This window comes from Paramormyrops kingsleyae, chromosome 1 (assembly GCF_048594095.1).
Source record: "Paramormyrops kingsleyae isolate MSU_618 chromosome 1, PKINGS_0.4, whole genome shotgun sequence".
Lineage (NCBI taxonomy): Eukaryota > Metazoa > Chordata > Actinopteri > Osteoglossiformes > Mormyridae > Paramormyrops > Paramormyrops kingsleyae.
In genome coordinates this window covers 70,440,682-70,549,289 of record NC_132797.1, presented here as the reverse complement: position 1 = coordinate 70,549,289, position 108,608 = coordinate 70,440,682, and the positions used below count along the sequence as shown (strand labels likewise).

General features: G+C 44.6%; 5 protein-coding genes across 19 annotated transcripts; 4 read left to right on the top strand and 1 right to left on the bottom strand.

The window, feature by feature from the left end:
- The first annotated feature begins 3,128 nt into the window (after window positions 1-3,128).
- mycbp2 (MYC binding protein 2) lies at window positions 3,129-83,575 on the top strand. 12 transcript variants are annotated; one of them, XM_023798226.2, is made up of 85 exons: window positions 3,129-3,841; window positions 13,496-13,571; window positions 18,223-18,438; window positions 21,305-21,458; window positions 22,097-22,293; window positions 23,598-23,840; window positions 24,241-24,312; window positions 24,882-24,978; window positions 25,176-25,249; window positions 27,872-28,010; window positions 28,652-28,728; window positions 30,779-30,983; window positions 31,578-31,742; window positions 32,547-32,705; window positions 33,924-34,131; window positions 35,405-35,550; window positions 36,067-36,180; window positions 36,851-36,958; window positions 37,919-38,038; window positions 38,270-38,351; window positions 38,444-38,561; window positions 38,879-39,083; window positions 39,192-39,345; window positions 40,024-40,196; window positions 40,298-40,423; window positions 40,688-40,815; window positions 41,366-41,457; window positions 41,830-41,964; window positions 42,713-42,796; window positions 42,885-42,981; window positions 44,049-44,241; window positions 46,706-46,980; window positions 47,750-47,971; window positions 48,516-48,707; window positions 49,443-49,649; window positions 50,252-50,389; window positions 50,473-50,651; window positions 50,815-50,957; window positions 51,053-51,153; window positions 51,411-51,629; window positions 52,043-52,265; window positions 52,920-53,038; window positions 53,360-53,447; window positions 53,817-53,866; window positions 53,975-54,147; window positions 54,239-54,383; window positions 54,518-54,724; window positions 55,057-55,112; window positions 55,202-55,317; window positions 55,439-55,536; window positions 56,236-56,352; window positions 57,128-57,268; window positions 60,224-60,448; window positions 61,667-61,799; window positions 62,515-62,640; window positions 65,133-65,291; window positions 66,965-67,063; window positions 68,077-69,675; window positions 69,781-69,950; window positions 70,625-70,869; window positions 71,595-71,762; window positions 71,990-72,147; window positions 72,375-72,574; window positions 72,729-72,878; window positions 72,990-73,150; window positions 73,446-73,602; window positions 74,546-74,770; window positions 74,915-74,980; window positions 75,392-75,631; window positions 75,753-75,842; window positions 76,420-76,500; window positions 77,040-77,306; window positions 77,548-77,831; window positions 78,208-78,304; window positions 78,756-78,875; window positions 79,037-79,138; window positions 79,535-79,663; window positions 79,794-79,926; window positions 80,338-80,441; window positions 80,739-80,927; window positions 81,114-81,221; window positions 81,386-81,595; window positions 81,929-82,036; window positions 82,171-82,336; window positions 82,460-83,575. In XM_023798226.2, exons 1-85 carry the CDS (start codon window positions 3,573-3,575, stop codon window positions 82,573-82,575), a joined length of 14,220 nt encoding a protein of 4,739 aa, XP_023653994.2. In that variant the 5' UTR covers window positions 3,129-3,572; the 3' UTR covers window positions 82,576-83,575. The 12 variants fall into 12 exon arrangements, with proteins under 12 accessions (XP_023653994.2, XP_023654306.2, XP_023654459.2 ...); XM_023798298.2 differs by having other exon boundaries at window positions 3,130-3,841; window positions 36,094-36,180; XM_023798538.2 differs by lacking the exon at window positions 56,236-56,352.
- A 428-nt stretch (window positions 83,576-84,003) lies between these two features.
- fbxl3a (F-box and leucine-rich repeat protein 3a) lies at window positions 84,004-90,333 on the top strand. Of its 2 annotated transcripts, none has more exons than XM_023793785.2 (5): window positions 84,004-84,281; window positions 84,894-85,254; window positions 85,813-85,935; window positions 86,037-86,208; window positions 87,069-90,333. In XM_023793785.2, the coding sequence occupies exons 2-5, from the start codon at window positions 84,895-84,897 to the stop codon at window positions 87,710-87,712; spliced, it is 1,299 nt and encodes a 432-aa protein (XP_023649553.1). In that variant the 5' UTR covers window positions 84,004-84,281; window position 84,894; the 3' UTR covers window positions 87,713-90,333. The 2 variants fall into 2 exon arrangements, with proteins under 2 accessions (XP_023649553.1, XP_023649472.1); XM_023793704.2 differs by having other exon boundaries at window positions 84,891-85,254.
- A 1,413-nt stretch (window positions 90,334-91,746) lies between these two features.
- LOC111856987 (glutamine amidotransferase-like class 1 domain-containing protein 3, mitochondrial) lies at window positions 91,747-94,387 on the top strand. The gene is made up of 4 exons (XM_023841488.2): window positions 91,747-92,192; window positions 92,363-92,534; window positions 93,622-93,820; window positions 94,044-94,387. Exons 1-4 carry the CDS (start codon window positions 92,085-92,087, stop codon window positions 94,237-94,239), a joined length of 675 nt encoding a protein of 224 aa, XP_023697256.1. The 5' UTR covers window positions 91,747-92,084; the 3' UTR covers window positions 94,240-94,387.
- A 62-nt stretch (window positions 94,388-94,449) lies between these two features.
- On the bottom strand, window positions 94,450-101,036 carry acod1 (aconitate decarboxylase 1). 3 transcript variants are annotated; one of them, XM_023812827.2, is made up of 6 exons: window positions 100,931-101,036; window positions 99,393-99,575; window positions 98,933-99,094; window positions 98,627-98,716; window positions 96,896-97,095; window positions 94,450-95,908 (listed from the first exon to the last, which is right to left on the bottom strand). In XM_023812827.2, the coding sequence occupies exons 2-6, from the start codon at window positions 99,402-99,404 to the stop codon at window positions 94,948-94,950; spliced, it is 1,425 nt and encodes a 474-aa protein (XP_023668595.2). In that variant the 5' UTR covers window positions 99,405-99,575; window positions 100,931-101,036; the 3' UTR covers window positions 94,450-94,947. The 3 variants fall into 3 exon arrangements, with proteins under 3 accessions (XP_023668595.2, XP_072553871.1, XP_023676665.2); XM_072697770.1 differs by lacking the exons at window positions 99,393-99,575; window positions 100,931-101,036 and adding an exon at window positions 97,920-98,056 and having other exon boundaries at window positions 98,933-98,982; XM_023820897.2 differs by lacking the exons at window positions 99,393-99,575; window positions 100,931-101,036 and having other exon boundaries at window positions 96,896-98,056; window positions 98,933-98,982.
- A 3,210-nt stretch (window positions 101,037-104,246) lies between these two features.
- LOC111848623 (BTB/POZ domain-containing protein KCTD12-like) lies at window positions 104,247-106,098 on the top strand. The gene has a single exon (XM_023820828.2). It carries the CDS (start codon window positions 104,306-104,308, stop codon window positions 105,152-105,154), a length of 849 nt encoding a protein of 282 aa, XP_023676596.1. The 5' UTR covers window positions 104,247-104,305; the 3' UTR covers window positions 105,155-106,098.
- Window positions 106,099-108,608: the final 2,510 nt, after the last annotated feature.

Genomic DNA, 108,608 nt, shown 5'->3' with positions numbered 1-108,608 from the left:
TCCATTTTCTGTACCTTCTTGTCCTATTCTGGGTCGCAGAGGGTCCAGAGCCAAGGGCAGGGAATAACCCAGGATGGAGCACCAACCAATCGCAGGGTACACTCAAACTCACACACACACTCATACTCACACACACACTCATACTCACACACACACTCAAACTCACACACACACTCAAACTCACACACACACTCATACTCACACACACACTCATACTCACACACACACACTCATACTCACACACACACTCATACTCACACACACCTATGGGAAATCCAATTAGCCTCAGCATGTTTTTGGACTGTGGGGGGGAAACTGGAAGACCTGGAGGAAGTCCCACGACGACATGGGAAGAGCATGCAAACTCCGCACACATGGAGCCAGGGTGGAGACTCAAACGCTGGTCCCAGAGGTGTGAGGGAACAGTGCAAACCACTGCACCACCCTACATAGGAATGATATTCACCAGTGACGCAGGTGCTGCTTGTAATATAGCATTGCATTTTCCAATTGCTTTACAATATTGCTTTCTTTTCTTGTGTTGTAGCATTAATTAATTAAACTATTGCTGCACGTATGGATTTCCTGGTTACTGCATTGTAGTCCACTGCACAATGCTGAGGTGTGTCCTTTGACTCACACTGGATGCCGAATTGTGCAGTGTATTTTACTATGATCACTTATTTTATTGCTTACTTTGTTCAGATTGTAACAGAGGCAAATTTCTTGTACACAAAATGTCCCTGGGGAATGTAGCTGATTCTGATTCTTACTTCATTTCCAGCTCCTAAAGACGCACAGTCAATAATGTGAGTGCATGTGGGAGCTGACCTGAGAACAGCTTCTGCAGAGCAGGCGTCTAGTTCTACTATTAAAACTGAAGAACATTTTTAGGTTACATAAGTATGACAGTAACATTGATGCCAGAATCCAAATCCCAGAACATTTGTATATACATGTACCTACTAAAATAAAGGGGACATTTCAGTAAATATTTGTTAAAAGAAGAAGCTTCCAGGCAGGCAAAATTCCTGAATTAATTACTAATATCCCATCATGCTTAAAGGTCATGTTAAAAATTCTGGGCATATACTCATTCTTTTGGCTACAAGAGGAGATCTGAGTGACTGTTAAAGCATATTTGACATGAGATTCAACACGAGGGCTGATCAAACTGGTGATTTTTGAGACATTGATTAGCATGGGAGTTTGAGGGAAGGACGTCATCATCTATGGGAAAATGTGGATGAAGGCGCATATTCATTCATCCAAAGGGACTTACGGTCGAAAGACGGGATACAACTCATGTATGTTCCTTGCGATTTGAAACTATAACCTTCATGTTGTCAATACAATGTTTTATAACAAGGTTCCCCGAGTCTGGTCCTGCAGGGCCTGTTTGCAATTTCCCTGCTGAGACACCCCTACTAAACCTGATAATTAGGTCATTAAGAGGCGCTTGATTGGGGAAATCGGCAAACTGTGTTGGGTTCTAGGTCCGGAACTGCGGAACCCTGCTCTACATGTTGACGTATATGAGCATCACATACACTACATACAACTTTGTACAGCTGTGATACCATAGTTCCACTTTTTAAGATGCGAGGCAAAACGCAAGATACAGTTAGCTGGATAGCTGGACTGCATTACATAAATCCCATATTACACATACAAACTGTTACACGTGGTACAAAGGACACAAGCAGTGGTTTACTGAGGTCTTAAACAAACTATGGTCAGGTGAGTCATCTTTCACCAAGTGTTCAACAAGCGGCCAAGTATATATCAAATGACAGATAACCTCATGTTCTCTTTTCCTTCAGTGAATAGTCCAGGTGGCCATCAGACGTGGTTTGGGTCTGATGTTCCCCACAAAGAGCAGAGTGAATTTCAGGGTAACGGGGTAGGAGTGCTTACTAAATGGTTCAAAGAGTATGAAAACAATGTAAATCACGTCACATTATCATTCCATCCATCCATTTTCTGTAACCGCTTGTTCCATCCAGGAACATATATACATATGTACTCATATATTTTTGCTTTTCATATGTTAATTTTATAGATGGTATATAAAATAACTATCATTTGCCATAAATTAAAAATACATGTTTGGGCGATTTTATGTTTCTATTAGTCATTCCACCCACCCACCCATTTCCTGTGACTATTCAGGGTTGGGGGGCAGGGGGGGAGGGGAGTCCATGGTAGGCACATGGTAGGGAACAACCCAGGATGGGGCACCAACCCATCACAGGGCTCTCCCATTTGGTAACTCCAATTTACATCAGCATACTTTTGGATTGGGGGGGGGGGGGCAGGGGATTGAGACAAACATGCAAACTCCACACACAGAACCCTCACAAAGACTTGAACCCAGGTCTGAAACAACAGTGATATCCACTGCACCACATTAGTCACCAAAGGTCAAACCAACCAGTTGGTGATTTTGGAATTTTCCATCAAAAAATCATGAACTTTTTTGTACATTCTCTCTCGCAGAATTCATGCCAAGGTGCCTCAGAATTGGTCTGGCAGCTCGTGGAGGACCAATGTCCCTTTAAGACATTTGAATAGCCATTTTCATTACTTTGTATATGTGTGTGCATGATTAAATGTGTATGTCAACAGCCCAAATACTACTTACTAAACCATTTAGTGTAATTGAACAAGGCATTATAAAACCACATTCATTTCTGCCTTCAAATAGTTTAGTTTCTGGTAGAAGATGATAAATAACTACAATATTTTTGTTTGTAATCCAGTTATTTCTATTTTCCTCAGAAATTAAGGTAATTTAATAAGTGCTCACTATTATATTATCTAACCTCAAAACATTGCTTTTTATACGTTAATTTAGTATATGGTACATTAAAAAATTAAAATACATGCCATAAATAAAAAAAAAACTGTTATGGCAATTTTACATTTCTTATCAATTTGTTTTTAGTAAATTGGAAATGTCGGCAAACGGATGTAGGGAAAAACCTCAGGATTTTTTAAATTTGCCATGTCCAAGCTAGCATATGCGGATAAAAAGCTAAAGCCCAAGCGGGTTACGCAAACCGAGAGGGGCGAAGCTGTCCGAATAGCGTTACGAGCAGAGCGGGCGCTGTGGGGACGCACGCGGCGTATCCCGGCATGCCTGACAGCGACAGCGGCTCGCGGACGAGGATGAAGCTAAGATGGCAGCGTTAGCGATACTGCGGCTCGTTCGGGCTCCAGCCAAACGCCAGCGACGGGCGCTGCCAGCCGACACCACGGCCCAGCTCTGAAGGAAAGCCGTACATGTCGTTCGCCCACATGCGACATTATGCCCGGGAATGTCATATTTAATCGGGCATTGATTGAAATTACCGCGCTGAAAAGGAGCGCCGCTTCGGATTCGCACCACGGAGTGTATTTTATGTCGTTTCAGTTCTAATCGGGTGCATGGAATTTTATTTTTTTCTGCATTCGAAGGACAGCTAGATTTAATGTATAAGGTCTTTTTTAATGACGAATGTTAGTGACTGCTAAAAGTGAGATTTTAACTAAATGTCTCTGATGTAACATACGAATCGTTCCACAAAATAATGATGTGCGCCGCTGCGGCGGCGGCGGCTGCAGGAGGGATCCTCTCGTCGCCTCCCACCGTGGGCTTGGGTGTCAAAGTCTTTTCAGCAGCCGGGACCGATTTTCCTTGTACGGGATTAGCTATGGCTTCGTGTCCCGGCCCGGGGGCTCAGTCAGACTGCCGGAGCCGGTATCAGCTTCTGCTCTCAGGGAGAGCTTTGGGGGACATATATCGGAGGATTTACACCACAGCCATAAGCGACAAAGAGCAAGGGATTTCACAGAGCAGGTAGGTCAAAACAAATCAGAAATGCACGCTGCACTGTTAACCTAGCACTGTACATGTTTACTTCTGTCTAAAAAAAATAATCAGTTGACTACCTAGAAGGCTGACGAGAACGAACCTTGGCTATCTAGCTACACCCCTTGGTTAGCTATCCGGCTAGCTGCTGTACTACAATGGCTAGGGAAGTCCGTGCTGGCTAGCCTGCGAGCTAGCTGTCATAGCTGGCGTTTGTTTGGCTTATCTAGCTACATTTAACTGGTTAGCTTGGTGCTTATATATTTGACGAATATACCTCTATATACCTGCGTCTATTTGTTTGTCTTATTTGGCTCTTACGTGTGCCCACTCGACTGATCGTCATTTATTAGCTAACCGGGGCAGATCTGCGGCATGCACCCTGGGTCTGTTAAGGGCAAAATGCAAAAGAAACGTTGCTCTTCATTGGAGACACATATAGCACATTCAGAATTATATATGCAGTGTGTTTGGTTATCAAAAGGGGTCTCGATTTGCTTGGGGTTCATAGGGAAGTAATCGGGTTAGATGTGGGTGTTTGAGGCAATGACAGCCCGCGCTGCGACGCGGGGCTCCGTTGACCAGCCCTTCCTTTCACCGGGACTCCGATTCAAGATCAGTATAGATATATCAGGATTTTTTTGTCCAGGAAATGACTGTGCATCCGTGTGCGTTGAAAGGCAAATAAATAGCGGGTGTTGATGCGCTTACTATGTCCTCAGCACCGAGTTTCAGAGTTCAGTCCATCCGTTAAACCACGTTTCGCTGACAAGCCAGCCGTGATTCATCCATGCCTGTTAAACGGGTTTATAGTTGCTTATAAACATCCCGGATCTCATCCTAGCGGTCATCTAATGTTCTAGTTACTTAGTCAGTACTACAAAGCCAAAGACAATCTGTGTTTATTTGTCCTGCGTCACTAGCTGAAATTGTATTATTGATACCAAATTAAGGCGGCTAATAGTGTAATGGCTTTTCAAGCGTATTAAACTGCTGTCCCTCATTGAAGCATGCAAGGTGGTACTTCTTTAGCAAAACCCAATTAATAAAAAGAAAAATGAAGTCAGTTAGACCAGTGTCTTGAAATAGGTGTCTCTCCCAAACGTTTTGTGTTTTGAGGTGTTATAACGGTTTTGATGTGTCGTTACGCAATTTAAGAAATAGATCTTGTCTTTGCTATCAACTGCTGACAGAACTAAAATTGAAAGTGAAACTATGGAAATGTCTTTTTTTTATCACAAATTGAGTAATTTTTTTGTAGACTGGACAATGGGGGTTGCAAAGCATTGTAAAATGGAATTTCTCGTGCGCTTTAGTCGTCTAGTTGTAGCTTCTTAAGTTGCACAGCACATTTTTGGATTTGTTGGAAAGGGTGTAGTGCTCCCGTTATCCTCCTGAAAACAGGTTCTGTTTAATACACTTCTCTAATTACTGAGGAGACGCCTTCAAAGACTGAGAATTTGCTACCTAAAATGTTCTGTCATCCGTACACTCAGCTCTGATGATGATGGCCAAGCAGAATCAGAATCATTTTATTCACCATGTACAAAAAGTACAATGAGTGTCTTTTGCTGGTGGCAAACATTTAAGTGTAAACTTAGGTAAGTGTACATGCAAATTTAATATTAATTGTTAATTTTAAAATATGAAATTAGGAAAATGGTTTATTTTTGCCAAATATTTAGCTGTGTCTCTCTATATTTGCACTCCAGGTTTATGTGCATCATTGCACACAGGTATATTGTGTCATCAGTGCAATAAAAAGCACATTCTTCTATACTGCCAAATCACATGCCTCTAAGCATTGGGGATTTTTTTTTTTTAAATATATTTTTTAATAATATTTAGACACGTATTGGAAGTTGAACAGCTACAGAAAGTATGTGCCAGGTGCAAACATTTGCCATTTAATAGCAGGTAACTTAGTGGTTAAAAAAAGTGTGTTTGTGATGATAATCTAGTTATGCTGCTTAGGCTCGTCTTCATTTCTGTTGTTAGTGTGCCGGTCAGTCAATATGTTCTGTTTTTCTGACATGCTGTCTGGCAAGCCATTTGTGACATTGCAAACGGTATGGTGTTTCTGTTTGCCTTCTGGTTAAAGGTACTCTCTGGACAATAATGCACATTGTTAGTGCTCCATACTACCTAACCATCCCAAGTTATTCCCCAGATAAGCCTTACTTTACATTATTCATTCCCTTTCTGTAACCGCTTGTCCTATTCAGGGTTGCAGGGGGTCTATAGCCTATCCCAGAGTCTCCGGGCACAAGGCAGGGAACAACCTAGGATGGGGCACCAACCCATCGCAGGGCACACTCACACGCCATTGAGTTGCATATGCACACCTATGGGCAGTTTGGTAACTCCAGTTAACCTCAGCATGTTTTTGGACCATGGGAGGAAACCGGAGTACCCAAAGGAAATGCCATGACGACGCAGAGAGAACATGCAAACTCCACGCACAGACCCCTGGCAGAGAGAGAACCCTGGTTCTAAAGCTGTGGGAGAACAGTGCTAACCACTGTGCCACCATGCCGCCCAATTACAGTACAAGCGATCTCCAGGTTACAAACAAGATCTGTTACCTAAGTCTGTCTTTAAGTTGAATTTATAGGTGTCGGAAAAATAATATGGTAATAATAATGAATAAAGAATTCTACAGTAATGATAAAAGTAACTACTTAATGTACTGCACCTTGAACCGATGAACGGCTAAAGCCGCAAACATTTTCATGGGTGTCACAAAGTGTGTCCATCCATTATTATACACCATTGCGTTTAGCTTACATTCTTTATCTAATGGGCTTAATGGTAGTGCGTTTGTAAGTATGAGTTGTCTGTAAGTCGGATGTTCTTAACCCAGGGACTGCCTGCATCCTTTATGATTATTTAATTTTTTTTTATTTTACAGAAGTATTAGTGTGTTGTCATTGTTATGAAACCTTGTTGTATTGACTCATTGATCATATGGAGACCATTTTGTGCTGCACTGGAAAACAATGCTGTTAATGTGTAACTGCAGAGTTTTTGTTGCATTACATTGCACTATTGTCTTTTGTTATTTAGACTTGGGTAGCTTACCGCTGGAATCTTAATATTTTTATAAAACTGAATTGTCTTGTGCTAAGAGTTTGGGTTGAAAAACAACAATAGAGTCAAGGTGACAGTGTAATGATACTTTTTTTTTGGGGGGGGGGGGGTTGGTTGTTTCAGTTATATAGGGCCTCGATAGATAGCTGACCTGAAATCTTCACTGATTGGTCTGTGAGTCATTCATCAAGCTGCCTGTCGAAAGTAGCATATACTGCAGACTCCTCATGTGGTCTTCTGGATTGCAGAAACAGAGCTGTGCTGTTTCCTTCTACTTTTTCCAGAGTGGAAATCATTGGGCATAACTGGACCATCTTGTGCCATCAGTTTGAAGTCTATAGTGTTGTTTTAAAAGTGAAGGTTACTAATGGACTGTGCCTTTATAAAGTCACCACTAAGTGTTTTCATATGAAGTCATGTTGTTGTGAGTGTGATCTTTATTTGCACTGAATAGAATCAATATGTCAGCTTAAGGCCAATTGTTAATGTACCCTTCCTGAATTTGATTTAGGTGGCGTGTTCCCTTGGGTGTTGGTGTACTTTTTTTAAATGAATTTCCTGTTGTTAAAGTTTTTTCTATGTGTTGCATGTCCCTTAAAAGCACTATAGTCTTGTTATTATGGAGATATGTTCCTCCTAGGGATTTCAGTTTTCCCTTTCATATCTTATCTTTATAAATGTGTGGTACAGTTGTTTGCCGAAGTTTGGTCTGTCAATTTATTGTAAATGTTGGCCCAGGCTGTTTTCAGAGGATTTTATGTCAAGGGTTTACTAATTTTTAAAAATCTGTGCCCCTCCTAATAACCACCCTTTGAAGTTGACATGTGGTACAGTGAAAGGGCTGTTACTGATAGCCTTTCTTTGTGTACAAGAGGAAAATAATCTTTGAAAGAATCTAAGTATATATTCCAACAACACATTAATTTGAGAGGAATACAGCTGTTTTGGTGTAAACTGGCACTTCATATGCTGTTATTGTAGATGATTTATAGTAATACCAGCAAAGCAGAATTGTGAATAATATTATATTCTCTTTATTCATTAACATTAGCCTGCTGGATAAATGGGTGTTTCACTTAGTAAAAATAATGGCACTGATTGGTAAGAGTTGCAGTGGATAAGGAGATTGGCATCGACTGTTTAATGTTTAATCGTTTTCCTTTAAGTTGGTTCTGGCACTCTTTGGATTAAGCTCTTAGCCTACCTGCACGTAACGGTTGTTTCCTTCAGTAATGGTTTAGCTTTATGGCTGGCCTGTTGTCATCCTAATCTAAATTTTTTTTGTCCCTTATTAGCAATGAAATTAGAGCTGAAAAAAACAACCATCAGTTGGATTAATGTATCTTAAACGGAATTTGCTGTGTAGGTAGGACTACCAGTTAACATCCTGGTTGTCATGGCAATACTGCAGATTCTGATCAGTCAACCAACTAGAGTGGCGTCACCATGGGTTTTACCAAATGAAAATTTGTTGAAATCGTTGGAATTATATTAGTGCAGTTGAGCATAATTGCAGTGGCAATATGCTGGTCTCGATGCAGTGGATGGCCACTGCTTCTCGTACGCTCCATTCTGCTTATTTTTTTTTGGTCACCAGTTTGGCTGTGTCATCCTTTGGATTTTTTTGTGCTAGTGCTTACTACCAGCTGACCAGGGGTAGAATGTATGTGAAAGCTTTTTGAAAAGTGCTGGCGATTGTATCGGGGAGAGAGAGAGAGAGAGTGTGTGAGTGTGTGTGTGTGTGTGAGTGTGTGTGTGTGTGTGTGTGAGAGAGAGAGAGAGAGAGAACTCTGCTTCCATAGGAGAATCCACCCAATCCCCACTAGTGTTCAGTGTCTTAAATGCAACATTCTTGATTGTGAATAATGTCTGAAGAATAGTGATGACTATGTGTGACTGTGGTATAGGTTGGGTGATATACGATCGGTGGATGGGCCCGAATTAATTAAGATTGGGAAAATATGTCACAAGCCTTAAAAAGCCATCCAAAGCAGTGGTTCTCAAACATTTTACACTGCGCATGTTACCTTGCTTTGTGTCTGCCCACTTCATCAATGAAGGCGATAATCGAAGGCTAGTCACTGTCGGATACCGACACCAGGTTCCTTGCATGATATTGTTTATTACCGATATCATCATCATCATATTGCACAAGCTTACTGTGCTACATTGTTTACTGTAGGTACACTTTATGGCCAGAAGTATCTGGACAGTGGCTTGCCCAACATCTCATTCCGAAACCAAGGGTATTATGCTGTGTTCCATTTACCTCGGAGGTCAGGAGTTGGTGCTGCGTATGATGTCACACCTGAGTTAACCACGTTCCGGTACAAATTGGAAAACCATTTAGCAATACCAGGCACCTCATAAAGCAGGAGTTCTTGCTTAGCCAGACAACTTATCAGATTTAAGGTACCCCAGTTTAAATGGCATTGATCTTTGTTCACCTACATTTAACCTAGACTCCATTAAATCCAAGAAATTATTTGGCTAAGCAAGATCCCGCTTTCTGAAACAGGCCCCAATTCTAGCCAGGTTCATCGTTAGCCATTGTTAGCAATACCAGTTGATGACAACACATTACACTGTATTTTGAGCATAAAAACATTATAGCAACATGATCACAGATAGCGGTTCAACAGTTTCATGTGTGCTGCCAATTTAATGAGCCATAAATAAGACGTAAGTGCTAATAAACGGTATAACACTACAGCTTTAACTTCTGTTGATGAAGGGCGCAGCCATCTTGGATTCTGAGGTTGGGGTTGTGTAGATTCCTGTGACTTTCCGAGTAATAATTCCAATTTAAGGGGGCATTCCAGTTGAAATTTCTGACTAGGAACTTGGGATTTCCGAGTTATGCGTTCAAATGGAATGCAGCATCAATGTGAAGTTGGTTGGGCCATTGTTGATGCGATGACATTTGCTCTTCTGGGAAGGCTTCCCATTAGATGTTGGAATGTTACTGGTGGGATTCGCTGCCATTCAAGTTGGGTATTGGTGTTGAATGATAAGGTCCCTTTCTGTGAGCTTCTGTGTCCAAACACTTCACAACTGACCTTGCCCGAGACATTTTGACCTTTACTTTCACTTCACTTGCAGTATGATACAGCAGGACTAGAAGCAAAACAACACAGACAAATGACACACCAAGATGACACATAATGACGCACAACAAGGAGGATTACAAAGTATAATATAAAGTTGAACTGACAGACAAATGTTTTGTTACATGTTCAGTCGCCATGGACAGTGCACATATCGACATTTTTGGCACTTATGGAACCCCATACATATGAACGGCATAGCAATCTGACGACTTGGAAAGTTGTGTAGTGTGAACTTAGCATTACTAATATGAACGGCAGCTAGCATTTCTTCTCATCCAAGCAAGGCCAAGGTAAAGGAGCGCAGATCAGTGAAGTCCCCCAAGCCAATAGGGCTTTAGAGAAAGGGTTAGAGCTGCCCACCTTGTTTACATAAAGGCGAATTAAAAAAAATAAAAAAAAATCAAAATAAAACTTTGGAATAATAATAAAAAAAAATCTATAAATCTTTTGGAATAGAAAATTAAGAACATAAGAACATAAGAACATAAGAAATTTACAAACGAGAGGAGGCCATTCGGCCCATCAAGCTCGTTTGGGGAGAACTTAGCTAATAGCTCAGAGTTGTTAAAATCTTATCTAGCTCTGATTTAAAGGAACCCATGGTTTTAGCTTCCACTACAATAGCAGGAAGACTATTCCATACTCTGACTACACGCTGTGTAAAGAAGTGCTTCCTCAAATTTGTTTTAAAATGTTCTCCCGCTAATTTCCACTTATGGCCACGAGTTCTAGTATTTAGACTAATATTGAAATAGTCATTTGGCTGAACGGCATCCAGACCCGTTAGAATCTTATAGACCTGAATCATATCCCCCCTTAGCCTCCTTTGCTCAAGGCTGAACAGATTCAGTTCCGCTAACCTCTCCTCGTAAGACATTCCTCTAAGACCAGGAATCATTCTCGTAGCTCTTCGTTGCACCTTTTCTAAGGCAGCAATGTCCTTCTTGAGGTATGGTGACCAAACCTGCACACAGTATTCTAGGTGGGGTCTTACCAAGGAATTATATAAGTGTAACATCACCTCCCTTGACTTAAACTCCACACATCTAGAGATATAACCCAACATTCTGTTCGCCTTTTTTATTGCTTCCCCACATTGGCGAGAGTGGGACATGGAAGCATCAACATACATACCGAGATCTTTCTCGTAATCAGCTACCTTTATTTCAGTGGAACCCATAAAATATCTGTACTGTATATTTCTGCTCCCTGCATGGATTACCTTACATTTATCTGTGTTAAATTTCATCTGCCAAGTATCAGCCCATTCGCTAATTAAATCCAGATCCCGTTGGAGCCTCTCTGCTGCTAGATTAGTATCTGCTACCCCGCCCACCTTAGTGTCGTCTGCAAATTTAACCAGTTTACTGTATGTATTCGTGTCAATATCATTAATGTAAATTAGGAACAATAGTGGTCCTAAAATTGAACCCTGCGGTACCCCACTATAAACGGAGGCCCACTGTGACATAGTGCCTCTAATAACTACTCGCTGCTTCCTATCAGTTAGCCAGTTTTTGATCCAAGCTGCCACAGTTCCTAAAATTCCTGCAGCTTTAAGCTTTAACAAGAGCCGTTTGTGGGGGACAACATCAAAGGCTTTCTGGAAATCTAAGTAAATCACATCATAGGCCTTTTTGTGATCAATTTCACTTGTAGCTTCCTCAAAGAACTCAAGCAGATTCGTTAAGCAGGATCTACCTCTCCTAAATCCATGTTGGCTATCCTTTATAATGTTATTTGCATCTAGGTAATCTACCATTTTCACTTGAATTATAGCTTCCATTATTTTTCCAGTAATGCTAGTTAAACTGATTGGCCTATAGTTTGCCGGATTACTTCTATCCCCTTTTTTGAATATGGGTGTTATATTAGCATGCTTCCAATCTGATGGTACCACACCCGCAGATAACGATTTCTGGAATATTAAAGTCAAAGGTTGGCTAATAATATCCCTCATCTCTTTCAAGACTAAAGGTAAGATGCCATCAGGCCCCTGTGATTTATTTATTTTGAGTTTAGCTAGGCTTAGTATCACATCAACCTCAGTTATACATATATTGGTCATAGACGATGCTGTATTCGTATTAATTGGTGGTAAGTTACTTGTGTTCTCTATTGTGAACACCCTTGAAAAATAATCATTAAACTCATTTACCATATCAATTTCGTTATCAATTATAAGGCCCTTACTATCCTGTAAATTAGTGATTTCAGCTTTTAGTGCTCTCTTGGAGTTAAAATATTGGAAGAAACCTTTACTGTCATGCTTAGCCTCCAATGCAATTTTTCTTTCTACATCCCTCTTTGATAGCCTAATGTCATTTTTTAACTCTGCCTGTAGACTTAGATACTCCTGCTTGATTTTGAAATCATTAGTTATTTTCCAGTTGTGGAACAGAGCCCTTTTCCTCCTGACTTTATTCTTAATTTCCTTAGTAAACCACCTTGGTTGTCGTTTCCTAGATTTAGTTTTGCTGGAAACAGGTATGAAGTCCTCTTGCACTTGCAACAATGTGCTTTTGAAAAATTCCCATGCCTCTTCTACTGTTTTGCTATTTAACTCTGTCCAGTTTACAGTTTCTAATTTCCGTCTCATACCATTAAAGTTAGCCTTCCTAACATTGTATACTTTAAATAAATGATTTGATTTATTAATGATTATGTCATGTTTCGTCCTCCATATTAGCTGGGCAGAAATGTGGCGAACTGACTTATTGGAAAGACGGTGTCCTATGATGCCAAGTAGAACGTCCATAACCTCTTCTGTACAGCCTCTCATTTTGATGCTAATGTTTGATGCAGGAGATTGTGTGACTTTGTGCTTAGTTATACATCTGTGTTGGAAATGGATGTGGGGTAATTAGAAAATGACTCTAATTAATAATGGTGTCCACATACCTTTGGCTATATTGTGTACCTTAATTTTATATTCATATTTTATTGATATGTATCGATATCTTTTATGTAACTCTTAATTCACAGTAATTAACCGTCACAATAAGGAAAATGATAGTTGCCTTGTTTGCTAAAAAGCATAATTCTTTATTATTATTATTATTATTATTATTATTTTTTATTTCTCTCCCCCCCCCCCAGAGAAAGAATCTTAAAATTTATGCACCCCCTCACCCAGTCTGCTTTATGAACGGTTTTGAAGAGTAAGCCAAAGCATGATGTCTTCTGAAAATCTTCTGACTAGCTGTTTAAATTTTGTAGGAAATAGTGGACCATTAACATCTGTAGTCTTTTTATTAGTTACACACAGAGTTGCTGTTCTTTGTTTAGTTAGTTTCAGTGCATATTGGGGTTATTGGTAACATAGGAATTTGTAGCTGCTGTTCTGCTTTTCAAAATTCAATGTTTCAAAATGTTCAGTCAGAATTTTAAGATGATAATCACTGGCTGTTTTTCCTATTTGACTTTGGTACTTCTTTTGCAGGGGAAAGAAGACTTTGAACAAAAAGAAGCTGAAAAGGCGACAGAAGGTCAAATCAAAAGTAAAAAATAGAACAAAGGTAACTGCCTTTCATTTTGGTGATCCTTGCCCTCCATTTATGCCTGTCTTCTTTTGGTGTTATCCATTTTGTCTAGTCTGTCTGTTTTTTTTTGTGTGTGTGTGATTTTGAAGACTTGTATGAGTTTTTGTGTGTGATTTTGACGTTTAAAAATATATTTGTCTAAGTTCTGATTAAGGAGGTAATAAATGAGGTCTGGGTTTTTTTTCCTTTAGTATTGCATAATTGTGGATGGTCAGAACTCTCAAAAAGGTATGCATGCTAATTAGATAGCTTTGACCATGGCTGCTCAAAATGCATCGATGTGGAGCGCTGTTTTTAAAATGTCAATATTGTTATAGTAACATCGTTACAACCTTAATGAAGAGGCTTCCCTCTGATCTCAAGATCTGTTGCTAGGAGTACAGTTTAAATGAGTTACAGCTGGGCAATAGCCAGTAAACAAGGTTTTCTGGAAAAGATGTGTAAGATACTGTGGCAGTTCACTCTGTTGCCAGGTGATGTAGTGTCACCTGTTGCCCTGGCAACCATGTCCTCCATCCGGTTGTCATGCAGTCAGCAATGCAGTATAACCGTGTTGCATGTCTGCTTATGGGTGTGTTGGGAAAAAAATAGCTTCATTTCCAAATACCGTATGATGTGGTATTAGACAATCCTTTTGGGATGTGTTCTTTTGTGTGGTTTTTGTTTTCCTTCATAAAGGTCAGCTCTTCATGGAAGGACCCAAGAGAATCTTAAAAATGAGCAAAAGAGTAGCATGTCCCCTCCTCCCAGCTCTGGACCTCATTAGAATAAAGTTAAGCCCATTTCATTCCGCAGCTTGTCCCGTTATATATGCATAGGTGTTGGGTTCAGAGGTTGGCACAGTCTGTAAGGGTCACACTTGAATGATGATCCAGATGCATTATTAAGTGGTAAGCATTTTGGTGATCTGAGGGGTGTATTTTGCTACATATGCAGTGAATTGTGTTTGAAATTTGCTCTTTGTGTTGTTTGAATTTCCCTCAGAGTGATTTTTGGTGCTGACTTGTGCTCTTGTGTCTGTCACCTGCACTCTGAAGATTTTTTTCTCCGCTAGCAGAATTTTGTTTTCTGTGTTGGATTCATGGCACGTCACATGCTGAGCATTTGCTAGCGGAGTTGCATATTGACCAGGTGTCTGTCATGTGATTCAGTTTCTGACATAAAATGGTGAAGAGCTGCAATAGAGCTTGGAAGCTCAGGCCTTACAAGGAGAATTTCGATTTATGGCATGAAGATCGATCTTCAGTGCTCCCAGATGTAATGTGAACTAATTAATGAGGGTGTCACATCTGTTGGAACGTTTTCCATGCATATATACATTTATATACAAGTTACTATATCTTATTACATTTGTCATCGCACATTGTAAAATTATGTATTGAAAACACCCAAAATATTTCCAGTATAGAAGCTAAACAGACCATACAACCAAAACAAATATGTTTGTCCTGTCTTTATCCAGTACCTTGTAAATGGTCTGAAAACATCAAACACAAGGTCACAATAAAAACTTGCCATTTTTATGTTTTGTAGGTGGTTAATGTGTGTGTAGTTAATATGTGTTTTTTTTGTTTGTGTGTGTTTGTTAGAGATGCACCGATTGCAATTTTCTGGGTCGATTTTATTTCTGATTTTTTATTTTTTAAATTGTGACCGGCTCGTACGGAATTTTGCTGATTCTAATTTCCTTTCTAAGAACTATAATTGACAGCATATACAAACACAAATCATCAAATGCAATTTCCCCCAAACTGCACCAAGTTACAGGATGTTCTCTCACTTAAACAAGTCTCAAAAAAAAGTGCTCAGTGACAAAACAAATGTCTGTTACTTGTATCATTTTCCATTATGTTTAAATTCACCGGATAAAAAAATAATAATTTTATTAATACCAGCATCGCAAGTTATGCACATACAATTCTTACATCACTAGTCAGATTAAGATCAGGTTTTTTCATTCCTTTGTACTGTACAGACATTATAGCGCAGGGGGTTAAAGTTTCACTAAACCGTTTTTACTGTCATAGGAATAAACCTTAGTTAGCATTGCAATTGTAATGATTATTCCTTTTCAGGATTATCTAACATATGTTTAATAATCAACTTAAAGTTTACCTCCTGTGTTTTACTACGTTTTCGTGGTGGTTCCCTCATAGTTTATTTTGGTTTTACATGTATTACAAATTGCAGTCTTTGTGTCGTCTTCACTCAGTGAAAAATTTCTACACTAATGACATGTTATCATGCGGTTGTGAAGCTATTGCCTGCATCGCTGTGCCAATGACTTATGGTGCGTAAAATGGATCGGTTCGGTATCAGAGATACATGAGACTGACCGGCCGGTCTCTGATCCAGGCCGAGCACGCTGAGAATCAGCTGATTCCAGTCCCTGACCAGTGCACTTCTAGTGTGTTGCTAAATGTGTGTTACTAAATATATAATATACACACACACACACACACACACACACACACACACACACACACACACACACACACACACACACACACACACACACACACACAAGGGCACACAAGGGCACACAAATTATAGACAATGATGTGGTTACAATGAGTTTGGAACCTGTACTTGATAAGTGGTGTGTGGAAAATGGATGGATATACCCAGTGGATTGTCATGCCAATAAATTAAACATGCATCATGTTTTGTGTAATTTGGCATGGGGGCAGTTTACTGATCATTCCAAGTTCATGCCTACTACACTTATGTATATTTTTACTGCATGTGTGTGCACATTTCATTATACATATACTGTTCCTCACATCTGCATTAGGAAAATGCATATGTACTTTGTTAGTTAAAAATGCTATGCAAATCATGGTTACCGTGCACTTTATACCATCACACTTCATTAACGTCGCGCTGTGGCTTTGAAAATGTACGCTGAGTGGAACTTGTCCCCATTATAGCTGGTGGTGCGTGAAAAGATTATTTAGACTCATTGCATGTGAGTAATACCCCTGTGTTATTGGTGATCACTTCTGAAGCCATTGGACTGGTGTCAAAGCAGAGCTGTGGGCTTCATCTTTCATATAAATGTATTTGTGCCATTATGCGTATTATTCCATCTGGATTAGTCAGTTCGCTTAGCGATACGGCAGAACCTGGATCATGCCTCTCTGGGCTTTTATTGGGAGTCAGCAGAGCTGCTAGAAGCCTGTATCACAGCAGACTAAGAAACCTATCAGATGCAGTCTGTGCTCCGAAGGTTTAGTGTTACTTAACATGACCAACGAGCATAAGTTTTAAATGTGGCATGGACAGGTTAGAGTCTCTAATGGACTCTGGGACATAACGGTCACATTCATGGAATTATGGTTTTGAATGGTGACATTTTTATGCACACTGGAAATTTATTTTTTGCTTTGTATTGTAGGATTACCCAGTTTCACTTGGTGTCTGGTTTTTGTCATGCATCCTTAGGTAGTGCACATTAATAGTAGTAACATTCAGTAATGGGCTTCCATTACTGAATACTGGTGACGCCGGGAAAGTTGCAGCCGCAAAGGTCCTCTGAATAAATTTGTTCCCTGATTAGATGCTGACATCCCTGTCCGACTTGCCCTGGTTCTTCTTTTGAGCAAGAGAAATGGGGCCTTGCCGCCTTGCAGGTCTAAATGTGATCCAAATTCCTGTAACTGCTACTGTGGCGGGAAGGCCAGTGCTGTTGGAGAAGCTGGATTGCTGTGTGCGATTGGACTGCAGGCCTGTGTGCGGACAGGCGCGCCGTGCGATTGGACTGCAGGCCTGTGTGCGGACAGGCGCGCCATGCGATTGGACTGCAGGCCTGTGTGCGGACAGGCGCGCCGTGCGATTGGACTGCAGGCCTGTGTGCGGACAGGCACGCCGTGCGATTGGACTGCAGGCCTGTGTGCGGACAGGCGCTCCGTGCGATTGGACTGCAGGCCTGTGGTTTCCCGTCCATCTCCCCGGCCTTGTGGGATGCGCTTCCCAGCAGCGGTGTGTGCGCGCATGCCTGCGTTTGTGTGTGCGGGGGCGGACTGCCCATCTCCTCCCTTTCGCTCCCGGCAGGGAAGCCCTGAAGCTCCGGGCCTCTTAGGTGCATTATGTAGCACGGCATCCAATAAGCCTCTGACTCCTCCCTCACTCATGTAGACTGCAGTGGCTTCCCCCTCCCCACATTGTGAAGAGACAGGCCTGTATTCCCACCCGCTGGGTTCAGAGCTATGTACTAGTCTATTCTGAGTAATATGTGTGTGTATGAATTGAGTGTCTATGTGTGTGTGTGTTTATGTATGTATTTACGTGTGTCTGTGTGTGTACTTAATATTTGCCAATAAACATCTTGTTTTAAGATTAAAAATAGTAAAATTGTAGTAGTCTGTACAGTATGAGCATATAGATTCTGCAACGGTGATTAAAATGTCTCACGTCAGTGAATTTTATCATAACTGTTTCTGATTTTCTTATTCATAAGGATATTGCAGTTACATTTATTACTGTGCTGCTTTGATAGCAGTTTTTGTACTGAGACCTGGCCCATCTCTCTCTCTCTCTCTCTCTCTCTCTCTCTTTTGTTTTATGCTCATTCTTTTGCGTCGTGTCATAAGCATTGATCTTTGTCGCCCTGCCGTCTCTCTCCCAGGCCGACGGCGCAGACGGGATCCTCCCCATCCCGGACGTTAAACTCCATGGCAACCCCTCGGCCTTTAACGTCTACTGCAGCGTGCGCCTCTGCGTGCTGGACTGGCAGCAGAGGGAGGCGTCTCTGGCCCTCGCCTCCCGCAGCTCCGTGCAGAGCGGCGACTCGGACAGCGAGGAAGAGGAGGAGTGCCGCGAGCCGGTGATCAAGCTGCCCAAGGTCAGCGGCGGTGTCCCAGAGGGGGTCGCGAGGCCTGCCGGGCCTGGGGGAATCGATGGGTCCATCTCCTCATGTTTCTCACGCAGGCCTTCCCTGAGTGTCCGGTCACTGAGGAAGGCCTCTTTCTTTAACTGTTCACCAGCCTTCAACAGAATCATTTATGCTGAATTTCAACTGCATGGTTTTACAGAAAATGCAAAATTAAAATATTTCACAGATACAGACTGTTTGACCCAGTAAATATTATAATTAATTCAGACAAAGGTTGACTGTGGAAAGAGTGGAAACTATACAGCATAAGGGTTTTTTTTGTGTTATACGCATGCATCAGTCTAGGCTCTAAGTATGCATTGGGTATACTGAACCAAGAAGATTGTTAGTATATATGGAATGAGTGAAAAGATTGGAACTGGCGTTTCTACACCTGGCCTGTATGGCAGATTTATCAGTTAAGCCCCCCGTAGCCTGTGCGGAAGCCCAGTGGTGTTGAACCCCCCCGCCCCCCCCTCTAGTGTTCAGAAGCAGGTCACGTCCCTTTTGCATGTGACTTGCTAGGGAGAGTGTGACACTGTGACTGTGTATGTACTTCGCTGTGCTGGCCTGTGGAACGAGTGCACACTCTCCATTGTTTGCTTCATTATGCTAATTAGACAGGAGGTGCCCCAGCGGGTGGCGTTGTGCTGTAGCCTCGCACCTCTAGGGTTCTGGGTTCCATTCCCGGACCAGCACCGCATGTGTGACTTTGCATGTTCTGCTCATGATTGCACTTCCCCCTCACAGTTTGAAGCCAGGTACTTTAGGTAAATTGTTCTCTATATTACTATAGTGTGTGTGTGTGTGTGTGTGTGTGTGTGTGGGGGGGGGGGGGTGTACGCAATCTCTGTGATCAATTTCTGCCCACAATCTCTATGATCAGTTTCTAGATCCTGCATATTTATGGAGACCGCCATAAAACTGAAAGGGCAATATGCACGGTTTCCTAAGATTTAGCAGGCAGCTATATCTGTAGTGGGGTACAAAATATGTGAAATATTGTTACACAATACAGAGGCAAAGTCACATGAAACTACTGTAACAACTTGAGATTAGGAAGCCTTTTTTTGGTGGGGACCCGCTATAAAAAGTGTCAGTCCCAGTCATTTAGTCTTTTTTTGGGCTAATTTTTGCATTGTTACTTGTATCACTAAAGCAGTGCTTAGATTCAGGGATATTTGATTGCCCTCCACAAATCAAAGTAGTAAATAACCATTGTGCTTCTATGTTCATGGAAGGCCTGGATTTGGGGATTTCTCTATGTCACAATACTGTGATTACTGAGCCTCTCCTTTGAATGACATTGGTGTTAGCATGCACCTTTCGGACTGTCATAGTAATTAAATCTGCAACAAAGTGGCCGTACCAAGTCCCTGCCAAAGCATCAAAGCTGGAATGCCGCTAATACTGACCAGTGTTGCAATCTGCAGTGAAGCATTATGGGAACATGGAGGAAGCATTGAATTGTGTTTCACTTATATATGTAGTTGTAGATATGTAAACCTTTAGCAGAGGTGGAGATTTCAGGCCCAGAGAGTACAAATCCAGACCAAGATTTTGTTTCAACCAACCAATTGAGTATAAAGAGTCACAGTCACAGAGTGCTCAACTGGTTGGTTGAAACAAAATCTTGGTCTGGATTTGTACTCTCTGGACCTGAAATCTCCACCTCTGACCTTTAGGCAGAGATGATTTTATTTCTGTTTTCTATCTATCTAAATATTGTTTTATCAGCATAGAGATGGAGAGGTTTCAAATTTAGTTTAATTGATTTTTTTATTGACAGGTGGAAAAAATAACCTTTTTCTGTTTTTGTGTCTAAGATACAGCCGGACGAGACTTGCCAGCTAACTATTTTTTTTTTCTCCATTAGACATTAATGCGGTGGTTTGAAACTAGGGAAAAAAAGCCCTAGTTCCAGTAAAGCTAGACAGTGGGCAGTTGTGACATCCTGGTGGACTTCCTTCTTAAATCAGGCCCTGTTCACTTAAATCACTTTCAGAAAGTGTAGTTCGAGCCAGTTAAATCAGTGCAATAATCACCATACCTGTGTTACTTCGGCTGGTTCATAATAGATGTTTCAGTGAGTTGTTGAATCCCAGGATTCACCGGGCTTTTAGAAAGGCACTTCTCAGTGTTGCACATCCCGCAAACATCTAACCAAGTCATGTTCAGAGTTGGATTTGCTTTCCATCTACTTGGTTCTTTCATTCCTTCCCTTCAAGGTGAAGAGTGTGTGTACTAAGCCTTGAGTAGATTCTAGCCGCCGATCATTGTTCTCCTCACTTGTCCTTTTTAAATGTGTTTCCAGTGTAAAAGGCAAGCTCTGCACATATTGTTATACAAAGTTATATAAAGACAAAAATGTTTGTATTGCTGATGGCTTGTAGTGATTCAAAGCAGACCATTGATTGATTTTCTGTGAATTTGCAAATGGATTATCGTTTGATACACACCTACACAGATGCCCAGGGACACTTGGTAGTGAACTGGGTTTATGTCAGTCTTAAGTGGCATTTTAATTTCGGGTAATACTGGATTTCCTATAAAGATGAAAACTCGGGTCTGGGAATCGAAACTGGTGATAGGATTTTGGATGTTTGCTCCAAAATGAACGGATCTGCTTTTTCTGATTATTGCTGACCAATGATATCGGTAGTGTAGCTTCCGTAAGCGCCGCTGGGCTCCGCCATAAATGGCAGGTCGGGCCGGCCTTCTCCTGCTTTTGGTGAACCCTGTTTGAAGTTCAGCTCAGAAAACCTCAGCTGGCTTCAAAGCAATGGGCCAGGCACGGTACTGAGGATTTTTTAAATTTTTTTTTGTCTCCTGTCAGATCATCGGCATCGGGCTGCGCGGCGTGTTCGAGCTCATCAAGGAAACGCGCTTCTCGCACCCATCGCTGTGCCTGCGCAGCCTGCAGGCCCTGCTGGACATGCTGCAGGGGCAGCAGCCTGAGGCCTTCCTCTCAGAGCCCCCCGATGTCCTGGGTAAGTACCGGCATTCTGCCAGAGTGCTGGTCCAGAAAGTACAAATCCAGACCAAGGTTTTGTTTCAACCTACCAGTTGAGCATAAAGAGTCACAGTCGCAGAGTACTCAACTAGGTGGTTGGAAAAAAAATGTGGACTGGATTTGTGCTTTTTGGACGTAAACTTTCCACCTCTGCATTCTGCCTGCCTGCACGGACATGAACATTTAATTAAAAACTCCGCTAACATGCCTTATCATATTTAAAGAATAAACACAGGAGCAAACCTGCCCTCACTTACTGTCTTTGATTTTTTATTTTTTTTCCTGGATCGTCATAGTAACTTGCTGTCAGTATAACCCAGTGTATCCCTCCCTGGGAGGGTGCAAAAATGTGGACTGTCTGGTAGGGAGCTGGGAGGGAGCAAAAATGTGGACTGTATGGCAGGGAGTGTGGAGGGAGCAAAAATGTGGACTGTATGGCAGGGAGCTGGGAGGGAGCAAAAATGTGGACTGTATGGCAGGGAGTGTGGAGGGAGCAAAAATGTGGACTGACTGTAGGTCCATGTGGACCAGATTGGGGAACACTGATATAACCGATCGCACTCGGGTTCTACCGGCACTGAACCGTGGGTGGCGCTGTCCATTTCTCGACCCCAGAGTCTCTGTTCTACCTGCTGCTGGAGACAACGGTGCGCAGCACAGCCATGAGCGACAAAACGGGCCAGGCGCTGGCAGCGCTGTCCTGCACCTGCCTCTTCAGCCTGGTGGTGTGTTGGGGCGACACAGGGAGGATCCTGCAGGCCGTGTCGGCCATCCTCACCAACAACGGCAGCCACGCCTGCCAGACCATTCAGGTGAGTTACCCCCTTAAAGGGCCCCATGTAGATACACCAGTATGTGGGTTTGAATGGAAAATGAGTCTGAAGTCTGAGACCACTGATGACTGAGAGAAGAATGTGGAGCACAGGAATGAGGAATGGTTTCCTTTTAAATGCTGTTCGCTTCGTACTGTGTGAGCTATTTTTGCAGTACGTTTTGAAATTTCTGGTTATGTGTGTTTCTGTGGGTTTAAAGCCTCCGGGTTACAAGGCAGCAGGGGCTTGGAGGTTCTCTCTCCTTAGTGCAGGAAGTCACATCCGGCTATATTTGGATATAAATGTCACAATGGGTCTAATGTTATAAGAAGTGCTTTTGACATCTATGTTTATTAAAGTGAAGTTTATGTGAGCATGTTTGGCGATCTCTGCGGTCTGTGAGTGGTGCAGCGGCGAGAGCTGACTTCTCGTTGGGGTTTGCAGTCTTCATTTTGGAGCTGTAAAGCTGCCCTACATCCTATCATTGTATTTTGCCAGTCAGGTTTGAAGAAGGCAAAGAAAGGGCAGAAACTCACCGTGCTGTCACTAAGCAGCCAGGGCGGGGGTGGGGTGGGTATAGGGTGAGTCACCAGTGTCCGTGGAGGTGGGGGTACGATGAGAGGAGGGAGGGAGGAGCAGCAGAAGCATCGTCGGCGCTGAGCCAAGCTAATCGGGCAGCGGCGTGTCTCCGGCTCCGGCTCTTGGCGGCTTGGACCCGCTCCAGGAGCTCGCGGATTTATTGAACTTCCGTTTTGTTCGAGAGCTGATGAGTCAACACAAAAGCAAGACTTCGCCCTTCGTCTTAACATCAGTCGCTCAAGACGTCGGTCCATATTACATTGAAGCATGATTGTTTCCATGAAAGGAGCAGGAAATAAAATTAGGGTGTATCTCACTACCAACGGCTAGAGCGGCCTTCCTAACTTGCCTCCCAAGAATGAACCTGTACCTTTGATATTTGGGGCAGGGCAAGAACAACATCCAGGGATTTTTACTGTCCTCTGTACTTCTGTTCTTAGTATTGGATCTGACCTTCGGCAATGATGGTGTAAAACGGGTACACGAGAACACGAGTATGGTCAACTATGCATATTGAGAAACACCCTTAGTTTCCTCGTTGTCTGTCATCTGCTGATCAGGATGTTATTGATCACCGCGCTGTGGAACCTTCAGGCGTAGAAATAGTCCGGGTGACTTATGAGTGTGAATTGTGAACGTACATAAATGTTTGTGGTGGTTTATGAAAGAACATATCTAGGCGGCATGCAGGCAGTCATGCTATGTCCTGCCCCGCGCCCATCCAGGTACCCACCATCCTGGGAGCGCTGCAGCGCAGTGTTCAGGCCGTCCTGGTGGGCAAGGTGCAGATCCAGGACTGGTTCGGCAGCGGCATCAAGAGAGCAGCGCTGATGAACAAGTGGATGTTGAGGGACGTGACGGTGGACGAGGACGAGCACTGCCTGCTCCAGACTGATGGCTCCTTCCTCTATCTGCTGTGCAAGGATGGGCTCTACAAAGTGGGCTCCGGTTACAGTGGCACTGTGAGGGTATGTCTGCGTGTTACCATTCACGTTGGCCTCCATAAGAACTATAAGTACCTTATGTAGTTGCTCAGCACACAGTTAGGTGCCTGATACAGTCTTTGACCAGCTTGTGTCAGTCATTTATGTGCTATCCCCTGGGTTTCAACTAAGCTCTCCTTTATCCGGTAATCCCACACCCACATCACATCACATGGTTTCATGGGCATGTGTTAATCGCTGTGCTCAGTTACCGAAAGTCGTGTTCACTTCTGCTAGTCACGGAGGTTTTAGGTCAGTAGTCTATTCATTTTGTTACGGTCAGTGTGTATGAACATTTGTCTGCTGTATGGGGGATTTTGAGTGTGTTGCGTAGATTTTGGGGAATGTTTGCAGGGAGTAATTGTGTTTTTCTGAAATGCCACAGGGTCACGTGTATAACTCGACGTCACGCATCAGGAACCGGGAGGGGAAGAGGTCCTGGCTTGGGTTCGCTCAGGTATATTTGTGGATTTCAGGAGTCTGTGTGATGTCACGCATATGTCATATATACTCATTTCTGTGGGGTGAAATGAACTAAGGCTACATCTCCATGTCTTCCTGTAAATACACTTCACGCCCAAAAGCATGTGGGCACCTTATTGATTAGCCACACCCCTTTTCTGTCAGAAAGCACAGAGTCACACAATCTCCCGCAACAAACATTAGCAGCAAAATGAGTCACTGTACAGAAGAGGTTAATGACTTCCGATTTGGCACCATCAGAGGACATCATCAATGTTCCCACATCTAATGGAAAGCTTTTCCAGATGGGCAGAGGCTATTATGGCAACAAAGGGTGGACCAACTTCATATTAATATTCTTGGTTTTAGAATGAGACTTCGGTTAAGCTTTGATAATTTTCTTAAATTGTTATTTACTGAATGTATGCTTGAATCTATTTGCACGGTTCTTACGGTAATTATGCTCCTGTTTTAATTGTGTTAATTACCACTGTATATGCATTAGAAATAGCGACTCTGGCACCATTGTGAGTGTAATAATCATTTTTTTTGGGATGTGCGTAGGGCTGTCTGCTGTACAGAGATATGAATAGCCAAACCATGACAGCTGTAAGGATCAACCCAGAGACGCTGGAGCAGGAGGGCACGATCACCCTGGCTGGTAGGATTCACCTTTTCTGCAGACGGCCGCCACAGCCGAGGAATGATGCCCCATTTTGTTGAATTTGACTAGTGTGCGGTGCAGCTAAATCTATTGATTGATAAAACCACTATTGGACATTTACTCAGCTGTTGCCGTCGTACTGAGAGAATGCAGCTGCAGCCCTAACAGCCTTATTTTTGTCTTTCTTTGTCAAGGTCTGCAAGGGGATGGACAAAACATTTTATTTACTGATGGGGAATACATCAATCAGATTGCAGCCTGCAAAGATGTGAGTAAAACTGTAAATATTATTTTTAGTTCTCAGCTGACAGATTGTATTGTTGATCCTAAAGATAGATAGATCCTCTATTTTCTGTTACCACTGCCCTCTTAGGTTTCTAGTAGTTTTAGTTTATTGGTGTGAATGTAAAGTGGTATGTGAAGTCCTATATTAGTTGGGTTCTAGTTTATTGATTCAGTCATTCGCTGGTGTTCGGGAAGATTTAGTAGATGATTAAGGACCTATTGTACAGTTGTGTTCAAAATAATAGCAGTCCAACATCACTAACCTGATCAATCACTGTTTTTGGTAAAAATGATATTTCTACATGGCAAATAATTTACTAGTAGGTGTAGTAGAGTAATGGAAAACCAACAGACTCAATAGTCATGACATGCATGCTGCTGATTTTGTGTAACAGAATCATTACTTAAAAGGTAATCAAAATAATAGCAGTGTGAAGTTCAATTAGTGAGGTCATTCATTCTGTGAAAAACCAGGTGCCAATTATGGGCCTTATTCAAGTAAGGAAGGCAGCAAATGTTGTACATGCTGGTTGTAGTGCATTTCTCTCTGAAATTCTGAGTAAAATGGGTTGTTCCAGACATTGTTCAGAAGAACAGCGTACCTTGATTAAAAAGTTGATTGTAGAGGGGAAAACATATAAAGAAGTGCAGAAAATGATAAGCCTCTCAGCTAAAATGATCGCAAATGCTTTAAAATGGCGACCAAAACCTAAAAGACGTGGAAGAAAACCAAAAACTGCCATTTGAATGGATCGAAGAATAGCCACAATGGTAAAGCCAATGATGAGCTCTAGGAAGATCAAAGAAGGACTAAAGTTACCTGTGAGTTCTGTTACAATCAGATGAGGCCTATGTGAAGCCAAGCTATCAGCAAGAAGCCCCCACAAAATCCCATTGCTGAAGAGGTTACAGTTTGCCAAAGAGTATATTGACTGGCCTAAAGAGAAATTGCCACATTTTGTGGACTGATGAAAGCAAGATTGTTCTTTTTGGGTCTCGTGGCCGCAGGCAGTCTGTCAGATGACCCCCAAACACTGAATTCAAGCCACAGTACACTGTGAAGACAGTGAAGCATGGTGGTGCAAGCATCATGTTATGGGGATGTTTGTCATACTATGGTGGCGGGCCTATTTATCACATATCAGGGATCATGGATCAGTTTGAATACCTCAAAATACTTGAAGAGGTCATGTCGCCTTATGCTGAGGAGGAAATGCCCTTGAAATGGGTGTGTGAACAAGGCAACAACCCCAAACATACCAGTAAACCAGCAACATCTTGGTTCCAGACCAACAAGATTGACGTTATGGAGTGGTCAGCCCAATCCACGGACCTTAATCCAATAGAAAACTTGTGGGGTGACATCAAAAATGCTGTTTCTGAGGCAAAACCAAGAAATGCCGAAGAACTGTAGAATGTAGTCCAATCATCCTGGGCTGGAATACCTGTTCACAGGTGCCAGAAGTTGGTCGACTCCCTACAACACAGATGTGCAGCAGTTCTGAGAAGCAGTGGTTATACAACTAAATATTAGTTCAGCGATTCAACAGAAGGCAAAATCTTAAAACATTTTTCAGTTCATACGGTGAATCTTTGAGTTTGTAAAGAAGATTGTGGACACTGCTATTTTTTTGAACAGCCTAATATTCCCACAAATGTGATGAATTTCTCTTCTTGTTTTGATTTGGAGTAGAGTTTATAGTGTTCCCAATGCATTTGCGTGTATGGAAATAAAAACTACTATTATAAGGATTTTCAGCTTTATTCACTTTTAGACACACTGCTATTATACTGAACACAACTGTATATAAAGTCGTGATAATCCATCCTGTACAATAAGGTGCGGACAGAATAATAGAGTCCTGTTGTGGTGAGGTTTAGATGAGTTACAGAGTAGGATCTGGCTTTAAAATGGATGTAAGTGCTGTTAGTCCTTCATATTACCATATGCGCTTGTCCCTTTAAAAATTGTGCCGCTGGACCAAAGCATAGAGAGACTGGGAATGACATCAACAGTCTGGGATAATTCTCCATGGACCAGTGTCTGTGGCAGTTAATATGCAAGCAGGAGGAGAGATGTGAAATTCATGCATCTGCAGAGGAGTTCAATTTGCATAATCATCCCCGTGTAAACGGGAGGAGGGGTGGATTGGGAAGAAGTCGGCGTGCGACTTCATCCGTCCTTACCGTGGGATGCAGGGAGTCAGCCGTGAACCAGAACCACCCATAGGGGGCGCTGATCAAAAAGGATGCCGAACGCTGCTCATTCGAGAGCACCTCAGAAGGGCGTCAGCAGCGCTGAATGAATACAGACATCTCATGTTGGCACAGCAGCAATCGAAGCATCACATTGTGTAAAACGGCAACTCCTTTCTCTGCTCCAGCCCACCATTAACACAGAGATCACAGGCTCACCCTTTATCGTCTAATGTCCCCGGTGTCCTTTTATGTCCATAAAGACACAAGACATCTTCCAAGGCTTTTACCCATTGTTTGGTGAAACACCTCCAGTGTTGCCGGGGGACATGCTGCTCGACGGCGTGTGTCGCTGAGTCGATGTCGGGGTGTAGGGGGATGAGTGAGATGGTTTGGCTTGGTGCTGCAGGATGGCTTCGTGGTGCGGATCTACGCCACCAGTGCGGAACCGGCCCTGCAGCAGGAGCTCCAGCTGAAGCTGGCCCGCAAGTGCCTGCACGCCTGTGGCATTTCTCTGTTCGACCTGGAGAAGGACCTCCACATCATCAGTAAGTCTGCTGCTCCACATTGCAGTGCATGGGATCAGTAGCATTGAAACAGGCTTTGACATTCGGCTTCACGTTTCAGTCTTGTGCAGCCGATTTTCGGCCAGTTAATCACAGATTTAAAGCTTAATGTGTGAATTGCTTAAGGATTGGAGTAATTAATAATGGGAGAAATTAATAATGTAATTACATTTCCTTATTACTCAATTGTAAAAATGAATTAATGACTTTCATATTTTATGTTTTAATAAAATGTGTTAATAGTACAGGTGGGTTAAAAAATCCCTTTATGGCTCAGAACTGATTTTACGCTAATTGATTTAATAAAATTAAATCTGTGTTGGTCGCTTTTGCATCTTTGAGATAAACATAGACAGTGGTCACTATTGAATTGAAGTAGCAGTTCAATTTTGACGTCTGTTAGTAAAATATTTGTGGGTTAGTGAGTCTCAGTGCCTGAGATAATGTCTGTATCACTGAGACCCCGCAGAGGTGTCACCTCTCAAATTTGGTGAGTAATTGGGTTTTGCTGTAGGGCTATATATAGATTTGGTAGCTGTGTTTCCCCTGCTATTGTAAAATGTGGGGTGACCTGTCTGGCCGTCTGTCTGTCTCTGTGTCCGGTCGACCCCCCGTTTCCCAAGGCACCGGGTTTGATGAAGAAGCTGCCCTGCTTGGAGCTGGCAGGGAGTTTGCACTGATGAAGACAGCATCAGGGAAGGTAGGTCTCGCTCGTCCTCCATCTTGCTGCAGTACGGACGGGCCCACGTGGTACGTGGATGACGGTGCTGCTATATGACCAAGTCTGTGCCAGAAAATGGCCGTATGGATTCGGTTGCGTGCCTGGCACTGATTGCCAATAAGAGTTTCTGGAGTGAATCCAGAGCACAGGCTTTTAAAATACATTCCACTTCTCACACTGAGGCTATTAGGGCTCCATTAAAATATTGCGCTGCATTTTGTGAGCGGCAAGATTTAAAAATAGCCTACGTTAATTTAACCTCCGTATTTTGAAAACGGACCCGAAGTAGAATCTCGCCTTCGTGATTGTCATCGGTAACTATGGCCCACGTTTCCATTTTGCCAACGCATTTTCCTATGAAATGCGATACCTCTTCAATTCAGACCGTAAAGAGGGAGATGACTAGGAGGCGTGATGGAATGCCCCTTCTCTGCGGGTCGCCCGTTTGCAGTAATTCTGGGTGTCGCCCCCCCCCCCCAGTCGTCACTGCATGCGGGGAATTGTAGACAGACAGCCATGAAGCCATCGCCAGTCTTGAGCTGGCTGTGGTCTGCATCACTGGCTGCTGTAGCTAATTACCCGCTTAAATGGTAATTCAGTTATATCCCCAGTGCGCGCTGTGTATCATGCCTCCACCGCACTCGTAATGGAAACGCAAAGCCAATCACAGGTGCCGCATCCCGCACCCCCTCCCCTCCCCCATTTTATTTGTAGCGACTTTGCTGAGTTATTATAAAGCTGCTTGGGAGATGCCCGTCAGAGACGGGTTTATATGATCAGGTGCGTTTACTGAGCATAGTGTGGCTGACAGACGGCACTTGGGCTGCTGTAAAAAAAAGAAAAAAACCAGTTAAATGGGTGCACTGGGACTTGGTGTTATTGACCAGGGATAATTATGCCACTTATCAAGGGATAATTTACTTGTCATTGCTGACCTGGTATAAATATTTATATATTCATATAATGTATTATAGGTGACCTGCAAGATACCTTACTTTGGATAAGTATGAATTAGAAAAAGACTGATAAAAATAGTTTACCAGGCTGTAGTAAATGCTGGTTTAAATTTTTTTTCATCCAGTACAGATGCTTCTCGCTTTACTATAGCTAGACTCACGACATTCTGACTTTGCAATGGTGCGGTAGGGATGCGCATACCATAGTAATCTTGAGTTTTGATGTGTTTCCGGGCACTATGCCATGCGATGGCACCGTCCACTCAGTCATGCTTCCAGTCTCTATAGTGATCGCAGGTGTAAACATTTCATACATGAACAGCATATCGTGGGCAGCATGGTGGCGCTGTGGTTAGTGCTGCTGCCTCTCGGTCCTGGGTTCGGTCCCTGGTCCTTTCTATGTGGGGTTCGCACTCCCTCCCCGTGTTCGCGTGGGTTTCCTCTGGGGGCTTCAGTTTCCTCCCACGGTCCAGAAGCATGCAGGGCAGGTTGACTGGCAAGTCTAAATTGGCCCTGTAATTGTGTGTGTAGCTGTGTGTGTGTGTAGTTGTGTGTGTGTGGGACCCTGCGGTGTGTTGGCACCTGCCCAGGGTTGGTTCCCGCCTGCGCCCCTTGTTCCCGGGATAGGCTCCGGTCCCCCCCCTGACCCCATTTGGGATTAAGTGGTTACCGTGATGGTTGGATGGATGAACAACATATCGTATATAGTTTGTCTTTTTCTTTTCTGTGTTCTGTGTATTCATTTATTTAGTTTTACATTTCTAATATTTAGTTAGATACTGTAATTGTTTATTGTTTACTGATTCAGTACTTATATATTTTATCATATTCATATTCGACTCAAGACATTTTCCATTTACGATGGGTTATTAGGAACATGACCCCATCGCGAGCTGAGGAGTATCTGTACTTCATGAACCTCCCTGGTCTGCAGTATTTTGTTTCAGATGAATGTTGCTCTGCGTCTCCATCACACTGCAGTAGCTGCAGGATGAGGAAGCGCTGCTTCTGCCGGCTCTGTCTACGTTACAGTGCCTCAGTGCGGTCTCTCCGGTCTCTCAATCCTCTGTCAGATCTACTACACTGGGAAGTATCAGAGCCTGGGCATCAAGCAGGGAGGCCCGTCGGCAGGCAAATGGGTAGAGCTGCCCATCACCAAGTCGCCCAAGATAGTGCAGTTCTCCGTGGGCCACGACGGGTCCCACGCCCTGCTGGTGGCCGAGGACGGCAGCGTCTTCTTCACCGGCTGCGCCAGCAAGGGTGAAGATGGGGAGTCAAGTATGGATGCTAATGCTACTATCTCAGTGCGCTTCTGTAGATTGGTCTCCTTAGTATTCTTTAGCGATATTGAAGATCATGTTTCAGGGTCAGAAAAGGAAGTAATCAGTTAAATGTATTTGATTAAAGGATAGGCTGTTTTGGAGGGGGGGGGGGGGCTTTAGTCCTCCTGTTTTTTATCTCAGCCCCCAGAAAAATAATTTTTCTAAATCCCATTTAGTGATTTGTCCCATATCTTCATATATATTTCGTAGTTAATCATAAGCTTAATTGTTGGGATCCCCCTCCTTTTAGCAAATTTAATCATTGGGGAGGGGGGTCCTGTATCTCTTCAGGGAGCTGAGCCCCCCTAAGGGTGAAATCCTAGAATAAGCCCTGGATTATAGCATTTAATGACTTTTTAAGTGAAAAATATTCTTAATATTAATAACACATGGTACACGTTATTGTTATTAATACGTAAACTTGCTCATATAATGAAATCATCATCTTAGAATTAGTGCTAAATGTTATGTAAGGCCAACCCCTCGATTTCGCTGCTCCGTTACCGACACACGTTTGCCGTTCCACGTGTTCGTCCCGCTTGTTTTGCAGCAAAAAGCCGGAGGCAGCCAAAGCCATACAAGCCCAAGAAGATGATCAAGCTGGAGTCCAAGGTGGCCGTGTGCACGGCCTGCAACAACGGCAGCAGCAGCATCACCACCAAAGACGGGGAGCTGTACATGTTCGGAAAGGACGCTGTGTACAGCGACAGCACCTGTGAGCCCCTCGCCGCTTCCCCCGCCTTGCGTTCATTCTGCAAGACTCTGCTGCCACCAGGACGTCCAAGTTTGCAACAGATTCTTTAGCACATTTAACAAGCAGGACAAAATGTTTCACCGCTGTACAGAAATGTTTTTTCATTTTATTCTTTTAGCACTTAAAAATTCACTTCTGTCAGTGTGCTCTAGCGTCCTTCCTTTGCTTAAGCGCTGCATAACCTAGCTGTATAAAGGCTTTGATAAATGGCGCTGTCTATATTTGAGTGCATGGATTTCATTTATTTATTTATTTCGGCTGAAACGGGTTTTAGCAGCTCTGTATTGAACTTCTCGTATCTGCTGTAATTCATTTACTCTGAAGAGACGCTCAGTGGTGAACATGCTGGGGATGCACTATATGTGTTGGGGGGAAAAGAACATCACATTAACTGTGGTTGCATCTCTAAAAATAGATGCTAGGGCTCGGAGAGAATAACTGTAACCTATTGCTTTCTGGATGTTCTGGGTATGGCGGATGGAACGCGTTTGCCACCCCAAATGATTGGGTGCCCCTGATAGCGTAGAAAGGACGTGTAACATGCCCTGCTAATACTTGATGGATACAGTTCTCTAAATCTGCTAAAAGTGCAGAATATGGGTATGAGGTTAAATTGTTTTAGCCTGCAGTTGCAGAATAGGACTGCAAAGTTTACATTGACTGTGTTCTGCCATAGAGTCTTCGTTGGCGATTCTCTTCGTTGTCAATGGGCGTGCTTCCAAATGCCTTGACGTGACATGTCTTCCCCCTTTCCATCTCCTTCAGGCCAAGTCACAGACCTGAAAGGGCACTTTGTAACTCAGGTAGCCATGGGAAAGGCCCATACCTGCGTGCTGACTAAGAACGGGGAGCTGTGGACCTTTGGGGTGAACAACAAGGGCCAGTGTGGTCGGGACACGGGGGCCATGAGTCAGGCTGGCAAAGGTAGGAGTTTGTTGTAGCATTAGCATTCTCAACACTGAAGCCAAAAGACCTGCTGGGATATGGGTCACCTGCATGGCTGCCCTGACTGTACTTCTGTATTATGCTTCATGATTAAACAATAGTTCATTCAAACCCAGTTATTATTTCTCTAAAAGGATGCATTGATATTCCCAGAAGATGTGGCGTTTACCTGAAATGCTATAGTGCAGGGTAAAGAAGAATCGGTACATGTGCACAAGTGTAATCGGGATTGGAAACAGTGGGGTATCAATTTAACCAATCAGAGGACTAATATCCCAAGCTTGGATGCCTCCCTTATATAAAAGGAACCTGTTCAGTTTCTTGGGACCCGTGCTGGATACTGTAATACACTGCCCAGTGACCTAATGACACATCAGGAAGCTGTATTTGCTCATTAGCCCGAGAGGGATGTTATAAAACCATGGCAAAGCATTTTATAATTCATCAGTTCATTGTACGACTAATGTATGTAAATGGAGAATATTTAAGAACATAGTGGCTGTACCTTGATGTGGACATCCTTCAGAGTGATACCACAGAACGTGAAAATGCATCCTCCTGTTCTGCAGCTAGTGCCTGTGTTTCTAGCTCAGCTCAGTTCATGGGAAGTTAGCATTGGACCAAAGAGTGGATTAAGAGAAGTACGATTTGTATGTTCTAATGGCTGAATCAGATAACTCAACCCAGTGACAACAACTGGAATAACCTGAAATTGCTTATTCAAGACAGTCTGTAGATCTGTAGTACTTAAAGTTTTGATTGGTATCTATAAAAAAAAATATTTGATGCAGTCATGGGGCAGTATCATGTGCCACATCTTGTTGAATTAAGGTTCACTTCCACATTCAGTTGTCAGATAAATGTTTTAATTCAGTATGCACTTTTTTGCATGCCTGGTATTTAGGTTATTCCCATGAAATACAGAAATATAATGATTTTTTATGGTGTCCTGTCAGGCATGAAGGATAGAGGGTTCACATACTTTCAAGCAACACTACAATGTCAGCTGTTTCTTATTGGCTAAGTTGTGGCTGTTGTGGACTAGCTTACCATAAGTGCTGTAATAATCATCTCTAAAAATAGATGGTGGTATTGTCTCTGTCTGCATCTCTGCGTCGGCCCAAACACCTCTACAGGCATGTCTCTGTATTGCCTTTGCGGCGTGCCCCTTATCTCCACGCCGTCACTGTCCTGCAGCGGCTTTCGGCGTGGAGAACATGGCCACCGCTATGGACGAGGACCTGGAGGAGGAGCTGGACGAGCGAGAGGGGAAATCGCTCATGTGTCAGCCGGGCGCTCACCGGTGGAAGCTGGACCAGTGCATGGTGTGCACGGTGTGCGGGGAGTGCACAGGCTACGGGGCCGGCTGCGTGAGCAGTGGGCGGCCCGACCGCGTACCCGGGGGGTGAGTCAACGGGGTGATCAGTTACTCACACACACACAGTGCTGTGTTAAGGCTCTTTGTACACTTACCACCAGGATAGAGGTGGATTATTCAGGTGCAGGAAGTAAAAATCTGGTCCAAGATTTTGTTTCAACCATCTGGTTGAGTATTCGGTGACTGTGACTCTTTATACTTAACTGGTTGGTTGAAATAAAATCTTGGTTTGGAGTTTTACTTTCTGGACCTGATCTATCCACCTCTTAGTGTATTTGCTCAGAAAAAAAGAAAACACTTTAATATTGGAATGGATGCAGATCAACAGCAACACAATAAAAACTAAAAAGCATTTCTTCTGTATCCCAAAAAATTACTGATGTTTTGTTTGATGGCTAGAAGAACACAGCTTTGGTTGCCAAACCTCTCCTCAGGGGCACCTCTGCCATTCCATATATTTATTAAACTTCACCACTAACGTCACTCAATTAATTAATTACCTTAATTAGTTAAATAACTCAATGAGGTATCGATTAGCCAAACATGGTATGCTAGTTTGGTGTATTGGACAGTTGCTGCAAATGCTAGAGATTGGAGCCCAGTATTGCATACATGCTTCAGTGTGCCACAGTCAGCTGCACACTGGACAGGTTTCCTGCTCTGTAAATAATCTTTATACACCCGACCGTGTCTCCCATACATCATCAGACAGCTCTCTGTTACTCAGCTCAGCGCAGTCCTGCTACAGCAGAATCGCAGTTACATGATTTGCATTTTAGCAGTGTAGAGAATATCGCAATGTCATCATTGGTGTTTTCCATCTGAGGTTGAATGAGCAGACGCACTTATTTAAAAGGCACTTCTAGTCTTTGTTTCCTACAGCAGTGATTTCTCAACCCGGTTCTCTGGGGCCCACAGACGGTTCACACTTTTGCTCCCTCCTAGCTCCTTGCCAGTCCATATTTTTGCTCCCTCCCAGTTCCTGGGAGCAAAAACGTGGGTTGTCTGGGGCCCCCCAAAGACCGGATTGAGAAACACTGTCCTAAAGCATGTAGTAAAGATGGGGGTGTACTTTACAGGTATATCTTTGGTATATAATTGGAATTTGTTACAAAACAAACAATATTCTGTAGACATGTGATCAAGAGTATACATTTAAAGTGTTGCAGTTGCTACCCCATGCAGAGAATGATGGATGCCAATTCTGCGTGTTTCCCAGTGATGAACATTTCGTTATGGGGTGGAGCCTGTGTCACATGTGCGCCCCCCTTAACACATGCACCTTCTTGCCCTTCTGCAGAATCTGTGGCTGCGGCTCGGGGGAGTCCGGCTGCGCCGCCTGCGGCTGCTGCAAGGCCTGCGCTCGCGAGCTGGACGGCCAGGAGGCCAGACAGCGCGGCATCTTCGACGCGGTGAAGGAAATGATCCCCCTGGACCTGCTGCTGGGTACGGAGTCAGCCCGGTCCGGCTCGGCCCGGCCGGCGATGAATCTTAATGCTGGCCGCCAGCCAATCATCCTAAATGACAGATTGCATGGTTACGCAATTTATTACGCCGTAATACATTTTTCAGATTAAGTACGTCAGGTAGACCAGATGTATCCGATACTACATCCTGGTACTTCCGAGTTCTGAATCGTAGTGTTTTGAGGCTGCGGTTTCATGTTACATGCTTTGTGCCAGAAATAATGTACATGAGTTAGTTGTGCATTATTAATCACTGATAATAATGTACACGTTAGCGGTGATGCTGCAGCTCTTTGCAGCGCGAGATCTTCCGGATCCTTGCGCAGCTCTCCCACAATTCCCTGTCACGTTTGTCTTTAAGCCAAACCATCATTCATCTCACTCACCTTCTGTTTGTTTGCTTCTCCCCTTTTGCCCCCCCCTTGTCCTCCTCCCCCCACCCCATTTATTCACCATTTAAAAAAAAAAAAAATCCTTCTGGGCCTTTTTGTTTTAGCTGTTCCTGTCCCTCCTCCCCCTGCAGGCGTGAACATCGAGGAGCACATCCAGGTCCGACAGGAGGAGAAGCGACAGAGGGTGAACCGCAGGCAGCGGTTGGAGGAAGGCCGAGGTAAAGCTGCCGTCACGGAGCTACGGGGGGGGAGGCAGAGTGCCAAGCCCGCGTGGGCAACACGGAACTGTATGGAGACTGCAGACACTCGCCGTGCCCCATCGCGGGACGTCAGTCTGTCAGGTCACATGATTTAAGATCAAATCAAACGATTAGTTGCCAGTAAAATAAATACTGCCAAAGGTTTTGCACTTTTTACTTATGCTATTAGACATAATACATTCTAAATAATTTACGACCTTTACCGCCTTCCTTCCGTTAAATTGGAAGTTTTTGTTTAGACACTGATGAGAATTATTTATGCTTTTATATAGACAGCCGATATAAATCTAACTACAACCGAAGTCCTGTCTCCAGCTTCCCTCCATAAAGCTGAGAAAGTCTTAATATTATAAACTGCTGCGTCTGCTCTTAAAGAGGCGAGCAATGGGGCTCGTTAATTTTATGTCTTCCTGTTTTATCCGCATGCTGAAAAGGTGTCTTTCCCTTTGTGACCAGTAGGCCGTCTCTAGCTTATTTTCAGTATTTATCATTTGTTTCCTGTGTTTCTGCCATCTATGATTTGACTTTTCTTGATTTGATGATGTTGTTGTCTCCTTGATCATTTACCCCCACCCCCGTCAGTGAGCTTTCCCCATTGCATGTGAAGGTCTCTCTCTCCCCCCCCCAGGCCCCCTTGTATTCCCTGGCCCCATGTTTTTGCACCAGCGAGAGCAGGCGCTAGCCAGGCTAAGACCCCTTCAGGCCCACCTAAAGCATAAGAGGGACAAACACACAGGTACTGCGGCCTTCACTAGGGGGCGCTGTGGCCCGCTCGGCACCCGCCTGTCCCAGCATCTCAGACGTTAAATAAAACAGACCCCCTCTCCCCCGCTGTTAAAGGGATGGCACTTAAAGAGTGTTGTCCCTTTGCAGAAAGAAGGTAATGCCCAAAGTGTTGTCTTTGTTGTGGTCTTTTCATGTTTTTAACAAGCTTATAGTATATTAGCGAATGTCCGTGTGGAAGGAGCTGCACGTTACCGACGAGTAACTTCACTTTGGCATTTGTCTGGTTCATCCTTGTACACACTGCCTCACATTCACATTGCATGGCATAACATGTCAAGTAGAGTATTCCTGGCCTATTTTATTAGCCCATTTTGAAGAATTTATCCACTCTATAAATTGAATTTGATATATGGATGGTTCTATTAGGGGAGTAAAATTGTATTTTTTTTTTATGTTTTATTTTCAGAATGTCTCCATGTGGAATTAGACACTTGACTATCCTTTAATCTAATGTGCGCCAACCCCCCCACCCCCCGTAATGTTCGTCATTAGAATCGTGTCTTGATCGTCTGCTCAGAAACGGTCTACGTCGGCTTTGTGCATAGAATGGATTGTGGAGGCCGTCTTTACAGCAGTAGCAATGCGCTTTACCTGTTAATTGTTCGCAGAGAGAATTTGCCCATAAACATTTTTGTAGCTCTAGGAAGAGGAATGCCACCTGTTCATTTTTCATGGGGGCTAATGATTTTTTTCCCCTCTACTTGGTCTGTTATTGCCTTCATTTTTTAGGGTGGAGTTCCTGCTTTTTCTCCCCCCCCCAGATGGCAGGCCTGCCTTTTGCTAGACCACAGTTCCCTTCCAGGGATCCGAAAAGCTCCCTTCACTGCTACTGAATTCTCTGTCTTTGTGTTGGCTTCTGGCCAGCACCGTTTGCACCTCAAACCGACCCCTGTGGGTCCTTTTTTAATAGATGGCAGCGGTGACCGTGTGGACAAAGATGCGAGCAAGATCACCACCTACCCCCCTGGCGTGGTGCGCTTCGACTGCGAGCTGCGGGCGGTGCAGGTCAGCTGCGGCTTCCACCACTCGGGTGAGTCTCCCTCTCTCTCTCTCTCTCTCTCTCTCTCTCTCTGCCTCCACTCGGCCGCTTCACCTCTCCCACCCGGCGCCCTCACATCTGCCTTTCCAGTTAGATTCTCTACACGCTGATTACTTAGATGGTTTTTTTTTTTAATGAGCAGTAGAGTGGAAAATAAACAGAGCACATGCAGTGTCACTTCCTGTGTGCTTTATCTGGATGTGGCCTGCCCTTGTGTTGCAGTGGTGTTAATGGAGAACGGGGACGTCTACACCTTTGGCTACGGACAGCACGGCCAGCTTGGTCATGGAGATGTCAACTCCAGGTGAAGTGCTGTTCCGAGGCCACGCCTGCAAAACCCATGTTGAGGGAGTGGTCTGGCTTGTGGCTAATAGATCTTCACGATGTTCCGTACAGGGGTACTCCTACACTGGTGCAGGGTCTACCTGGGCCTACCGTCCAGGTGACAGCAGGCAGCAACCACACTGCAGTCCTCCTCATGGACGGCCAGGTCTACACCTTCGGGAGCTTTTCGGTATGGAATCCTTGCCAGGAATTTCTCTGTGTCCTCATTGATTTTCTTGGCCTGTTTTGTATTCCTTGGTCCTCAAACCTGTTCTTTTGTTGTTGTGTATTGTGTCAAAATGGTCGTCTTGTTTGGAAGATGGTCTTGAGTAGGAGCAGTGTTTCTCAATCCTCGAGGACTCCCAGACTTGCTCATTTTTGCTCCTGCTACATTAGAAGCTGGGAGGGACCCTCTCACTCTGGGGGCCCCCTGAGGATTGGGCTGAGAAACACTGATCTAGAGCAGTTTTCAGGGAATCAGAAGCTAATTTGTGAAACCATTTCCAGAAAGGGCAGCTGGGCCGGCCGATTCTGGACATGCCATACTGGAATGCCAAGCCCTCCCCAATGCCCAACATTGGAGCCAAATATGGGCGTAAGGCCACGTGGATTGGAGCTAGCGGGGACCAGACCTTCCTCAGGATCGACGAGGCTCTGATCAACTCCCACGTCCTGGCTACCTCGGAGATCTTCGCCAGTCGCCACATCATCGGTGAGGTCTCCCGCTGCCATCTGCACTCTGTCTTGGCGTTCATACCCATGCGGGATGCAGGAGGGGTTTGCGGGCCGGAGTGACGCTCGTGTGTCTGCTTACTTTCAGGCCTGGTGCCCACGTCTGTGTTTGAGCCCCCGCCCTTTAAATGCCTGCTCATCAATAAGACGGATGGCAGCTGTAGGACTTTCAGTGACTCTGAACAGGAAGACCTGCAGGGCTTTGGGCTCTGCCTCGACCCGGTCTATGATGTCATCTGGAGGTGAGTCTTTGTGCACTGGGACCTGGACTGTCAGCTCGGAAAGAGATGGATATGGTTGTACATAGCAACTCTAATTTGGTTCTGAGGCTCCGTTTGGTCCGAGTTCTGTCTCCATAATGTGGGCTTCCATCAAAGTCTTTCGGTTTCCTTTTGAAGTCCAGAGAGGCAGTTTTTAGATTAGTTTGCCATTTTTGCTAGACTCGTTAATCTTTGACAGTGTACTGGTATGAGCAGGTGCAGCATTTGTACTCCCATACGGCCTGCTGTTTTAAAGCATTAAACTTCAAACTATCTAGCCATAATCTGTTAATACACATTCTGACCCATACTGTATATATAAAATTTTAAACTGTATATTTGAATGTATTTTTCAGTCTTTGTCCATATATCGGTATGTCGTGTTTAAACTGTCAGATTGTCAGTGTGTAAAATATCATATTTTATCCCATTCGTCACTATGACCCATGAGTTGCACAGCTGAAGTTGACAATATAGATACTTCACTTTGACTTGGAATAAAAATGTGGAAATAATAGAAAACGGTACATTATTCTCTGACGTGGGACTGTCAGGGTTGAGTCCGGCTGTCATTCTCTGTCGGGAGCGTCCGTGCTGCTGATGTCCGCCGTGACTGCCTCCTCTTCCGTTTCGGTCGTGACTCTCTGGATCCACCCACAGGTTCCTGCCGGCCACGCGGGAGATGTGGTGCTACCACGCGGTGATGGCGGACGCGCGGCTGTCCCCGACGCCGGGCCCGCAGGTGCGCTGCAGCATTCTGAGCCCCGAGCTGGCCCTGCCGTCCGGGCCCCATGCCACCACCACCCGCTCGCACGGAGCCCTGCACGTCCTGGGTAAGCGGCGCCTCGCCTGCGGCCGCAGCCGCCGACCCACATTAAAGGGGCAACGTCAATGTGCCGTGTGGACTGAGGGGAGACCTGCACATCTCCTATAGGATGCCTGGACACGCTTGCGGCTATGCAGGAGCTGAAGGTGGGCGTGGCCAACACCGAGGAGGAAACGCAGGCTGTCATGAAGGTCTATTCCAAAGAGGACTACAGTGTGGTCAACCGCTTCGAGAGTGAGCGCATTTCCCATAATCCTCGGCAGCACCGGTTGTGTCATGTTAATTCCCCACCATGCGTCCTTTCCCCGGCAGACTTGCACTAACAATAATAAAGTGGGTTTGAATGGCAGGGAGCGCACATGAAATATAACCCTTCCTTCTATTGTAATTCGTTCCGGATACAAGCGTCAGAGAAGCGTAGATGCACATAGACAAATAAATTTTGTGAGGATCTTGGCTTCTGTAACGCGGCACCTGGGCGTGGCGGTTCCCCCGTAGGTCACGGCGGTGGCTGGGGATATTCCGCCCATTCGGTGGAGGCCATCCGCTTCTGCGCCGACGCCGACATCCTGCTGGGGGGCCTGGGGCTCTTTGGGGGCCGGGGGGAGTACACGGCCAAGATCAAGGTGAGCTCCGCCCCCCCCTCCGCAAAACGTCCAAGCGTTTTCCAGAAGCCCTCTCGCCTAGAGGGAATATCAGAGCGACTTACAAATGGGTACAAATCGCAGTATGACCACAGCAAATTAGTACCATCACAGCGTGAATCAGCCACAGTGGGGGAAATTCAATGTGAAGAGCGAGTGACACATTAATAATGCTCTGAAGCCTCGTCTTACACAGTTGTTGTGGTATGAGAATAGAATTAGAATGGCTGTCTGGTCATCTGCTATTTATAAACACATCAGACGGCTGAGACCCCCTTCACGTAAATACTTCTCCGTTTCTGCATAATGCTTCTGTCTGGAACCTCTATTATTACCAACTTACTTGACACTTGGAAATCTTAGACATGCTTAATGATTACATGGTTTTTAACATTCTCTTTGATCAAAGGCGTCCAAAGGCGTCCTGTTCTGTGGCAGATTTAATTTAGGGTAGGAACTGTTCTTGAGAATGACAGGGTGTGTTTGGTTGCTATGATAAATGTTTTTGTGCTTGGTGACTGACACCTTGCAGTTGTTTGAGCTGGGACCAGACGGGGGTGACCACGAGACCGACGGGGACCTGCTGGCTGAAACAGACGTGCTGGCATACGACTGCGCTGCGAGGTAGACCGATGGAGGGGCTATTCCTCTTTTCTATCTCCACTAACTGCGGCAACTGCAAATAATGTCTCTCTGAAATGTCAATTTCACATGTCCATCATTGTGTATGGGTGCTTTGCTTAAGTGCTGTAATGTTGACTTAGTGCCAATGTGAGGAGTGTCTTCGTGAGGATGTACTTGAAGCATTTTTAGCTGAGTAACAGAATTGTGAAAATGACTCGCCTAGAGTTGTCTCTCTCCCTTCTCCTGTTTCACCCATCGTGAAAGCCTCCCAACCGTGCCCAATTAACTCATCCGAATCACCTTGCCCCTTTGCACTGGCGAATGTCTGGTTTGAAAGGCTGACTCCACCCCTCCGCTCCCTCGTCCTATCAGGGAGAAGTATGCCATGATGTTTGATGAGCCGGTGCTCCTGCAGATGGGCTGGTGGTATGTGGCATGGGCCAGGGTTTCGGGTCCGAGCAGCGACTGCGGCTCTCACGGTCAAGTCACCATCACGACTGATGACGGGTACCAATTTTCCTTCTCAATTAATTATTTTATACCTGTTTGCTCTAATTTATTTATTTTTTTCACAAAATTATTGCCATGGAATTTTTACAGTGGAAGGATTGTCCAAGGGTACAACAGCAGTTCTGTTTTGGGGATTAAGATGTTTCATTTATTGTCAACCGATTCCCTGCGTAAGGCTGTGATCCATCCTGGACAGAATACAAGTCCTTTGTAGGGTACATACATGCATACATACATTCCTGCATTCACTTATGCACTATGGGCAATTAAATGATGCCAGTTAGTCTGACTGCCTGTCTTTGAGCTGAGGGAGGGAACTGAAATACACTGGAGCAGTATGATTAGGATCAGAAGGTTGTAGGTTTGAATCCCTCGACCGGCACTCACTGCTGGGCCGTTGAGCAAGGCCCTTAACCCCAACAACTACTGCAGGCACACTGGATAAACAGCTGACCCTGTTCTTTAACCCCAGGCTTCACTCTCACCTGAATCTCTGTCTCGTTGGGAAGTCAGATGGCGTATGTGACAGCTAAAGACTTCATTTTGTCAGGTATAGGTACACAGGAAGTGTCATTGTCAGAGGAAGGTCAGGGGGCGAGCATGTGAATTCCCCATACAGTGGGGCGGAGCGTGGATTCAAGCCCCCAGCCCTGGGGTGTGAGGCAACAGCGCCCCCCCTCACAGCCACTGGGACTGCCCTTTTAGGTACATTTGTGAGTAAAATGCCATTTCCCCCTGTTTGCAGCGTGGTCTTCCAGTTTAAGAGCTCCAAGAAGTCCAACAATGGAACTGACGTGAATGCTGGCCAGATACCTCAGCTGCTGTACAGGCAAGTCTGATTCTTAGCTCTTAGGTCTGGCCGGTATTTAGCAGAAATGCACCGAATACTTGACCTTAATTTTTTTCCCACCCTCTAGGCTTCCATCAAATGATGGGAACTCGGCAAAGGGGAAACAGCAGACCAGCGAGCCTGTGCACATCCTCAAGCGCTCCTTTGCTCGGACTGTTTCAGTGGTTAGTCTCTGTGTGTGTGTATGTGTGTTTTTATTGATCCTTTATTAGGTAATAATTTTGGAATTCTATCATGTTGAGCGTTACTATTTCTATAACACTAGTGCCAGACTGTCACTTCAGAACCTCTGTAATTGCTTTTTAAGGTAAAAATATTTAGTAGAATGTTAAAGGGTTTTCACAGTGTTTAAGTGTTGATGTGGTGCCACAAAAATGTGTGTGTGTGTCTGTGTGGCTTCTATACACGTGTAGAATATTGCAGCATTTAGCATAACTTCAGTGTTCCTTCCCAGAATGCTTTTCTGTCGGTTGTCTGCTAGCTTGCTTAATACACAGTGACCGTCAGTACTTCATGTATTTTTTTTCCACCCACTGAGAGAGAAAATGATAGGGTTTCTCAAAGAAGCAGCTCTGCCTTCGCTGTCATCACTCGCGTGTAAGGCTGCATCCATGAGCATTGCCTTGATCCAGACAATTTCGGTTTGAGGTCCGCAGTCAGCCAGGCTGGTTCCCGTTGCAGACGGCCGGTCCTGGTATACCAGGCTAGAGCAGCAGCAGTCAGCTCTTGTCTTACTGAAAAGGCTGCTGCACACCTGACACATTGATTAAGCTCACTGATCTAAGGGTGATAAGTGTGTACGGTTGTGCACCAGCGGCTGTGCCTGATCGCTGAAGTCACCATTGGTAGGATGTGTCGGCTAGGGGAACTGCAGACCAGCGACAGCCGAACCCTCCAGAGTTTGGGTAGAGTGTCACGGCGGAGGAGCCAATTGCTCCGGTGACTGCATGTAGGGAGACGTAGCGTCGGGAGGGTTAATGAGGGGGAGGCGGCACTGGAAAGCCTGTCTGATTACCCTTTGGAGTGAGAGGGATTTGGGGCGGACATCGTCAGAACGTGAGGCTAATTCACTGCAGGGACCGGCCCTTCAGGCAGTCGATGGCTTTATAAAGATGTCACTTTGGATTCAAGCTCCAAAACAAGATGTGGCTGTTCACAGTGTCAGATGTGCCCAGTGGCTGTTTGCACAGTCTAATGCCCTGCCTGCCCCCCCCCCCCCCCGCCCACCCAGGAATGCTTCGAGTCCCTGTTGAGTGTGCTGCACTGGAGCTGGAGCACGCTGGTGCTGGGAGCCGAGGAGCTGCGGGCCCTCAAGGGCTTCCAGTACACGGCCACGCTGCTGGACCTGGAGCGGCTGCGCTTCGTGGGCGCCTGCTGCCTGCGTCTGCTGCGCGTCTACGTCTGCGAGATCTACCCCGTCTCAGGTGTGCCCACGCCCCCTCTGACACGCCCATTCATTTCACAGGGGACCGAAATGTTACAGATGCACGTGTGAGACATGGCTGTTTACAGCTGTAGAAATGGTAGGACCTCATTGCGGTGGACCTGCGGAATTTATCTAAGTGGGAGGAGCGGGGTCCCTTGGGCTGTTTGTGTTTGAGAAACACCTTTATTCAAAGTAGCTTACAGGAGGTTGCAGTTGAAGTCCCCTGGACTGTGAACCTACGACGTGCGTCGTTAGTGCAGTGCTCAACCTCAGCGGCTGCCAGTCTTAATGAGCAAGTCTGACTTCTGACTTCCTAGGAGATGTTGATTCCCTCTCCCCTAGTCTACTTGTTGAGTGGAGCAAGAAAAAAAAAAAACACATGTACTTTTCAGATTTTAATTAATTAAGTTTTATCAGTTTGCATTAAATTCTTTGTAGGTTATAATGATTGTTCATCACTACATTCTCTGTGATGCTCCTGAAGTCCGTGCTCATGGCCATTCCGATCCATACCATGACACGTTGGCATGGGGCATCAACTGCCAGTCGGAGCCCATAGCTGTAGTGTGGTGGCATGGTGACATTCAGCTTCACAGCACTGCGTTGCAAAATATGAAGGGACAACTTAAATAAAACCATATAGCTGCAGACAGTGACTCCAATAGCCAGGCTGATGCAGCCATATGGTTAAGATGACAACTATGCAATATTTCATTCATTACAAACTCCATAGGAGTTTAGTGAAATGTTTATAAGCCCAGCGGTTTAGCAGAGGGTGTATTTTGATTAATTCACGATGGAGCGGCAGCCTTTATTGCTGAACCTGTGAAAGCTCTCCTATTGGATAAGATCTAGTTTTATTTTTGTACTGATGAGCATAATGATTTTGGAGACATATGTACTGAAAATATACAAGGGCTGCAGCAGAACCCATACGATTAGTATTAGTTTCAGAAATGTTTAGTTTTCCTAGATGAAAAATACAAAGGCAAAACGCAGTAACTACACTGACAGGAAAACCGAAGAAAGGGCCGTCTCGCCTTGGTTTTAGTGTGGATTTTGTAGTTACTGTAATTTTCATACTTCCTTTTTCTTCAAAGCCGTATTTGAACTAAGATCTTTTGTCACCAGCTCAAACAGCCAAAGAAGACCCCCTTATTTGATAAGATAAGCCGCTACTGCGTGTTTCCTTTGTAGGCTGGTATGCGTGTCTAATGGATCAGAGGTGATTGGTTTTCTTCCCTGAAATGCTGAAAACATTGGAGCCGCCTGACTCCCTGAAACATCCGTCTTCCAAAACTGCTTATCCAGGACAGGCTGGACCGTGATATGTGGTTCAGGGCGGGAGCAGGTGCAGGGCGGGGGGACACCCTCCGTCACAGAGTGCGCGCTTGCATTAAAGTCTGTTTCTCAGCCTCCCCGGGGACCTACAGACGGTCCACATTTTTGCTCCCTCCCCGCTCCCTGCCGGAGCAAAAACATGAACAGTCTTGGGGTCCTAGTTATTCTAGTTAGCCTTTATAAAATATAAACCTATTCTTGTTACATCCTTGTTACTGTATTTTGAAATGGCCTTATGTAAAAGATCTTTTTAGTCCATCGATCAAGTGCATTTAACAGGAATTTATACATTTAATGAGTTTAGTTTGGTCTGAGTTGTCTGTGACTGTACAAGGGTGTGAAAAATACCTGGCATAGCGACCTAAGGGAGTGGGAGGGCGTGGCCGCCCTTCGTGTTGGGAGGAAAAGTTCCACAGCCCCATTTGGCCCTTGTTTGGAGCGGTTTGTTTATTTTGGTGTATTTTGTTTGTCTCAGTCCCCGTAACCAAGGAACCAGTTTACCAGACCCATGGTCCTTGATCTTATCTCGTGTAACTGTTTTGTCGTCTTATTCCATGCACATCGGTCTCACATCGGTATCTCATTGTTGGTGTATTTTTGGTCTTTTTTTTAATTCATGAAAGCAGCTGCTCCTCTTGGTATTTCTGCTTTTGTGTTTCCTGGCCCCAGAGCCGCTGCATTCCTGCTGAGCCCTGAATGAGCCTCGCTGCCAAGCCGAATCACGTGCCTCTGTTTACCATCGTGAACCGAGGCGTGTCCATACAGCCACGCTGTTTCGTCGCAGAAATTTCCTGTTTTCACCAGGACCAATTAAAAATAATGATTTCACTTGAGTTCCGCAGAGGTGTGGTGCAGGGCGGGGCTTCTCAGCCACTGGGCCCAGTTCACTAGTGGCCTCTGGTGGCCAAATGTGGATCTGGGTCTGCAATAGGTCGCTGCAAAAGCTTGAACCTGTCCATAGCCAGAAAAAATGCACTGGTTATTACCTAGAGGGACACCCCCCCCCCCCCCCAAACGGGCATAATAAGTAGCCAAGCTTTGTTGAGAATGTGATGCAGTGACATGCTTTTGAATAATGTTCTATGCCTGTTTTAACTGGTGTCCATGCTTTCCTCCATCAGCCAGCACCAAGGCTGTGGTGGAGGAGTCCAGCAGGCTGGCGGAGTGCGTGGGGAAGACGCGCGGCCTGCTGAAGAAGATCCTGTCGGAGGGCGTGGATGGTCGTCTGACGCAGCTGGACAACGATCCCCAGGGCTACCTGAGCCAGCCGCTGGCTCTGCTGGAAGCCGTGCTGCAGGAGTGTCACAACACCTTCACTGTCTGCTTCCATGCCTTCTACCCAACCCCCGCCCTGCAGTGGGCCTGTCTCTGCGACCTGCTCAACTGCCTCGACCAGGTGGGCACGCTCTGTCCTGACGCGGGTGCAGGCTTCGGTGATGCCGGAGGTGGCTGCAGATACGAGGCCCCGAGCTGCACTTAACTGGGAATGACCGGCGGGCAGCGTTGTGCTTGTGGGTGCAGTTTAGGCCATAGCTCTGTGAAGCTTGTGTGTTGCTCAGTGTGGTGATGTCACTTCCTCTCTGTCGTAGACTTCCCTGTTCAGCAGAACCATTACCACTACATCTCTGTGGTGATGTCATTTCCACTCACAGTTGTAGAATTCTCTCTTCAGCAGAACCAATACCACTACATTTCCTCTTTTCTGTGAGCAAATGTGTGCCTTATAATGAGGCAGGCCAGGCAGGCCTGTAGCCAGAAAAAAATTTTGGGCTGGCAATCCCCGTCTGTTGATTTTGAGAGCAAATTTCTTGGAGGGTTCAAATCAAACGTAGAGTTTTGCTAACTAACTACATACATGCCTGATTGATAGCAAACATTTTTTTTCGCCACCAATTTTACTTGTACTGCGTGCCTCAGGCCAACCAAGGTGTAGTTACCTCTGTGTCCTGTGATTTCTGCATTTTCTTCAGTTTAGCATGCTGCTGTTTGGATTAGGAATTAGTAAAAAAAAAATAATAACAGTGGGTGCAGACATGAATATAGCAAGTGATTAATTAGATTGAAATGAAAAGCTTGTCTCGGATAATGGGTTTTACAGACATGGAGGCGAACCCGTCAGTTTTCCAAACATGGCGGTGATCCTGTTTGTGTTCCGTCTCCTCTAGGACATCCAGGAAGCCAACTTCCGCACGTCCAGCAGCCGCCTCCTGGCCGCCGTCATGTCGGCGCTGTGCAACACCTCTGTGAAGCTGACCTCCATCCTGCCCATCGCGTACGAAGGCGAGGGGCTCCTGCGCACGCTCGCCAAGCAGGTCAGCACGGAGAACGACTCTGCTCTCGCTCACCGCTTCCCCCTGCTGGTGGCACACATGGAGAAGCTCAGCTATGTGAGTATCAGTCTGCACATGAGCGCAGCCTCTCTCCAAGTTCACAGCCCCCTAATTCATACATTCCCAGAAAGGCTTTTTTAAACCTAATTTCAGTCAGTATTTTTGTTTGGGTTCTATGGAGCTATCATATTTACTGGCTAATTTTTTTGTTTATTACTTAACTTTTAAAATTAAAATTACTTACCTGGGCCAAAATTGCTAAAATCTGAAGAATAGAATTGCTGAACCTTTGTATCATTACTGGTAGTTATTGGTATTAATCATATATTAGTTAATAGTTTTGGAATTCTATAATGTAACTGAAAAATTTTACGTAAATTTTGTCATAAAGCTCTTGCTGTAGTACACGTCACTGTTTGCCTTAATGGGGTGTTACCATTTCCATAATACTAGTGCCAGACCATCACTTCAAAACCCCTGTAATCATTTTTTAGGTAAAATTGTTTAGTAGAGTGTTAAAGGGCTTTCACAGTGTTTAGGTGTTGATGATGTGGTGCCTACTTAGAGAGCAGCCTACAGAAATGTGTGTGTGTGTGTGCAGAGCGAGGAGAACCTGATGGGTCTGACGAGTTTCCGGGAGGTCTTGGAGAAGATGCTGGTGATCGTGGTGCTGCCGGTGAGGAAGAGCTTACGGAAGGAGCTGGAGCTCTTCTCCCCACACCTGGTGTCGAACACGTGCAGCTTGCTGGCCAGCATTGTGAACGAGCTGACTGCCTCCGCACTGGGCACCGAGGTACGGCCTCCACCCCGAAAAGCAAAACTGTTAGTCACCCAGATGCAACTGAACTAAATGCAACACGCCCTGCTTTATGATCTGTATACTAGGAATTAGCTGAGTCACGGAAACGGGTCTTGTCGTGGTTATTGGCCTGGCTTATTGATTCTCCTGTAGAAAGCCTCCCACTCATTCCGCAACGCCATTGGCTACTGCCATGGCAACTGTTCTGCAGGCCTTTTTCATCATATAGCTGGGGAGCGGCCATTTTCTCCCCTGGTATTTCAGAGATGCTGAGCCATTTTTTTTCCCCCCAACCCTGTGGTTTTTATAAATTCAGCAGAGCTGAATAACACGTTCTCACCACATACTTCTGCGGTTTGTATATACTTGTAATATTTGATGTCCTTTAGAAACAAGATGCTTTGAATGTAAACCACATTATTTAAGATTTTGAAACTGTTATGTCATCTCTTTATTGCCCTCTATCTTTTTTTTTTTTTTATCTCCCGAGGTTATGGTTTGTTTAATAATTGTTAGCCTTCATGTATAACCTATTTCACCAATAATAATATAGTTCTAGGAGCTTACATGTGGTGAAAACTCCAGTAACTAGCCAAACAGATGTTTGTGACGTATTTATTATAGTTTAATTGCCGTTCAGTTCGTAAGTGTGATTTTATAGGACACGCAGTATAAGTGGCCCGTAAAAACGCGCTCTAAGGAGTCCCCCCCCCGCTGCGTGTGGTGCAGGTGGACCGCCTCAGCTCCCTGCACTCTGTGAAGTGCACCCCCAGCCGCTTCACCAAGACCAGTCAGGGCCGCAGCTGGAACACAGGCAACGGCTCGCCGGACGCCATCTGCTTCGTGGTGGACAAGCCGGGCGTGGTCCTGGTGGGCGTCTGCGTCTACGGCGGCGGCGGTATCCACGAGTACGAGCTGGAGGTGCTCGCTGATGATGTAAGCGCCCGTATCTGCCAGACTCGCGTGTCGCTCTTGCTGAAATGCAACTGTGCTGCGCAGCTGGATTCTGTAATTGTTTTGTACAGCTTTATGGTGAGATTTAGACGCCTTGAAGGTTATTTTACCACTAGTGCTTTCATAAAATTTTATGATGATGTGACTCTAGGGGAGGGTGGCATGCTGGCTCAGCGGGGAAGGCTGCTGCCTCACATCTCCAGGGTTAGGGGTTCGAATCCTGCCCTGTGTGTGTGGAGTTTTATGTTCTCCTGTCATCTTGGGTACTCCAGTTTCCTCATGCGGTCCAAAGAGTTGCAGTTATGGTGGCATGTGTGAGATTGTGTGTATGTGCCCTGCGATGGATTGGCAGCCTGCCCAGGGTGCTTTGCAGTCTTTTGCCCTGTGCTGCCTGGGATTGACTCTCTGTCCATTCATAACCGCTTATCCTAGTCAGGATCAAAAGGTGGAGGGGGGATGACCTTTAAAAGTTGCATTATTTGACCCATGTATTTATATTACCTGATGACTCAGTTTAATTTCCTACAGCCTGCAAGGCGGCAGCCTTAGACCAGCATTCTAATGTCTTCCCCGTTTCTCTTCAGGCCCAGACGGAGCACCCGGGGGATTCTGCTCATTCTCACAGGTGGACGTCTCTCGAGCTGGTGAAAGGCACTTATAGCACCGACGACTCGTCGAGCGACATCGCTGAAATCCGTCTGGACAAAGTAGTGCCGTTGAAGGTATCTGCACCTGCTTCCTCCCGGCTCTGCTCTCACGCATCCTCTCGCCTCTTAAATCTGACAAACCGTCACGTCTTCCGCAGGAGAATGTCAAGTATGCCGTCCGCCTACGTAACTACGGCAGTCGCACGGCCAATGGGGATGGGGGCATGACCACAGTCCAGTGCTCCGATGGGGTGACCTTCACGTTCAGCACCTGCAGTCTGAGCAGCAATGGAACCAACCAGACCCGAGGGCAGATTCCCCAGATTCTCTACTACAGGTGAGACATTTCAGCGTTCTACTACCTTGACAGATATTTCATGAGAAATCTTTAGAAATAAAATGAAATTTGTCTGAATATACATAATTTGTAGTTTAGCAATAATAATACTAAAATTAGGAATCCCTCTGTAATCCCGCATTTGATGGTTTTGGTACTACAGGAGTGAGTATGACGGAGATCTGCAGTCCCAATTACTCAGCAAGGCCAACGAAGAGGATAAGAACTGCAGCCGTGCTCTGTCTGTGGTCAGTGCCGTGGTGCGAGCGGCCAAGGACCTGCTGCACAGGGCCTTTGCTGTGGACGGTGAGCACCGCCCGGGCGGACCGAGGCGCTCGCAGGCTTCCGCTGTGATCAGGCAGCTATAGGCTCTCTCACTTTTTCATCCCTTTCTTCTGCAGCGGATGACATTCCAGAAGTATTGAGCTCCTCCAGTCTCTTCTCAATGCTGGTTCCCCTTGTCCTGGCCTACATTGGTCCAGTGGCAGCATCTGTTCCCAAGGTGAAGCGATCTGATTGTTTCTTTCTAAATGGAGAAAGATGGATGATTTTTCCTCCCGTGACTTTTTCATTGTGCACTATATAGTGGTGTAGAGAATATATGAGAGGCTGTGCAGATTAATGTCACAGCATATGTGGTGACATGCGTCTGAATGTCTTGTGACCTCTCGCTCATAAGACAGACTGGTCCCTCTCATGTGTTTTAGCGGTTATTGCCCATAATCAGCCTTTGACATCGGAGGTGTCCTTTCCCATCAGGCCGCAGTGGAGGTCTTTGGACTGGTGCAGGAGCTGCTTCCTGCTGTTTCTGCTCTGAATCAGAAATATGCCCCGCCCTCCTTCAACCCCAACCAATCCACCGACAGCGCCACCGGCAACCAGCCAGACCAGGGCCTGTCTGCCTGCACCACGTCCAATCACTATGCGGTTATTGAGAGTGACCACCCCTACAAGCCGTCAGCTGTCACCCAGTATAAGGTAAAGCATGGCTGTGTTTGTTGTTCATTCTCTCTCTCTCTCTCTCTCTCTCTCTCTCTCTCATAATAATGCATGCCACCTATATTACTCTATTTTAATATGAATTTTGTATTGATTGTGTTTTGTTTTTCTATGCTGCTGCTAGGTTCCATATTCGCATGCTTTGTTCCCCCACGCGCCTGTCCCCTCTCCTGCAACTGTCGCACGAGAATTTCACTGTTTTTCGGAACACGTCACAAAACTCGAAAACGTGAATTGCAGAGAGCTCCCAGACACGGGTGGAGAAACAAGTCCAAAGTCATAATTAATGCATTTTGAAACACATTTTTAGGATGTTTTGATGGGGTCTGTTTGGAATCCTGCACGGCTCGTTCTTTCTGTCCTTAAACGCCGTCCTCGGTGACTCTCCCCAGGTGGCGTTCCCGGACTGTGTGCGCTGGATGACCATCGAGTTTGACGCGCAGTGCGGCACGGCCCAGCCCGAGGACGTACTGCGCCTGTTCATCCCCAGCAGGTCCTTGCACTTCTCTGGGATGGGCTCCAAGCCGCTGGTTCACGAGACCATCAACGCCTGGACGGAGCTGAAGAAGTTCTTCGGCTCTGTGGGCTGGCCCACCACTGTGCTGGTGCTGCCAGGTACCTGCGCGACTGCCAGTCTGAGCCCAGCTGCATTGCTGCCGTCGCATGCTGTAGCGCGGCAGCAGTCCATGCCAACTTTTTAGCTTTTTCTTTATTGCGTCTGACATTTTCCCTTTTTTCGATACCTTAAGATTGCAGACAGTTGTTTTATATTTGCATTTGCTTTTATATAGCAGATGCTTTTGACCAAAGTACATACAGGTGAAGCAAATAGCACATTACAAACACAGGTGCTGTCAAGGAGTCGACTAGACATGAGTGCAGCTAGGCTGAGCTTCCAGTGAATGTCCAGGTACGAGTGTAAGCAGGACTGGAGCAGGAGATACACAACAGATTCTGACTAAGCAACAACCTAAACATACAAATATATAATAATAGTTATGTCCCTTTTTTATTATTTATGTAGGTCTGGTACACAAACAATAACCACTGCAGCCAACCATGAGTTTGTTTTACGTGCAAATACTGAACTATTTTTGCTGGTCGTTTTATAAAAAATTATAACCATCTATGAATGGACTGGCATTAAAGGTCAAGGTTATACAATCGAATGACTGGCCGAATTAGCACTGACTTCAAAGTTCATGTCTGTTTTGACCTATGAATGTAGTGGTTGACATTGACCTTTAGTGAAATCTGTTTTTTTCCCAGGCAATGAGGCCGTCTTCTCATTGGAGACTGCCTCCGACTATGTGAAAGATGAGAAGGCTTGTTTTTATGGGTTCAAATGTATCGCCGTTGGTTATGAATTCAACCCTGGACCAGATGAGGTAGGAGAAATATTTTAGAAACATTTGTTTTTTTTTTAATGAGATGAAACTCTAGTAGATGCATAGTTCACTACTAGCACCGTGAGATTCAAATCCTGCAGTAACTAATATTGCCATTTTCATTTGGCTCAGAGTACATGCTGTCCTACCAAACTAAATAAATTGTGCAGTCAGTACTTAATGACTTGTTAGACATCTGTTTTCAAAACACTATCGTATGTAGACGGAATGTGTTTTACTTTTTGGTTTTCTTGAGTGCAAACCTAGTTTTCTTAGAGCGCAATATCATAACTAAACAAACGGTCCTGGTCTGTGTTTCAGGGGATCGTCCAGTTAGAGAAGGAGCTGGCGTTCCTGGGTAGCCTGTGTGCCGCTGCCTTAATGAAGAAGGATTTGGCTCTTCCTATAGGCAAGAGATGTCTCATCTGTTGTCATACTGCTTCAGAAGAAACAGACGCTTTGTAGCATATTGCTATAATGGTTTAGTAATTTAAACAGAAGGCAGGGTTTCCCCTGAAAAGAAAGCTGCACGCTATAGCACAGGACTTGGGCTTAAATGTCGGGTAGTATGGCATATTCTTACCGTAACTATGAACAAATCCTTACTCCGTAATTAAAACCTGGGCATGTTTGTGTGTGTCCTGACTCTGCCACGTCCCTCACAGGGCTCAGGGAAATCCCGAGTTGCTGGTAGAAAAGCAAGTGTATTGTATCACATTTCTGCATTTATTTGTTTTTTTTCTTCTTCAAAGTTATTTTTGGTGCAATTTGATTGCAGGAAATGAGTTGGAAGAGGACCTCGAGATAATTGAGGAAGCATCTCTCCAGGTGAAATATCTTATCCTTTGAAAAGACTAGAATGAAGCACTTGCTGTGGAGCGCATGGTGATCTCTTCCAGCTTCTCTGCCTGATGCCCGTGTATCTGCCTGTGCCAGGTCTGCAAGGCCCATGCTGGCATTCTGGGGAAAGGCCTGGCTCTCTCCCACTCGCCCACCATCCTCGAGGCCCTGGAGGGAAACCTGCCCTTACAGCTGCAGAGCAACGAGCACTCCTTCCTGGAGGACTTCATCACCTGCGTGCCAAACTCCAGCGGAGGCCGCCTGGCCCGGTGGGTCTGGATGACTGTCGCTCTTGGTCTGTGGAGTCATTTCTCCCCGCTAGGACCGCATGGTCATTTTGGAATTCACCTCCTTTCCCAGATGGCTGCAGCCAGATTCCTACGCTGATCCCCAGAAGACCTCTCTCATCCTGAATAAAGATGACATTCGTTGTGGCTGGCCCACCACTTTGGTGGTACAAACGAAGGACCAGTATGGAGATGTGGTACATGTACCGAACATGAAGGTTAGGGTTGCCCTTTTAATTTTATTGGGTTGAAGTTTGCTGACTTGGAGATGATTAGTCTTTGTGTTTGGGTATATAACACATGTAGCTATGCCTGCTTGAGACCTTCCAAAGGCTATTCGTTGTACGTTTAGGTCGAGGTCAAGGCTGTGCCAGTCTCCCAGAAGAAACCCCCCCAGCAAGAAGGTGGTAAGAAGCTGCAGCGCTTCCCGGGGGGCTCAACACAACCCATTACCGGAGCTGACCTCACATTTGGGGGCCTGTCCGCGCCCAAACTGGATGCCACCTATGAACCCATGATCATCAAAGAGGCTCGTTACATTGCCATCACCATGATGAAGGTACGAGAGACCTGCTGCTTTCGGTTTTGAATTACACATTGAGGAAATTTGAAATTTGTTATTGATGTGCGGTGCAACCTCTTATATTAATGTTTACCAAATCCGGTCCTCGGGGACCCGCAGCAGTCCATATTTTTGCTCCCTCCCAGCTCTCAGTAGGGAGCAAAAATGTGGACTGTCTGACAGGGAGCTGGGAGGGAGCAAAAACATGGACTGTCTGTGGGTCCCCAAGGATCAGATTGGGAAACACTGTCTTAATGCTATACTTTTGTTATTTTGTTTTGCGCAGTAGGTAAGAATCAGCAGTTTTTTTTGCGTATTCTATTTTTTAGTCTTATGAAAACTACTCATTCGAAGAGCTTCGGTTTGCATCCCCAACTCCAAAGAGGTAATCTTTGTTTTTTTTTAATATGGGACCTCTTCTCTGTCAATGTTTGGTGTCATTTTGGAAAAATCTCCTGCGTGGTCGTCCCTCAGGCCCAGTGAGAACATGCTGATCCGGGCCAACACTGATGGTACCTACAGCGCCAACTGGACCCCTGGTGCTGTGGGCCTCTACACCATTCATGTGACCATTGACGGGATTGAGATCGGTAAACGAATCTTCAGCATGTCCTTTTCGCTGAGGATTGTAGGGCAGAATGGGCTTGTGGATTCAACCCCGAGTGGGTTTGTATGTATGATGATGACGGCGCTTTTACGCTTCCTCTTCAGATGCTGGCCTGGAGGTCGAGGTGAAGGATCCTCCCAAGGGTATGATTCCACCGGGGACTCAGATGATCAAACTGAAGGCTGAGCCTCAGCCAAGCAAGGTAGACTTTGTTCACATCTTCCAGTAACAGCTACTTGCATTTTCGATGGGGGGTCGCCCCTTTGTTAATGCGGCCCGAGGCATGAATTGGATTCAGAGGCATGTTTTTGATGACCAGTGTGCAAATAGCCGGGGCATGACTTCACCTCTTTGAAGGGTATCTGTAAGGTAACTACCTTAAACCTTAGAATACAATAGTGGTACTTCATTCATCCCCATGGGGAAGTTCGCTTTTGGCCGACCCCATCCCGCACTCCAATGTCGAGACACCAATGCACCTGAGCCGTTCTCTGGCATTTTACTGAAGTACGCTTGATGCATTCTGAAGGAGCCTCGTCGGTTTCTAACGCATTCACGGCATGGGAGCCTTTCATCACCACACGCATTTGTTTGTTCGAAGAACAGGCAATTTCAAACCAACTGTGGAAGTAAGCACAGGTTCTGTAATCGTTTCGCATCATTTTATCCCCTCCTCATTCATTACAATGTGAAATCTGTAGATTAGTACCACAGGGTTCTGCGGCTGGTTCTCGCATGTCTGACGTGTTCCTGCGACAGGAGGTTGCTGCATGACATTTGCATGCCTTCCATTCTGGCTTCCTTTTTGCCCTGACTCCTCTCCGCTCCTGCCCTCAGTCGCCTGCTCTCTCCTCTCCTGCCTTCTAGCCCCATCTCACGATCTCCACTCTGCTTCTCTCAGACCCGCAGATTTGTGGCCAAGGACAGCGCGGGGCTGCGTGTGCGCAGCCACCCGTCCCTGCAGAGCGAGCAGATAGGCATAGTGCAAGTCAATGGGACCATCACTTTCATTGATGAGGTAAACTGCTCTAGAGTCAGAGGGGCTTGCTTTCCTGTCCATGTTAACCAGAAAGTGCTCTAACATCACTGTAGATTCCAGTAACTGTGCGCCTAGTGTCTACACGCGAAGTAGAATCATCACTGTAGCTTTTTTTGTTTACTTTTTTTTTCTTTTTTTTTGCACGCTTTCGTTTGGTTGTTTTGTTTCGATTCTTATCTGTGAAAGAAACCGAGGCTGCAGTAGGAGAATGGGGCTGGGTGCTAGTGTACTGCATTGGTGGTCCCAGAAGCGGTCAAAAAAAACCAGTACAGGCTGAGATGTAGCTCTGCATGCTGATTATTACTGAAGGCCACATCCTCTCACTACTTCCTTTCTGCACAGCTTGGATGTCTTGTTTTGTTTCTGCTGCTATACAATGACCTTCTGCAAGCTCCTGCATCTCTACTGTAGACGCAGTATGTCTATACGACGTAGTGTGCAGAAACGGGACGTGGGCCCCCCCTACAGACTGGCATTTGGTATTGTCAGTTCCAGTAACATCACACCCCCCCCCCCATCTCCCACTTCCACTCTTCCCTCCACTGTCCAGTCATGTGGTCAGGTTATCGCATGGCCACCACTACTGAGCATGGCTTAGCGGGTACACCCTGCCATGGGCTCTCGCGCTCTCAGCATTTCTGGGTGGTCCGTACCTGGCCCCACCTCACCTGCAGCCTTGGGGTCTGTCAGACGGGCCAGCTAGTGGAGTAACGGCAGGGGGGTGGGTGCACTCTCGCTTGTTTTCCCCCTGTAGATCCGCAATGATGATGGGGTGTGGCTCAGGCTCAACGATGAGACTGTAAAGAAGTACGTTCCCAACATGAATGGGTACACTGAGGCATGGTGTCTCTCGTATAACCAGCACCTGGGCAGGAATCTCCTGGTCCCTGATGACGTAAGTAAAGGCCTCAGGAATGGAAGGGGCCCCCCAATGCTGCCAAAGGCCGCCCCCCCCCCACCACCACGAAGCCATATATCTGGGGAAGATCTTTACACCTCATTTCAATTTCCCCACACTGTATTTAATTTTTTTTTGTTTTTACTCAAATGCCCACACATGAAGTTATATAATACTGCATCTGTCCTGAGGAGACAAGCTGGGCCATTGTGCAAACTTCAGCCCCAGCGAAACTACTTCCAGGGGTCAAGAGAATCGTTTCTAACAGGATTTATGTTTGAATCTAGAAGTATCCCAAAGCTTTGGAGTCTAAATGTAATGTAAACTGCTCTGTTAGAGGAATCAACAGAAAGATACCAGTGTGCTGCCATGACTTGCCTTCTGGGCTTTTCTCTGTACTCAGTGTTTCCCCCCCCCCCCCCCCTCCATGGACCTCAGCATATCAGCAAAATGCTTCTTCTATAGCAGTGTTTCTGAAACCGGGCCTTGGGGACCCTCCAGACAGTCCAGGTTTTTGCTCCCTCCCAGTTCTCAGTAGGAAGCAAGAATGTGGACCGTCAGGGAGGGAGCTGGGAGAGAGCAAAAACATGGACCGTCTGGAGGTCCCTGAGGACCGGGTTGGGAAACACAGCTCTATAGGACCGGTATTTGGCACAAAATATTAGGGATTTTGCCAACAGATCAGAAATATTAGTTGGCAAAATCGCAAAGCATAGCATACATAAGACAGCACTGCCCTGAACCCTTAGGGCTGCCCGCCCTCAGTCTCCGCCATGACACAGCCGCTGTCCCTCAGCGATGCATCTCAGCCTCGCACACGCCAGGGTGCATTCAGAGGAAGTGGCCGTGTCGGGCATTTGTTCCAACAGCATGACGCACGACATCCTCTCTGGAATGTTGCTCTTCTTTTTACTGCTTTCAGTGACAACATCACATAATAAAATAAATCATAATATGATTAAAAATACATATATTTTTAATACTTCAGTGTAACCCGCTTTCAGTATCATTAATCTTAAATCATATTAACCTTTAATTAATGTTCTTTTTCCCTCCAGTAACTGTTCTTGGCTTTACTTGGTTTGTCTTTGTTTTAATGCCTGGCTGTGATTACAGATTTTTTATTTTTTTTTAACTTAATTATAACTCACTTGGCTACATGGCAGACAGAGGGCTTTATGGAAGCTGCATGCCATGTGACGTTTTTGGTCCCGATTCCCTGTAGTCCATACCCCACACGTCATAATGCTGCCACTCGACATAAAGGAAGGTTTTCCAGACTAATAAGCATTCGCTTCATGAATTCCTTTCTGATATTTTTCTCAATGCATCCTTAAGTGTAGTAAGTAAGTTAAGGATGTTGGCTCTTTCAGCATGAGAGATCTCAGCAAGAGGGACATTCATGTATTTATTTTTTTGCTACAATGCTTTCGTGGAAGGTTTTATCGCTTCTTTTTATGAGTTGCACCTGCGTTTAATTGCAGTGTTTTAAAAGTTCTGTTTTGCACAGATGCTGAAAATAGGTTGCATGTTTAGAATCCAGTTTACTGAAACGCTGTTGTAACCTTGATAAGCTTTGCTTAAATTATCAGTACAAAGCAATTTCCAACAAGCCTTAAAAGTACCGAAAAGCAGGAAACTTTATCTGTACCTTTGTTTAAAATGATCTGCTAAGCAATACATGATGTATTTATAGCTATAAAACGTAGAAAATATCTCTCTTCTATTTTGTGTGAATGAATGCTTTAGGGACAGAACCTCTGTTAAGTTAGTCCCTTGTGCTACGTTTTACCAAACCAGCTTGGATGAAGGCCTTCCCTTTTTCTGTTATGATGTCACCTGTACTTGCTTGCTCCTGTCACTTGTTTTTGCTGAATCATTTCTTTCTGTGAAACGCCACATAAATATGTAGGTGGAGCACTTGACAGTCGGATGTAAAAATCTTGGAAATGAACAAAAGTTTTTACAGAACTAACCAATAACATTGGTCACCTTAGTATGCATCATGTAACCCTTATTGTACTCACTGCTAATTACATGTTCTTTCTTGAATTAATATTTGTAGTCCTTTATTTTACCGAAGTTTGCAGTTTCCTCTTAAAATTGGTAATGAAGTAATAGCAGAGCCTTCTTGGACAGTATAATAGAGGACAGTTCAATTTATACAAGAACAGTTATGTGCAAAGCTTTGGCCACCCCTGGTCAAAACGTTATAAAGCACATGTAAGTGAACAAGCCATATATGTTAGTTAAATAAGACATTTTGCTTAATACTCTGTAACATGTCACTCAGTCAACTATGAAATGCTTACAGGAAAGAAATAATAAGGTTTAGGAATGACCATCAGCCTCCCTCTATCAGAAGATGGTTAAAAATGTGTTGGTCTCTTATAGTGAATCTTAACAGTAGTTTACAATAGCTTGATTTCCCTGGAAACCGTATGGAAAAATTCCAAAGGATAGAATGGAATGATGCCTAAATGCTAAGGGAAGCATTATATCTGCCAGCGAAGGTGTTACTGCCTCGAAAGGTGCATGTGTCTTTTTCCAAGTGTTTCATGCTTTTCAGCTAGTGGGAAATATGAAAGACAGTGAATGCTAATTATGTGTTAACACTTTCTCAAGGATGTTATGTTTAATCAGGTGGAGATTGGTCCTACACTTTCGTCAGGAGTGCCCAAAATTTGCTCGACGCTGTGCTGGCCATCATTGAATTTCATAAATGTTACAGGCCTCTTGAGTCCCAAATCGCAGCTAAAGTAAAAACGGTGGCCCATGTGCTACTGATGTTAGGCTTAGGGCAGGAGTAATGCTCTTCATACTCGGCCAGTCCCGGCTGATAATGTTTATACCCGACAAGGTTTGAATGCTAAGCCTGAGGTTTGTATCAGATCTGGGGACCTGGACTGGCCCGCATCGAGAGACTAACCCCGTGTCCTTTGGCTCTTACAGGAGGGCAGAACGCACTTGGATGAGTATGTTAAGGAAGTCAGTGGCTGCCCCGCCCATGAAGCCCCCATGCGTGGGCATGACAGGGTGGGCCGGGGCGGCGGACCGGGCATTTATAAGGTAGTGAAGACTGGTCCGTCAGGCCACAACATCAGGAGCTGTCCAAACCTTAGGGGTATCCCCATTGGAATGTTAGTTCTGGGAAACAAAGTCAAGGCACTAGGCGAGGTATGCACCCAACAGTATGTTCTTGTGGCTGTAATAATTAATCACTCAATGGCTGACAGACTTTCATGTTAAGATCCAGTAACACTGATTTCTTAACTTTTACAAATGTGCACTTTTCCTCTGGCGGGAGTGTCTTTAATTCCGGGGTATATCTCTTGGGTTTGACTGTTCTGTTTTTCGCTCTCTAACCACCTTCTATGGCTACAGCATTTCCTCCATTTTGTCCTAGTAACTTGTAATTTCGTATATAGAAACTGAAATTCTCCAAAATTCGAAAGTTGTTAATTAACCAATAGAGTTGTATTTGGCAAGATATTATCAGTGAAAGCTCGCCTCCAAAGCAGTCTGGACTGAAATAGTAAGAAGTACCATAAATTTCGATCTTCAAGCAATAATCAAGCTCAGTTAAATGGCCGCATTCATATAGTGCGTCCATGTGATCCAGATCCTGATCCTGAAATGCTAGAGCCATGCTTACACTCATTTTTCCAGCTTCTGAATTGCTTTTTTTCTGTAGAGCTTTTTAATGCGGCCAGTGGTTTTAACCCGGTAGCGTTAAAATCAGCTCTTGCAACTTGAGCTTTCTTGAGAGGATGCAGTGTGTCATGCTGTTCTGGAATGTCCATTGTCACAGTGACTGTATCTACAGCACCAGCACAGTGCAAACTGATACCCTTTCAGAGAAGCCGAGAGAAACTTTATCTTCAGTCAGTGCTGCTGTTCACAAACTTGATTTTCTTTGCGTTCGTTCATAGTTCTTAACCATCTGTTTGCAAATATCTTATAGAAATTAGGCTGCTTGACAGCTGTTGTTTATAATTGCCCGTACGATCTTAAACGTGACTTCCACCTAAAAAATGTAGACATTATTTTTTCTAATACTATTTTAAGGAAAACATATTGCATCACCTTTAGAAATGTCACCAGAAGTGATTCTTATTCTGTTTTTGAAACCTATACAGAATAAAATACCTGTGTTTTTGAACTCATGACTATTACCTTGTGTTTAAACCATTATTTCTTTATCTTTTTAATACATAGCACTTTTATGATATTTTTCCCTCTTTCATTTGTGATAAAGCAGGAAACATCACCCCAGCCTGCTAAATTTAGCCCTTGTTTTTGCTTTTGTGTAGCAGTACTGATGAAGGTTAGCATTCCTTAATCCCTTTGAGGAATTGCTTGGATAGTAAATAGGCTCCCTTGGTTGCTCTGCAGGTGACCAATGCCGACGGAACCTGGGTGCAGCTGGACAAGAGCAGCGTGGTGGAGTTCTGTGAGAGTGACGAGGGGGAGGCCTGGTCTCTGTCCCGGGACCGAGGCGGCAACCAGTATCTGCGGCATGACGAAGGTCGGCATCGTCATCTTCGAATACAACAGCAGCAGCAGCAATAACGATAAATAATCTTTATTTATATAGCACTTCTCATACATGGAATGCAGCTCAAACTGCTTCACATATGAGATTAAAATAAAACCGAAGAGATGCAGCTAATGTGCTGTAGAAGGATGTAATAAATCTAAATGAAACAAGCAAGAGTAAATAAAAGTGTAAGAAATAAACAAATAGAATATATTAGCTGTAAAGGAATGAAACGGTCAAAAGATATAAAAGTATAAGCTACCGAATTTTATGGGTCAAGCAACAAAATGATAAACATAAGGAGTAAAAGAACACAAGCGTATAAAACCGTACTGATGTGAGTGAATCGGGAAAGAAAGAATGGTACTACAAGCAGAGCCAGTACTAAAGGCCGCTCCTTATGCCGTCAGACAGTAGCAAATAAGTCCATCTGCTTAATGTCTTTCGGACTTTCCTATGATTTTGTATTTATTTTTTATTGAGCTTTTGCTTGTGTAAGATTCGCAACCATTTCTAGAAACTTGTTCAGACGGTTGCTTGAAGTAAACAGATAATGTAATCAGGTATTCTATTAGCAGCACTAAACAGGATAGACCGTTTTTTTAAAAAAGAATTAGCAGCAGTCGTGTGGGTAAGAATTCCACACACATCTGACCCGTTGTATGGGATTGGCTGGAATAAAGGGGCCTCTCTTCCCAAACAGAGCAAGCCGGCGTGGAACATGGTCCGCAGACCCCCCCGCCGAGCCCGTTCTCGGTGCAGGCCTTCAGTCGTGCTGCAGGGAGCGCTGGTGCGCAGGGCTTCGACTACGGGATCTCCAGCAGTAAAGGTCAGCAACGCCCGTGTGTGCATCTCCTCTGGCCAAATATTTGAAGATTTCTAAGTGAAGAGAATCGCGTTGTGAGTCCCCTGTTTTCTGTGGCTGAAGCGTCCCAGGCATATGGTGAATTTAACCCTAAGACACCTAAAGTTAATGTCGATTTTTTTTTTAGTACCTTGATGTTTCCTGGAGTCTTACCAGTGACTCAGGCCTTGTCTGGTTATGTGGTTTAATTAAATCCCAATGGCTGTTTCGGACTATTGAACGCAAAGGTGTTGCCAATTGCTTTTGAATAGTATTCATACATTAGACATGATTGGATGCAGAACAGATTTAGTTTAATATGTTTTTTTTATTGTTTATGTAACTTTCCATATTAATGTAACTTTCCATGTTAATGCTTGAAGGTCTGACTCTCATGGTCGCAGAATCTGCTTGTCTGCATGTTAAAGTGCTTTTGAGTGAATATGCCTATGAATCGGCCTGTCCAGTAACATGACTGTCTGTTATTCCCACTGTTGGGCGTAGCTTTAATCTCGTTTCTTTTGGTTGTCAAAGGTAGGCTTCACTGTCAGTCTGAATACATGGATTATTATGTTTAAGTAATGTGAGAAAAATAGTAACTCCATTAAGGAAGTAGATCTGTTGTTGACTATTGCATTTCCCTTTAAGTTATGCAAATAACCATAATGATACAATTGGTAAACAAAGAAGTGCATTACGAATGCCATTTTAAGCCACGCAATACATCATTCCTTTTGTTAACATGCTTGTTTGGGGTTGGGTTTTGCATGCTCTTTTTCTTTTCTTTCTTTTTCTTCTTGTTGCGCTTGTCTGCTGTGATATCTGTTGCATTGCTGAGTGTTTTGGTTGGAGCTTGCTTTGGCGTGGCGACTGCTCTGGGGCCATGGGAGAACCACACCACCGGCCTGATGGCCTTTCATCACCCTCTAATCCTCTGGCCCGGTTTGCTCACACGCGTTATCCTGAATCCATTACATTAAGATTCAGAATCACTCTGAAATCGAAATATCATCAGGAAGAAAAAAAAATCAAGATTCAAGAGTTTCTCATGCTCACAGTAAACAGTCAGTTCCTCAATACAGTGTAAATCTAACTCTGTGCTTCCGCTAAACACAAATAAACACAAAACACAGATCGGGATTTTAGGTTCAAATTTTGTACCGCGAATAAGCTTTGCACTAGAAGTCTGCACCCGTAAGATTCTGTCCCACTACCACAGAAGCCAGTCACATTTTGTCTTGCTCTTGTCCGCAAAGGAAAAATACATTTCGTTTGACTATGCTTCTTTTCGGTTGGAGAATAAACCAAAAGACTACGTTCAACTTTTATCAGTTAAAGCAGGCTATGTTTTTTATGTAATAGGCTGGGCAACTCATAGGCACATTTCACCTGCAGCAACATTTGCACAGACATTTGTACGTTTCAGTTTTTGGTGCAGTTGTTGGGTTTCATTTGCTTGCACTTGCAGTCAGTGTCAGTATGTAGTCTGGCCCTTTGAAACTGAACATGGCATTTTAGCCCTAAAGTACCAACCTTGTGCTCAGTGTATGATTGCCCATTATTATATTTCTCACAATGGCCAAAGGCAAGTGCATCCCTTTGTGGCCATACACAATGGGAAAGGACTGCCAAATATCTTATGTCCCCTGACTTAGTTTGATGTTGTTATATTCAGCTTTTTCTTGAGCAGGTACCTGCATCCTTAGGCGTTTTTGTGCTGGCTCAGCCATCGTTAGCTGGAAGTGAGTGACGAGGGACTTTCGAAGCGCTAACGTCCTTCTGAAATTTCCACGATAGACTGTCCTATTTTTTTGTTTTAATCTGTGAAACTTTTAGCATAACTTTCATAAGAGTTTCATAACAAAAATAACAAGGGACATATTTGAGCGATACTGATTTAATTCAAAAATGAGAATGTGTCCCCGCACCCTACTGTACTGCCGCGGGTCAGATGAGAGTCCCACGAGAGTCCCACTGGAATGCAGACCTCTAATTTACAAATATAACACATATAAAAAAACAATTTACCTGAATAAACTAGAGAAGAAATAATAACAGCCAGGAGGCCCCCATCTTTTGCTCCCCAAGGTCCCAAAACCACGAATCGGAAGTAGCATCAGTTCCCTAGAAAAAAGACGATGATGTTAACGGGTCTAGAAGTACGAGCTGAAATGATATCGTGTCGCATTTAAGACGACGGCTCTCAGGCCATAAAGTGCCACAAGCCACGCAGCCTTTTCCTCATTGATCTGCTGACCCGCGATCAAACCCACCAGCACTAACAGTGAGACTGCCAATCCCCCCCCCCCCCCCCCCCCGCCCCATCCATCATTAAATCATCGCCAGCCCACATCACACACCCTCCTGCATCACTAGTGAATAGGACTGATGGGGAGGTGAGTGTTCTGCCTTGTGCATGGTTGCCCATGGGATAATAAAACCTGCAGCTCTCCCCTTGTCTCCCTTCACATTTGCAGGTGACCGGTTGAGTGCTGTACTGAATTCCATTCAGTCTGGGCCTTTCCTCCTAACTCCCTCCGTATTTGAGCAAGCTGCCCAACCTCCCTGTTCCCTTGTCCACAGCCCATTTGTGTTTGGACAGTCCCTTTCCCAGCAGCCTCAACCACAGCTTCCGAGTAAGTCTGCCTGCCTTGTCTGTGCGTGCCGGCTCACATGCTTTGTGTGTGCAAGGGTGTGGATGCTGCCTTCTTTCTTTCTTTCTTTGTAACTTTTTTTCTTTTCTTTTTTTGCTGTTGATGTCCTATTGCTTCTCTGCTTTTCACCCGGCTCCATTCAATGCGGTCCGATGTGCTGCTTTTTCGACATCATCATTCCACGTCATTCCCATCTGAAAGCCTGCCTCCCTCCCTCTAATCTCATCTCTGCCCCTTTTTTGTTTTGCAGTTACCCCAAATCCCATTTATCTTCTAATTCTAGTTCTGTATTCCTAGAGATTAAGTAAACAAAACCCTCTCACTTTTTTTTTATACAGTGGTACCTCGAAACTGGAAACTTAATCCGTTCAGAACTCCAGATCGAATCCTAAAAAGTTTGAGTTCTGATCGAATTTTCCCCATAAGAAATAACGGAAAACCAATTCATTGGTTCCCGGCCCCAAAAAATTTCACCTAAATATGTTTTTTTTTAGCATTTAAACACAAAATGAACTGGATAAAACAAGAAGAGCATATACTGTACTAAAGACATCTAAGCACATTTATCAAAACAGTAATTTGTAAAATAAGAAAATAAATGTATCCAAACAATGTGTCCTGCCCCTATCTTCCGTTCCTTCCGTGAGCCACGCCCCCTCGTTAACCCCGTGTGGAATCCCCGTGTGATCAGCTGTTTCTGGTTGTTTTTATTAATCTTCTGTATTTCGTCCGCGTTTCAGTTTGTTTCCCCAGTCCGGTCATTGTATTGTCCGTCTGCGTTTTGCCTGCCTTACCAGTAATTAAACCCCATATTCCCCGATACCCTGACGTCTGCGCCTTTGTCTCCGTTCCGTCCCCGCTGGGCACGACAATATTATTATAATTAAATGTATTAATGGTTTATTATTAATATAAAAATAATGAATAAGAAATCTTTATTTTTAAATGTATTTTATTATATAATAATCATTACTGTTGCGGTCTATCATTGTCTAAATGTATTTTTGCTGTCTAAATACATGTATTCAGCTAGTGTAAACATTCCCGATGATATCACAGTGAATGCGAGGCTGAGACTGAAGCGTTACCCTTTGTTTCCGCTGAGAGACGTGCCGCGTGACTCATTTCCCCGCGCGTACAAGTTATCTTAGGTCAGCGTTCACGGTTTGACTTCTGAGATTCAGATCGAGCTCTAGGTAATTTTTTTTTCAAACAGGTTGGTTCGACTTTTAAGAAATTCGAGTTCTAATGAGTGCGAGAACTGAGGTACCACTGTATTTACTTTTTAAACTAATTAATTGCCCGGAATTTCATAAATCGATATAACAAATGACATGCGTAGAGAGAGAGAGAGAGAGAAGGAAACATCAAAGGACTTTCTATTCTAATGTCTGACCCATGCAATTGGCAGCCTCATGGGATGTCAGATTCCGAATAGAAAGTCAAAGCTCTTCAGCTATGATGTGAATTTGCATCAGAAATTCCGCCTATGCCTTCTGTAGACTTCATAAAGGCACAAAGGCAGAATGTCATTCCTGGAGCGGCTGACCGCCCTCTTCATTCCCCCCTCCCCCCTGCTCCGTGTCCCATTCCCTCTCTGATAGGCTCCCTCCTTTCAGCCTCTTTTGCTTATTTGCCACTGTCTCCTGCTTCAGATGCTTCATCACGCAGCCTTGCTTCACGTGAGCGTGTGCACAAAAGCAGCGCGGGGGGGCTCGGCACCGCGCTCTCATCTCTCGCTGTCAGGCACAAGGGTGGGTAAACGTGCTTCTGCGGGCGGGACGAGTTCCGGCCGGCAGCCCCCGTCTCCTGCCGCTCTGTAGAGCATCCGTGTCCCCTTACCCATCCCAAGGCGCCTTCTGGATGCCCCTGAGACTGTCTGTCTAGCCCAATGCATGTGGAATTATTTTATCACCTGTTGGATTAAAAATGATAACTCTTCTACGAAAATTGAGGGGAGATGAAGGCAGTTTTGATCCCTTTTTTTGTTCATTGGGGATTTTTCAAGTTGTTCATTTATTTTATAACCCATATAGACTTTATTATAGGGACTGATAATTCTAATACATTTTTTGATACTTTGAAATTTGCTTTGTTTGCCAGTTATGTATAACAGCAGTCTTTTTGGAGACTTCTGTCTTTGTTTTGAAATGAATGAAATGTTTGGTAACCCTTCACTTGACAGGGCACAAATAGTATACTATTATGCTGTTACTTATGTATTAATCACTCACAAACTAAGTCTTAGTTACATACTGATCTCATCTTAATTACTCATTAATGAATCATGATGCATGTTTTATCCCAAGCAGTTACTAAATCTAATTCTGTAAACCTTTGTGAACTACTGAAGGAAGTACTGAAGGAAGGAAGTAATGAATAACTAGTGAAATACTGATCTTTGTTCATCTTCATCTCAAGTAGCAACTGTTCATGATTTGTACTTCAGTAGTAACTGAGTCATTACTAACTGTTTGTGCCCCTTCAAGTTTCTATATAAAAAGTTTCATAAATGCTGAGGTAGAAAAGGCACCCGTATATTTATTTCCTGTGGTTATAATACTGGGTGTTTCTCCAAGATTCTCTAGGGTTTGAGGAAATATGCTTCTTTGTTTGAGATCTGGAACTGTTTTCCTTTATTATTTTGGTGTTCATTTAGTTTATTTTTCTACTGCCAGTATGAACTCTAAAGCAACATACCGGTATTGGTTCCGTATCTGCTTCTCAATGTGGCGTCAGGTTTCATCTTGGTTTGTTTCGCGTGCAGGCGAGAGGGGAACAGCTCGCTCCATGTCCCCAGCAAGCAAGCAACGGCAAGAGAACCGGCCCTCGAAGTCTGAGACCCGTGGAAGCCGAGCTTACGATCAGGGCAAGATCAAGAGCAATGAAAGCATATCTGCTAGCGAGGCCCTGATCCTGAAGTCTGAAACTGCCAAGTTGAGGTCCGACTCCCACAGCCGCTCTCATTCTCCCAACCACAACACTCTGCAAGCTCTCAAAGGTGATGGAAGGACGTCTGACCTAAGGGCGGAGTCTCCCACTCCAAGTTCTCGGTCATCGTCCCCCAAACAGAAAGGCGTCTCCGGTGGCAGGTCCAGCCCTTCTGGCACCTGCTCGCCCAGTCCTGCTTCCTTTCATGAGAAGAACCTACCTCAGAAACTCAGCCCATCTTCAAAGGGCCACCTTGACCCTCCTCGCGAGAGATCCAAGTCGGACTCCTATACCCTCGATCCCGACGCGCTGCGGAAGAAGAAGGTGGCCTTGGTAGATCCCACACGAGGCCGTTCTACTTCACCCAAACCAAAAATCCCGCCCAAAGACAATGTGGAGAACCGTGCACCTTCGCCCCATGTGGTGCAGGAGAACCTCCACAAAGAAGTCGTTGAAGTTTGTACCTCCAGCACCCGGCAGTCCAACATTGAAGAAGGTATTGGTGAGAACAGCGAGCTGCTCGGAAGCGACGAGGGCTCCTCCAAAGTGCACTTCAGCATCGGGAAGGCTCCTGTCAAGGAGGAGCTGGAGACCCGCTCATCACCCAAAGTCAGTCGCAAGTCCTCCGGCCGGCATGTCAGGCTCAAGAAAGAGAAGTCGGGACCTCTCTTCAAGGGGGAGACTGTGCGAGTGGCAGAGCCCACTAAGCAAGCCATGTCACCGTCCGTGGCGGAGTGCGCCCGCGCCGTCTTCGCCGCCTTCTTATGGCATGAGGGCATCGTTCACGATGCAATGGCCTGCTCCTCGTTCCTGAAGTTCAACCCTGAGCTGACCAAGGAGCACGCTCCCATCCGCAGCTCCCTCAGCTCTCAGCAGGCTACAGACGAGAAGGAGAGCAAAGTCAAGAACCGGCACTCTTTGGAGATCTCCTCTGCCCTCAACATGTTCAACATCTCTCCTCACGGCCCTGACATCTCAAAGATGGGCAGCATCAACAAGAACAAGGTGCTCTCCATGCTCAAGGAGCCACCCCTCCCAGAGAGGTGCGAGGATGGTAAGATGGAACCGGTAGCCTACGAGGTGACCAGCAACTCCAGCATGAAGAGCAAGTCCATCTTGCCACTCACACTCCAGCATCTGGTCGCCTTTTGGGAAGACATCTCCATGGCCACCATCAAGGCGGCAACCCAGAATATGATTTTCCCCAGCCCGGGATCCAGCGCCATTTTGAAGCGGAAAGAGAGCGAGAAGGACAACAAAAAAGCCAAAAAGGAGAAGAAGAAGAAGGAGCGAGCGGACATGCGGCCCAGGGGAAACCTTTTCGGGGAGATGGCCCAGTTTGCCATGGGAGGTCCGGAGAAGGACACCATCTGTGAGCTGTGTGGAGAATCACATCCATATCCAGTCACCTACCACATGAGGCAGGCCCACCCAGGTAAAATACATTGACTGTACTTCCTGTTCGTTGTGAAGACCGTAATGCTTCCTCATAGTGCTGAGATGGACTGCTGAATATCTGTCCCCGTGTTTCCTCCGTCAGGCTGCGGTCGCTATGCCGGCGGCCAGGGCTATAACAGCATCGGGCACTTCTGTGGGGGCTGGGCAGGTAACTGTGGAGACGGAGGAATCGGAGGGAGCACGTGGTACCTGGTCTGTGACAGATGCAGGGAAAAGTACCTGAGGGAGAAGCTGACAGCTGCCAGAGAAAAGGTCAGTCACCGCTGAGGACAGTCACTGTAGTCTGTTAGGCTTCAGTGTGTTTGTTGGTGGGAATTTGCATGGTGGGAGATCACCTTGAAGAAATGGGCAAATGTAAGGAGAAACCAATAAAGGTGTGTTTGTAATTGACGGTAGGCTATCTCCTCCAGTAGTGCGACAAGCAGAGCCTTGTGCTAACAACCCAAAGGTCAAGGGTTTGAATCCTAGGTCCCACCTAACGAAACACCTCGGAATCCCAGGGAACGCATAAATTGCAGATGTTACCCATTCCGTCCTTGGATAAAAGCATCTGAAAAATAAACGTTGATGGGAGAAAATCATACAGTTGGATAATTCTATATCTAATCCTATTTTCACAAAGGAGCTTGTGTGTTTTTGGGATAATGGCCCTATGTATGAGCTCACATAAACTGCTGTGTGGAGTCGCTATTTAGTCCGCAGTCATTATAGCAGCATCATAATGAATATAGAATGTATGCAACGGCAGTGGGTGATTGGGGAGTGTCATGCATAGTGATAGAAATGCTTTGTGCACCAGAGCGAGGACTCTCTTGCCATGTCATTACATTGAACAGAGCTGTAATTTAGCTATCTACCTGTCCGGTTCTATGCCCTGCACCCCTTACCACTTTGTAATGACTCTGACTCGCGGGCCCGTCCTCCAGGTGAAGCAGTCCAGGAAGAAGCCGCTGCAAGTGAGGATCCCTCGTGCGCTGCCCACTATGGAGGCGCACCAGGTGATCCGGGCCAACGCCCTGTTCCTGCTGTCCCTGAGCAGCGCCGCCGAGCCCAACTTACTGTGCCACCACCCCGCCAAGCCCTTCCACGCTCACCTGCCCAGCCTCAAGGAGGCCGTGTCTGACGACCTGCCTGGCAAGATGGGCTGCCTGTACCTGCAGATGCTGGCACGGTACGCAGGCTGCTGATTGTGTACCCTGGCTAACCCTAGTAGCATAGTGCCCGACATCCCGCTATCAACCATTATTACAAGAAATATGCGCTGTGCAGTTATGCTTAATTTTAGCAGGAAATGTTAATCTGTGTTATAAAATGAGCTGTGTTAGAAATCAGTGAAAGTATTTTCTAAGTACTTATTTTAGATGTTTACTTCTGCTGAACTTTACTATGTAGTTCTGTAGACATGTTTATTATTAGGTGACATAAGTCAAATTTTGATTGCTGACGGCCTTATAGGTGACACACTTCTCCAATAGTCTGTCTCAGTCTTTCAGCCTCCCAGTGAAGTATTATGATAATTGTGTCCATCTTGTTTCTGGTCATCTGCTTTATCTGCTCTTCCAAGCTTTGTTATTTTGTAGTGCGCTGCTTCATCTCATAAAATGCTCAAAATCAGATTTAGTCTAGTCATTGTGCCGCAGGCTTGGAAATTGGGCAGCCTTGTTCCTTTTCAGGATTATTTGAACCATATGTAGTTCATGATCTGTTCTACGATCCGATCCAGGCCACGTCCCTGCTGTGTAAATCTCTTCCAGCGATTGGCTGACGATGCCCGTGAGATCTGCATCTCATTGGCTTGTATCACTCTGTGTGCTGCCAGTCTGCGTGTTCATTCGTGAATTGATGGCTTCCTCCTTCCCAATGCCCGCTTTCAGTGTTCTTGTGCCTCCCAATCAGGCATCACACTGAGACCTTCGGAGCGTTCCAGGACGACAACCTCTTCCAGGACGAGATGCGATACCTGCGCTCAACGTCAGTCCCCGCGCCGTACATCTCCGTCACTCCCGATGCCTGTCCTAATGTGTTCGAGGAGCCGGAGAGTAACATGAAGTCCATGCCCCCCAGGTACACCGCATCCCACTGTTTATCAGATGCAGTCGGCTCATTATCTTTCTTGCTTGTCATGACCAGGTGTAGAAAACTGATCTCTACAAAATGGAATGGATTCATTGAGCTTTATGCAGTCCTTATGTGTTACAGTATCCAATGTGGCTGAGCTATATGTGGAATCATGATGTGTTGTGGACCTATGTAAGTGAGCAGTATATGCCCCCCCCCTCCCCCCCCCCCAGTCTGGAAACTAGCCCCATCACGGACAGCGACACAGCCAAGCGCACCGTATTCCAGAGGTCCTACTCTGTCGTGGCTTCCGAATATGACAAACAGCATTCGGCGTCACCAGCGCGGGTGAAGGCCGTGCCCAGGAGGCGAGTCCAAAGCGGAGATGCTGGTGAGCTCATGTCGATGGGCTGCGCCCCAAAAGTGGATTAAGCGAGATTCGTTGCCGAGCACGAATAACAGTGTCATGTTTGGCCTTTACGTTCAGTAGTTTACAGCAGAAAGACCTCCATAAAAGCAGCCATGTTGGATTTCTTAGTGCACTCGCCTTCCTGATGACTCTGTAAGCGGGCAGATAGTGAGCTCCGTGTAACACCTGTGCCTTCTCCCCCCCGCCAGAGCTGGGCTCCTCGCTGCTCCGACACCCCTCCCCCGAGCTGTCGCGACTCATCTCCGCCCACAGTTCGCTCAGCAAGGGCGAACGTAACTCCCAGTGGCCGGTGCTGGCCTTCGTCATCCAGCACCATGACCTGGAGGGCTTGGACCTGGCGATGCGACACGCGCTGCGCAAGTCCGCCTGCAGGGTGTTTGCCATGGAGGTACGTTTCTAACCACCATGCTCCTTCACACTGATGCGTCTAACCATTGTTGCCAAAAATAAGGCACGGGAACTAGCAGTGAAACACGGTCCGTGTCGTAATCGGTAACTCCTGCTGCCTTAGTCCATGCCTGAAGTATCACTTGTCTCCTTAGGCGTTTAATTGGCTGCTGTGCAACGTGATCCAAACGACTGCGCTGCATGACATCCTGTGGCACTTCGTGGCCTCACTGACTCCCTCTCCCAGCGAGCCGGAAGAAGAGGAGGACGAAGAGAACAAAGGAAATAGAGAACAAGTAGAACAGGTGACGTCAGACTGCGGAACGGTATTCACAGGACATGCCGTTTAGCCCCAAGACAGATACGGGGCTTTAGCTTATTTCAGTAACGATGCTCTGTCTCATCCACCTCTGCAGGAAAGGGACCTTGGGGTGTGTGAGCATCCGCTCTCAGACATTGTGATTGCCGGGGAGGCAGCCCACCCCCTCCCCCACACCTTCCACCGTCTCCTTCAGACCATCTCAGATCTCATGATGTCATTGCCCAGTGGAAGTTCCTTACAGCAGATGGCACTTAGGTACCGTCTTGCACTGTGTATATATAATATGCCTACCTTCAATCATATGTATTTATAGCTGTTTCATAGCTACAAAAGTGTTCTCCAGCTCGGAGGGTTATGCTCCATAACTATTACACTATCTACTCTGCAAGACCATAACCTAGGAATAACACACTAATGAATGTTGAGGGATGCAAAAATACAGCTGATTTAGCACAAGAGCGGGACCCTACCTGCAACATGCAAGCCTTGAGTTACCTGATTACTGCTCTGAATGTTGCTTGGTCTTCACTAGGGTTCTCTCTCATTTCAGGTGCTGGAGCCTCAAGTTTAAGCAGTCCGACCATCAGTTCCTGCACCAGAGCAACGTCTTTCACCATATCAACAACATCCTGTCCAAGTCTGACGATGGGGACAGCGAGGAGAGCTTCAATATCAGCGTGCAGTCTGGGTACGAGGCCATCAATCAGGTGAGTGTGTGATGTCACCAGTATTCCTGTCACTTGTTCTCCTCTTCTTTTGAATGGTAGTGCAATAGTACACTCAGCCAGGGCCATTCAGAATCATATTCAAAGGGCATTAACTGAAATTTGTTTTCTTAAGACGCTTTCAGGTGGAAACCCAGGAAAAAATACACTGGGGAAGTTCATAGTAACTGTGAAGTTTACAGTTAAACCATCATTATTCATATTTCTGGTATAAAGTTTACGGTTTGACCATGAACGTTTCATAGTAGGACTATGAACTTGTTTTACTTTGAAGTTCATGGTCACCTCTTCTGATATTTAATATAGTTTACAGCTCGACTGTCCATTTCACAGTAGAACCATGAAAAGTGTGCCAATTCGCCGTGAAAAAAATTTATGGTCGAACTGTGGAAGTGCATAGTAAAACTGTCAAACAACTTTACAGTTTTTCTATGAAATGTCACAGGTAATTTTTTTCCTGGGAGTGAATGTCGATATTAGATGCAGTGAATGATTGCTTTCAAATTTTACGACTGTCCTACTCTATAGCGAAAGATTGGACTTCTGAAATGATGTGAAATTTCTAAACGCTTCCACATATCTCTTGCTTGACATTTAAAAGCTAAGTGCTCATGTTACATTTCTGTGGGTTAGGTATGTTTATGATATGATAGCTAACAGTCTTTGGTTGCTGGAGCGTATTGCAGCTCATTCTAGTTGTATCAGCTAGATATTTTTATTGCCTGTATTTTTGTTTTCTGTTTGAGGTATAGGTTTTCCTAGTTTCACTGAGTCTCTCAGGATTCCTTATAAGCCTTCATCTGCACTGGGTAGTATTCTGGTTATTTGCAGTGTAGTGGCTGGTGTAACAGAAATGAACGAATTACATTAGGAAGGTGAGTGGAATCGCTTGGCTGAGGCACTGAAAAGCTCACCGTGCTTCCAGGAACTGTGTGTGGTGACCTGCCTGAAGGACCTGACCAGTGTGGTAGACATCAAGACCTCCAGCAGGCCAGCCATGATCGGCAGTCTGACTGACGGATCCACGGAGACCTTCTGGGAATCTGGTGATGAAGATAAGAACAAAACCAAGAGCATCACCATCAGCTGTGTGAAGGGTGTCAACGCCTTCTATGTCTCTGTCCATATAGACAACTCCCGCGACATTGGGGTGAGCTTCTCTATGTCCGTTTATCCCTGTTCCCCGGCTTTGTCAGTGAGTTGCGTCTTAATGCCATGTTTTAGTTAGATGATCACTTTGTCAATGTGGGTGCATCATCATTTTAACGTGTTACCATGACCTCTGCTTCTCCAGAACAAAGTCACATCCGTTACATTCCTGTGTGGCAAGGCAGTTGAAGATCTATGCAGAATTAAACAGGTACCGACCTTTTGGATCTCGATGAATAAAGGAGGCTCAATAATTGTCCTGTAACCATCCTAGTCCTTAATTCACTTTCCATGAATTTACCATGACAGTGTTGCCAAGTTAAGTGCGTCTTTGTGTGTATGTTTTGCAACCTGTTGAACCTCGTGATGCCTTTTATTTGGAGAACAATATACTTTTAGCTGCATGGTAAACATTCAAGGACAAACATTCAGAAAGAGCATTTGTAACTGATGTATACTGCCCTCCAAAGGCAAAACACAATATCTGTGCTATGAAATTGAGAAAAATAGCTTCTGATTTTTTTCTTTGACTGCGCACCCATTTGTGTAGCAGTTAGATAAATGATTATGAATAAATGATAAATGAGTACCGGCGATTGAAAGGTGTGACGTGTGACCGCAGATGGAGCTGGACTCGCGGCACATGGGCTGGGTGACCAGCGAGCTGCCCATCGGGGACACCCACATCATCAAGGTGGAGCTGAAGGGCCCCGAGAACACGCTGAGGGTGCGGCAGGTGCGCGTTCTGGGCTGCAAGGAGGGCGACAGCGTCACCATCGCCGGGCAGATCTCGGCCAGCGTGGCCCAGCAGAGGAACTGCGAGGCCGAGACACTACGCGTCTTCCGGCTCATCACCTCACAGGTGGGCGGGGCTCTGCTCCCTCAGGCTTCCTCCCATTGGCCTAGAACTGGCTGCCCTACATGGTCATGGATCGTCACCTTAACCGAGTCTGAGTGTGACCGACGTGCGTCTGGGCTCACAGGTGTTCGGGAAGCTGATCTGTGGAGATGCAGAGCCTACTCCTGAGCAAGAGGAGAAGCATCTGCTTTCGTCTCCGGAGGGAGAGGACAAGGTGGGCCTAAGCGGAGAGATGTGCAATGCACCGTGATCTGTGACGTGTACAGAACGTGCAGCTCAACCCTCAGCATACCCAAAAAAACATTCACATTAGTGAATAGGGGGTGTTAGGTTTGTAAGATTAAGAAGGACTTTTATTGTGGTGCATATAGTGATAAGACAAACATACATATAGTGACAAAGTGCAAAGACAGTACTCACAGTGCCAACAAGTAAACGTGGCGCAAGTAGATTTTAAAAAGTATGCAAATGGTAAATTCTGAAAACAGAATAATTGTAATATTACAGAAATAAAGATTTATAGTTAAATACATTTAAGTTGTTGCCTGTACTTTTGATTAAATGAGATTCTAATGGCCTTTAATCAGTGTTTAATCATTGGTTTTGCGAAAAGATAAGTCAAAGACCCCCTGAAGATTAGAACCATGAAATCTGAACCTTTAAAAGTATCTGGCAGTGGAGTCATTATGTCACTCTGCCATTAATAAGAGCCACAATGCGGATTATGGGAAAACAGTCACCACCACACACCTCAGAATGTCTGTTTTTTTTTTTGTTGTGGTTTTTGTCAGGCTCCATCAGATGCAGACTTGAAGGAGCATATGGTGGGAATCATATTCAGCAGGAGCAAGCTGACCAACCTGCAGAAACAGGTTTGTGTGTCTGTGTAGGATCCCAATCTCAGGTTTGTGTGTCTGTGTGGGTTCTCAGTCTCAGGTTTGTGTGGCTGTGTGGGTTCTCAGTCTCAGGTTTGTGTGGCTGTGTGGGTTCTCAGTCTCAGGTTTGTGTGGCTGTGTGGGTTCTCAGTCTCAGGTTTGTGTGGCTGTGTGGGTTCTCAGACTAAGGTTTGTGTGGGCTCTCTCACACTCCCAGAGGAGCATGTTCTTCACAGACATTTGTTTTTCTGAATTGTTTCGAGTAAATATTACACACCAAAAAGCATTTTGGGAAGAGAGGTCTGTCTTAGGGTTTGTAAGTTTGCTCATGATTTTACCTGGGTGGGGGTGAGTTCTGTTTTATAAGATCCTGAATATTTTAACCCTATTTTCTTATTTTGTTAGTCACCAGTTTCCCTGTACCTTAATTGAGGCTTGTTGAGCCATGAATCATCATCATTGATACCGCCAAAGTGGCAGCCAACAGGGAATGCCTGCGGAGGGGCTGACCCAGAGCCGTGTTTGCGTGTCCATAGGTGTGCACCCACATCGTCCAGGCCATCCGCACAGAAGCCACGCGTGTCCGTGAGGAGTGGGAGCACGCCATCTCCAGCAAAGAGAACGCCAACTCGCAGCCCAGCGACGAGGACGCGTCCTCGGACGCCTACTGCTTCGAGCTGCTCTCCATGGTTCTGGCGCTGAGCGGCTCCAACGTGGGCCGCCAGTACCTGGCACAGCAGCTCACCCTGCTGCAGGACCTCTTCTCCCTGCTGCACACGGCCTCACCGCGGGTCCAGAGACAGGTCAGTGTCTTCCTTAAATCCGCCATGGCATGTGTACGTTGGCCTGCTAACTATCATTGAACTATACATCCATTTCTTTTATAGGTGTTAAGGGTGTCCTTCTGATGAATTAACTGTACTTGTGTAGCCCTTCCTGCCACAACTCATTTAGAAAATTTCCCCTATTGTCAACCAGTACACTTGAGTTGAAATATAAATTTCCATGCCGTTTATTGACTGAGCTCTATGCTGCCCCCTGCAGGTGACATCCCTGCTCCGCCGCGTTCTCCCTGAGGTCATCCCCGCCCGCCTGGCCAGCATCATCGGTGTGAAGGCCCTACCCCCTGCCGACATCAGCGACATCATCCACTCGACGGAGAAAGGGGACTGGAGCAAACTGGGCATCGTGGACATGTTCCTGGGCTGCATCGCCAAGGCGCTCACCGTGCAGGTCAAGGCCAAGGGCGCCACCATCATCAGCGTGTCTGGCACTAGTGCCGGCAAGGGTGTCACCACCGTCACTCTGCCCATGATCTTCAACTCCAGGTCAGTGAGTTGGACACTTTTACAGCAGGAATCTTATACATAAAAACATCTCTATTTTGCCACCCAACCATGTTCTTGCTGCACTCATATCACATTTTTATGGATTCCGACGTAATGTTCCACGGTATAGTTCTTGTTCAGTGTGGCCATTGAATAATCTTATTAGGTTCTTGCTTTGCTACTCGTTCTTCAGCTCCTGCTCCAATACTGCTCATACTCATACCTGGGAATTCATTGGAAGGTCAACCTAGCTGCACTTACACCTAGTCAGCTCCTCAACAGCACATACATTTGTAATGTGCTATATTCTTTGTCCGTTTTGTGTTTTCTTATGGCTACATGCCGGCCTCGTCTCATCCCTTCGTTCTCTGTCCAGCTACATAAGGCGAGGAGAGAGTCACTGGTGGATGAAGGGTTCCACGCCACCGCAGATTGCAGAGATCATCATCAAGCTGGTCAAGGACATGGCAGCCGTAAGTCCTGAGCTTCTGGCGTAGATCTGCTTAACAAAGCACGAAAGGGTCCTTCTGTAATAGGCCTGCTGATGCAACCTGAAGGCACCAGTGTATGAATACAGCTGTAAATGTGGATGTGAACTTCATCGTTCCCGGGCGGAAAATTTGTTTGCAAATAACAGCAAGGAGCTTAAAGTGCAGAAAAACAAATATATAGTGCAAAAGTACAAGACAATACAAGGGGAAAGAAGTTTTAGCATATACTGGGAATTGTAAGCACTGAACAAAAAGCATGTTGATTTGAATATTAATTCCTCTGAGTTGGTAAATGGGGCCTAATTGGGTTGATGCTTAAACTCCAACTTAAAAAATGAGTACGAATAATGAGATGTGCTCTGCTGTGCCCTTTGTGACAAGACGCTGTTCCTCCTCTGGTATTTATTGCCACGTATCGCTGGTTTTGCCTCAGGGCCACCTGTCGGAGGCTTGGTCTCGAGTGACTAAGAATGCCATCGCTGAGACCATCATCGCTCTGACAAAGATGGAAGAGGAGCACCGGTCTCCGGTGCGCTGCATCGCCACCACCAGGGTGAGCCCCGAGGCCCTCAGACCATTTTCAGCTCTGATATCCACCTACACGACGTGGATTTTGAAATCGGACGTTTGGCCGTCGGGGCCGAGTGGTTGACTGTGCCTGCTGGCTCACCGCAGAGGCACACGTTCTGAGAGATCGATGTGTTCTCCCCGCAGCTTTGGCTGGCCCTGGCCTCACTTTGCGTGCTCGACCAAGACCACGTGGACAGGCTGTCTTCTGGCCGCTGGATGGGCAAGGATGGCCAGCAGAAACAGATGGTATGGCAGCCTGGGGTGTGGAGGAGAGGTGCTTGTGTGTGGGTTGTGCCTGATCGTCGTCTTTAAGGAGCTGCTGCTTCTTCTGCGCCTGTAGAAATAAGATTGACGTCATTTCAGGCGTGAGAATTAGCTAGAAATGAGTTTTTTGTGAATTGGAGATAAAAAATTAACCTGTAACTTCCAGGCCTTATGGCCTCAATCAGCAGTTGATAAACAACGTGGAGTAAAAAAATAAATAAAAATCACATCCCGAGTCCCCCTCAACACCGGAGATCCTGATCTTGTAGAGCAAGTCTGCAGAAATCAGTTTTATTTATTTTATTTTGTGGTTCAGTCTGGGTCCCCAAAGTATGGTGAGATAGGAGTGCTAACATGCTGCTCTGGCTTCCCCCGCAGCCCATGTGCGATAACCATGACGACGGGGAGACTGCCGCCATCATCCTGTGTAACGTTTGTGGCAATCTGTGCACGGACTGTGACCGCTTCCTGCACTTGCACCGCCGCACGCGCTCGCACCAGAGGCAGGTCTGTGTCCCTGTTGGCTCCGGAGTAACCACTTCTCTCACTCTACAGGGGTTCGTGTTGCCCCTAAATACCTTACTCACATCAGCAGTGCTGCAAATTCATTATCTACATTCCACTTGATTTCTTACAGGTGTTCAAAGAGGAAGAAGAAGCCATTAAAGTGGACCTTCATGAAGGCTGTGGGAGAACCAAACTCTTCTGGTTGATGGCGCTGGCTGATTCCAAGACCATGAAGGCGATGGTGGAGTTTCGGGAACACACCGGTAATGTTAGAGCAGAGCGACATTGAACATAGGGTCACAAAATTGTGGGAATTTTCTGTTAATTCCCATATATTCCTGGCAATTCCCATGGGAAGTTGGAATATTTCCAAAATTCTCCAGCTTAACTTCCCATGGTATGGAAAGTTTCTGGAAAATTTCCAGAAATTTACCACTCCTTTGCAACCCTATTCGAACATCCATCTAATTACAGCTGATCTTCATTTCATTTTTCCGATATAGTTGTCATATTTTATTTTGTAGTTCCAAAGTATGAAGCTTCAATTAGCTGGAGGATAAACTCAGCTTAAAACAGCCTTTTATTTGTCATTGGTCAGATGAATGGATTTAATGGTCCATGTAGGCCTCACCTTAGAAGCTGAGGGTGTTTCTCTTGTCGCCTCCCTCTCCCAGGCAAACCAGCGTCCAGCAGCTCGGAGGCCTGTCGCTTCTGTGGCACCAGGAGCGGCACAGAGCTCTCCGCAGTGGGCAGCGTCTGCTCCGATCCCGACTGCCAGGTGAGAGTGTTACATCTCACTCTGCCTCCTGCAGGCTGCTGGGGGACGTTGTTTATATTTAATACGTCTGCATCAACACTGTAATGTCATTCTGCATGTCTGTAATTTAATATTTGCCATTCTTCCTGATTATGTCTGATTATTTGTACTATATTAACTAGACTGCTAAGCAACTGAAATTACTATATTTATGTTTGAGATACTCTTGCAGGAGGATGTTTATTATACCCATTAGAATATGCAGCTTTGTCACAATCTTATTTTCCTAAGCACCTCCTCTCTCGCGCCCCCGTGCAGGAGTACGCCAAGCTGGCGTGCAGCAGGACGCACCCGTGCGGACATCCGTGCGGTGGGGTGAAGAACGAGGAGCACTGTCTGCCTTGCCTGCACGGATGTGACAAGAGCGCCACCTACCTGAAGCAGGACGCCGATGACATGTGCATGATCTGCTTCACTGAGGCGCTGTCAGCCGCCCCTGCCATCCAGGTCTCTGTCGCAGGCCACATTCTGTTCACGCTTTTCAGAAGGATAATTACGGTTTTATTTGGCCGCATGTAACTAGCTTACACTGGCTTTTTAAATGCTATATATATAAAAAAACACAGCAATTATAGGGGATCCAGTATAGAACAAATAGAAAGACAACTTGCTGTGCTTTGTCTCTGTCTCCAGCTGGACTGCACTCACGTGTTCCACCTCCAGTGCACTCGGCGGGTCCTGGAGAACCGCTGGCTGGGGCCAAGGATAACCTTTGGGTTCATGTCGTGCCCTATCTGCAAGGTATGTCACCTTGACATCTGTCGGGGCCCGTGTGTGAACAGATCCTCCACAGGTGGCGCTCTCACTACTCACTGGAGGGATTGTCTGTAGTATCGTTACATATCGTGTCCTGCATTTCCTTCCTTAATTATGTGCATCTGATTTATCTTTTGGATGTCTTTCAGAACAAGATTAACCATTCGGTCATAAAGGACTTGCTGGACCCCATAAAGGAGCTGTACGAGGACGTGAGGAGGAAAGCTCTGATGCGACTGGAGTACGAGGGGCTGCACAAGAGTGAGGCGATCACTACCCCCGGAGCGCGCTTCCACAACGACCCGGCCGGCTTCGCCATGAACCGATACGCTTACTATGTGTGCTACAAGTGCAAAAAGGTACGGAGGAGTGACCCAGGGAAGCAGAGGCCGGCCGGCTGTGTTTCATCTGCGCTGCCTCATGCAGTAGAAGCCTGCCGCCCTATAGCCTCACTGATGCTAGGCTGGTATTATATGAACTATTGTGACTTGGATGCTCACAGGATAATCGAGAGGGGCGCTAATGCTTCTCGAAATGGGTCCCTATTTTGGGGGAGCGGGAATTGAAATAATGGGTTATATTCTCAAGGACATGATTTATAGATTTTAGTCGCTAAGCGTGTGAGCACAACGGAGTAGAAAAGGATACGTGGTAGTGGCTTGGATATGGCTAACGGATACAGCAATTTTCAGGCTTACTTTGGAGGGGAGGCTCGGTGTGACGCGGAGGCGGGACAGGGGGACGACTATGACCCTCGGGAGCTGATCTGCGGAGGCTGCTCTGATGTCTCGCGGGCACAGGTCAGTGGGCCGTGCAGAATGGGTGCTGGAGTCCTATGCCTGCAATAATCCTATATCTTCACTCAGTCAAATATTTGTAGCGCAGGAAAACTCGCACGCAGTCTTAATGAAATATGTTGACTTGCATTGTGCAGATGTGCTCTAAACACGGCACGGACTTCCTGGAGTACAAATGCCGTTACTGCTGCTCTGTGGCCGTGTTCTTCTGCTTCGGGACCACACACTTCTGCAATGCATGCCATGACGACTTTCAGAGGATGACCAGCATCCCTAAGGAGGAGCTTCCTCACTGTCCTGCCGGTAAGCAGATCATCTCACCGCCTGCTCTGCTATTCAGCCGCAGAGGGTCTCTCATCTCTATAGTCAGCAAGTGCTGCTACACACGATCGGGTATTTTAAATCCGCCCCTCGCTCCATTTTCAGGTCCTAAAGGAAAGCAGCTGGAAGGGACAGAATGCCCCCTGCATGTGGTGCATCCCCCCACCGGCGAGGAATTCGCCCTGGGTTGCGGGGTCTGTCGGAACGCCCACACCTTCTGAACCCCGTTTGTCGCTGGTCCCACTGTCACTAAAAGGGTGGACAGGCCACCCTCGTGATCCGCAAGCCAGGCGCCGGCACGGAAGTTCCCGGGATGCCAAGACCGTTACAGACGATGTACACTTCCTGCTCGCCGAGTTAAAGCATCGCATCCATAAACTCGAAATAAAACCCAGCTCTCAGTAAATGTGGATCAATGTGGGAGAATAATGTGAACATGTATACTATGGGTACAAATATATATTATTGTATGTATACTGAATTTTCTGGCCTTCCTGTACAGTATTCTCAACTTTCAACTACATGATGCGTTAAAAGAAGAAAAAAGAAAAAAAACACGATGATGGATTGATGAAAGTAGGCTATTAGGAATATTATGTTTCTGAGATGTAGTGTATGATTTATCAAATGTATATAATGGTGGCGTCTATAACGGGCAAATGCTGAAGCGGATACTACATTCTGAGGATGCAGGGGTTGTGTTTTGAGCCTGATATTTTAATGAAGTGCAAAACTCAGTGTGCCTCCCACCTTGCAGCTGTTAACATATGAAACGTGTATGTTAGTAAAGCCACTGTACATTTTTATACAATGAAACCTGTCGAGTACAGTGTCGGATTGCATCTGTACGCTGGGAATGTTGAGAAGCCTGTCTGCATCGTCTTCATGTATGTATGATAATGTATTGTCAATCCTTCACTAGTAATGTGGTACAAGCTTTTTTTTTTTTTACTATAATTTGAATTGTATAAATATACAGACTTGGGGGGGGGGGGGGGCTGTTGTTTACACCAAAAATATGACATGGAATAGTGATGTATCATTTTGAGGTGTAATGTTGACTGCAAATATGATTAGGAAACCAATGTGAGATTAAATGGTCATTGGGGCTTGGCTTAAGGTGTGGATTAACTGCTGTTGATATTAACATTTGTAAATCTGCTCTGTAATAATATCTGGAGATGGAGCTGAATAATAATAAACCAATTTCTTTGGTTCACAGCCTATATTGCAGGGGACTACTTTAAAAGAAAAGTGGCAATTATTATTATTTTAGTTTTTAAATCATCTAACAGCCAGTGAATTTCTGCCTGCGTGGCTGCACACAATGTCCTCACTAATTACAAGCTAAACTGTGAATGGACAGCAGACAGTTTCAAGGTATTCCCACATGTACAGTGAGACAAAATTCACTGTCAGCTTTGCTTGATCACCTAGTAGGATTGTGTGAAGAGAATGGCTGTGTTCTTGATTATATAGAATGTCCTGGTCGTTAAAACAAAGACGACTTGTGATGGAACATGAATTTTATTTAAAATTCAGTATATGTCACATTCGGTCATTATCTAAAGACAAACATTTTCCGAGAGGTAATTGCTGGCTCTCAGCTGGATATCCAAACTAGCGTATCTGGAATACCCACAATACAGTGCGGCTTCCGCGCAACAACAACACGCCGCCATTTTCAGCAGTCAGGGCGAGCATAACGGCGCAGGAATTGGGTCACAGTGCGGAAATCGGACAAAAACAAGGCGTTTGACGTGCCGTCGAGACCTGACAGCCACCCAGCATCGCTGCGCATCGACAGAGAGCCTAATGAATGTAACCGACCGGTCTGCTCGAATGAGGTTTCATAGCGCAGGGCCGGGTTGATGTCGAAGGCGATCTTGTTTTCCCACTGCGCTTCAATATATACACGATAAAGCAGGTAAGAGGGGCGGCCAGCCAGTCCCGACGTCTAATTAACCAGCACACCGTATGGCCACGGGGCTGCCAAAGCTGACCGGGCTCGTTATACCGACTGCTTGCAGTAGCCACCGCTGCTAATGTTATGACGGCGGTTATTAGGGTTAATATGGAGCTGCGACATATGCGGCGGCTGGCTAGCGGCTAGGCGGCTAACTAGCCTCGTTAGCTGTCCGCAGTGTTTATTTACCGAACAGCAGGGTTGTCAAACTACTTCTTGTGCTTTCTGATAAAGGTGTAACGTAACCAGGTTTAGAAGAAGAGTTGGCATGCTAAGACTGAATCGGGAGTTTGTAAAAACTGTGTAGTTATTATTAGAAGCGAGGTTGGGATGTTTGGTTTGTATGCGTTAACCTGATCGCTGGCTGGGCAAGTGGCCTCCTCGTCGTTGAACTGTTTTGATTATTTGAATCAACTGTTATATTTCGAATAAATGGAAATGTATGATGTTTTACTAAAAATCAGTACCTTTTTGTATACGCTTTGTTTTCTAGTATCACTGAATATCGCCTACTCAATAAATGGATCATATTAGAACATTAACATTAAAACGATTTTAACGATGTCTCAGTAGAATGAAGAGAGGTCTAAATGGAGATGAGAAGGATTGCAGCTCCTCCGCTGAGGGACCTCTGGAGGCCTGTAAGAAGGGGCGGCTGCTGGACCAGGAGCCCGATGAAGTCGTTTCCAACTGGGGCCGCCTGCCCCAGGAGATCCTGCTGCACGTGTTTCAGTACCTGCCGCTGCTGGACCGGGCCTACGCCTCGCAGGTGTGCCGCAGCTGGAACCAGGCCTTCCATATGCCGGAGCTGTGGCGCTGCTTTGAGTTCGAACTGAACCAGCCCGCCAGCTCCTACCTGAAGGCCACCCACCCGGACCTCATCAAGCAGATCATCAAGAGGCACTCCAACCACCTGCAGTACGTCAGCTTCAAGGTGCCCAAGCCGCAGCCTCCAACATTCTGCGGGGTCCTCCCTGCCCAGACCTGCTGCCCAGTCATGCTGACCAAAGTCAGGCTTTCTGATGACTGCAACTGCACTTCAAAGAAATCCGTATTTCTTAGCAAAAATAGCCCTAGGTTAATTTAAATATATTTGTTTTCAGAGGCATCTGAAAATAAAGCGTTATCGATCCCACACTGGGGAAAATTATTTGTTAGAACAGCCTAAAGATAAAGAACAATAGACAACAAACCAAAAGAAACTACGACAATAGAAATAAATAAGAAAAATATATGAGACATTTGCACACACAGTTGCACAGATATGACAGCTATTTTTTCATATGTATACCTTTTACAATTATTGTTTATTGAATTAAATTTTTCTGAAACGTTAACTGAGTGATAACTGACACATTCTAGCCTTTGGATGTGCTTCCCGTATCCTGTGGAGTAATGAGGGCAGTCGCCGGTCTCCGCGTGCTAAAGCTGTGTGAGTTGGGTATACACGCCTTCTGCAGCAGCGTGTGTGTGTGTGTGTGTGTGTCTCCAGGTGGACAGTAGCACCGAGTCGGCAGAGGCTGCCTGTGACATCCTCTCACAGCTGGTTAACTGCTCCCTCAAGACTTTGGGCCTCATCTCCACAGCCAGGCCGAGCTTCATGGAAATGCCAAAGGTACCCTGCCCCCCCCCCCCCCCCGTCGGTGCTCCGGAATGTCTCTCTGGTGCCGGTCTCTCCTACACGCTAACTCACCTTTGGCTTCCTCTCTTCGCCAGTCACATTTTATTTCCGCCTTGACGGTGGTGTTCGTCAACTCCAAGTCGCTGTCGTCCCTGAAGATCGACGACACGCCGGTGGACGACCCGTCCCTTAAGGTCCTGGTGGCCAACAACAGCGATACGCTCAGGCTGCTGAAGATGAGCAGCTGTCCCCATGTCTCTCCTGCAGGTAGGCACCCGAGGCAGGGGGAGTCCGCTTTGCCACAGTATGAAGGTGCACTGGGGCAATTCCATGCAGAGGTCCATTTGATGTCACCTCCATAACACAGATAAAATGTCATGTATTTCTAACATGTAATATGTAAAGTTTGAGGATTCGTCTATATTCAGTCCAAAAGGTTACATGAAAAGATATGCAAATTGACTGACTATTCATTTATCTGATGTTTTAATCCAAATCCAAATTTACGTAGGGGAAAGGATTACAATGTATGTGGGATTTGAAACCACAGCCTTTGCTTTGCTATCCCATTGGCAGTGTTTGGCGTAGCTCACTGCACATGCAAGTTTATTTTGTAAACAATAAAAATGACTTCCTGTACCCAGCTTTGCTTGCGTGGAGTTAATATTTTCGGCTCCTGTAGTTTACAGACGGGCAGTTGAGTAGGTTAATGTCTCTAAATCGCCCCTGTTGTGTGATTGTGTATGTTAGACTGGCATTGGTGGGTGTCCCCTGCCTGGTTTCCTGTGATTACTGGAATGAGAGTCCCTGGATATGACAGTTAGGGAGAAGCAACACGTGGCATTCCTCTCCGCAGACATTTGCCCTGTCATGTGATAAGTGATAAAACAATATGAGCACATCATAATTATTTTTATAGCACTCTTTGGATATATGGCATTTAGCAACAGATAGTGGGCAGATTGTCCTGCTGGATGTATTGGTGGGGGGCAGTAGGTTGTTTTGCCCTATAAATGTCAAAGGTAGTCAGAATTTGTGATTGCAGTTGATGCTGCGTAAAGAGCATGCGTGACACGTGAGCGTTTGTCCAGCACGTGCAGCTCCTGTCGTCTGTGCTGCGTTTGCAGGGATCCTCTGTGTGGCAGACCAGTGTCACGGCTTGAGGGAACTGGCCCTGAACTACCACCTGCTGAGCGACGAGCTGCTGCTGGCGCTGTCCTCGGAGAAGCACGTGCACCTGGAGCACCTGCGCATCGACGTGGTGAGCGAGGACCCCGGCCAGACGCAGTTCCACACCATCAAGAAGAGCAGCTGGGACGCCATGATGCGCCACTCGCCCAAGTTCAACCTGGTCATGTACTTCTTCCTGTACGAGGACGAGTTCGGGCCCTTCTTCCGCGACGAGATCCCCGTCACACACCTCTACTTCGGTCGCTCGGTCAGCAAGGACGTGTTGGGCCGCGTGGGCCTGACATGCCCGCGTTTGGTGGAGCTGGTGGTGTGCGCCAACGGACTGAGGCCTCTGGACGAGGAGCTGATCCGCATCGCCCAGCGCTGCCAGCACCTGTCCGCCATCGGCCTGGGCGAGTGCGAGGTCTCCTGCAGCGCCTTCGTCGAGTTCGTCAAGATGTGCGGCCGCCGGCTCTCCCAGCTCTCCATCATGGAGGAGGTGCTCATCCCCGACCACAAGTACAGCCTGGATGAGATCCACTGGGAGGTGTCCAAGCACTTGGGCCGGGTCTGGTTCCCCGACATGATGCCTACCTGGTAGATCATTCCCAGAACCCTCCCCGAGCTCGGCGTTTTATCCCGGCACGTCAGTAACCGAGACCCGCAAATCAGACAACACTAACAGACCTGATTCTCCACAGATATCCTAAAATGTGGAATTCAGACATTTTCTACCTTTGTAAATGCAGTTATGGGCCGTTTTGGTCAGTTAATACCCACCCCTTCTTTGAACAAATTGAGCTATGTATATACGTTTTATTTGAAACTTTATTTTCTCGATTTGGTTTGTGGAATGTAGTACGGGCAGCGTGTCTGTGTTAGTTTGTCTGCCGCTTCGAATACTGCACATGGAAGGAGCAACTTTTGCTAAAAGAGAGACTTCTTGGGGGTGGGGGGGGGGTTCACTTTATTCAATGACAGGTAGATTAAAGCTTTTCGGTTAAAGTCGCCTGATCATGATGGTGATGCGAATTGGCTTTTTTCAACAAATCACGGCGGTGTGCCATGTGACAATCGACTGGGGGTTAATGATCCTGTAATTACCCCAAATGTCATCACCCTTCGGCATGTGTCCCTAATTTTTATCAGTTTTTTTTTTTTTTTTTTTGTCCTGCCGCATGCAATTCAAAACGTTTTAATGACAACAATTAGTGCAATGTTTTCTTTTCAAGAAAATGTTAGAATATGGTTTTTCCATAACCTGAAGCACCTTGTACTGATACCAAATGATGTACAATATTAGCAAAGGGATTTCTTTTAGAATATTTCAGTAGTGGTCAAATGACTAGAATGAAAGACGGCTTTTCTCTTGCACTGTTTTGTGTTTTCTGTCATATGGACGTATCTAGCTACAAAAAACCGGTAATATAAAGCAATAAAACGATTCAACAAAAAATACGCTCCTTACAGATAGGAACGGGTACCTGAACATGGATGGTAAGAGTTCTGCTTTAGTACTTCTCAGTCTTACTTTCTTTTTGGGAGTAAATGAATACATTAAAACACTTTGGGGGGGGGAAATCAAATGTGTAATTTTAAAATTTAGATAAGCAGATGTGGATCTGTTGCAGGTTTTAATTTTCGTTTTTTGCCCTTTGTCCATTGTACTCAAACACTGCTGTTGATGGCTTGACCTGTATATTTACTTTACAGTTTTACTGTCAGGCCAGAAGAGAAGATATTTACACTTAAGTTACTACGCCCAATGAGATTTGGCAGAATGTGAGTGATATCCATCTTCTGTTTATCCTGGTCTGGAGGGGTCGCCGAAGTCGAGGCAGTGGTAGATCGTACATGGGGTGGCGGTCCAGAGCTGGTCAGTCTAACTGCACATGTTTAGACTGCATGAGGAACGGTGCCAAGCATGGGGAGAACATACAGACCCCAAACATGCGCAGTAGAGGTGTAGGGTTCAGGCAGCAGTGAAAACCACCCAAATGAGTGAAATTCTTTATAAATGTTCCTTTAAGAAGGATGTCCTGTCTTTTCTGTATGTAAAATGCTGTGTGTTTGAGAATAGAAATATAAATGTAGTTATTTCACTACTACGCCCTCTGTCAGGGTGTGACCTTTAACAGTTGGTGTCTTTTATACACGAGTGGGATGGCAGTAATCTTTTCAATGGATGCATTTTTAGTTTTTCCTTTCCTAGGTACTGGATTTGATTTTTTTTTTTTGTTATTTATTAATATAATACAACTGCTTTTGTATTATCACTGATTATTTTATGTATAATTGTAAGTTACAGTGTTGAAACAGTGAGTCTTGGTGTAGATGTGATCGAATCTATAAAAGTTATGCTAGTGCAGGTAAATTGTTTATCTTGGGTTTTCAATTAAGAGTTTGTAGATAATTTACGCATTGTATAGACATCATAATCTTAAAATGAAGAACTGCAACACAGTCCATATTCTAATGGCAACTGGCTGATAACTTGCAGCCAGATTTGTTTTTCATTTATTATTAATGCCACAACATTTGGTTTATATAATCTATGGGATTAGGATTAGTTTGTTGTACAGTGCCCGTATCCACACGATATTGGAAGAGAGGCAACAAATAGGCTTTCATTCAAAAATTGTTGGACCTTTAAAATTGATCAGTTTTCACAGAGGTGGAAAGTCCAGGTCCAGAAAGTAAAAATCCAGACCAAGATTTTGTTCCAACCAGCTAATTGAGTATGAAGAGTCACAGAAAACTCAACTGGTTGGTTGAAACAAAATCGTGGTCTGGATTTTTACTTTCTGGACCTGAACTTTCCACCTCTGCCTGAGAGTAGGCAGTACACTTGAAACATCCTTACTTTTTCCTAACCCCCACTGTGTTAGGGAATTTTATATGAGCCTTGATTAAAAATTGAATGCAGGAAAACAAAGATGTATGTTTTCCTCATTGCACTTTACTGATGTATTCCTTTCATTAATAGCATTACCTAAGTTAGTAGCATTCAGGATAGTAGTTTCCTATATGAATTGCTGTTTGATTTTGCTCATTAAGAGTAAAGTGAGCTGTTATTAAAACATTTTTCAGGCTCAATTTGCTGTTCTTTGCTTCAGTATAGCAGCTGCTTTGTGTATTTTACTGAGTATTGGTCATGAAACAAAATCCAGTGTTTGTGGAAATGCTTTTTTTTTTGGGAATAAACTTTTTGTGATGTATTGATTTTTTTTTTTCTTTTGGTGTTTCATTTTTTATCTTTAAAAGATTTGAAGAATCTTTTATAGAGAGAGCTGTAAATGAATTTACACTTTGTAGTGTGAAGCTGCAAAATGCACTATCGGTACTAGTGCCAGTATTTCCTAATATATTGCAAAAACCAAACAAGTAAGGTGACACATTAATAAAGTATAGTATTAATATCCCTTATTTCACTGGTATTGGTGCAGAATGAAATTCTCTAGCTCAATATTAAGAAATATGTTTGTGCTGCACTAATTTACACAACAAGTCCACAATCTTGCCTTCAAATCAGTTCTTTTATTGTCATGTTTACAAGTACGAGTACCGCGTACAATGAAATGCTTGCATGTGCTCCTGCAGACAGTGGACATAGACAGCAAGTCAACTAGACAACTGGGCAAGTGAATGTAATGTTGAAGTGAATTATAAATAAGTAAATAAGACCAGAATCCCAGGAATAAATAGAGACAGTGGCAGAAATATGTGTGGGTGACACAAGGTTACTGATTGTTCATGAGTCTGATTGCAGTTGGGTAGGAACTGTTCCTGAACCTGGAGGTGCGCGTCCGAATGGACTTCCATACCTGCCTCCGGAACCACTCTGCCCTCTAGGAGCTACATTATGTCAAGGTTGACTACAATGCTACAGCTCCAAAAATGTTTGCAGACATTGGTTAGTTACAGCTTTAATGGTTAAGATCATCTGCTTTGCATGACTTGCTCATGTAATAAAAAAATACCTCAAGATTTACTGAATAATTTGTCAGATGATAATTATATAGCACCTCTGAATGAGCCAACTAGCTTAGATAAATTAACAATGATGATGCTTGACACAAGAACAGGGAGGGGCTGATTCAAACCTATGAACCCTGAATCTGAGAGATCAAAACGCTACCAAATGTGTATTTCTATATTTTCCATGTTGCATTCACTCACACTAATTTTCTGCAATATTGCAATCGGTTTTAAACCCCACCATCTTTATTTGCGATGGTGAGGTAACTCAGCTGGTGAGCTACTGATAAAAGTTTCCTGATGTTTCATTTTATAAGAAATGTGACGTAACCTAATCAAGACAGTCACATAAAGTGTTACAGCGTCCCCTGCTGGCCTTTGGACATTGCCCACCTGATGTGGTTTTACTCGGTCCTCGGGAATATACCCATTATTTCACAGCATTTCACTGCATTCTACTACTCTGTTTATTTCTTACTTTCTCGGCAGTACCTCTGTCCTTTCTCTTTACTGTTGCCACTGTCCATCCTTTCTAGCTCCCTGTCATAGCGAACTACGTAGGCGCCCTACGGGGCTGTACCACTTAGAGAGGGGGGGGCTCATTTACTCCCCTATATTATTGAGAGACTTGATCGCGACCATAGTGCCATATCATGGTGTGTTTAGCCCGCGTGCGGGAAAGTTGGCGGACGTGCATTTTCTGCTTCCACTTTCTAAATCATATTAATGTACGTCTACAGTGAGCAACATGAAACGTTACCAGCCCTCCGCGACTTAACCTGACACTCCGCCATCGCTGCGTGGTACAGAGGAAGTACGTCCAGGAGTTTGTTTATAAATGTAAAAGTTGCAGTAACACAGCCGGGGCGTTAGAGGGCGATACAGCGACGTTGAAGCTGAAATTAGAGTTTGCTCCACTGACAACGCAAGTCTGTGCCGGTGACTTTGTTGGGTGTCTGTCAGGGTCTTCGGAGGTTTTTGAAGCCCAAGTTAAAATGAGCAAACGCGTGGCTGTCGTTCTGGCTGGCTGTGGGGTGTTCGACGGCAGTGAAATTCACGAGGCGTCGGCAGTGCTGGTCCATCTTAGTCGCGGTGGAGCAACTGTAAGTTTTCCCGATGCTTTTTGTCTTCATCCGTATGAGTACAACTCCCTGTGTTTGCGCAGACCAAGAAACGGTGTGTCGTTTGCAAGTTGCATAAAGCTATTCCTAAACCCAGAGCTATTCTCATAACAGGGGTTGCTGTATAAATGAGAAATTGCCATATTTTTCAGGTGAAAATATTTGCACCTAATATCGATCAAATGCACGTAGTGGACCATCTGAAGGGGGCTCCCACGGAGGAGAAGCGAAACGTCCTGGTGGAGAGTGCCAGGCTGGCAAGGGGCGATATCCAAGATCTGTCCCAGCTTGATGTTAATGAAATGGATGCTGTCATTTTCCCTGGTATGGAACTTAAGCAGCTGAAACTATAACTTTACTTGATATGAAATTTGAGTGTGAAAGGCCCTACGCTTGCGGTTTACTTGAGTAATTAAATTTCTTCAAATTGATAGACAGCTGCTTTTCAATAGTGTTACTTGCATGCATGAGTGAGTAGTCAAATATGTTCCCCAAGGAAAGTTTGAACTCAGATCTGTCTGTCGGGATGGAGTGAGTTAAAAATGGGTCTCCATAAATTGAGCCACAACAATCTTAGTCTCGAACACCTATTGTTGGCTTACGATGCAAAATCATTAGGAATACAGCTGTGTCTTCTAATTAACCTTTTGGAGAGGTGTCGTGTTTTTAATCTGAGACATTTTAACCCTTGATAAAATTTCAAGACCTACAGTATTGTGCAAAAGTCTTAGGCATTCAAAGAAAGTGTCTGAGGCTGTGTTTTTTGGGTAGCAAGTGTGTATTTGCTACCCAAATGAACAAAACGATTGAATGCCTTTCCTGAGGGGCACCCCAACCATTCCATGGATTCCATGCATCTCACCACCTGCTCTGTTAATTAATCTAATTAGTTAAACAGGTTAGTGAGATATTGATTAGCCAAACATGATATGCTAGTGATCGAGTCAAAAAGTAAATGGGTATACTGGATGGTTATGGCAAAGGCTGTGGTGACTTTTGAAATGGCGCTTTGACAGACACATCGTCATAGCTTCACCCCGATCCAAAGATCATATAAACATCATTTTCTTTGACTACCAAAGACTTTTGTGCAGTACTGTATCTAGCTTGGGAACACCACAGCTAGTCCGCAAACCACTGACATATTCTCTCTTCATCTGTGATCTCTTGTGTATCTTAAATGCTTTTTTTCCACTAGTTTGTGTCTCAGCTTCTTGCTGTGCTTGTTGTGTTTTGTACAGCTCTTGCTCCAGTTCTAACTTCCAGTTGTTGCTGGTAATTCCCTGGAAGTTCAGCCTAAGACTCTTACGCCAGACTGGCTCCCCTGATTGCTGTATGCCTGTAACGTACCGTCTGCCTTGTGTAATCATCACCTTGGACACGCGTACTATATTTTTCACATCTTCGCCAGGTGGTTTTGGGGTGGCGAAGAATCTTTGCACCTGGGCGGTGGAGGGGAAGGATTGCTCTGTGAACGGTCAGGTCAGAAGCACGCTGGAATCGTTCCGTAATCAGAACAAGCCCATCGGCCTTTGCTGCATCTCTCCGGTCCTGGCCGCCAAAGTGTTCCCAGGGTGTGAGGTCACCGTGGGTCACAAGCAGGATGACAGGCAAGCTTGGGCCTCTCTGTCTACATGCAGTAACAAAGTACTGACCACTAGGTGGCACACGTTGCATACGTTTTAGTGCAAATGCCAGTTTATCTATTTCAATTGTTTACTTTATAATAGTGGTCAGTCCTTTCCCATTTTAGATGATTCAGCAGTGCTAGGGATCTACAGTCCATAAAAGGTGATTTTATATGTAGGGCCTCATCATGCTGCTATTTGCCAGGTCCCCCGATGTCCCAGCCACAGCAGAGGCTATTACCCAGCTGGGCTCCAAGCACATCTGCAAGAAGGTTAATGAGACCCACGTTGACGAGAAGAATAAGATCATCACCACCTGCGCTTTCATGTGCAAGGCTCCACTCCACGAGATATTTGATGGGATCGGGGTGATGGTGCAGGATATACTCAAGCTCGCGTAGACCCTGCGAGGAAACCCCATACTCCAGTGATATATCTTTGTAATACACCAAATGTATTGCAACACCAAATATTTTTGTGATGTTATGCAGCAGTTAACCAGATCTGTTTAAAAAAAATTAAAATCTATTGCTGTGTGTGTGGATTTTACTCTGTGTTCATGTAGGTTTTTCTTGTATAGAGAAAATTTCAGGTTTTTTGACTCGCATTTACAGAGTATTATGCACAACTGTGACTAATAAATTCAATTAGCAGTGCAGGTCCTTCTGAACTGGACTCTTGTGAAAGCACACACTGTTTATTGGTTTGTAAGAGTGAGCAAACATAATTTAGCAATTTAAAATAACACCTAGCATATATTAGTATGTAAGGTAAGAATTATGCACAAAAAGACTATATATACAATCATTCAATTAATTATGCAGAATTAAATGATACAGTATTACCCATTACTCATGGAGTAGTTGGGGGGGAGCAGTGTTCCTGTGATCGGAAGATTGTTGGTTCAAATACCAAAGTCAGGTCACTGTTGGGCTTTAAGCAAGGACCTTAACCCCAATTTCAACTGTATGCCACTTTGGATCAAAGCATTTGCTAAATACTGTAACTAGGATACTGAATCTAAAATGCTCTGCAATATATCTTTGTACAGAATTTTTTGTATACATTGTGTTTTTAGTTCAGTTTTCCAGGTTTTTGGAGAATGCAATTTAGGCACCACAGACTGAAGCTCCATGGGCTGATTGGTCGATCGTTTGAAGGCATGAGCCAAGCACTGTGCAGTCTGGGATGTTCTCCAAATCATCTATAATGCTGACAATGTCCTCGGCCACTTCTAGAGAGAGCACAGTGGTAGCATTGGCTTTGAACTTCCTCACCAAGTCCACCTGCTTCAGTGGGTTCCTCCAATGACCGTAGAAGGTGTCACACCTCGCAGTCTGGATTCTTCCATCTGCTGTCTGAACTTGAACCTCGCAGTACATCTTGTCAAAGTTTGAGGGATTGTCCTCTGGGTTCTCTATCTGGGTCGTGAGCAGGAGGTCCTTCAGGGTCTTTCTCTCAATTTGGGCATCGGTGAAGGAATCCGTGGACACGTGGCCGTCCAGCAACGCCGAGCAGCCGTTGAACTGAAAGGAGTGCCTGGCTTCGTGCTCGGTCTTAGGGAACGGACAGTCTATGTACTTGGACTGGGGCACCCGCAGTGTCACCTTCCTGACCTGACCGAAATCAAAGTTGGGGTCTTCCCCGAGCAGCTTCTCTCGGACGGCGGCCGCCGCCTCGGCGACCCAGTGCATCCCCAGGTGCGCCGGGAAACGTTTGAAGGCCACGTCTTGATCCTCTAGGACCCACCTGAAGGGCCCCCCTCGCATGCCATTTGTTATCTCTGTTGGCGTATAATCTTTGTAGAACACCCTGAACCCCGAGTCTATGTCAAGAATGTGTTTGTTGCCCTCCAAACCATAGAGGGCCAGCAGGGAGGCCTCGAGACCCCTACGAGTGGCGTTGCCGATGTGGAGAGGTTTGGTCTGGGTGGCGGCGTTGGCCATGGGGGCTCCTGCGTAGGACGCGGCGATGCCCAACGCCTCCACACACTGAGCAGCACTAAGACCCAGGAGCTTAGATGTAGCTGCTGTACTGCCCATGACACCAACTACCGATGGAGGGTGGAACCTAGAACAGATGCCAACATGGAAACATTTTTTTAAAAATATCATAAGACTCTTATGAGTTTTACCCAAAATCATATAAGCTCTTTATATGACACTCAAACATATAATGCATATTAACTTAACGTGTCATTTAACATATAGGTGCCACATCCATGTACAATGCATACTAAATTCATGTCTTGTCAGTATTTGTTCCACACAGCTAGGATGAGTATTTTGAAAAGGAATCATTACGTTGGCGCTTCCGCTTTGTGCTCCGCAAAGACATAGTTGACATGTCTAGTTAAACCAACCGAATGTGGATGGATCAAATGTTTTTCTTGAGAATAATATAAAAACAACAAGCAATAAACATGTATTTCCCACTAAAGCCATATGTTATCATGTACCGTAAAAATGTAAAGTTCACGTGAAAGTTTTATATTTTTCCCATAAGATTTTCCATTGAATGTCTTACATGTTTTTGGTATGAATGTGGCTATAATCATACAACACTGATTTGTAGTGATCATAGAAAATACATAGTAACGCTTTACATTAACTGCACATTGATAATGCTTTTATATTGCATTCATAAAACGTTCAGTGCACCTTCATAATGTATTCATTAAGTATTCATAAAACATTCATAAACATCATGTATGTATACCTTAACATTCTGACATCCCTTAACTGCTGTGATATACATTAATAATAAACATTACATAATAACATTATAATTGTATAATCATGTAATGTTTGTTATTAATGTATATTAAAGCTGTTAAGGGATGTTAGGATGTTAAGGGGTACTTGCATGCTGCTTATGAATGTTCTATGAATGCATAATGTATGCATTATGAAGGTGCACTTCATGTAAAGCCTTACCAAATATATTATGTGTTGTCATATATATTTGAAAAATGAAACATGCTGTTTTTGAGTAGCGGGGGCGTGACGTCACATTCATCAGGAGGGCTTTGGTTCAGTAGCGGATGGGGCAGCGTACCGTTTGGGGATGTGCTGCGCCTCATTGGAGAATCTCATAAGGCGCCCCTGCACCTCGATGCCAATGTTGAAGGCCAGTAGGAGTTGTAATCCAGAGGGTTTGTCGGGCAACGTCTCGGCCAGGGCGAGAAGAGCGGGCAGTACGGCCCCCGAGGGGTGCGTGGCCGGATGCCAGGTGTCATCAAAGTCCATGGCGTGCACCTGCGGGGGCGGGGGGAGATGAGCTCTGCCACTCCGATTCACACGCCCTGCTTTATCAACACGCACCTCCCCCATAACCATGGAAACAAGCCGCATCAGCAATGACAGCCGCTACAAATGATGAAGGACGGTGTCTGCCAGTAAAATCAGTGACAAATTAAAAGCGCAATCTAAATATATATTCTGCTCCCTGTGAAAGGTATACATACTCAGACACTTGCATTTGTATGTCTTGTAGCTGTTGAATTTCGATTCAAGGCACTTTAGGTTATGAATAAATATCTGTTAATAACTCAACTTATAAAGGCATTCTACTGCAAACACATTCAAAAAAAATTAAGCAGGGAAAAAACTATTAAAGAATGTTTTCATGAATATATACTTATTTAGCCATTGCAGTAGCAGGCTATTTTTTTTTCAACCAAAATCTTACTTTTGGATAAATGACATTTGGATAAATAGTCAGAAAAGTCAGTTCTTCAAAATGCAAAGTGCAAACTAGAAGGTGAGAGAGCTGAGGAAAGGCAGATGATCACAAAGAAAAAGCATTCAAAGAGTTCAATGGCTGAGAATGGCCTGACAGCCCAGCGTCAGCAACATTTCACAAGTGCAGCTTGTATGGGGGGCTGGAAAAGAAGAACCACCTCAAAATACACAGACTTTCCTGGAAATCACGTGAGAGGTCTAGTTAAAGTCCAGGCAAAGTGCAAAAGATTGATCATGGCAGAATGAGGCCATGGGGAGTTTCCCCATCAACGGGGGGCTGCACATCTTCTTACAAGAAGAAGGAAAACCACATGGAAGGAAGTAGCAGAAAACATCACCTGCGTTTGGAAAAAGTGCACCTTTCACATACACGATCACAGCGAGATTGGAGCGGATGAAGAATAAAAGGTGAATGAGCGCTGATGTTAAACCCTGCTGAGAAGTTCGGAGATGTTTAAAACTTCCTGGGACAAATCTGCCAAAGGGATGGATAAGGCTGATTTAAAAACGGCACCCAGCCTGGAAGTTTTCAAGAAACAACTCAGGACTCATTTAAACTGTTTTTCTCAGAGTCTTAGTATTCATGTTTATGTGCTATTTATTTTGTTATTTTAGCTGTTATTATTATTATTATTATTATTATTGTTATTATTATTATTATTGTTATTATTATTATTGTTCCCTGTTGCATCTAGTCTTCACTTAATTTCTCTCCCTGTTGTTGGCTTATTTTTACTGTTTCACTTTATCACCCTGTTGTATTTTACTCTTTAGCACATTCAGTATTACAAATAAAATGTATTATCATTATCATTACTAACTCCAAATCAGTGTGCAAAGCTGCACCAACCCGGATATACATAAACACATTATTATGGCTTTTCTGTAGGATTATGATTATAAAAACATGCAGAGATTACAAATAAGAATATTATTGCATTGAGATGTTTTATTCTACAAACGTTTTCTAACAGTTTCTTCAAATGTAGTTGCTGAGTAGATATGCCATGTAAAAGATGAATATTTTTGCTAACAGATGACTTACTGCGATTCCATTGACGAAAGCAGAATACTGGGCCGGTAGAGTGAGTCCTGGTCTTCCCCAAACAGAACTTTTCTCTTTGGCTTCATATTTCTGCAATAACAGAATTCTGTAAACATCACACACTGCTTACATTTGCTACTGCGATGGTTCCATTCAAGTTCAGGCTGCTTTCACCCGGTGATGGTTGCAGTACCAATGAACTCTGAGTGTTAAAATAATTCCAGAATGTGATGCTGGTTAATATGGACCAAGAAGACAGCAGTCAGGTTTGTGCTGTGCAAAAACTCCACAAGTTAAGCCAAGTACCCTGCTGTACTGGAGGGCCGTCTGGAAGACTGGGGTACTGGTTCCCAGAAGGCCCACTCCGAGCGTGTCCAGCATCATCCGCTTACTTCTCCGGACCACAGTGTCAGTCAGGTGGTCCGTGGTCCAGCTGGAGATCGCAGCTCCAAAACTCTGAGTGACACTCTGTGCCAGTAGAAAAATGAGCAATTAACACCGACACCATCAGAACAAGGGTGAGGTCACCTTGCACAAAAAGAACATTATAGAACAGCTTCCAGTATGAAATGACTTTAAGTTTTAGTCACTATTTAAAATCACACTTCATCACACTTTTCCCATTGCATATTACTATTGTTTATTTGTTCTTTTTGTTTTAGAAAATTCATTGATGCAAAAAAAAAATTTCTTTAAAAATAACTGAGAAGCTCTCCAATAAGTGATACTATTTTGTTTAGAATATCAAGAGTTTAAGATAAATTACCTTGCGGAGCATGGTGTCCTTCTTGCTCAAATGTCGGCTCAAAGACTTGGGAATGGATTGATTTATCAGCCTTATAAACCTCTATGGCATGTTTCAAAGCTGGGATTTCCATAGTAACCCAAGACCACATGAAGGGATAGGAAAAACCAAGTCATCGTGAAAGTGAGACCAGATGATTACATCCTGTAAAGTACAAAGTAAGTCACACGGTGGCAAATGTTTTCCGTAATTTATAGACCAAATATATTGAAACACCACATATTTGTGTTTCTGTTCTCTCTCTGTTCATGTAGGTTTCATTCTATGCAGAGCAAAATTCAGGTTGGGCTTTCTGACTCATATTTACAGAGCACAGAATGGAGTACAACGAAACATCTCACGATGAAGTCAACTTACAAGTAACATTAAATAGTGAGTTGAAATTCATGGATACCAACAGTAATAATTATGCACTTTTGTAAGTGTAGGTGTGTACAGTGTACAGCTTGCAATGGGCTGGAATCCCGTATCCAGGATTCCATGATTTCCAGGAATCCCAGGCCCTGTGCATCCTGGAATAGGCTCTCGGCATGCTTAATGCTATCCTGGATTAATGGTATGGAAATTGGGTGACTGGATTTCCAGTACACAGTTGCTACAAGACCGGTTATTTCCCAGTCATATAGTAAATTGTTTGGGTACAGGAAAACACGGATACTCCATTAATGCCATGTGGGGGAAAAAATAGAATTGAGTAACATGGTCATAAAAGATCTGTATGTTTGTGTAATTTCAGTATTTCAGGAAAAAAGGACGCAATATTTCGCTCTTTTTTAAACTTCTTGAAACATGGGGAAATGAAACAAGCTGACCGTCATGGAAACCATTTTGACCCATCACGACTGCAAGCTGACTTAAAAATGAACTGCTTGAATTTGAACATTGTTTATCGCCCAATTAAAGAACAAGCCTACAAGCCATTTGGGAATTACTGCAAAATGCAAAGTAATTCAATATCGTAGGGGTCATTTTAAGTTATGTTGTAGGAGGGAGATGGGAGAATGACATTAAGACCCAAAGGCATGAGGTTCTGCAGTGAGATCCGCATGAACTCGCACACAATCCGGAAACCAGAGGGGAACAGGACTGGAGGAAGAGTTTCGGTCCAAATGTTAAAACACCACTTTGAAAACTGGTTTTCTTTCACTGTGGTTTGGATTCTTATGCATTTATAACCATTAAAAATTGTATTTTCTTTCCTGAAAATGTTTTTACTGTTACTAGTTTGGAAGTCTGCCCTGCTAGCAGAGGAATACATGCCGTTTATTCATCAAGCGGATTCCAGATCAAATAATGGGATCAACAGAAATCCATGATTTTAAATTGAATGCCTGGTATGTAATTCAATTGCATTAGTAGCTCAACAATTAAGTTCAATGACAATTGTAACATGGTGTTGCCAGAATTCAAAACTGAACAGCAAGACAAAACAATTTTACCTTTATGTAAAATAAGGAGAATACATGCTAAACGTATAATTTAAGGAATAATAATAATACCTTTGAAGAATGACTCTTTTCCATGTCTCATTACCTTTTATAGACTAAAGCATTAAACCCTGAGCTGAATGCCAGTCTGTTGCAGTTAGCTTAAAAGTTTGTCTTTAGACTGCTGAGGAAGTTGGAATATATTGTGGAAATGGGTACAACATGGGCAGAACATCTAAACTCCCCACACACACACACACACACACACATTACACAGGTTTGTGATTATATCTTTGTGGGGACTCTCCATTCATTTCTATGGGGAAAACTCTAATCCCAACATGATGACCTTAACCCCTACCCAGTCCTAACCTTAACCATAAGTAACCAAACAAAATGTGAGACTTTTGGCATTTTTAGTTTTTCGATTGTAGTCGTGGGACTGAAAAAATGGTCCCCACAATGTCAAAATAACTGGTGTTTATCACATTGTGGGGACATTAGGTTCCAACAACGTAATACATACATAACACACACACACACACACACAGGAAGGGTGTGGGGCACTAGGCAACAGTGCTATCCACTGAGTCACAATGTGATCATGCTCAACCCCGTTGTTTTTAAACATGACCAATATTACTTACATCATGGCAGGAATTTCTCTACTGCCACTTTATATAACTGTTACAGATTTTCTTCAGATTTGTAAATGTCATTTCCAGTGTATCCTTCATGAATTCACAAATAATTACTTTGCTCTAAACCTGCAGGAAAATCACTGCTATATTTTAATCATAAAGAGACCAATCACATCAGTATAATGGAATACGATGGGTAAAAAGTCCATTTGTTAAACAGTCTATTTATGTTTTTAGGATTGCATATATAAAAAAATGTATTTATATAAAAAGGTGTCTATCTCAAGACAATCATAAGTATTATAGTGATGCAAAAAGTGCCGTCTTGCAGAATTGTGCATAAGCAGCAACCTGAAACTCCATGTGGTCAAGACAGGGAAATGAGAGTCGGCTCCCGCCGTCCACCCCCCCCCCCTGGATATTAATGGCCCGGCCGTATCTATGGTCGAATCATTCAAATTCCTGGGGACCAGCATCACCAGGACTTTGATGTGGGACATGCAAGTCTCCTCCATCACTAAGAAAGCCCAGAAATGACTGTTCCTCCAACTCAAGAAGCTCAACATCTCCCAATGTAGCTGGGAGTGTCACGACATCCTCCATCACCTCCTAGTTTCTTGCTGCCTCCAAGACCAGATTACAATGTGTGGTCTGATCAGTTGAGAAAATCCCAGGCTGTCAGCTGCCTACACAAGAAGACCTGTTCACTGCCAGGGCTAAGAGGAGAGCTGGGAAGATTGCTGTTGATTCCATCCACCCAGGTAGTCACCTCATCACCAAACTGCCATCACAGAGGAGGTACAAGTGTATCACAACCTGGAACTCACATCATCTCTGCAGGTTCTTCTCCGTAGTCGTCCAGCTCCTAATAAACTTGGCTAGTGCCTCAGTAATCCATCACCAAGGTGCAATCCACTCTCCCAAAGACAATGCCTCTCTTCCCTTTGTCTGACATCTTCCCTCATGGTATACACGCAATATCGTTTCAACTTGCACTACATTGTAAAACCATTTTTGGTTCTTGCACTAGTTCTTATGTTCATTTATTGTCGTAAGAAGTCTTACACTGTGTCTCCTGTAATGTTGTTATGTACTTCATGCTTGGCATTGGACCACAAACAATTCTGGTATGTTTGTACATGCTGAAAATAAAGTGAGTTCTGATTCTGATGTTTGCCAGGCTCGCATTGAGAAATGACTAATTTAAATGCAACTCTGCCTGAAAGGGATGAGCCACTGATTTTCAGTTGAGGAGTTTATAACAGTTTTTCTGTATAAATGTATGAATATCGTCTACAGAGGTCCTCATTTGAGGTCAATGAATGTTTTTCAGAGAACTGCTCACTGTCCAGAAGTCCACAAGGGAAATACAACGACACCAGTCTTTCACTTTCTCTCACCAAGGGATACAGTCAAGTTTGTCAATTTTACCATCTTGGCAACTGAAAGCTTGAACGTTGATATTGCTGCACAACTTTTGAGTTTCCCATCAAAGGACCTGAAGACTAGGAAAAAGGACTGCAATTAAATCAGTGGTATCACTCTTTACAATACCCTGGTGTTCCTCCTGTTACAAAACTAAATTTAACATTTCAGAATGACAGCACAGCAAGACACTGAGAAAAAGCTCAGCAAAAACAACGCTTTGAAGTAGACTAAAAAGCAGAAGGGGTTTTTTTTGAACAATGAATTTGAGAATACAGTTGGGTACTGTTCTGTGTAGTATATAGAAATGGTGTGAATTCACACACAAGGCAATGAGTAAGCATCTTCTGACCTACAGTGTGTGTGGAGGAATAAATATGTGTGTTTACAATACAATAAAGTTACAATAATGAACGATGGAAGAGTCATTATTCGCTTTGGAGACAATTTTCATGAAGTCCAAGAGAGAACTGAGAGTCTATTGTTGGGGAAATACTCACAGACCACACAGATAGGAGTAAGGAGTGTCCGCAAAGAAAATATCAATTTAATCAAGTTATTTTTCTGGGATTTCTTTTACAAATGCAGATAGAACCAGCCATAATTATTATGTATGTGTGTGTGTGCCACATTGCCCCTCCTATTCGACAATGCCCCTCCTATTCGACATTCGGCTCCTGGCTGCAGAGATACGCCTCTCCAAATTTCGGGCGCATTTCTGAGATATTGTACAAATTAGAATGAACGAGCAAAATACGTGCATGCATTTTAATTCCACTAGATGGCGCTTTGACATTTTCACAATTTTACTGTAACAGTTTGAAGTTCGTTCTCTCATTTTTCCGTGTATGCAAGTGAAAAATAATTTAACCATATTGTACACAATAATTTGGTCTCTCTCTACGTCCTTGCGTTGTGTACAGGAGTAATTAAAAAAAATATTTTAGCATGCATTTTTCTTATGCCCCTCAACTCAATGCAAGATAAGCGATTGAAAGTTGGGTTGATGGTTGAAAAGGATGGATGGACGGACGGACGGGCAGTGGTTTGGTTTGTCTGTGGTTCACCCAGGTACTATTCCAGTTGTTTTGGTATGATTTTAAGTTAAGAAAAAATAAAATATAAACCTATTGTCGTTAAAACTCAACAGAAATAACTTAGTTGCGTGGGAGAATTATCATCCTATAAACTTAGGATTTGTTTTACATGGATGCATATTTCTTCACGGAATGCAAGGAATGAGTTAATCCCTTCAGCTCCCATTCACATGAGCCGCCCCGTCCCTCCTCCTTCACCAGCCCATTCAGGGTACATAAACAAACCCCTAAATGCTCATTCCCACTGTCCTGATATTTCCTGCCTGTGTTTCCATAGCGCAGAAATGGCTCTGCAGGGCGTCGCACGTGGACTGTCCAACGGCAACAATTCCACCTTTTCTGAAATCATTGAGCTCAACGTTGGAGGTCAGGTTTACGTCACTCGGCATAGAACTTTAATAGCTGTGCCGGACTCTCTTCTTTGGACTATGTTCAGCCAGAAAGCCCCCCAAGATCTGCCCCGGGACAGCAAGGGACGCTACTTCCTGGACAGGGACGGCTTTCTGTTCCGATACATCTTGGACTACCTGCGGGACCTCACCCTCGTCCTGCCCGATTACTTTCCGGAAAAATGCAGGCTGCAAAGAGAAGCCGATTTCTTCCAGCTCCGCGAATTATCCAAGCTCCTGGCCCCGAAAATGAGCAAGGACAACTCGATCAGCGAGGATATCTGTCCCAGTGACCCCGAGGAGGCTGCGCTCCAGTGCGCGGTGGGGGGCTCCGGCGCGTCCCCGGCGGCGATCCATGCGCGCTCCCCATCATCGGAGTCCAGAAAGTCCGGTTACATAACGATCGGATACCGGGGGTCCTATACCATCGGCAGAGATATACAGAGCGATGCGAAATTCCGTAGGGTTGCACGGATTACTGTGTGTGGAAAGACATCTCTTGCCAAAGAGGTTTTCGGGGATACTTTGAATGAGAGCAGAGACCCGGACAGACCCCCGGAGAGGTACACGTCGCGCTATTACCTGAAGTTTAATTTCCTGGAGCAGGCGTTTGATAGACTGACCGAGGTCGGCTTCCACATGGTGGCCTGCAGCTCCACGGGCACCTGCGCCTATGCGAGCAACGACCCGACCGAGGACAAGATCTGGACCAGCTACACGGAGTACGTCTTCTGTCGAGATTAACCCTCGAAATGATGAATAAATCGAGAATTGCAACTTTGCTGTTGAGCAAGAAATCGACAGTGAAATATAATCTACATGTTTTGTAAATAGATACAATTTTGGATTAGCAGCAGTAATACTGCCGTCAAATTAGTATATTTGTTTTATATTAACGCCATATTCTTCATTTAATTCGGCCTCCTGTGTATTTAAATATATTGCATTTTTTTCTTTCGAAGTAGGCCTATAGGATGTGTAATATTTAAAATGTCAAGTGCTATATATAAATATAGACCATACCGAATGTTATTTGTTTATTCACACTACAGACGTGGAGTCATCTGTTTGATTTGCATCAGACTTAAATGCAGCTGTGTGTTTTGTTTGGAAGACTGTCGCCTTTTATTTCCACGAAAAATTGCAGGCCGTAGATATGTATCATACATGCATACGTCAGCCCTGCCACTAGTTGCTGGTATATGTAGCAGATGATTATATATCATTGTTATATTTCTAAAACATCGTTAAATGTTTTTTTTTTTTTGCAGTGGAAATGATGAGATCTAGGAGAGAACTTGTACTGTTAACTGAGTTAGCACATCGGCATTACAGAACCTTAGCATAGATACACTAAATATCTGTTATCAGTTTTCAGGTAATATTTGTGCGTGATTTTGCACCACAGCAAAACAAACTGATATGTATTAGTTCAATAACTGAATCTGTCCAGTAATTTCCCACGGTAACATACTCAAGTTAACCACATAAAATGCAGCACACAAAAAATGTTTTAGGGTTGTATGTAGCGTATTTTTTAATATAGAAATATTTTATGACTTACCAGATTTTAAAACTTTATAAATCTTTGCATTTAACATTTGTTGTATTGAAGAAGTGTGCATTTGTTTACTGTTGTATTCCTTAACCTGTTAAAACAAATAAATGTATTCCTCTTTATGTCATTAGAGTGTTTGTAAAGCTTAAGCTGGTTTGATCGGATGTTATGAGGGACTGGTTCCGGCGAGGATAAATCCTTTGTAACTCCCAGTACAGCAGTACACAGATCACAAAACAGCAGCCTTTTCCCTAAACATCATGTGACCTTGAATTTCCATGCAGTTTGTGCACATCTCTGGAATCGCATGAATATCCCCTATGGGCTCCAAAATGGCATTTACTGCAAGTTCTTTCCCACCCATGAAACACTGTAATAAGACACAGATGCCAGGCTTGCTGTGTTTTATGTGGTTTAAGGTTAGAGTAATACTAGACTTTACACTGCAGAAGCAAACATACATAACATAGAGTGGTTATGGTCTAGAATAGCACTCAGAATTATTTCTGTTTTTAGGATCTGGTTGACCACATTGGTGAGATAAAGAAAGGGGCAATATGCATCAAGATAAACTGGCTGAGTACACCATGGAATTTAATATACTTGTCGTTTGTCTGTTTATCCTAAAATGACATGCAGCCCCAGTGTAATTTCATCAGCACTACAAAATGGTAAAAGAAATTTAATTCTGCAAAACTAAGACATTTTCCCTGAAAAATACCGCATGTTTTGTGCAAGAGACTATAAATGGCCCTTGATGAATATGCCAGTCATTTTCAAACAAGAGAGGATCGAGCAGGATGACTTGCCTTTCATCAGGGACACTCCTGCATTCTACACAAAACCATTATAATGATATTGCAATGTTATTTCGTAACACAAATGTGGTGTGTGATGTCTGGATGCAAGCTGGGAACGTGTGTGCATATCATGATGTCGTTATGATGAGTATGAATGACACATATATCTGGATACAAGGCAGATGACAACAACAAGCAGAAATGAGGAAATATCCTGGATAAGGATTGTGTGTCTGAGCTAAAAAAATCCAAATCCAAAGAATATAGGCCAAAGTTCTGCCTTGTGTGTTCTGCTCCGGAAAATATGAAATGCTCTTCAAAATATATAAACTTTGAAGATAATCAAGTTTGGTTTTGGCCTTGGGTTAATCTCAGATGTTTTTTTGTTTTTTTTGCAAAGTAAACTTCCTCAGAAACACATCAAAAACATCAATAGCAGGAAGGACAGTGTTTTTCGTATCCCAGTGTCCTTGCTCTGCCACAGAAGGATGTTGGAAATGGCAATATAATTCAAAATGATATAAATAAGACGTGACTCGACATATTTTATAGGAAAACGGCAAACAAAATAAAGTCAGACAGTGTGGAGGCTTATTTGTATTAAGCAAATGGATGTGGGAACTGTTTCCTGCTAGCAAAACCTTATCTTTGTTAATATGTAATTCTTTGTTGTCAATGGAAACGGAAAACTCAAGACATCAAGAACACCCTACATGGCGCATATCATAGGCTGCACACACACTCGTACACTATGGACCGTTTGCAGACGTTTGCCATGTTTTGAACAGGCCTGTATTTTGGCTTTGTTTGCCTCATCATCATTATTGCATCATTTATCAATATTGCCGAATTGGCAAAAAAAAAAGGTTTTACTCTCTATTATTTTGAAAAGTTAAAAAAGAAATAAAACTTTTTAAAACTGTCATGATTTATAACAGGTACTTAAGGTATCAATAAGATTTGAGTGACTTTCGTGCTGCTCAGACATATTTTTAAGGCAGATGAAAAGACAAAGAGCCTGACTCTCAGATATAAGTGCTAAAGGGAAGGAAATAAGAACTGCTCTGAGCAGGCATTTCACGTTAAAAAACACTGCTGGCTCCAGTTTTGCATCTTCTGTGGATGCATGAATCAGACATGTCCATTCGTCTCTTAGCTTACTTTGACATCTCCTGAAACTACCAGGATATCTGAAAACTATAATCGGTCACCTTAACTTTTTGGTTTATATACAGTGTACTAAAACATCAAACTCTACCCCTGTTACCAGTTTCCTCTTGCACAACAACACTCTTGATAATTTCATATTTTTATTACCATTTTACTTTTCTGTGAGACACACATATAGAGTGTAGGGTCCGCCGTTTATCCAGCACCCCAGAAGCAGATGTTTTGGTTAAGGGTTTTGTTCAAAAACCCAACACTAGGACACTCACTCTGCGGGATTTGAACTGGCTACCTTCTGAGCACAGAGTCCTCAATCTGCACAGCCTCAGAGTATCTGGAAAATGTCCATTTGTGCATGTACTGTGATGGACTAGAATCTGCTGCTTTCTGTGAGGTTTACCCAGTTCTGGATTAATCTTTGTGGATGGATGGATGGATGGATGGATAACAGTAGATAAATTATTACATTCATCCACTATGGACTGAGGTGCAGCAGTCAATCTGTAGGACATTGGTTTGGCACCTCTGGTTTAATTTATCATCTATACACATGCATTTAAATGTTGCCCTTGCTCAAAAAATACATAAATAAAATAAAATGAAAACTTCAATTATCTTTCCTTGTCAAGAAATCAGAAGTCACTTGTTTCTGTTCTCAATAAAGATGCTTTTA

Coding starts and splice junctions, on each gene's coding strand:
- LOC111856987 (XM_023841488.2), top strand. CDS start 92,085: ATGAGCAAACGCGTGGCTGTCGTTCTGGCTGGCTGTGGGGTGTTCGAC. Junction 92,535..93,621: donor GGATGCTGTCATTTTCCCTG/GTATGGAACTTA, acceptor CATCTTCGCCAG/GTGGTTTTGGGGTGGCGAAG. Junction 93,821..94,043: donor GGTCACAAGCAGGATGACAG/GCAAGCTTGGGC, acceptor GCTATTTGCCAG/GTCCCCCGATGTCCCAGCCA.
- mycbp2 (XM_023798226.2), top strand. CDS start 3,573: ATGATGTGCGCCGCTGCGGCGGCGGCGGCTGCAGGAGGGATCCTCTCG. Junction 18,439..21,304: donor CGGTGATCAAGCTGCCCAAG/GTCAGCGGCGGT, acceptor GTCTCCTGTCAG/ATCATCGGCATCGGGCTGCG. Junction 72,148..72,374: donor AGTCCAAAGCGGAGATGCTG/GTGAGCTCATGT, acceptor CCCCCCCGCCAG/AGCTGGGCTCCTCGCTGCTC.
- LOC111848623 (XM_023820828.2), top strand. CDS start 104,306: ATGGCTCTGCAGGGCGTCGCACGTGGACTGTCCAACGGCAACAATTCC.
- acod1 (XM_023812827.2), bottom strand. Junction 97,096..98,626: donor CTTTCGTCAATGGAATCGCA/GTAAGTCATCTG, acceptor CCGCCCCCGCAG/GTGCACGCCATGGACTTTGA. Junction 95,909..96,895: donor GCGCAGCACATCCCCAAACG/GTACGCTGCCCC, acceptor CATCTGTTCTAG/GTTCCACCCTCCATCGGTAG.
- fbxl3a (XM_023793785.2), top strand. CDS start 84,895: ATGAAGAGAGGTCTAAATGGAGATGAGAAGGATTGCAGCTCCTCCGCT. Junction 85,936..86,036: donor GCTTCATGGAAATGCCAAAG/GTACCCTGCCCC, acceptor TCTCTTCGCCAG/TCACATTTTATTTCCGCCTT. Junction 86,209..87,068: donor TCCCCATGTCTCTCCTGCAG/GTAGGCACCCGA, acceptor CTGCGTTTGCAG/GGATCCTCTGTGTGGCAGAC.